The 123087-nt window shown below is 32.3% G+C and overlaps 11 protein-coding genes and 3 long non-coding RNA genes across 16 annotated transcripts; 6 read left to right on the top strand and 8 right to left on the bottom strand.

Annotated features, from left to right (window-relative positions):
- Nucleotides 1-6283: 6283 nt before the first annotated feature.
- On the bottom strand, nucleotides 6284-7981 carry LOC139430896 (probable serine/threonine-protein kinase clkA). The gene has a single exon (XM_071198356.1). The coding sequence runs from the start codon at nucleotides 7979-7981 to the stop codon at nucleotides 6284-6286; it is 1698 nt and encodes a 565-aa protein (XP_071054457.1).
- Nucleotides 7982-8066: 85 nt separating this feature from the next.
- LOC111422134 (chitooligosaccharidolytic beta-N-acetylglucosaminidase-like) lies at nucleotides 8067-25321 on the top strand. Its single transcript, XM_071198355.1, has 10 exons — nucleotides 8067-9501; nucleotides 9562-9823; nucleotides 9879-9987; nucleotides 12452-12671; nucleotides 12732-12977; nucleotides 17857-18114; nucleotides 18175-18436; nucleotides 22137-24902; nucleotides 24954-25054; nucleotides 25104-25321. Exons 1-8 carry the CDS (start codon nucleotides 8376-8378, stop codon nucleotides 22210-22212), a joined length of 2559 nt encoding a protein of 852 aa, XP_071054456.1. The 5' UTR covers nucleotides 8067-8375; the 3' UTR covers nucleotides 22213-24902; nucleotides 24954-25054; nucleotides 25104-25321.
- LOC139430423 (uncharacterized) lies at nucleotides 10453-11990 on the bottom strand. Its single transcript, XR_011640916.1, has 2 exons — nucleotides 10641-11990; nucleotides 10453-10568 (listed from the first exon to the last, which is right to left on the bottom strand). It is a non-coding gene; the product is annotated as an uncharacterized lncRNA (long non-coding RNA).
- On the top strand, nucleotides 24891-26829 carry LOC139430895 (general transcription factor II-I repeat domain-containing protein 2-like). Its single transcript, XM_071198354.1, has 5 exons — nucleotides 24891-24902; nucleotides 24954-25054; nucleotides 25104-25220; nucleotides 25920-26073; nucleotides 26149-26829. The coding sequence occupies exons 1-5, from the start codon at nucleotides 24891-24893 to the stop codon at nucleotides 26827-26829; spliced, it is 1065 nt and encodes a 354-aa protein (XP_071054455.1).
- A 2285-nt stretch (nucleotides 26830-29114) lies between these two features.
- LOC111420166 (uncharacterized) lies at nucleotides 29115-41239 on the bottom strand. Its single transcript, XM_071197393.1, has 6 exons — nucleotides 40893-41239; nucleotides 40131-40844; nucleotides 39885-40078; nucleotides 31335-31594; nucleotides 31142-31265; nucleotides 29115-31071 (listed from the first exon to the last, which is right to left on the bottom strand). The coding sequence occupies exons 1-6, from the start codon at nucleotides 41091-41093 to the stop codon at nucleotides 30774-30776; spliced, it is 1791 nt and encodes a 596-aa protein (XP_071053494.1). The 5' UTR covers nucleotides 41094-41239; the 3' UTR covers nucleotides 29115-30773.
- Nucleotides 41240-41259: 20 nt separating this feature from the next.
- LOC111423132 (aaRS-interacting multifunctional protein 3) lies at nucleotides 41260-41981 on the bottom strand. Its single transcript, XM_023056376.2, has 3 exons — nucleotides 41853-41981; nucleotides 41604-41801; nucleotides 41260-41554 (listed from the first exon to the last, which is right to left on the bottom strand). Exons 1-3 carry the CDS (start codon nucleotides 41937-41939, stop codon nucleotides 41291-41293), a joined length of 549 nt encoding a protein of 182 aa, XP_022912144.1. The 5' UTR covers nucleotides 41940-41981; the 3' UTR covers nucleotides 41260-41290.
- Nucleotides 41982-42107: 126 nt separating this feature from the next.
- LOC111423131 (nascent polypeptide associated complex protein alpha subunit) lies at nucleotides 42108-43590 on the top strand. The gene is made up of 3 exons (XM_023056375.2): nucleotides 42108-42248; nucleotides 42476-42732; nucleotides 42988-43590. The coding sequence occupies exons 2-3, from the start codon at nucleotides 42481-42483 to the stop codon at nucleotides 43369-43371; spliced, it is 636 nt and encodes a 211-aa protein (XP_022912143.1). The 5' UTR covers nucleotides 42108-42248; nucleotides 42476-42480; the 3' UTR covers nucleotides 43372-43590.
- Nucleotides 43591-53817: 10227 nt separating this feature from the next.
- Nucleotides 53818-81972, bottom strand: LOC111420769 (SAXO downstream of blistered). Its single transcript, XM_071198297.1, has 4 exons — nucleotides 79101-81972; nucleotides 78883-79031; nucleotides 61123-62600; nucleotides 53818-61060 (listed from the first exon to the last, which is right to left on the bottom strand). The coding sequence occupies exons 1-4, from the start codon at nucleotides 81858-81860 to the stop codon at nucleotides 54159-54161; spliced, it is 11289 nt and encodes a 3762-aa protein (XP_071054398.1). The 5' UTR covers nucleotides 81861-81972; the 3' UTR covers nucleotides 53818-54158.
- On the top strand, nucleotides 65067-66521 carry LOC139430870 (uncharacterized). The gene is made up of 3 exons (XR_011641244.1): nucleotides 65067-65371; nucleotides 65427-65627; nucleotides 65817-66521. It is a non-coding gene; the product is annotated as an uncharacterized lncRNA (long non-coding RNA).
- LOC111420329 (uncharacterized) lies at nucleotides 68726-69504 on the top strand. 2 transcript variants are annotated; one of them, XR_011641243.1, is made up of 3 exons: nucleotides 68726-68898; nucleotides 68963-69025; nucleotides 69080-69504. It is a non-coding gene; the product is annotated as an uncharacterized lncRNA (long non-coding RNA). The 2 variants fall into 2 exon arrangements; XR_011641242.1 differs by having other exon boundaries at nucleotides 68963-69504.
- Nucleotides 81973-82892: 920 nt separating the features above from the next.
- Nucleotides 82893-109606, bottom strand: LOC111420024 (phospholipid-transporting ATPase ABCA3-like). 2 transcript variants are annotated; one of them, XM_023052926.2, is made up of 28 exons: nucleotides 109437-109606; nucleotides 108443-109347; nucleotides 108133-108389; nucleotides 104992-105232; nucleotides 104680-104850; nucleotides 104438-104622; nucleotides 104137-104380; nucleotides 103929-104083; nucleotides 103715-103873; nucleotides 103288-103498; nucleotides 102956-103229; nucleotides 98135-98193; nucleotides 98019-98072; nucleotides 97777-97794; nucleotides 97458-97597; nucleotides 97177-97405; nucleotides 96758-97063; nucleotides 96486-96704; nucleotides 96088-96429; nucleotides 95836-96027; nucleotides 95752-95784; nucleotides 95655-95699; nucleotides 95433-95465; nucleotides 84414-84464; nucleotides 84330-84359; nucleotides 83656-84277; nucleotides 83245-83455; nucleotides 82893-83191 (listed from the first exon to the last, which is right to left on the bottom strand). In XM_023052926.2, exons 2-28 carry the CDS (start codon nucleotides 108957-108959, stop codon nucleotides 83021-83023), a joined length of 5169 nt encoding a protein of 1722 aa, XP_022908694.2. In that variant the 5' UTR covers nucleotides 108960-109347; nucleotides 109437-109606; the 3' UTR covers nucleotides 82893-83020. The 2 variants fall into 2 exon arrangements, with proteins under 2 accessions (XP_022908694.2, XP_022908697.2); XM_023052929.2 differs by lacking the exon at nucleotides 97777-97794 and having other exon boundaries at nucleotides 109437-109605.
- A 3523-nt stretch (nucleotides 109607-113129) lies between these two features.
- Nucleotides 113130-114597, bottom strand: LOC111420029 (E3 ubiquitin-protein ligase RNF139-like). The gene is made up of 3 exons (XM_023052934.2): nucleotides 114412-114597; nucleotides 114235-114353; nucleotides 113130-114009 (listed from the first exon to the last, which is right to left on the bottom strand). The coding sequence occupies exons 1-3, from the start codon at nucleotides 114479-114481 to the stop codon at nucleotides 113209-113211; spliced, it is 990 nt and encodes a 329-aa protein (XP_022908702.2). The 5' UTR covers nucleotides 114482-114597; the 3' UTR covers nucleotides 113130-113208.
- A 3267-nt stretch (nucleotides 114598-117864) lies between these two features.
- Nucleotides 117865-120343, bottom strand: LOC111420028 (uncharacterized). Its single transcript, XM_023052933.2, has 4 exons — nucleotides 119969-120343; nucleotides 119738-119917; nucleotides 118952-119070; nucleotides 117865-118877 (listed from the first exon to the last, which is right to left on the bottom strand). The coding sequence occupies exons 1-4, from the start codon at nucleotides 120063-120065 to the stop codon at nucleotides 118059-118061; spliced, it is 1215 nt and encodes a 404-aa protein (XP_022908701.2). The 5' UTR covers nucleotides 120066-120343; the 3' UTR covers nucleotides 117865-118058.
- Nucleotides 120344-120392: 49 nt separating this feature from the next.
- LOC111420031 (neuroparsin-A-like) lies at nucleotides 120393-122072 on the top strand. Its single transcript, XM_023052935.2, has 5 exons — nucleotides 120393-121070; nucleotides 121194-121209; nucleotides 121307-121383; nucleotides 121579-121705; nucleotides 121759-122072. The coding sequence occupies exons 1-5, from the start codon at nucleotides 121012-121014 to the stop codon at nucleotides 121885-121887; spliced, it is 408 nt and encodes a 135-aa protein (XP_022908703.1). The 5' UTR covers nucleotides 120393-121011; the 3' UTR covers nucleotides 121888-122072.
- The last annotated feature ends 1015 nt before the right edge of the window (nucleotides 122073-123087 follow it).

Genomic DNA, 123087 nt, shown 5'->3' with positions numbered 1-123087 from the left:
GAAAATTGCAACATCGAAAATTTTATCAAAACTTCAAATATTGTTTTCTCAAAAACTAAAAGTTATTTTACAAAATAGGTTGGTTCATTGGAAAGAGGACACTTTTGTTAACACTTTGGAAAATTTTCATACTTATATTCCAAGAGCTGGATTTTATACGAATTTTTAAAATTGAATCGGCGAAAATTTCAAAATTGGAAAAAATTTTCGATCATTTCAAAAATTTATTTCTCAAGAACTAAAAGCGATTTTTCAAAACGGCTTGTTGCATTAAAAAGAGAATACTTTCATATGTAATTGGTGATATTTCCACAAGGATCCTTCAAGAAATTAATTTTATAGCGAATTTTGCAAGTTATCGATGCAAATTGCAACATCGAAAATTTTATCAAAACTTCAAATATTGTTTTCTCAAAAACTAAAAGTTATTTTACAAAATGGGTTGGTTCATTGGAAAGAGGACACTTTTGTTAACACTTTGGAAAATTTTCATGCTTATATTCCAAGAACTGGATTTTATACGAATTTTTAAAATTGAATCGGCGAAAATTTCAAAATTGGAAAAAATGTTCGATCATTTCAAAAATTTATTTCTCAAGAACTAAAAGCGATTTTTCAAAACGGCTTGTTGCATTAAAAAGAGAATACTTTCATTAGTAATTGGTGATATTTCCACAAGGATCCTTCAAGAAATTAATTTTATAGCGAATTTTGAAAACTATTGATGAAAATTGCAACATCGAAAATTTTATCAAAACTTCAAATATTGTTTTCTCAAAAACTAAAAGTTATTTTACAAAATGGGTTGGTTCATTGGAAAGAGGACACTTTTATTAACACTTTGGAAAATTTTCATACTTATATTCCAAGAACTGGATTTTATACGAATTTTTAAAATTGAACCGGCGAAAATTTCAAAATTGGAAAAAATTTTCGATCATTTCAAAAATTTATTTCTCAAGAACTAAAAGCGATTTTTCAAAACAGCTTGTTGCATTAAAAAGAGAATACTTTCATTAGTAATTGGTGATATTTCCACAAGGATCCTTCAAGAAATTAATTTTATAGCGAATTTTGAAAACTATTGATGAAAATTGCAACATCGAAAATTTTATCAAAACTTCAAATATTGTTTTCTCAAAAACTAAAAGTTATTTTACAAAATGGGTTGGTTCATTGGAAAGGGGACACTTTTGTTAACACTTTGGAAAATTTTCATACTTATATTCCAAGAACTGGATTTTATACGAATTTTTAAAATTGACTCGGCGAAAATTTCAAAATTGGAAAAAATTTTCGATCATTTCAAAAATTTATTTCTCAAGAACTAAAAGCGATTTTTCAAAACGGCTTGTTGCATTAAAAAGAGAATACTTTCATTAGTAATTGGTGATATTTCCACAAGGATCCTTCAAGAAATTAATTTTATAGCGAATTTTGCAAGTTATCGATGCAAATTGCAACATCGAAAATTTTATCAAAACTTCAAATATTGTTTTCTCAAAAACTAAAAGTTATTTTACAAAATGGGTTGGTTCATTGGAAAGGGGACACTTTTGTTAACACTTTGGAAAATTTTCATACTTATATTCCAAGAACTGGATTTTATACGAATTTTTAAAATTGAATCGGCGAAAATTTCAAAATTGGAAAAAATTTTCGATCATTTCAAAAATTTATTTCTCAAGAACTAAAAGCGATTTTTCAAAACGGCTTGTTGCATTAAAAAGAGAATACTTTCATTAGTAATTGGTGATATTTCCACAAGGATCCTTCAAGAAATTAATTTTATAGCGAATTTTTCAAGTTATCAATGCAAATTGAACATCGAAAATTTTATCAAAACTTCAAATATTGTTTTCTCAAAAACTAAAAGTTATTTTACAAAATGGGTTGGTTCATTGGAAAGGGGACACTTTTGTTAACACTTTGGAAAATTTTCATACTTATATTCCAAGAACTGGATTTTATACGAATTTTTAAAATTGAATCGGCGAAAATTTCAAAATTGGAAAAAATTTTCGATCATTTCAAAAATTTATTTCTCAAGAACTAAAAGCGATTTTTCAAAACGGCTTGTTGCATTAAAAAGAGAATACTTTCATTAGTAATTGGTGATATTTCCACAAGGATCCTTCAAGAAATTAATTTTATAGCGAATTTTTCAAGTTATCAATGCAAATTGAACATCGAAAATTTTATCAAAACTTCAAATATTGTTTTCTCAAAAACTAAAAGTTATTTTACAAAATGGGTTGGTTCATTGGAAAGGGGACACTTTTGTTAACACTTTGGAAAATTTTCATACTTATATTCCAAGAACTGGATTTTATACGAATTTTTAAAATTGAATCGGCGAAAATTTCAAAATTGGAAAAAATTTTCGATCATTTCAAAAATTTATTTCTCAAGAACTAAAAGCGATTTTTCAAAACGGCTTGTTGCATTAAAAAGAGAATACTTTCATTAGTAATTGGTGATATTTCCACAAGGATCCTTCAAGAAATTAATTTTATAGCGAATTTTTCAAGTTATCAATGCAAATTGAACATCGAAAATTTTATCAAAACTTCAAATATTGTTTTCTCAAAAACTAAAAGTTATTTTACAAAATGGGTTGGTTCATTGGAAAGAGGACACTTTTGTTAACACTTTGGAAAATTTTCATACTTATATTCCAAGAACTGTATTTTATACGAATTTTTAAAATTGACTCGGCTAAAATTTCAAAATTGGAAAAAATTTTCGATCATTTCCAAAATTTATTTCTCAAGAACTAAAAGCGATTTTTCAAAACGGCTTGTTGCATTAAAAAGAGAATACTTTCATTAGTAATTGGTGATATTTCCACAAGGATCCTTCAAGAAATTAATTTTATAGCGAATTTTGCAAGTTATCGATGCAAATTGCAACATCGAAAATTTTATCAAAACTTCAAATATTGTTTTCTAAAAAACTAAAAGTTATTTTACAAAATGGGTTGGTTCATTGGAAAGAGGACACTTTTGTTAACACTTTGGAAAATTTTTATACTTATATTCCAAGAACTGGATTTTATACGAATTTTTAAAATTGAATCGGCGAAAATTTCAAAATTGGAAAAAATTTTCGATCATTTCAAAAATTTATTTCTCAAGAACTAAAAGCGATTTTTCAAAACGGCTTATTGCATTAAAAAGAGAATACTTTCATTAGTAATTGGTGATATTTCCACAAGGATCCTTCAAGAAATAAATTTTATAGCGAATTTTGAAAATTATCGATGCAAATTGCAACATCGAAAATTTTATCAAAACTTCAAATATTGTTTTCTCAAAAACTAAAAGTTATTTTACAAAATGGGTTGGTTCATTGGAAAGGGGACACTTTTGTTAACACTTTGGAAAATTTTCATACTTATATTCCAAGAACTGGATTTTATACGAATTTTTAAAATTGAATCGGCGAAAATTTCAAAATTGGAAACAATTTTCGATCATTTCAAAAATTTATTTCTCAAGAACTAAAAGCGATTTTTCAAAACGGCTTGTTGCATTAAAAAGAGAATACTTTCATTAGTAATTGGTGATATTTCCACAAGGATCCTTCAAGAAATTAATTTTATAGCGAATTTTGCAAGTTATCGATGCAAATTGCAACATCGAAAATTTTATCAAAACTTCAAATATTGTTTTCTCAAAAACTAAAAGTTATTTTACAAAATGGGTTGGTTCATTGGAAAGAGGACACTTTTGTTAACACTTTGGAAAATTTTTATACTTATATTCCAAGAACTGGATTTTATACGAATTTTTAAAATTGAATCGGCGAAAATTTCAAAATTGGAAAAAATTTTCGATCATTTCAAAAATTTATTTCTCAAGAACTAAAAGCGATTTTTCAAAACGGCTTGTTGCATTAAAAAGAGAATACTTTCATTAGTAATTGGTGATATTTCCACAAGGATCCTTCAAGAAATAAATTTTATAGCGAATTTTGAAAATTATCGATGCAAATTGCAACATCGAAAATTTTATCAAAACTTCAAATATTGTTTTCTCAAAAACTAAAAGTTATTTTACAAAATGGGTTGGTTCATTGCAAAGGGGACACTTTTGTTAACACTTTGGAAAATTTTCATACTTATATTCCAAGAACTGGATTTTATACGAATTTTTAAAATTGAATCGGCGAAAATTTCAAAATTGGAAAAAATTTTCGATCATTTCAAAAATTTATTTCTCAAGAACTAAAAGCGATTTTTCAAAACGGCTTGTTGCATTAAAAAGAGAATACTTTCATTAGTAATTGGTGATATTTCCACAAGGATCCTTCAAGAAATTAATTTTATAGCGAATTTTGCAAGTTATCGATGCAAATTGCAACATCGAAAATTTTATCAAAACTTCAAATATTGTTTTCTCAAAAACTAAAAGTTATTTTACAAAATGGGTTGGTTCATTGGAAAGAGGACACTTTTGTTAACACTTTGGAAAATTTTTATACTTATATTCCAAGAACTGGATTTTATACGAATTTTTAAAATTGAATCGGCGAAAATTTCAAAATTGGAAAAAATTTTCGATCATTTCAAAAATTTATTTCTCAAGAACTAAAAGCGATTTTTCAAAACGGCTTGTTGCATTAAAAAGAGAATACTTTCATTAGTAATTGGTGATATTTCCACAAGGATCCTTCAAGAAATAAATTTTATAGCGAATTTTGAAAATTATCGATGCAAATTGCAACATCGAAAATTTTATCAAAACTTCAAATATTGTTTTCTCAAAAACTAAAAGTTATTTTACAAAATGGGTTGGTTCATTGCAAAGGGGACACTTTTGTTAACACTTTGGAAAATTTTCATACTTATATTCCAAGAACTGGATTTTATACGAATTTTTAAAATTGAATCGGCGAAAATTTCAAAATTGGAAAAAATTTTCGATCATTTCAAAAATTTATTTCTCAAGAACTAAAAGCGATTTTTCAAAACGGCTTGTTGCATTAAAAAGAGAATACTTTCATTAGTAATTGGTGATATTTCCACAAGGATCCTTCAAGAAATTAATTTTATAGCGAATTTTGCAAGTTATCGATGCAAATTGCAACATCGAAAATTTTATCAAAACTTCAAATATTGTTTTCTCAAAAACTAAAAGTTATTTTACAAAATGGGTTGGTTCATTGGAAAGAGGACACTTTTGTTAACACTTTGGAAAATTTTTATACTTATATTCCAAGAACTGGATTTTATACGAATTTTTAAAATTGAATCGGCGAAAATTTCAAAATTGGAAAAAATTTTCGATCATTTCAAAAATTTATTTCTCAAGAACTAAAAGCGATTTTTCAAAACGGCTTGTTGCATTAAAAAGAGAATACTTTCATTAGTAATTGGTGATATTTCCACAAGGATCCTTCAAGAAATAAATTTTATAGCGAATTTTGAAAATTATCGATGCAAATTGCAACATCGAAAATTTTATCAAAACTTCAAATATTGTTTTCTCAAAAACTAAAAGTTATTTTACAAAATGGGTTGGTTCATTGCAAAGGGGACACTTTTGTTAACACTTTGGAAAATTTTCATACTTATATTCCAAGAACTGGATTTTATACGAATTTTTAAAATTGAATCGGCGAAAATTTCAAAATTGGAAAAAATTTTCGATCATTTCAAAAATTTATTTCTCAAGAACTAAAAGCGATTTTTCAAAACGGCTTGTTGCATTAAAAAGAGAATACTTTCATTAGTAATTGGTGATATTTCCACAAGGATCCTTCAAGAAATTAATTTTATAGCGAATTTTGCAAGTTATCGATGCAAATTGCAACATCGAAAATTTTATCAAAACTCCAAATATTTTCTCAAAAACTAAAAGTTATTTTACAAAATGGGTTGGTTCATTGGAAAGAGGACACTTTTGTTAACACTTTGGAAAATTTTCATACTCATATTCCAAGAAATGGATTTTATACAAATTTTTAAAACTTAATCGGCGAAAATTGCAATATTGGAAAAAATTTTCGATCATTTCAAAAATTTATTTCTCATGAACTGAAATTTATTTTTCAAAACGGCTTGTTGGATTAAGAAGAGGATACTTTAATTAATAATCGAAAGTGATAACTATGGGTCGGAGCCTAACACTAATTGGAGATTTGCTGAAGAACGTATGTTGGTTCATCGAGAAAGATTAGTTAGAAAATTCGTTAAAAAATTAAAACGATTTAATGTGATTTAATAATATTAAAATTAAGTATTAATAAATTTTATTGACTCAAATTATTATTCTGTTTCTTAAGTATCTTTAATTGCGTTATTAGTATTACTATTATCAGCTCTTGGTATAACACAACATCTAACAATATCACAAAGCCACAGTGATAAATACTGCGAAATTCCCCGTTTAGACGGAACATCTTGCATATACCACACTTCCGGTTCTTCTTCAAATCCCACTTTTGTTTTTGGTCTAATTAACAATCTCCCCCCTTTCTTCAACTTCCTTGTTTTTACAGTAACAATAGGATAGCTAACATTTGAATTTGCCCTATACACTATATGCTTCGTTTGCGCGATAACATCCTTAGGTTTATACATAATTTGCTTCTTGGACGAATTATCTGTAGTTATTGATTTGTTACCGGACTTGTTGGTAATAATATTTTTAAACGGATACATATTTTTGGGGTTATTATCTTTAGTTAATTGATTATAGTTTTTTCTTGTAGTATCTTCAGTTGTTGAATCAGTATTTTTAGTATCGATGGGATAATTTTTGCTTGTATCCCTAATTGTAGGCTCAGCACCTCCAAGTTTTGAGTCAATATTTTTATTGGTATTTCTAGTTTTGAAAGGATAATTCTTTTTTGAACCCCCATCTTTAATTTTAGATTGATCAATTGTAGATTCGGCACCTCCGGGGTTTGAGTCAGCATTTTTATTGCTATTTTTCATTTTGAAAGGATAATTATTTTTTGAACTACCATCTTTAATTTTAGATTGATCATAGTATTGATCAATTGTAGATTCGGCACCTCCGGATTTTGAGTCAGCATTTTTATTGCTATTTGTCATTTTGAAAGGATAATTATTTTTTGAACCCCCATCTTTAATTTTATATTGATCAATTCTAGATTCAGCACCTCCGGATTTTGAGTCAGCATTTTTATTGCTATTTCTCATTTTGAAATTATAATTATTTTTTGAACCCCCATCTTTAATTTTAGATTGATCATAGTATTGATCAATTGTAGATTCGGAACCTCCGGGTTTTGAGTCAGTGTTTTTATTGCTATTTCTCATTTTGAAAGGATAATTATTGTTTGAACCCCCATCTTTAATTTTAGATTGATCATAGTTCTTAGACATCGCATCTCTGTTTTCCGAATTCACATTTTTATTTATAATATTCCTCATTTTGAAAGGATAATTATGTTTGGTGGAACCATCTCCAAATGTTGAATCACTATTCTTGTTGGTAGCGTTTCTAATTTTGGAGAGAAAGCTATTTTTGCTCTTAACATGTCTAATTCTCGATTGATTATTTGTGTTAGTTATTCCATATCCAGATTCGGAATCATCGCCGTTTTTAGGGGAAGAATCTCTAGATCTATATTTACCCTTATTCTTGAAGAATAAATATTTATTTTTTAATAGTTTACATGAATTTTTGTTCTTTGAGTGCGCCAATTCAGGTACGATATCCGCGTATTCTTCGGATGAGCCCGATCTTGAAGACCGGCGATAACTACTTGAAGAATTAGACGTTGAATTAGCGTTTGTTGAAGACGTGAGGTCGCTAGACGTGGATGGGAGTGCCCAATTAGTACTTAAACTACATACTCTGTGTACACACTCATTTTTTGTACATGCATAGCAAGTTGTTTCAGTGCTATTTGAAGTAGTACTAGAAGCTCCAGTAGAAGAAATAGTATCATCACAATATTTAAGGCGGTTACAATTTGAAGATGGGCACCTAGTTTGCAAAGTCATATTAATAGGAAAAGATGCATTTTTTGATTTTAAACTTTAAATTTCAAATTTTCGCCAAACTATGTCAAATTTGACACATTAAATGGCAGTTGTCATTGTATTTTTCTTTATTTCGATAATAAGAATATTGTGCGCGTTATTCCCGAAGTTTTCTTGGAAATGTTTGGATGGAAATTGCGTCAAAACCTTATCGAAAGATGCCCTTCCATTCGCAGAATGCAAACTAATTTGTTTGCCGTACGCTGGTTTGTGGCCAAAACCAACATATCTCGAGATAAATCGCACTTTAATCCCGTTGAATTCCGTCTACGTTTACATCAGAAAATTTCAAAAAACTCTAATTAAAAGTCTCATTAAAGGAGCAACAAAGAGATTTTTGAAGCGGTTTTACAAGATGAAGAAATTGAGTCGGGCAAAGAATGGAGTCCAACTAAAAGTGGCCTTTAACATTATTAATACTAATTTAACCCGACTCACTTTGAATACGTCGGAAGGATATGAATTATTTATAAACGCGTCATCACACAATGTTTATGTTAACATAGTTTCAAATAATTTTTTCGGTGTTAGGCACGGTCTTGAAACCCTCTTACAATTAATCGTTTGTTCCTTATCGATTAATTCAATCAAAATAATTTCAGGTGCTTACATAAAAGATAAACCTTTGTATCCTTATAGAGGGGTTATGTTAGATACAGCTCGGCATTTTATTTCAATTCGTAGCATCAAAAGAACCATCGAGGGAATGGCAATGTCAAAACTCAACACTTTTCATTGGCATATAACCGATTCTGAGAGCTTCCCCTACGGTTCTACAACAATTCCTGAATTATCAACGCTCGGTGCATACTCACCTTCAAAAATATACACTCCCAGCGATATATCCAATGTGATAACATACGCTTTAATAAGGGGAGTTCGTGTAATTCCAGAATTAGATGCCCCAGCTCATATACGTGAAGGTTTGGAAAATTTAAAAATTACCGTTGATTGTAACGATCAACATAGTCAATTAAATCCAATACTTGAAAAAACATATGAAGTTCTTGAAGGAATTTATAAGGACATAATCGAAGATTTTCACCCTGAATTATTTCATATGGGTACCGATGAAGTTTCTTTATCTTGTTGGATGCAAGATGAATCAATAAAAAATTGGATGAAAAATAGAAATTGGGACTTAATAGAAGCAAACGGGGCGAGATTATTAAATTATTTTCAAAATAAAGCTTTGGGACGTTATCGAAAACATCAAAAAATCGATACCCCAATTATTATTTGGGATGGAATTTTATCCCAGGATGAATATTTACAAAACATCCCACAGAGTCGTTACATTATTCAAGTATGGAATGGAGGAAACGGATATGAAAAAGATTTAATCGAAAAAGGATATAATATCATAATTAGTAGTATAAATCCGTTTTACCTCGATTGCGGATTCGACATTCATTGCCAAAATTATAACACTTGGGAAAACATTTATGATTTTCGAATATTCAACGAATTCAACATAAACGGTGGGATTAAAAAACTTCACAATAAAATATATATTTATTTACACCTGCTTTTATTTGTAGATGAGGATCGTCATAAAATTCTCGGATCCGAAGTAACAGTATGGACAGAAAAAATCGACGATTCATATTTGGACAGTAGGATATGGCCAAGAGCTTCAGCAATGGCAGAAATATTTTGGTCTGAACCCGATGAAACATCTTCTAAAGTTAAACAAAGATTTTTGTATCACAGGGAAAGACTTGTACAAATTGGAATAGGTGCTGAAGCAATTGATACCGAATGGTGTATTCAAAATGGAAGAGAATGTTCGAATTTAATTAGGTAGCAAGGCCTATTAAATAATAGATGTATAAAATTATAATTAAATAAAATGTAGGTTATCAAAAATTAACACGATCTTTCTAATACATTTTTTATCTTCATCATGTCTACTTTTACATCGAAATTCATTTCCAAAAATCTCAGTTGCAACAAGATATACTGGATAATGAAATGAGTATCAAGAAATAGAGGTCGAGGAAGATGCAGAGTTCTGAGCTGGAAACTCTACTTATCAAATCACTCAAGTAATAAGTAAAAATAAGCTCTAAACCAAGAATTGCATCTCTATGACTTGTGAAACTTTGCTAAGCTTTGGAAAAATTCAATATAAACGTGAAACTAATAAATGATATTCTTTGTATTGACACTTTTTATGGAAATTTGGGAGGATGCATTTTTTAACTAATTTAATTATTATTTGGGATGGAATTTTATCCCAGGATGAATATTTACACCCGATGAAACATCTTCTAAAGTTAAACAAAGATTTTTGTATGACAGAGAAAGACTTGTACAAATTGGAATAGGCGCTGAAGCAATTTATACCGAATGGTGTATTCAAAATGGAAGAGAATGTTCGAATTTAATTAGGTAACAAGGCCTATTAAATAATAGATATTGTAATAATATTGGGTTCCACTCATAATTTTATTAATTAATTAATAAACAATAGTTTTGTTATAAGAAATAATTACAATAGAGGAAATAATGACATTCCGTAGAAAAATCCTTGTAAATCGAGAGCCTAGAGAGTTTATTAGTACTTCTTCAAATCGTTCAAATTAATATTATAATTAAAATATAAAGAACAACTCACGTATTGATATCAAAGTTGATATACCGAGGATAGTTAAAGCTGATCGTTGAAAAATTTCATAAAAGTTTATTATAGTTCTCATTGATTTCGTCGTTATTTGTAAAGATGTTTTAATCAATGATAAATCCGTTCGTATTTCCGTCGTAGATTAAGAAATATTCTTGTATTTAGTTAAAAAAAGAGGCCACAAAAAAAAAACGAAACATAACCTCCAAATCTAAAGTATTCAATTTATGGGTGATTACAGCCAAAAAACTTCTTGGTATACCTAAAAACATAAAGCTTATAATGAATTACATCAGATTCAAGTGATTTTAATCAGTTTAAAACCGAAATGTTGAAAATTAAAAATGTGAAGATTTTGAAAGAAACGGAATATAAATTTTGGAATTAAAGAAGAATTAATGTGAGAAATTGTGTCAAAGGGGAATGAAATAATTCAGAGTATTCAGACATTGAAGGATTTCAATAAATATAGTTTATTTAAAAAGTAATTTTTAAAAATTTGGAAGAAAAACCAAATGTCAATAAGAGATGGCGCTCAGAAATACAAATTTTTTACACTTTTTCTTGTGGTATCAAAGAGGGTGATGGACAAAAAAGAGAAGTTTTTGTCGATTTTTGCCGAAAAAAGGGTGAAAAATGAATAACGAGGACGCTAAAATTCGCTTCCTGATCATCATTGAGTAAACATCTATTTGAAAACGCTCGTGAAATCTTACAAAGATAAATTTCTGAAGAAAAAACATAACCAAAGAAATTCACAATTGAGGGAGAAGAAAAGAAGCTAAAATTAATTAAGAAGAATACGATAACCAACCTGGGAAAGAAGACAACGGAATAGTTTTTCCGGAAAGCCACCAAGGGGGTACCAGCACATTCCACCAAGGGAGAAAAAGGAGCAGTTCAAACCAGGGAGGAATCAAGATTTCAATCAATTCCACCAACATCTGTAAAACCAAAGAAGTTAAGATTTTTTTTTTATTTTCGATATACCATTTCTAAAAAAATAACTCACTTACCTCGTGTGTAATCCAGAGCGAATCAAAATCAATTATTTCAGATCACTTTGATTATTTCAATTATCAAAATCAATTTATTTAAGAAGTTTTATTGCTGAAAGTTATAGATTAACTTAAATGTTTTTTTTAAAAACATAAGCAGCTGTGTTTCGTTTACATGAGCCCTAGAAAACAAACCCCGATATCCTTTACTTTCGTTATTTTTTTTTGTGGAGTCTCCTGTTAGATACCTATTTTTTTTTTTTGTTTCAATAATTTTGTTTGTAAAGTATTTTTTCTATTTTCTATTAAAGATTGTTATTTATTTATTGTATTTAATTAAAGTATTTTTATTCATTTTTGAAAGACGAACACACATATTATCACAATATATAAAATTATAATTAAATAAAATGTAGGTTATCAAAAATTAACGCGTTCTTTGCTAATATACTTTTTATCTTCATCATACCAACTTTTACATCGAAATTCATTTCCAAAAATCTCAGTTGCAACAAGATATACTGGATAGTGAAATGAGTATCAAGATATAGAGGTCGAGAAAGATGTAGAGTTTAGAGCTTAAAAATCTACTTATCAAATCACTCAACTAATAAGTAAAAATAAGCTCTAAACCAAGAATTGCATTTATATGACTTGTGAAACTTTGCTAAGCTTTGGAAAAATTCAATATAAACGTGAAACTAATAAATGATATTCTTTGTATTGACACTTTTTATGGAAATTTGGGAGGATGCATTTTTTAATTAATTTAATTTAATTATTATTTGGGATGGAATTTTATCCCAGGATGAATATTTACAAAACATCTCACAGAGTCGTTACATTATTCAAGTATGGAATGGAGGAAACGGATATGAAAAAAATTTAATCGAAAAAGGATATAATATCATAATTAGTAGTATAAATCCGTTTTACCTCGATTGCGGATTCGATGTTCATTGCCAAAATTATAACACCTGGGAAAACATTTATGATTTTCGGATATTCAACGAATTCAATATAAACGGTGGGATTAAAAAACTTCACAATAAAATATTTATTTATTTATACCTGCTTTCATTTGTAGATGAGGTTCGTCATAAAATTCTAGGATCCGAAGTAACAGTATGGACAGAAAAAATCGACGATTCATATTTAGACAGTAGGATATGGCCAAGAGCTTCAGCAATGGCAGAAATATTTTGGTCTGAACCCGATGAAACATCTTCTAAAGTTAAACAAAGATTTTTGTATCACAGAGAAAGACTTGTACAAATTGGAATAGGTGCTGAAGCAATTGATACCGAATGGTGTATTCAAAATGGAAGAGAATGTTCGAATTTAATTAGGTAGCAAGGCCTATTAAATAATAGATATTGTAATAATATTGGGTTCCACTCATAATTTTATTAATTAATTAATAAACAATAGTTTTGTTATAAGAAATAATTACAATAGAGGAAATAATGACATTCCGTAGAAAAATCCTTGTAAATCGAGAGCCTAGAGAGTTTATTAGTACTTCTTCAAATCGTTCAAATTAATATTATAATTAAAATATAAAGAACAACTCACGTATTGATATCAAAGTTGATATACCAAGGATAGTTAAAGCTGATCGTTGAAAAATTTCATAAAAGTTTGTTATAGTTCTCATTGATTTTGTCGTTATTTGTAAAGATGTTTTAATCAATGATAAATCCGTTCGTATTTCCGTCGTAGATTAAGAAATATTCTTGTATTTAGTTAAAAAAAGAGGCCACAAAAAAAACGCAACATAACCTCCAAATCCAAAGTATTCAATTTATGGGTGATTACAGCCAGAAAACTTCTTGAAATACCTAAAAACATAAAGCTTATAATGAATTACATCAGATTCAAGTGATTTTAATCAGTTTAAAACCGAAATGTTGAAAATTAAAAATGTGAGGATTTTGAAAGAAACGGAATATAAATTTTGGAATTAAAGAAGAATTAATGTGAAAAATTATGTCAAAGGGGAATGAAATAATTCAGAGTATTCAGACATTGAAGGATTTCAATAAATATAGTTTATTTAAAAAGTAATTTTTAAAAATTTGGAAGAAAAACCAAATGTCAATAAGAGATGGCGCTCAGAAATACAAATTTTTTACACTTTTTCTTGTGGTATCAAAGGTATCAAAGAGGGTGATGGACAAAAAAGAGAAGTTTTTGTCGATTTTTGCCGAAAAAAGGGTGAAAAATGAATAACGAGGACGCTAAAATTCGCTTCCTGATCATCATTGAGTAAACATCTATTTGAAAACGCTCGTGAAATCCTACGAAGATAAATTTCTGAAGAAAAAACATAACCAAAGAAATTCACAATTGAGGGAGAAGAAAAAAAGCTAAAATTAATTAAGAAGAGTACGATAACCAACCTGGGAAAGAAGACAACGGAATAGTTTTTCCAGAAAGCCACCAAGGGGGTACCAGCACATTCCACCAAGGGAGAAAAAGGAGCAGTTCAAACCAGGGAGGAATCAAGATTTCAATCAATTCCACCAACATCTGTAAAACCAAAGAAGTTAAGATTTTTTTTTTATTTTCGATATACCATTTCTAAAAAAATAACTCACTTACCTCGTGTGTAATCCAGAGCGAATCAAAATCAATTATTTCAGATCACTTTGATTATTTCAATTATCAAAATCAATTTATTTAAGAAGTTTTAGAGCTGAAAGTTATAGATTAACTTAAATGTTTTTTTTAAAAACATGAGCAGCTGTGTTTCGTTTACATGAGCCATAGAAAACAAACCCCGAGATCCTTTACTTTCGTTATTTTTTTTTGTAGAGTCTCGTGTTAGATATTTTTTTTTTTTGTTTCAATAATTTTGTTTGTAAAGTATTTTTTCTATTTTCAATTAAAGATTGTTATTTATTTATTGTATTTAATTAAAGTATTTTTATTCATTTTCGAAAGACGAATACACATATTATCACAATATATAAAATTATAATTAAATAAAATGTAGGTTATCAAAAATTAACGCGTTCTTTGCTAATATACTTTTTATCTTCATCATACCAACTTTTACATCGAAATTCATTTCCAAGAATCTCAGTTGCAACAAGATATACTGGATAGTGAAATGAGTATCAAGATATAGATGTCGAGAAAGATGTAGAGTTTAGAGCTTAAAAATCTACTTATCAAATCACTCAAGTAATAAGTAAAAATAAGCTCTAAACCAAGAATTGCATTTATATGACTTGTGAAACTTTGCTAAGCTTTGGAAAAGTTTAATATGTATAAACGTGAAACTAATAAATGATATTCTTTGTATTGACACTTTTTATGGAAATTTGGGAGGATGCATTTTTTAATTAATTTAATTATTATTTGGGATGGAATTTTACCCCAGGATGAATATTTACAAAACGTCCCACAGAGTCGTTACATTATTCAAGTATGGAATGGAGGAAACGGATATGAAAAAGATTTAATCGAAAAAGGATATAATATCATAATTAGCAGTATAAATCTGTTTTACCTCGATTGCGGATTCGACGTTCATTGCCAAAATTATAACACCTGGGAAAACATTTATGATTTTCGGATATTCAACGAATTCAACATAAACGGTGGGATTAAAAAACTTCACAATAAAATATTTATTTATTTACACCTGCTTTTAATTGTAGATGAGGTTCGTTATAAAATTCTCGGATCCGAAATAACAGTATAGATAGAAAAAATCGACGATTCATATTTGGACAGTAGGATATGGCCAAGAGCTGCAGCAATGGCAGAAATATTTTGGTCTGAACCCGATGAAACATCTTCTAAAGTTAAACAAAGATTTTTGTATCACAGAGAAAGACTTGTACAAATTGGAATAGGTGCTGAAGCAATTGATACCGAATGGTGTATTCAAAATGGAAGAGAATGTTCAAATTTAATTAGGTAGCAAGGCCTATTAAATAATAGATATTGTAATAATATTGGGTTTCACTCATAATTTTATTAATTAATTAATAAACAATAGTTTTGTTATAAGAAATAATTACAATAGAGGAAATAATGACATTCCGTAGAAAAATCCTTGTAAATCGAGAGCCTAGAGAGTTTATTAGTACTTCTTCAAATCGTTCAAATTAATATTATAATTAAAATATAAAGAACAACTCACGTATTGATATCAAAGTTGATATACCGAGGATAGTTAAAGCTGATCATTGAAAAATTTCATAAAAGTTTGTTATAGTTCTCATTGATTTCGTCGTTATTTGTAAAAATGTTTTAATCAATGATAAATCCGTTCGTATTTCCGTCGTAGATTAAGAAATATTCTTGTATTTAGTTAAAAAAAGAGGCCACAAAAAAAAAACGAAACATAACCTCCAAATCTAAAGTATTCAATTTATGGATGATTACAGCCAAAAAACTTCTTGGAATACCTAAAAACATAAAGCTTATAATGAATTACATCAGATTCAAGTGATTTTAATCAGTTTAAAACCGATATGTTGAAAATTAAAAATGTGAAGATTTTGAAAGAAACGGAATATAAATTTTGGAATTAAAGAAGAATTAATGTGAAAAATTGTGTCAAAGGGAATGAAATAATTCAGAGTATTCAGACATTGAAGGATTTCAATAAATATAGTTTATTTAAAAAGTAATTTTTAAAAATTTGGAAGAAAAACCAAATGTCAATAAGAGATGGCGCTCAGAAATACAAATTTTTTACACTTTTTCTTGTGGTATCAAAGAGGGTGATGGACAAAAAAGAGAAGTTTTTGTCGATTTTTGCCGAAAAAAGGGTGAAAAATGAATAACGAGGACGCTAAAATTCGCTTCCTGATCATCATTGAGTAAACATCTATTTGAAAACGCTCGTGAAATCCTACGAAGATAAATTTCTGAATAAAAAACATAACCAAAGAAATTCACAATTGAGGGAGAAGAAAAGAAGCTAAAATTAATTAAGAAGAGTACGATAACCAACCTGGGAAAGAAGACAACGGAATAGTTTTTCCGGAAAGCCACCAAGGGGGTACCAGCACATTCCACCAAGGGAGAAAAAGGAGCAGTTCAAACCAGGGAGGAATCAAGATTTCAATCAATTCCACCAACATCCGTAAAACCAAAGAAGTTAAGATTTTTTTTTTATTTTCGATATACCATTTCTAAAAAAATAACTCACTTACCTCGTGTGTAATCCAGAGCGAATCAAAATCAATTATTTCAGATCACTTTGATTATTTCAATTATCAAAATCAATTTATTTAAGAAGTTTTAGAGCTGAAAGTAATAGATTAACTTAAATGTTTTTTTTTAAAACATGAGCAGCTGTTTTCGTTTACATGAGCCGTAGAAAACAAACCCCGAGATCCTTTACTTTCGTTATTTTTTTTTGTAGAGTCTCCTGTTAGATATTTTTTTTTTTGTTTCAATAATTTTGTTTGTAAAGTATTTTTTCTATTTTCAATTAAAGATTGTTATTTATTTATTGTATTTAATTAAAGTATTTTTATTCATTTTCGAAAGACGAATACACATATTATCACAATATATAAAATTATAATTAAATAAAATGTAGGTTATCAAAAATTAACGCGTTCTTTGCTAATATACTTTTTATCTTCATCATACCAACTTTTACATCGAAATTCATTTCCAAGAATCTCAGTTGCAACAAGATATACTGGATAGTGAAATGAGTATCAAGATATAGAGGTCGAGAAAGATGTAGAGTTTAGAGCTTAAAAATCTACTTATCAAATCACTCAAGTAATAAGTAAAAATAAGCTCTAAACCAAGAATTGCATCTATATGACTTGTAAAACATTGCTAAGCTTTGGAAAAACTCAATATAAACGTGAAACTAATACAGTAATACCCCGTAGTTACGCGATAGGTGGGACTGACAGTAGCCGCGTAAATCGAAAATCGTGTAAGTCGAAATTCGATAAATACATATTATAAAATCAGGATGTAAAAAATGTATGTACAGGATGGTTCAAATTTGATGTCCGAATAGGCTATCTCAAAAACTATACCAGTTAGAAAAAAAGTAGCTAACATGTCTCGATCTCTTTTTTTAGAAGTAAATAAATTTCAATGGCGAAAACCTCAAAGCGCTATCGTTAGAAAAACCGCGTAAGTCGAGGGATTACTGTAAATGATATTCTTTGTATTGACACTTTTTATGGAAATTTGGGAGGATGCATTTTTTAATTAATTTAATTTAATTATTATTTGGGATGGAATTTTATCCCAGGATGAATATTTACAAAACATCCCACAGAGTCGTTACATTATTCAAGTATGGAATGGAGGAAACGGATATGAAAAAAATTTAATCGAAAAAGGATATAATATCATAATTAGTAGTATAAATCCGTTTTACCTCGATTGCGGATTCGACGTTCATTGCCAAAATTATAACACCTGGGAAAACATTTATGATTTTCGAATAGTCAACGAATTAAATATAAACGGTGGGATTAAAAAACTTCACAATAAAATATTTATTTATTTATACCTGCTTTCATTTGCAGATGAGGTTCGTCATAAAATTCTCGGATCCGAAGTAACAGTATGGACAGAAAAAATCGACGATTCATATTTGGACAGTAGGATATGGCCAAGAGCTTCAGCAATGGCAGAAATATTTTGGTCTGAACCCGATGAAACATCTTCTAAAGTTAAACAAAGATTTTTGTATCACAGAGAAAGACTTGTACAAATTGGAATAGGTGCTGAAGCAATTGATACCGAATGGTGTATTCAAAATGGAAGAGAATGTTCGAATTTAATTAGGTAGCAAGGCCTATTAAATAATAGATGTATAAAATTATAATTAAATGAAATGTAGGTTATCAAAAATTAACACGATCTTTCTAATACATTTTTTATCTTCATCATGTCTAGTTTTACATTGAAATTCATTTCCAAAAATTTCAGTTGAAACAAGATATGAGAGTAAGTAGTGAAACGAGTATCAAAAAAGGAAGATGCAGGATTCAGAGCTACTTATTTACAATCACTTAAGAGGCCTACCTAGCTGGCGAAAAATTCGAAACGAGATTCGCTCGTGAACACGCTTAATGTGGCAACACCGCTCCATGTGTACTCGATCGGCCGGCGCGCCAGGCCGATGGCGACTAGGACTGTCCGATTGTCGGGTAATTCCCCGACAATCAGCGACGTTGATTTTATTCTTACAATTAGTTGAATGCATTTGAATACGAGCCGAGGCCGCTTTTTGGAACATAGCTGTTATTGCTAGTATTTCATTAGATAATAATGATAACAATTGATAAAATTGTTAGTTAAAATTATATATTTTCACGAAAAGGGATGTTGGTGGATGCCGATCTTATCAGATTCCTCATTATAAAATTGCACAGTATACCAAATTTTATTTGTATATGACAAATCATTGAAATTATTACAGGTAATCTATACCTTAGTCATTTATTGATTTATACAGGGTGATTTATCAGCTCACCATCAAACTTTGACATAAGATAGCTAATCCAATTACAAAAAAAAAATGTTAATGAACATATGTCCTATTTTAATTAATTACGAAATTATAATCCTTTAAAGTTTTCATTTTTATATCATAATTAACTGCTACATTTTTTTTAAAACTCATAAATATTACAAATATTGTTCAAAATAGACTCCTTCTGAAGGAGGAATACATGCTTCACAATGACGAATTAAAGAGTTCTTCAGCCGAATTAAAATGTCTGGTTGATTTTTTGTTTCAGTAGCAGCCATTTGTATTCTGTTTAATAACTGTTTTCGTGTGTTAATTTCCACTTAATACACAATTTGTTTCATATGACCCCATAAGTAGAAATCGTGTTGTTCAAAAAAATCTGTAATTTACAGCGTTCAAACGTTCATCAAGTACATGCAAACCTAGTAAATTGTTGTTAAATAATCCACCCCAAACGTTGATGCTGAAACGGTGTTGAAATTTCCTTGGTCTAATCGCATGCGGATTTTGTAATGCCCAGATATGTTCATTATGGTAATTATTTATACCATCTCCTGTAAAATATGCTTCATCTGTCCAGCGATCATTTGAAATGAAGTCATTATTTTGGGCATGTTACTACAGTAACCATTCACAAAATGCTAACCGTTGCTGATTATCTCCTGGCTGTAGAGCTTGAACGTTCTGTTTACGATACGGATGAAGGACTTGGCGATTCAATACGCGCCATGCAAAATGTTGACTTACATGTATGTTGTGTGCTATTCTTCGAATGCTGATGGAAGGATTATCAATGACAGCATTAATTACAGCTTCTTCGTCCTCTACATTAACTACATGCGGTCGGACAATAGGATTACCTGTTTCTCGAAGTCTTCTGAAAGAATCGCTAAAAACTAAATAATATGGCAAATGACACTGTGGAAATCTTTCTTGATATTCTGATACTGATTGTAAAAATGTTTACACTAGTTGTCATAATTTTTGCTCTAGTAGTATATGAGGTTGAAATTATGCCACCACTTACAGAAACACCATATATTTTTATATAGGGTGCCCATTATTTATGGAATACAGTATATATCTCGGTAAATGTTGACTTTTAAACATTATATAAAAGTAAACATTTTATACAAAAGTTGTTTAATATTTTATTTGCCATAATAAGACAGCATTCAATTGTTTATATTTCAGAAAACAAATGAGCGACGAATAACACTTGAATTTTTTTAAATGGCAATGTACCCTTTTGTTAAGCTCATTTGATAGAGATTGTTTTTCTCTTTACGATGATGTAAAATTTTAGTACCCTTATATCAGAAAATTTTTGAAAAAATTTAAAAATTGTTTATTAAGAAAATTTTTTGTTTTTTATGATATATTTTTTTATTATTTATATTGTATTATTTATTTTAAAATATACCTTTGGTGCTTCTTTATATTTTTATTTTGTATTTATTTTAATAATTACTCTAATAGTAGATGATCAGATAATTGTGCAAATATTCTCATTATTAAAAATTTATTGCCACACTTAGGGCCGGTTGTACCAACTCCCGATAAATTTATCCGATAGATAAATTGGAGCACTTCGTTACTACCATCTTCTGGTTAAGCTATCTAAAAGGGCCCATACACCTGCGAACAAATTGCACAACAGAGGCTGTTGTGCAAAAATTGTATGGTGTATGGTGTTGTTCAACGTGATGCGCAACAAGTTGTAGAAATTCAAAATTGTTTGAAATTAATTGCGTAACGGATGACGTTGTGCAACTATTGCATCATATATGGGTCCTGGCTCGAGAGGTTGTACAGTTAAGGGCAGGTTTGGACAAGTTCCGCATACGCCACACACTAGTAGTACTAATAATTTTAAAATGGCGAACTTTATAAACAACAAAGACTTTTGGACGAATTTATTAATCTATATCGCCAGTTGCCAGAAGTGTGGAAAGTGAAGAGTGATGTGTACAAAAATAGAAACAAGAAGAACGTCGCGTATGAAAAACTAACCGAAAAATTAAAGGAAATAGAACCTAGCTCCAACAGTATTAAAGTAATTACAAAACTATACTCTTACTTCTTTTGCTGTTGTTGTACTGTTTCTCCCTTGAAGTGGTTGTAGTGTTTGTAACGTAGGATCTGCTCTCCAATCAGCATTTGTAAACTCTCCGGTATTTATATTTTCAACATCTATGCCGCCTTGGAAGTAACACTCTACTTTTTTATGTCGTAAAAAGTTGTGCAAATAGCAACATGCTAATGTTATAGTAACAGCTTTTTCTGGACATAGATTAATTTGACTTAACAGAATTCTAAATCGAGAAGCTAGTATCCCAAATGCATTTTCAATAATCCGACGGCTGCGTGACACCCTGTAGTTATAAATTTTTTCTTCCTTGGTGAGGTTTCTCTTGCTGAATGGTTTCATTAAATTCTCCAGAAGTGGGAAAGCGTCATCCTCTACGAAAACATAAGGCACTTTGGTATTAGTTAAAGACAAATTTTCCGGTTCAGGAAGGCCCAAGTTCTTTTCTACAAGTTTTTTATAGAAGAAGGTATTTGAAAACACCCCTGCATCAGAAACACGTCCATTAGCGCCCACATCAACCATCAAGAATTCATAGTTTGCATTTACAATTCCCATTAAAACAATACTAAATGAATGCTTATAGTTGAAGTAATAGGAGCCTGTTCCGGTGGGTTTAAATATGTGTATATGTTTACCGTCTATTGCCCCTAAGCAAAGAGGAAAATTCCACTTCGTTTCAAAATCTTTACTTACAGCTCTCCACTCATTTTCACTTTGTGGTAGCTGAAAGAAACATATCGTTAGTGTCATTTATAGAATTGCATCTTGAATCATGCACAATTGAAGAGCCCACTGCAAAAAAGACGAAAGATTTCTTGAAATTCCGCCTTTTTGCAGTGGACTCTTCAATTATTATTTATAGAATTGTTTAATAAAGAAAAGTAGGAATATTATAAACCCATTTTGGCCTTTTATAGGATTCTTCTCGGGACGATGGTAACCCAGAAGCAAATGCAGCAGAAGAGGAAAATCCAGATACTTCTCAAGAAATAGAAATGCCGGAAGCTGCCACAGGACGTAGAGCTCCAAAACGAAAAGGGACAACCGAGGAATCTCAGACCCGAAATGAATTATTAAGAATGGCTTGCCAACATCTGCGTGCTTCCAACAATGAGGTAGACATTCTAGCTGGAGCTGGAGCAACTGGAGCTAATGAAAATGTCGCCCGAGCAGCAAATTCACGCGAAAAAGGCCATTAGCGACATCTTATATGAAGGGCGTTTAGGAACCCTTCACAGAAATTCTGTAACAATAAATGGGCCAAACTCACGTCTATTTTCATACGGATATTCACCTCATACAAGTAATAGTAGTCTATCTCAATCATACCCTCCATCTCCAGTACAAATCACCACTCTAGAGAACAGACCACAACATTCATCCCAATACGTGTACCCATCACATTCAAATAATACAAAAACTCATTACTCCCCAGCTCCGGTACAGATAGGCAGACCAGAAGACCCATATCCAGACCCAGATTTTATTTAAATATATTGTAGTAGGAGAAAGTTGCCCAACAGTCAAATAACTTCAGTTTTTCAGGTTTTATATTACTTTGTTTATTTTTAGTTCATATTATTTGTATTGTTATTTTAATGAAAGTTAATAAAGTAATAATTACTTACCTTTATATATTTCTTCAAAACCTTTATGATTGCGTCACAGGTCTCTATAATAATCTTTCCAAGTGTTTGAGCAGCTATTGCTGTTTCGAACTTTAAACCCTCGTAAGTAAGCCCAGAAGTAAGGTATCGTAAAGTTGCAAATAACCTTTGCTTGGGTGATATTGCTTCTCTCATTATAGTATGTTGTTTTTCTATAAGTGATGTTATCATTACCAATAATTCGCCAAAAGTAGTGGGGTCCATTCGTAAATAATTTTTGTAATCTAGTGGTGAACTCAATTGAAGTTTCTTGAGGAGATTTGCGTGGCTAAAAAGGGATCTTTTCTTCAACCACTCTTTCATCCATACTCTACTCTTCCTCCTTCTTTTTTTAATACCAACATCCTCGGAGGTTATAGCAATTATTATAGCTAAACAGGCCGCTTCGTCAGATGGCATGTTTCCGTATGAACGCAACACATACAACTGAGGTTTGCATAAAATAGCGCACAGTGTATGGCTAACCATGTTTGTACAACACTTTGTTGCGCAACATCAGGTTGCCCAATATGTATGCAGGTGTATGGGGCCTATAAGGGATTATTACTATGGTAACGGCTATTTCACGCGCTCTGATTGGCTAGTAGATGGGTTTATCTATAAGATAAATTTATCTAAAAGATGGTACTAATGGACCTTAGCCAATGAGAGCGCTTAAAACCGCTGTATCCATGGTAATTATCCGTTAGATAGTTTATCGGGAGGTGGTACAACCGGCCCATAGACATTATTTTACATTCTACGTAATTTAAATTAATGATATACAAATTTGTTGATCTATCCGAAAATATTAATCGCTCAGGTTTGTTTTTCTTGGGAGACACTACGCCGACGTCTCGGTTACTGAGAATACCGAGCTCCACTATGTCTCGGGTAATGTTTGGGACGGAGCAATATTTGCGATGTTGCCGTATTTATACTCCGCAAGCAATCAAAACCGACTTATTAAACCCATTTTATTTAAATTTGCTGCATTTAATAAAAAAATTGAACTGTTTAAATATGATTTACTTTACATTTACACTACCTGGTGATACATTCCGTTTTTAAAATTTTTTTAAAACGTGATTTTAGAAACGTTGCGCGACATTTTTTGAAAAAACTAAATGCATCACTAAAAACTATATAAACAAATAGAAATTTTGATGTAACAAACATACAAAAATTTTAAACGATGGCTGAATAAAATGGTATTCGTTGTTTTTGCTAATAGGTTATCCTCTTAAGTAATAAGTAAAAAATATGCTCTAAACCAAATGTTGCATCTTCACGATTTATGTAACTTTGCTAAGCTTTGGAAAAAACTCAATATAAACGTGAAAGTAATAAAAGCAGTGAAATCATAAACAGGGAAGGAATCAATGATGAAACTATAACTGCTTTAAAACGTTAGTTCTTCATGCAGAAAAGAATATCCTTTGTATTGACACTTTTTATGGAAATTAGAAATAAAAATGTAGAGGCGATACATTAAGATTGATATATTTCTAATACCATAATAATTAATAATGATTAACGTTCATTACTGACACGGCTTGATCGACATAAATTTTAAATGAAGGTCAATGCAAATTATTACATAACTTTTTGTCTTCATCTTTTTTTCCTGCCCATTAAATAAAGCGTTTAATTTAACTATTAAAATTCTTGTATAATCATGCTATTCATAGATATCATTGATTAGTTAACATAGCCTAAATTTAGTTGGGTTAGTCATCAAAACGTTTACACCTTTTATTATATTGTAACTCCGGGCCATTAATTTGAGTTGACTGGTGAATGGCAACGGTAAAAGATGCAATCCATATGCCAGAGGCGCAAACGCCGCATCGTCTTATAATGCTAATTGTTTTAAATTAATTTACATTCGCATTGTCATTGCGCGGGGGATATGCCGATCACGATCCACTCCTAATAAGATCGTTCGATCGGGTAGTATAAATAAACCATGTACATGATACATGGTTCATTACCAGTTTCATTTTCAATTTTCAAGCATTCGCCATGAAACTCTTGGTAAGTTTTCATTTTTAACATTTATTTATTTTAATTTATATTTGATTTTAGATTTTCACTTTATGTGTTCTCTTTGTAAGTGTTTTTGGTCGTATCATACCACCAAGACCAATATCTCCCATGGAAAAAGATCAAATGAGGGTTGTTAGGGCGTAAGTTTTTAAGATTTGAAATATGCATTTATTAATGTCACTTTTTTAGTATACCACAAAGTCCTGATGAACCAAAAGAGGCATTGGAAGGATCAGAAAGTGCTTATTATCCATATTATTATCCTTATTATTACCCTTATCATTACCCCGTTGTTTATTTAGGAAAGTAAAGACGATTTTAATGTATAATATGAGGACAAATTTATTAATTCAATTAATTTGTTTAAATATTAAATGAATCAATAAAAATTAATTCAAGCATTTTAATTATTAGCTTTTCCTTTTAGATAATCTCTAAAGCAGCCATGTCCAACTGGCGGCCCACGGGCCGCCTGCGGCCCGATTGCGATTTTTGTGCGGCCCGATAACAAAAAAAGGAAATCGCACAAATTAATATTTAAATTTTAATAATCGATAATACAAATAATTTTTATTACTTGGTCGAATGACGTTTTATAAAACTCCTATATCTTAATATATAAAAATGGAATCTTGTATGTATGTGGGTACCTATATACCGATTTTACTCAGTTATTCCTTGGCCGAATTTCACCAAATTTGGTAAACACATAGCTTAATATATTGGGAAGAAAAGAAAACTAGAAGATGAAAACAGACAATTTAAAAATAATTGGGAAGATGACTACTTTTTCTTGCAAGTAAAAAATAATGCTGTGTGCTTAGTTTGTCGTGAAACGATTACTGCTAAAACTTATAACATACGAAGACATTATGAAAAACATACGGAACTTTCTGTACTTTCTGGTGGTGAACGCAAGGCCAAATTACACTTACTTAAAGCTAACTTAAAGTCTCAACAAAATGTGTTTCAAAAACAAAATCAACAATCAAACGACATTATCAGTACAAGTTTAAAAATTTCTCAAATTATTGCTAAAAAAATGAAACCTTTCTCGGATGGAGAATACATCAAAGAATGTTTAATTGCTGCAGCTGAAGATATTAGCCCGGAAAAAGTTCATATTTATAAAGAAATAAGTCTGTCTCATCAAACTGTTGCACGTAGAGTTGATGATATTTCCAATGAAATTTCCCTAAACCTCAATGAACATACCAAACAATTTGTGTACTAGTCATTAGCTTTGGATGAAACAACCGATATCAAGGATACATCACAACTTGCTATATTTATTCGCGGAGTTGATAATAAGCTGAAAGTAACAGAAGAACTCCTTGATCTTGTGAGTCTGAAGGATACAACAACGGGCAAAGATATTAACGATGCTGTTCTAAAATGCGCGGAAGATCGACAATTAGATTTAAAAAAACTTATTGGTATTACAACCGATGGAGCACCATCAATGATAGGAAAAAACATAGGAGCAGTTACTTTCATTTGCAAACATATTGAAAGCTTGGGACAAAATACATCATTTTTGGATTTATTTATTTGTCATTGTTTTTTACATATAGAAAATCTATGTGCTCAGTCATTAAATATGTCTCACGTGATGTCAGTTGTCATTAATATTATTAACAAAATAAAAAATAATTCATTAAAACACCGCCAGTTTCAAGAATACCTTCGCGAACTGGAGTCCGAGTACTGTGACCTAATATATTACGCCAAAATACGATGGTTGAGTCGTGGAAAATGTTTATTAAGATTTTGGAACCTCAGGGAAGAAATTAGAATTTTCATGAATGAGAACGGCGAAGACGTTCCACGATTATACGATGAAAAATGGTTGTTGGATTTGTGTTTCTTAATAGATATCACAACTAAATTAAATGAACTAAATCAGAACTGTTGATATCCATGTTGCAAGTTTCGTTTAAATATTAAAATAATAAACAAATAAATATAACTTCTTATCTTGCAAATTCAATTTATTTTAACGGAACCGGTGTCGACTAGTTTTACTTAGTCATCTTCAGCCGAATCTACAAATTATATTTTAATTACAATTTAATAATTAAAAGTTAAAATTCTTATAGAACTTACGGTCAATAAAAAATAAAATCAACATCACAGAGAGCATATAAATAACATTTTTAAAAATCTACATAAAATTGGAAACTACAAAGAATCATATAAATTTCATTAATTGCTGCATCAAGGAGAATATCATTCCAAATTTTGCTAAGGTGAACTGTAAAAACATAAAAATGTCAACTTTGAACTTCATACATAAAAAGATTTTACGTGAAGAAAAACGAAAACATTTTAAGACACTTAATTTCTGTTATGAAAAACTTGCTAAAATCAACCGTTGTCTAAGAGAACGATTGCACTTCTTGGAAATTGAGGAAGTTTTAAATTTTATAACAACACAGACACTGCACATAAAACGAGAAGATAAAAGACGTAAAAATCTAAAACTGCAAATTTTGAAGAAAAATCAAAACACAATGGCCAAAGTGAAAACTAATCCAACAGACCAACCAAAGAACAATGTCCAGTTCCAGAACTTAACTGACATTAACTTCACAGAGGAAGAAACAAATCTTTTAAATAAAGGTTACAAATTTTCTTTAATCCCAAAAATTAACTTACCTATCTTAACTGTTGAATTAGATAATATAATTAGAAAACAGCCCGAATATAACAAAATAAAGAACGACCTAATACCACATATTAAAAAGGCAGAAAAAAATATTAAAAAATATAATTTATCTCAGATTCAACAATGGAAAACTTTGAAAAACATTAAACATAAATTAAACGAAAATAATGCCACATTCACAAAAGCTGACAAAGGGGCTGGCATTGTAATATTAAATAAAGAAACATATATTAACAAAACTGAACAATTTATGTCAGAAAACCATTATGTTGAACTAGAAAAGAATCCCTTAGACACAGTTATTAGAAAGACCCGCGAAATTATAAACACATGCAGAAGTACCTTAATCGAATATTCCGCACATATTGATCCCAATAGCAAGATAGTCTCCTCTTCTTTCTTCAGTACTCTATTTATACACATGAATTCCAAAATTCCGAAACTGTACGCTCTTCCTAAATTACATAAACAAAATATGCCCATCAGGCCAATAACTTCTTTTAACAATTCACCTACTGCAAAACTAGCCAATTTCATGCTTCAATTTTTCAAAAACTTAAATTTTCAACCAAAATATACAATTTATAATACCAAACAATTTATTAATGAGATACGAGATATAGATCCTATGGGAAGATATTTGGTTTCATTTGATATAGTTAATCTTTATTCAAACATTCCCATACATCTAACTTTAAACTTAATATCTAAAATTTTTGAAAATCAAATAGATAATATAAGAAATATCAATAATCTGAATAAAATTCTTAAACACATTATCACTCAGAACTATTGCTCTTTCAATAACAAAAATTACAAAATAAATGAAGGTTTACCTATGGGTATGCCCTTATCTGGTATATTAGCAGATATATTCCTCGATCATTATGAAAGTGAATATATACTAAACAACTTGAACCCATATAAAAAACATATAGTCAAATGGTTAAGATATGTTGATGATATTTTCTGTGTTTGGGAGGGAGATCTAACCACGTTAAATGAGTTTCATAATCATATTAATCAACTTCACGATAACTTAAAATTTACCATGGAATTAGAAAGAGATAATATCTTGAACTTTTTGGATTTAGCTATAATCAAAATCGATAACACAATACATTTCGATGTGTATAGAAAACCATCTTCAATTTCTACAATAATCCCATTCGATTCAAATCATCCTTTTTCGAATAAAATGGCAAGCTTTAGATTTCTCATTAATAGACTCTTTAGTTATCCTCTTTCCACAGTAAATCAAAATAAGGAATTGAATTTCATTTTTGAATTGGCTAAAAGTAATAACTATCCTGTAAGAACCATTAACAATCTAATTAACAAAATTAAAGCACAACATGATCCTTTGTTTACGAAAGATACACATAATAAAATATACAGATCGCTTCCTTTCAATCACTTCACTTTATCGCTTAAAAAAGTCTTTTCGGAATATAATATAAACTTAACTTTCTCTAATAATAGCACTATTCTGAATCTATTATCTAATTTTCACTTTAATAAATACAACATACTTAAGGAATGTGGAGTTTATTCTATCAATTGTTATAATTGTAACAGCATATATGTGGGACAAACAGGACGAAAGCTAGAGAACAGAATAATAGAACATAAAAGTAAATGCAACTCTAACGTGTATAAACATACAGTACAAACCGGACACAAAATAAATTATGAAAATATAACACTTATTCACAAACGTGATAAAGGTTTTTGCTTAGATCTTTTGGAAGCATTAAAAATTGCAAAACACAGTAAAAATAAAAACTACATCATGTTAAATGATCAATTGGATATGAAGTTTACACCGCTTTTTCAATGTTTAAGAAATATTTGATTTTATTTTCGAAATCGCCGCAGTTTCATTTCGTTTACCTGTTTCTGTCTTGGCATGTGTTTTTTCATACAAGTTTTAAAGGTCATCCATTTTAGTGTTATTTTGTACATCGTTTGTGTAAGAACTTATGTGGTTTTGTCTTTTTACAGTTTATTTATTTATATATTATATTTTAAAGTGTAATTTCACATTTTTTAAAATGTTATTTATATGCTCTCTGTGATGTTGATTTTATTTTTTATTGACCGTAAGTTCTATAAGAATTTTAACTTTTAATTATTAAATTGTAATTAAAATATAATTTGTAGATTCGGCTGAAGATGACTAAGTAAAACTAGTCGAAACCGGTTCCGTTAAAATAAATTGAATTTGCAAGATAAGAAGTTATATTTATTTGTTTATTATTTTAATAACTAAATCAGAATCTTCAAGGAGAAAATAAATTAATTACGAATTGCTATCAAGACATAAAGACATTCATTGCTAAATTAAAATATTTTCAAAATCAACTGAAATCGAATAATGCCACACATTTCCCTCACTTAAATGATTTCGAAATGGAAAATAAACCCATTTCCGAATATTCGCATAATATTAAAGATTTGCTTGAGGAATTTGAAAAAAGATTTGCCTACCTAGAAAAATTTGAACAAATGTTCAATATTTTTAATTGTCCATTTAATATTGATGTGAATTCAGCTCCAGGTTATTTACAACTGGAACTTATCGATCTGCAGTCCAACTCAGAAATGAAATTAAGGTTTGAGGACATCAATATAGTCGACTTTTATGGAAAATATATCCAGGAAGATAAATTTCCTAATTTGAAAAAATTAGCTATGTGTATTGTGGCAGCAAACGGCACAACATATCTCTGTGAGTCATTTTTTTCTAGATTAAAATTAGTCAAAACCAAAGACCGTAACAGGCTCACCGACGCAAATTTGACGAATCAGTTACGTTGCCACAACAAAATTAGAAGTTGATATTAAAAAAATTTCAAATAAAATAAATAAACAAGTTTCACATTAAATATCTGTTGTAATTTACTGAAATATCTATATATTATTGTGTATATCTGTGTACATGCTAGTTTGTGTATACGTATCTCATTTGAGCGCGAGTGTGCGCTAGAATTGAAATTTTCTTGTTCAGGTGGGTGGCGGCCCAGTGCAATTTGGGTTGGACATGGCTGCTCTAAAGTAAGACCACCAGTTTTATGGTATTTTAAAATTAATTTATAATTCATTATATCATTTGTATTATGTTACATTGTTAGTTTTATTTTCCTTACTCTCACTTTGATAAATAATTATTAAACATTTTAAATGATAAGCTAATTTGTAAGCTTTCTTAGATGATCTTTGTAGTCATATGTAAATAATTTAATGCCAAGAAATCCTCCAGATTTGCGATTACCATTCTTCAATTCTCTTTTATAGTAAATTCCCATTCCGTGTAAAGGACTACTTGAAACAACTTCTTGAGCGTCAAAAAATGGGACGGTAGTTTGTGCAAAATCCGTTTCAAAAGAAGAGTGTGTAAATGATACAAACTGATTATCTCCTCTGCTTACAATCTTTGAGGTACCTCCATCTCTTGGTATATCAGAATTATTAATTTCGATTTCGTTGCTATTGTTTGTACAAATAATTAAAATACATAAATAAATATTAAAAGCAATAAAATAAATTATTTGCTTACCTCGGCCAGCTGTTAACATCGTACCAACCGCTTCCATTTGCAATGAGGGCTCCGCTCTTTAAATCAAAACGAGTACAACGAATTTGCAGTAAAAGAAAACCCTGCCATTCGTGAAATCTCACTCCTAAAAAATAAATTAAACTAATATAAAATATAATTGTGTAATTTTTTTAAATTAAAAAATTGTGCGTACCTGTCAATACATAATTTTCAATATTTATATATTTATCATCAACGTGTGATAATTTAGCAGCTCCTAAATGTATTGATCTTTTATTCATAGATATTTGTATAAAATCTTGGTTTTGATGTATCAATCGATCGTTGTATTTAAAATTTTCAATCTTTACCCATCGAGTCTCATTAATTGTTAAATACGGACCTAAAATTCCTTCTTTTATTTGTATATGTATAAGATTGTTATGTTTTTGAAATCGCGCCCCTACAATTATTCTACAAAACCAAAAATAATTTCAATTAATATAATTATTTATGCACACCCATATAATAACACAAGCATTAATGAGGTGGCCAAATGCAGGTTGCAAAAATGGGAAAAGTCCTTGAAGCTCGAGCAGACTACATCACACCTACTTTCTTAAACAGGCCACACTTCGGCATTGAAACGATACTCCAGAGCAACTTAAGCACAGCCAAAACGCTGACCATCTACACTGATGGATCAAAGAAGGCTGGAGACTCTGGAGAGGGAATTTTTTCGCACGATCTCTAGCTACACCTTTCCGCCAATGTCAAAAGTTGGCAGAAACGTTGTAATCTGCATCAATAGCAGACTGGCTATATGACTATATGACAGGTTGGTGAAACGGGCAACTAAGAATCTCCCCTGAACCGTTTGTACCTCTAACTTTTAATACAGCACCAAAGCTGATCAACTCCATCTCCCAGGGAGCTTTTTGCGATAGATGGGATGAGACTGCAGTAAGTGTTTTTGAGATCTACTCAGTTCCTGGGAAAATCAAAAAGTGACTAACCCACTTCCTGACCGGACACTGCAGATTACGTAAGCACATGTTCCACATGAAGCTGACAAATACCTCTGTAGAGCGTGTGAAATAGAAGACGAGACGGTAAGCCATATTGTTTGTGACTGTCCCAACCTCGCATACTTAAGCGAATCCATTTTTAGCATACCATGGCCCCAAATTTCGGATATAAAGCGGCCCTGACACAATCAATAATATTGACAATACAACTATTTCAATACTTCACTACCTTACACGATCAATATTATTGTCAATACTTCTGACAATAAGTTTGCTCAATAAGTTACCTTTTTACCACGAACAGAATAAATCTACGTAGTTTTACTCGGTTATTTGCCGGTATTTCTCTTCCAAATATGGATAATCGTACAAAAAAAGCTTGCATAGCTATTATTTTGGCGCTTGGAACTACTCGTCGAGTGAAACGCAAACATTGGATAAAAGAATGGTTGAAGAAGAGAGATAAATATTCTCATCTAGTACTGTTGCAAGAAATCAGGCTCTGCGATGTTGATGATTTCAGGAAATACTTTCGAATGGATGAAAGTACCTTTAACAAACTGTTAGAGATGGTTGAAGCATTTTTGAAAAGACGGGATAGCAATATGAGAGAAAGTATAAGTGTTAGGGAAAGATTAGCCTTAACCCTGAGGTATTTGGCCAAAGGAAGACATTTTGAAGGCTTGAAGTTTTTTGTCATGATGTCCCCAGCAACTATCAGCAAAGCTATAATAGAAACCTTTTTAATGCGTCCACATTTTTCTATTACATTCTGTGGCGAACATCTGGACGCCAGAGAACTTTTTAAACCGTTCAAAAAAATCTCTCTCCGGTCATCTGGGCAGGACACCCTTTTGGTCCAGGCAAAGGGTTCCCGGAAAACTTTCACCGGAGATATTACTGGACGCTCTCCGTGGCGAACATCTGGACGCCAGAATGCGTTCGAAACAATTCAGAAGAACTCTCTCCGTACATCTGGACAGCAGATCCTTTTGGTCCAGATAAGGACTCGAAGAGAACTTTCACCGGGGATGTTACTGGACTCGGGGATAAAAGGAACGAGGATCGGCCCGGAGAGTTCAGTCAGTTACCACCAGTTACCATCACTTATCAGTTAGCAGTTACCATCGGCAGATCAGTCAGCAGTTACCCTTTTCGCTTCCGCACTTACATTATTGTTATTATTGTTGTAAATAAAATTTTGTTGTTGAAGACATTGGTTTTCCTAAAACTTCCTCTCGCTACTATCAAAGCATTAGCCCCGCACATTCTATAGATTTGAGGAATTCAATACGCAACTTTTTTGTCTCTTGACATTTTCTCCTAAAATTGTTAGTTTGATCACAAAAAAATAAAATAATACACAGTCTCAAGTGAATTAATTCAGAAGTCAAAGAAAAGAAGTTATGTCAAGTTGATCTCAGCATTATTTGACTTTTTATGATCAAACTAACAATTTGTTAGTTGTAAAATGTCAAGACATAAGAAAGTTACAGATTTTTTCCCTTACAATTTAGAAACATCCTGTATATGTCCTACAGGACTACATGGAGTAGTTCGTATTGGTCGATGAAATTACGAAGAGCATCTTGTTCATCATCACGAGAACTGGATGAACCAACAGTATCTCCATCGTGTTGAACATCAACAACGTCAGTTAATGGGTCGGTCATTTTCACCACTTCTTCAACTGAGTGTAATGTAGAAAATAAGAATTAAACCTGTTTTCAAATCAACTGGGTTAAAATAACATATGTTTCTTTAGTGTGTTGATAGACATGTTTTGTTATTGTTACAATTAAATAATAGTATATTAAAAAACAAGTTTCGTAAAACACGTTTGAAATGCACGAATTCAAGTTGAAAAACGAGTGGCGAAGCCACGAGTTTTTTAATGAATGAGTGCTTTAAGTCTTATGAAACGTGTTTTTTATGCTATTTTTTGTAATTCGCGTTTTTATCCTTTTTTTTCTCAAATATAAAATAAATTTTGTCAATGTAGGGAAATATGTAGCAGTTGGTAAGACCGTAACACTTGAAAATAGAAATTGGAATTGACAATTAGAAACTATCAAAACACAAAATGTATTCACCTGACAAAAATGTTTCATGTACAGGGTGTCCAAATTTCGATGGGTTTGCAGGGTATCTCAGTTATTATGAAAGATAGAAAGTTGCGGTTTTCGCGAACCTGAGCTACTTTTTTGTGAAACTTACAATGCCACAAACCAAATTTTCATAGACCTCTTCGTTTTTGATATACAGGGAGTATTTCAAGATGTACGATTTTCAGACACCCCCCGTATCTCGGCTATCCGGAAACTTAGTAAAAAAGTAAAACGGGTTCTAATAGATTTTTTCACGTAGAATCCAATGATGCACGTAGAATTTTTCTAGACATCACGGTTTTTGAGTTATAAACACAACTTAGGTTTTTTTTAAATGGAACCACTTATATTTTGTTTTTTTATTGAACTAGAACTTTTTCAAGCTTTTCAATGATATATAATACCCTATACTTACCTTCATAATTAACCTCGAAATTAAAAAAACCACATTATTTTATAAGTAGGCTATGATAAATTAAGTGATCGCGTTGCTAGGATACCAGAATAAACAAAGAATTTTGAAAATTCTATAATATTAATTATTGACTTATTAAAAAAATGTATCTATTAAATTTTGTTTGCTAAAAACGAAAAATTATTAAAAACTAAGCATTATGCAAATATGGCTTCAAGTTACAAGAATTGTTCAAAGTTGTTACCATTTTGATGCACACATTGTTCACAAAGTTCAGTAATGCGTTTAATTGCATTTAGAATAGTTATGGGATGTTGCTGTAAATGTGAAAAAGCATCAGTTACAGCAATTTTCAATTCCAATTTTGTTCGATTCTGGGTACTATATACCCGATTCTTGATATATCCCCATAAAAAGAAGTCCAAAATAGATAAATCAGGTGATCTTGCTGGCCATCGCGTTGGACCATGTGTGCCTATCCACCTACCAAGAAATTCTGCAATTAGGTAGCGACTCACTAACTGCACATTATGAGCGGGAGCTCCGTCCTGCTGAAAATAAATATTATTTAGCCGAATAAGAGGAATATCATCCAAAATCTCTGGCGAAGCCTCTTGCAAGATGGCCAAATAGCGATTAGCGCAAAGGTTTCCTTCACATATTTTGTAAACAATTCGTGGCCCAATAATAAAACATGCCACGCTAAAACCAAATTTTCCTTGACGCTCCCGCTCAATTACAATATGTTGGTTTTCTTGATGCCAATGCTTGTTATTATGACGATTATAGATTCCTGTGCTGGTAAAATATGCCTCATCAGACCATATAATAGAGGAACTAAATTCAATATTACTTTGTGCATGGTTCAAATACCAGTTACAGAATTCCAAACGTCGTTCGGCATCTCCCGGATGTAAGTGGTGAACTATTTGTTCTTTGTAGGGTTTATATTTATACTTTTTTAGAATCGCATAGGCAGTCGATTTTTTAATTCCAACTTGACATTCAATTTCCCTACATGATGTTTTAGGCGCGGCTTCCACACATCCTAACACGGTAATTTCATTGTTATTCCGATTTTCGTTATTATATTTTTTTGGCCTGGGCATCAAAAAACTTCCATAATTGATCAAATTACGCTTTATTCGCAAAAACTAAATTTGGTTGCGCTCTTTCTGGATATCTGAAGTGAAACAATCTGCTAATAAAATGTTATTGCTGATAAATGTTGCATTCTACCTATTTATGTATAGGTTTGTTCCAACCAGCGGTTTGACTCGACGTGGACTCGTCAAATGCAATCGCACAGTTAAATAATGCAATGAAATCCGCTGAAATGTGACGACATTACTTGACATGTGCGATTGCATTTGACGAGTAACGGACGAGTCCGACCGCTTGTTGGAACAAACCTTATAATTCAGCAGCTTGATTAACATTTTCATATTGCATGAATGTAACATGCTAGCATGTCATAATTTTCATAGCGCTCCATCATTTCAAGAAAAAGATAATTAAGTTAAGTTAATTAAAGGTAATTAAGTAACACACGACTTATTGTTAGCACAAAATTCAAAATTAAGTTTGACAATAATTAACTATATTTACTTTGTTTATTCCGGTATCCTCACTTAATAGACAACCTAAGCCTTGACGTAACAGAGATGGGCGGAGCTTATATCGACTCCAAACATTTTCATAGCTAAGTGTGTTGCTAACGGTAAATCACCATATGCAATTTTTCAAATTAGTGTTAAAATAAAATAAACTAAGTGACTTTTTATGACATTTTTATTACGGTTTATCATTAGCAACTGTGGTTAGCAACGAAATTGTTTGGAGTCGATATAAGCTCCGCCCATCTCTGTGACGTCAGGTTAGGCAGTCTATTTATCATTGCCTACTTATAAAATAATGTATTTTATTCAATTTCGAGGTTAATTATAAAGGTAAGTATAGAGTATTATACAGGGTGATTCATAAGTAATGGGCCAAATTGTAAATGTACGTTCAGGAGGCCAAAATAATAATATTTTCATTAACAATAATGGGTCTTAGTCTGCTCCTTACTGAGATACAGGATGTTAAAGCGAAAAAAATAAAATAGATTTTTGTTAATAGATCAGCTACTTTTCTACATAATGACTCATAGTTGACTTATAGTTTTTGTAAGGGTAAACAATAATGTGTGAGAGGATTTGAGTTAACTCGTAGATGTCGCCACATGCGCCATATGAATTAGATGAAATCAGCTACAAATTTTTTATCGCTCATTATTTTACAACATACTTGTTTAATTTGGATAGCCCCATCATTTCTGTAGAAAAAAGCTATACTTCTTTGATCTTGAAAATATTAACGATTTTCGAGATATTTGAATTTTACTAATTCACTACACTACATTTCACGGTGGTCGACGTAGCATTAATCTGTTAAGACACAAGCATGGCATGGAATGTTGACATTTACCTAACCGTAATTGATAATTGATAACAATATTAAACTGAAACCATAAAAAAATTACGTAATAAAACAATTTATTGTACGCCAGTTAATAAAACGAAATACAACATTAGAACAGACTTGAACTAAGACCACTTACGACAACTGTTATCAAAACCTACATGTTAATGTTGTGCGAAGTTAAATTAAATTTAAGCTTAATTATGAGCTACTGCAAAAGGTTTTCAACATGACCACCACCAGCATTTATACACGCATTTAACCGTTTGGTTAAGGATTGTCTGACTTTAAAAAATGTAGCAGGATTATTTCGTATTGAATTGGCTGCATCTTGAATTCTATTCCATAACTCGTCTCGTGTATTTATAGTAGGTTCAGCATAGACCATTGATTTCATGTAACCCCACACATGGTGGCCACTGAAATTCACTACCACGTCCAATCCAACGGTGAGGGAATGTTTCATTCAGATGTTCGCGCACAGCACGTGAAAAATGTGGAGGAGCACCGTCTTGCATGAACCACATATTTCTTCTTAGTTGTAATGGAAGATCTCCCAAGAGGTCGACTAAGTCATTATTTAAAAAAATTAAATATGACTCTCCATTTAAATTAGGAGGTAATTCAACTGGGCCCAGTAATGTATTGCCTATTACACCGCACCACACATTTATTTTAAACTCGTGCTGGAAATGTCTATCTTTTTTTAAACGAGGGTTTTCGGTTTCCCAGGCATAACTATTTCGCCAATTAAAAACTCCGCGTCTGGTAAAGGTTATTTAGGAATGTTGGATTATTATTCAATTTTCCTTTTAGCCACTGACAAAATTGAACTCTGATTCGATAATCTGTTGGAAGTAAATTTTGCACAGGTATAAAATGATAGGGATATAAATTTTCCTTGTGTAAAATTCTAGTCACGGATGATTGGCTTATTCCAGTTGCTGCAGACAATCGACGAGTTTCAAAATTTCATCTTCTTGCTGCGGAGTGATAATCTTAGGACGTCCTGTATGATATTTTGGACGAAATGAACCTGTTTCACCCAATCGATTATAAATATTTTGAAATATCTTCCGGTTTGGCTGCCTTCTGTAAGGGTACATTTCACGATATTTTCTGGATGCTGCTTGCCCAGAAAAACGTTCTTGTGCGTAAACGCATAACATGTCTCTCATTTCTTCGTTTGAAAAGTGATTATGTCTCGGCATTTTGATTTATGTTAGGACAAGAATGAATCAGTTTACTTAACAATAAAATGTTTTAAACTATTCATTAAACGTAAAAACTCATTGACGTTTCATAATTCATATGGCGCATGTGGCGACATCTACGAGTTAACTCAAATCCTCTCACACATTATTGTTTACCCTTACAAAAACTATAAGTCAACTATGAGTCATTATGTAGAAAAGTAGCTGATCTATTAACAAAAATCTATTTTATTTTTTTCGCTTTAACATCCTGTATCTCAGTAAGGAGCAGACGTACATTTACAATTTGGCCCATTACTTATGAATCACCCTGTATATCATTGAAAAGCTTGAAAAAAATCCAGTTCAATAAAAAAATAAAATATAGGTGGTTCCATTTAAAAAAACCTAAGTTGTGATTATAACTCAAAAACCGTGATGACTAGAAAAATTCTACGTGCACCATTGGATTCTCCGTGAAAAAATCTATTAGAACCAGTTTTTACTTTTTTACTAAGTTTCCGGATAGCCGAGATACGGGGGGTGTCTGAAAATCGTAAATTTTGAAATACTCCCTGTATATCAAAAACGAAGAGGTCTATGAAAATTTGGTTTGCGGCATTGTAAGTTTCACAAAAAAGTAGCTCAGGTTCGCGAAAACCGCAACTTTCTATCTTTCATAATAACTGAGATATCCTGCAAACCCATCGAAATTTGGACACCCTGTACACCTCCCAAAATAAGAGAAATTGCTCAGAGTCAATGTCCTCATTATTGTGAACCTTGTATTCGATGCTAAGAACGTATTTAAACATCCATAGACAAAAATTGTCACATTGACAACTAGAAAAATTAATGACCCAATGTCACCAACTCGAACTGGTACCATAAAATGTTACTAAAATCTCATAACAGCACCGGATGCTGTAAGGAGTCTCATTACAGCACCCGTTTGAGTACTGTTATAGCTTCCATTACCGTAGCGAATTACAAAAAAGTATTTAATTTTGAAAGTTGAGTTTATTACAGGCTTAGGAGTTGAGGCGCTAACCCTACACGGTCAATAGTATTGTCAATATCCCCTCCAATTTTCAATATTGATGTCTGAAAATCTGAAAATCCGGACTTTTATCAATACTCCATCAATATTTACCGTCAATAAAATTTTTCACCTTACATGGTCAATATTATTGTCAATATGCTAAGGTATTGTCAATATTATTGATCGTGTAAGGGCCACTTAAAGAATATACCCTTCTGTTCTATATTAACGTTCATTAAAACCTTGAACTGGTTTTCTGACCCCTGAATCAACTGTGAAATGTGGGGATGTACAAAGAGCACGCTGGGGCCAAAGTACTGTGAAGGAATTCACCCCCACGTGAAGCTACATACATACAATAACACAAGCCAATTCTAAAGTAATATTAGTAAATATTAAGCATAGTTTAAATTTACGTATACATTTGATTTACAAGCAAATTTGCTGAAGTCTTCTCTATGAGTAATGCTTCAATTTTAAACGGCATCATAAGTACATAAATATCTAAACTATACCTGTTTTTATCGATGGTGGAAGTAACAGATCTAAGACTTATATATTTAGCTGAATATCTTTTGTAATACATTGTACATACACAGTAAGAACAGCCCTTGTTTGTTGTAAATGTTTGTTCTTTTTGAGTACAACCACTATTATCACCATAAATTTGATTGCCAAATTTTGAATATTTGTATATTCTTGGAAATGTCTAAAAGAAATACAATTAATAAGTAAAATTAAGTAATTAATATATTATCTACATCTCGACAAGTCGTTAATGTTGGAGACACTTCATGACAATTAAGTAACTGTGTTCTATGGTAGGTATCAACGATGGATTTACAATTGAAAGCCATTTCATTAAATTGTTGACCACAATCATTTTTTATGGACGTTACGTTTTTGTAATCAATACATTCGTTCTTACAATTAAATGGATACATGTGTTTTTCATAAACAATAACAGCTTGTAGAAATTTTTCAATTTCTATGTAGGTTTTCCCTTTTTTATGGTTAGCGGGGTCCTGTCTCCATATATCATCAGGTATGTTACCCAAGGATAATAAAATATTATTATACTTAGCTACAGGCGGAAGTTTTAAAGGTATGCTGGAATTATTTGTAGTAAATTCAAACAAACTCGTCAAAATAAGACCCTTTATATCTGTTAAAGTTAAATATTGATAAAGGATAAAACACAATTCATGTTTAGAATATTGTTCCAAAGTCGTTTTATCGATTTTTTCTAAAAATGAATAAAAATACGTTTGTTTGTTAGTTTTGTTACGGAAATCTTGTAGGATTCTCGTGTAATTAAACCGCTTTATTCCGTCTTTAAAGTTGTTTTCATTATATCTTTTCTTGGAATTAATGTTAATAGTAGTGTTATAAATACTTTCAAAATGGTTTCGAATATTATTATTTAATTTGTTACTGTTTATTATAAAATCATAATTCAAAACATCTTGTTCTACCTAAAATTATGTCTAAATAAAAACATCATTTATATTCATAAAATGTACCTTTTTTAAACGGATTAAAAACGGTTTGTAATCATGTAAAATTAATCTAATATCGTGACGTAACGTATCATTATTTGAAACGCTTTTAACTATTTCTGAGTGTAATTTTAAGAACTCTATTCTTAAATTTTCAACAATTAACAAATGATAACATCCACCACTAACAAACAGTAATGAAATCACTAATAAAACTGACCTCATTTTACCACATCTAACTTCGAACTGATTTGATAAGATAAAACAGATTTATTAAACAGGATACATTAGCTAATATAACCTCTATCAGTAGATGATAAAAACCTTTTTTTAAAGATAGATGTTAAAAAACTATTTTCTAGTCAGTGGTCAGAAAAACATATTTACAAAATTCTATATGTAATCATGTTTTATTAATTAAATTAAAAATTATAAATATATTTTTGGTTTAGCATGTCACCACATGAAGCCAAATTAGTATTAAATAAAATGATGGAATTTTTTTGTCTTAGTTCTCGATTTTCTTGTATATTATCTAACCATCTAAATACATTAAGAAACCTAACTTGTTCCAAATGAGATATCTCTGATAGAGTATCAAAAAGTAAATAATAAAGTATGATATCTGCAATGGTCATTTTAGTACCACAAAGGTAGGTATTTACCGCTAGCCATCCATGGATATGCTAAAAAAAGGATATTAATGCAAATATAACTCATAATTTTTATGGTTACCGGTAATATTTCATTCACAATTTGTTGTAAATTAGAACCAATTATATAAACACTCGCATATTCAATAAATTGATAAACCTGGGCTTGTTCATACTCGGTTTTTCCCAATAGTTCTTCCTTACTAGCTTCTTTAAGATAAATTTTAAGAATGTTAAACAAACTTTTAGAAGAAGTGTTATTGATTGTTCTAACTGGAACCTACAACGTTATTTAATTAATAAATATAAAAATCAAATTTATAATACTAACTCCAAATTGATCTAAAGTAATTTTTCCACATGGTACATTTAGATAAGTTGCAACTTGTGTTAAAAATTTATTAATTTTTGAAGACATTCTAAGCAAATTTAACACGTTTTTGACAACTTAATTGACAGATATTTAACTATCTTCACTCATGTTCTCTTTAAAAATAAAAAAAAAATATATATTAAATTTTCTGTCTTAATGTTTCAATATTAAAACATTTTCTTGATTTAAGCATTTTTTAAATATATAATATCAATAAATTTGTTTAAAATCAACACAAAAATAAAGTTAAAAAGTACATAGATGTCTCTGTAAAATTGGTCTAACTTCACGCCAAATCAAACATAACCTTTCCTGTCAATCGGGTAATTCTCTCTTCTAGTTTGTTGAATTCAAGTAAGTTATTCATAAATATTTAAGTCATCTCTTTTTGTTACATCATGATATTACAAAACCCAACATCAACAAATTCACCTAATTCAATTCAGATCCCTATTTCTTTCCGTACGAATCTAAATCGTTATTAAAAAAACCAACTCTTGAAAACGATCTTCCCAAAGGCAAAATTTAAAACCTAAAAAATAATTCGAACACGTGCGAATATAAAACATTATTTATTGTAGATAGAATGCCAGAAATGACCGAAATTGAGAAACCTGCAGTTGCGGAACCCAAACCCGACCACAGCTCAGAATCAACGCAGAGTGATACCGACGATGAAATTCCCGAATTAGAAGATGCCGGGAATGGAACTGCCGGTACGGCCGCTTTTACCGGGGCTGCCGCTGCCGGCCTTCCCATGGAAATGGTTTCAAAAGCCAAGCAATCTCGAGGGGAAAAGAAAGCGCGGAAAATAATGTCTAAATTAGGATTAAAATTGGTAAGAAAATAAGTTGATTTAGAAACTTATCTTGTGGTGTAAAATTTGTGATAATAAAAGTTTGTGGTAGTAAATAATATGATAAAACGTAATAGTAGTATTTTTATGATGATTTCACCAAGGTTTCGCATATAAATTTTTGTCTGAAAAAAAATCTTGACGAATTTCTTGGCAGACTGAGGCAATGTTAAAATAAATTAATCCACCATAAGAACTAACTATGTGATTTTAATTTACATATATTTTATTTTTAAGATAACTGGAGTAAACAGAGTGACAATTCGTAAATCAAAAAATATTTTGTTTGTTATAAACAAACCGGATGTCTACAAAAATCCAGTTAGCGACACCTATATTATTTTTGGTGAAGCAAAAATTGAAGATCTTTCACAACAGGCGCAAGTGGCCGCTGCTGAGAAATTCAAGGAAGCAGCAGCTGAAGGAGCAGCAAGTAACGCCACAACATCTGTACCACCTATAACAGAAGAATCTGATGAAGAAGTGGATGATACCGGCGTTGAGGATAAGGACATTGAGCTGGTAATGACGCAGGCGAATGTCAGTCGTCCGAAGGCTGTTAAAGCGCTGAAGAATAACCAAAATGATATAGTAAATGCCATCATGGAACTGACAATGTGATGAGATGAGAGCAAAAATTGTTGCATAATTATTCTTTTTTGCTTTTAATTTTTTTTTGTCGTATTTGGTTTTCCTTGGTGTCTTGAAAACCAAAATAATTTCATTGGAGTCAGTTTCTGGCATCTCATTTTAATTTTTTGAAACACTCTAAGTGTATATATTTACATTTGTAATAATAATTAAAAAGGAAAAAAAATAAAGTACCGTTTAGTCATTTTATATGTTACTTTTGTAACCCTTTACCACAAACACCATATTGATCCAAGGTCCACTGACTAAACATACTGCATAAGATTATCCAACTCGTTATGAACGTATCGCCCCCCAAAGGCCTTGCTGTGACGTCATTGGAAGAATAGAAATGACATTTCTGTTATTATTTAAGGACAGTAGAATCTAACAGGACTCCTACATACATTGTTTTGTAGCCCACTACGGGTTGGTTGTCCGCACTTTACGTCACACTATTTGCCACGCCTAGTTAACTGTCATTAAGTTATAAGTACAGGGTGGTTCAAATTCGATGTCCGAATAGGCTAACTCGAAAACTATAAGAGTTAGAAGAAAAGCAATTGACATGTCATGATCTCGGTTTTCGAGAAACTGCTAATGCCGAAAACCTCATAGCGCTAATACCTGCAAATGTAATTATCTTGGCTATTATTATAGGTGGAGTATTATAACTAAGAGATTATACGGACACTTTTTTACAGAGAATTTGATGACGTAGTCAAAAAAATGTTGTCGGTTTTAGATTTTGAGATATCACAATTCTCGTTTTTTTAAATGGAAACAACCACTGATTATTTGCTTAATAAATTCGTTATTTTTTTCTGATTACAAAAATATAGGGTTTGACAGGTTTATTTCTTATTGTTTTAGAATAAAACTAAAAATAAACTTTTTTTTTTAGTGTCGTCAAAGAAATTAAATTTACAGTTTTCTGTAAATTATGGTTCTATAACTAAAAATTAAAAAAATGGAAATCCCATGGCTGCTCCTTCGAACTGCTCGTAAAATTCTCCCTTTCAGCTGAAGTACGTCGATGATTGACCCGAAACATTCTGGTTCTAGGTCTAGTGTTAGTTTTAGTTTTAATTGTTATGCAGCGCTACACCAAAAACTAGAATCATTCGGGTTTAGCCGTCGTTAGAGGCGTACGACTAGACCCAAATGATACGTCTGAAAATGCATTTTTATTGAAGTAGAACTAGAAAGTTTCAGATTTAGCCGTGCGGCTGAAACAGCTAGCTAGTTTTAATTGTTATGCAGTGCTAGACCAAGACCTAGAATAATTCGGGTTTAGCCGTCTTTAGAGACGTACGGCTAAACCCAAATGATTCTAGGTATAGTGTTAGTTCCAAAGAAATTGTATAACTAGAAGCAGCATTGCCTATCCCCGCCCGTATACGAGATTGAAGCCAACGTTCGAGTGTTTGTTTTGGTTTTGGTCGCATTGACAGTGGCGTGTATAGTTTCGGCAAAATCAGACTTACACAGTGGCGTACATGAAGAAATGTATATTATCATTATTTTTTTTTATTGAGCAGGTTTTTCAAAATTTGATGTGCAATTTAATAATAATAATAAATAAATTTATTGCCATAATAAGAAACAAAAAATACAAATTAAAGAAAATGTATACATTTAACTTAATACATAAATACAGGCAAAAGGGTCGATTTATCGCGTAAGCGATATCTTCCAAACAACCCAATCAATCAGCAGTATACTAAGTTATATAGAAAAACAATAAATGAACGGAAAGCTGCTATGCTAAACTTATGGTCACCAAAAACGGTGCATAATGATAGTTGCTGGAATAAAAGAAGAAGAGAAGAGAAGAAAAGGGAGAAGAAAAAGTTTTCAGGAAGATACTTGAAGAGCCAATAAATGACGTTTTAGGTGGTTTTTAAATGTTACAAGGTGAGGAATATTACGGATCTCAGTAGGCAGACTATTCCAAAGGGTTACTGCCTGCACAGCAAACGATTTATGGTAAATCTCGGTACTATGGGTCGGGAACATAAGCACAGAATCTAACTGAGATCTAGTAGGTAAACCATGCGACGACAAGCGTTGAAATATACAATACAATAACCTTGGGGTTTGATTGTGAAGAACAGTATATAACATAGTTAATATACGAAACGATCTACGGTTCTGACAGCTTAATATCTGCAAATAATTACGGTATGGGGTTATGTGTTGAGATCTCTCGAGATCAAAGATATACCGTATGCAGTTGTTTTGAAGTCTTTGCAATTTGTTTCGTAGTGTTACCGAAAGATCAGGATATGCCGTGTCAGCATAATCAATATGGGGGAAAATCAGGGAAAAACAAAGATTACGACGGATCATGGGAGGAAGGAAGCAACGGAGACTTTTCAGTGAGTGGAAACAATGATAGACCTTTCTGCAGACGGATTGAATTTGAGGTTTCCAGGACATTGTAGAATCCATAACCACCCCAAGGTTTCTAACCGTGTCTGACAGCTGAATAATGTTTCCGTCAAGCATTAAGTGAATGGATGAAAAATTATTCAGCTTTGCCAGTAAAGGTCGACTGCCAAACGCAATTGCTTGAGTTTTAGCAGTATTTAATTTAAGGCCATAACGTTTGGACCAATCCAAAATATTGGAAAGGTCATGATTAAGACGTGCAATTGCTTCCGGAAAATCATCAATAGTTGTCGTAGTGTAAATTTGGAGGTCATCAGCATACACATGATAATTACAAGAAATACAGTGAGTGACGGCATTAATAAAAATCGAAAAGAGCAACGGACCCAACACACTACCCTGGGGTACACCACATTTAATATCACAAGCAGACGAGAGCGCAGAATCAGTACGCACACACAAGGAACGACAGGAAAAGTAAGATTGAAACCAAGATAAACATGAAGAGGTAAATCCAAGGGCAGCTAGTGACGCCAACAAAAGATCGTGATCAACCGAATCGAACGCCTTGCTGAAATCAAGTAATACAAGGATGGTAACACAACGTTTGTCGCAAGCATACCTAATATCATCTGTAATCTTAATAAGCGCTGTTGTCGTGCTATGACCCTTACGAAAACCCGATTGAAAGTCGTTGTGCAAGTTAAATTCTTGTAAATACTCTTGAACTTGTAGATAAACAAGGCGCTCGAGAGCTTTAGATAAAACAGATAAAATGGAGATAGGGCGAAAATCATTTAAACTTGAGGGACTCTTGGATTTAGGTATAGGGACAACATGAGCAACCTTCCAGATTGAAGGAAATGAGGATCGTTCAATGGAGAAGTTAAAAATGTGGGTAATAGGAGTAAGAACAATATCCAATATAGGAAGAAGAAGTTTGAGACCAACTCCATCAGCTCCCACACTCGTAGACCTCGAGTGATTCAAGGCATCGCGGACTTCTGACGCTGTGACCAGGACAAAGGAGAAAGAGGAGGATTTAGATGAGGCAAGAATTTCAGAAATAGTTGTCATCCTAGTCCCACCGCTAATGAGCAAAGGTGGGTCAGCAAAAAACCTCGCCAATGAATCCACATCACAAGCAGCCCGAACAGAGGGAGACTCAACCGCCCCTAAGGAACGCATCAACCTCCAAAACGTCCTCGGATTAGCATTGGATAGTCTCTGGTAGAAATACAATTTTTTGGCATTTCTACATTGGTGATTGCAACGGTTACGCAAGATCCTATAGTTTTCACGATTAATAGTATTTGGAATACGTTTAAATAATAGCTTTGCACGATTACGCTCCCTCATCAGTGATCTTATCTCATCACTTAACCAGGGTGCGGGCGGATGTCTCACCCTACGTCGTCTGAGTGGGGCATGCTTGTCATAGAGATTGATAAGTTTAGAGTTGAAGTAGTCAACCTTGCCATCAATATCGGCCATTCGATAAAGCGGAAGCCAATCGATCTTCTGCGCATCAGACAACAGCAAATCGTTATCAATACGACCCAGATCACGAACGGAAATAATGCGTTGCGAGAAAATATGTTGTCGTATCTGCACTGCACAGTAAATTAAATCGTGATTGGAAAATTGAGGAGCAGGGAGCTGACCATGCATAAGTATGCTGCTCGGACGAGTCGTAATAGTAAGATCCAGAAGCGAATGCGAAGTTGGAAGATGATGAGTTGGTTGTGAGGGCAGGATGGTCAAATTTAATGAGGAAGAAATGAAGCGAAGTTTGTCACTCCGTAAGTCATTTTTTAGCAAACAAGTATTGAAATCTCCCATCAGAAGAATAGTGTTATAATTAAAAGAGTGCCTCTCAAGGGTTTCCTCCAATTGATCAAAGTAGTTAACAAGAGGAGGACAGTAAAAAACGCCAAGTAATAACTTGTTGTAGGAACTTTTCAGTTCCACAAGCATAAATTCCGCCCCCTGAACTGACCCATCGGAGGATTCGACAGTCGTAGCACTCAGGGTATCCCTGATAAATAAAGCCACTCCCCCACCCCGCGAAAACAGACGATCGTTTCGCAAAAGACTATAATTAGGAAGTGAAACAATTGCTGAGGGGAGAGAGGGTTTAAGCCATGTTTCACTGGCCATAATAATATCAAAAATATTAGATTCGAATGTGGTCAAGAAATCATCGAAGTGGGCAGAAATACTTTGCACATTAATATGACACACGGAGATAAAGTTTGTTAATCCGTTAAACAAATCAGCTGAAGGTATCCCATCATAAGTACTAAAGTCGTTTACATCAGCCTCACACGTACGATCGAGAACAGAATCAAAAGTGGAGAGAAGAGAAGAATCAAGAGAAGAGTTACAAGAATAGAAAGAATGAGAAGTAGAATCAGATGAGCAACCAGCATCAGCATCCATTTTTACTTGAATTGACCTTCAAACGCAAAAAAAAGAAAATAAAAATAATTAACACCAATGACTAAATTTAATCAACCGAATAACATTACAGTGCCAGCCGGGCAACGAAAAACCGGGCGATTACCTCTTTTTACCTCTCAGTTGTTTCTTGTTGGTCCATATCATTCTCCGCATATTATAAGAGACCAACTTTACAATGATTGGTCTGGGGGACGACTTGGATGGTATATTCGATTTATACGCTATATTGATTGAAATGTTTATTAAGGAATGTAAACTTTGAGTTCTTTTGTAATTAATTATTGTAACCGTATAAATTGTGAACGGTTTATTTCTTACAAGTAAATTAAAGATGATATAATTAGAATTTTACAGTACTTTCATGGTAAATAATGCAGTAAAAATATTGTATTTGCAAATAACATTGATATTTTGTTTCAAAATTTTTATTACATAACAAAAAACTTAAAACTTAACTTATAAATATAAATTTTAAAATAACTCTCATTGATTTGAAAATACTATTTGTTTGTTTAACATATTATGTCAAAGCCTAGATTCTTGATTTATTAACTTGGTTTCATTAAATAATTTTACGTTAATAAATTTTGTTATTATTAACTTTATACATTGTATTTCATGTCCATCAATAACATCATCATACGCATGATCTCCAAAAAGATCATAAATATTTTGAGGTAAATTTAATAAAATGGAATTAGTTAACTTTGAAAATATGTTCTTGTTATTGAATAATACATTTTGTCGTTAATAGTCTCTAATAATTTTTTCACTAATTAAGTAAAGTTTGACTACAAACTCAGAAGCTTTAGTCAAAACCCCATATGTCTTTTATACCTATATAGCATTGAAATATCACTAGTTCCTTCTACCATATTTAAACAAAATTGGCAAGTAATATCAGTTTTTAGAAAATAGTAGTTAGGTAGTTAAATGCATGTTCTCTAAGTTCGCAACGTCTATAATGTCCAGTGTTTCAATTTCAAAATATACCGTATTTTTCGGACTATAAGACGCACCTCAAATTTAGAGACGATTTATTGAAAAAAATATTTTAATGGTACCTTCGGACCATAAAAAGTGAAAAGGAGCGTTTTATAGTCTGAAAAATATGGTACTACTAAAATGTTAACTTCGTCAAAGCCAAAACACAAATACGCACGCAAACCTTGTTTACTTAGGAGAGAATTATTCATTTATTAGGGTTCGACAAACATGGATAAACATTAATCAGTTAAATTTATTTTCAAAGAAACCATAAAAAGATTGGCCTGTTCGGAAATACTCGGTGATCGTCGGCCGGACGGTCCGATCTGAGCGCCTTCCGTTCTGGACTGAGTGAAAACGTAAACAAAACACATCGAACGCTGGCTTCAACTCTTGGTGTTTATATGTGCTTCTAGTAATACAATTTCTTTGGTTAGTTCTACATAGTAACAGTGCTAGTGTAAAACTGGAATTAACACTAGAACTGAAAATACCACGCCTAGTCAGCTGTTATTAGTCTTCTATGCGTTTGCTGTGTATTTTTAAAGGTTATATCGTAAACGTATTCATATTAACTTCAAAACTAAATCATAATGTCTACTATATAACATCTAAACACACAGCAAACGCATAGAGCTCAATGACAGTTCACTGGGCGTGGCAAATAGTGTGACGTAGAGTGCGGGCAACCAATCCGTAGTGGGCTACAAAAATATAATGGATGTAGCAGTCCTGATAAGCGGCCCTTACACGATAAATAGTATTGACAATACAACCATCAATCCTCGTAACCAGTTTCAATACATTACTACCTTACACTGTCAATATTTTTGTCAATAAGTTACCTTGCCGGTTTTTCCCTTTCAAATATGGATATTCGTACAAAAGCTTGCGTAGCTATTATTGTGGTGCTTGGAACTACTTTCGAGTGAAACGCAAAAATTGGATGAAAGAATAGTTGAAGAAGAGTGATGAATATTCTTATGTAGTACTCTTGAAAGAAATCAGAAAGTACCTTTAAAAAACTGTTACAGATGGTTGAACCATTTTGGATAGCAATATGAGAGAAAGTATAGGTGTTAGGGAAAAATTAGCCTTAACCCTGAGGAACTTGGCCACAGGAAGAAATTTTGAAGACTTGAAGTTTTCTGTCATAATGTCCCCAGCAACTATGTATCAGCAAAGCTGTAATAGAGACCTGTGAAACCTTTATATATGTCCTACAAGACTACATGGAGATAGTTCGTATTGCTAACATGAAATTACGAAGAACATCTTGTTCACCATCACGGGAACTGGATGATCCAACAGTATCTCCATCGTGTTGAACGTCAACAACGTCAGGTAATGGGTCGGTCATTTTCACCACTTCTTCAACTGAGTGTAATGTAGAAAATAAGAATTAAACCTGTTTTTAAATCATCTGGGTTAAAATAACATATTATGTTTTTCAGTCTGTTGATAGACATGTTTTATTACTGTTACAATTAAATAAAAGTATTTAATTTTGAATGTTGAGTTTATTACACTGAGTATTGATGGAAATATTTGGCGCCAACCTTCCACGGTCAATAGTATTGTTGAAATCTCCTCCACTTTTCAGTATTGATGTCCGAAAATCAGAAAATCCGGATTTTTATCCATACTCCATCAATATTTGAAGGGGTTGGGAGAAAAAAGTGCCAAGCTCATGTTTGTTGTTTTGAGATATAGCAAGTTGAAAGTTTGACTAAATCCATAAATAACATTTTAGTGCAGACAACAGACCAAAGTTTTTTAATACAAAGGTCATGTAGATAAAAATGGTTGTATAGAAAAATATGCACTGAATAATGTTGCTTGGCATTTTTTCCCCAAAAATCGACAAAAAATACTCTTAACCAAAAAGGTACTTTCCAAATAGGCCTATATTACCACAACATCTTCCTTTTGGTCGTCTACTTCAGCAGAAGACTGTAGGCCATTGTAATATCCATGGTAGATGGGAGGAATGTATTGCGTCAAGGATTTGACATCATCTAATTTTTTCTTATTGATTTTGTTGGGCGCATTTCTTTTTAAATGTAGTGCTGGAATAGAACTCCTTCCACGTTTCTTTAGGTTCAACACTAAAAACTCTTCGTTCATCAAGCGTTTGAGTTTCATTTGAAAAGGTTCTTCGCTGTCAAATTTAAAGCAAATAGCTTTGGAAAATCGTGGAGGAGTAACACCATCTGTACAAAACTTGCTTTTTGTGTTAAAGTAGGTCTCTTGCACCCTAGACAAATCGAGGAAGTCCTCGCTCATCATGCATGTTACGATGAACTTGTGTTTTGTTCCACACTTTGCTACTATCTCTCTCCATTGCCCAGGTGTACAAATGTGTACAGTCATTTTGGCAGTGCTTGGTATGATACTCTTCTATTTTTGAAAAGTCACGGTCTGATGGAAGTTAAGTATGCCCAGTTATCAGGAAGTAATGTTCTATTGTTTCAAAACGTTTACTAGCTACAAGGTGTGACCAAAGCGACATTGTTCCAATTTTTATTTTGTCCTCCGCAGTTGTCGGTAAATATTACCAACTTCTTTGCGTGGACATTTGCTACTAATAAGTACTTTACAATACAGCTTCCTATTTCATCACTACCCCTTTTTCCAACTGATTCATCCCACATGAACATAAAACCTTGTCCAGAAGTGCAGTTATGGATACCTACGTTATAGGTCCACAGTTTCCTGCAGTAAAATGCAGGTCCACATGACAGTTTTGGTGGCACCTCACCGGGTGTCTCTTTACTTTCAGCAGTGTAATTTTGCAATTTTTCTCTGGCACTGTCAGCCTTACGTAAATGGAGTTCTTTTTGTATTTTTGCATTTTGTCTTTGTTCGTCACTAGCATTAGCATCATCAATGATAATTTACAAGCTGTCACATTTACTGGATGTGTCTGATTTTGGAAGTTTGAAGCCGATGTTGTACTTTTCACAAAATATTCTTCTGTACTTATCCTCACTAACTGTGCGGAGTTCGTTTTCTTCACAAAAGTTTAGGTAATAGTCATTGTATAAACTTCTAATGGTCATATCAGAAGCCAGATAGACTTTATTTGGGTTTTGTTTTCTACTATAGTGCGATTGATATTTGGGTATCGCTTTGATGTGCTTATGCACACCATTTTCTGCTTCAGCAGAAATCTTGTTCGGAATTGTATCATGGGTGCCCCTTTTGTCACAAGATGGATACTTCTGAAACTATTTTTCTAATAATGTTGTTGATTCTACCTCTTGAATTTTGTAGACCGTGAATGCTCATAAAGGATTTTTTGCAAACTCTGAGAGATGAACCATTTTTTAGTTTAATCTTAAAAATGAAAGTGTTTTGTTTGTAAGAACCCTCTGGATTTTGGCAGTAACGACGTTTGATGGGTATTCTTTCTATGCATCCAAAAAGATACGCGTTTTGCATAATTATTGAAATTCCCATATCCCAAAATGCATTAAAGATAGTAGATTTTTGATCTTCAGTGACTTTCTCATGATATTTTAGGGGGCATTTGCACATCTCACCTAAAGTTCTGCCTGGTACATTCTTTCCTAATTTTGTCTGGTACGATTTTGGTATTTCAACTTTTTTCATGTGTGACTTACGTTTCCTTTTCCTTGGGCTTTTTACCGGAGTCAGAAGTGGACACAGTGCCAACCATCAAAAATTACTTTTTGATTTATTTCTATTAGAAACACTTTTCCAACATGGTTACACTTTATTTTGATGTAAAATAACTGTTTATTAATTTGTTTATGCTTAAAAGTACCATAATACTTATATGCATGCACTTATAACACATGATGCTAACCTACATTACGCAAAGTTATATGTTAGGATTTAAATAATGCTAAGCAACACTCACCTCAAAACGTGAAACATCATTTTCCTCATCATTTGCTAAATAATTGGGATCGCTGTCACTGTCATCAAATTCTTCATACAAGTCTTCTAGGTTTTCATAATAATCTTTAAGATTTCTAACACATTTCCTCTTTCCCTCCATTTCTCATGAGAAGCTTGACACTGTCTTCCCCAAAACTTTGCAAACAACCAGTTGAGGTAATAAAATGCAATGCAAATACAGAGCAATCTAACGGCAATCATTGAAATCTAAACAGTGCTCTTGTAGTTTGTTCAATTTACTCATAGACAGCACTGCTAAATTCGGTTAGGCCAAAATGATGCTTGGCACTTTTTTCTCCCGACCCCTTCATTTACGGTCAATAAAATTTTTCACTTTATACAGTCAACATAATTGATACTTAATATTGACCAATAACTAATGAGGTGTCGAATTGACTTTGATCAGGATCATATTTATGACTTACCTTTTTAGAGATGATTAAATTAATTTTATCACGGGTACTCAAAACAAATTGCAATTTCATCCTTTTTTTATTAATAAATTTTTTAACAAATAGTAAAAAATATAACAACACAATACATATAATCATTATGTTATATGAGTGTTCTTCAATGTTGGAATAAATCTCTTTAAATCTAAAATCCTATTCTCTTTACGCAGAAAGAGATGGTTTTAGAACAATTAAGTAAAAAAAGAAAAAATAATTGAAACTAATATAATTTTATTTAATACGAGAAAAAAAAAATTACATATAAAATAATATAAAAATTCGCAAAAGCTTAAAAAATAAAATTGTTAATAATACTTATAACAAAGAAAATATAATAATAATATATCAACAACCCAAGCAATAAAATAGATAATATAGAAAGTAAGTTACCAGTTATAAAAAGTTTTAATTTCAAATGGAGATTAATTTCGTTATGTAACTGCCGTAAAAACAAGAAGTAATAAATATCACATGTTAAAAAAATGTTATTCGAGAACGGCTCACAGCGACTTTTTATTTCTTTTGATTTTATTACTCGTTTATTTAATGATTTTTTTAGTTTGTAACGACTGGCAAATAAAATTTATGAGATTTTGTATCTCTTGTGTGTTTAAACGGTCCTTTCGGAGTTTCAACCAAAGCAGCTGGACACGGACCAATATTTCTTGGAGAATATTCTTTTTTATAAGAAGTAACCGTCGTTACGTTACTATCCCCAAGCGTTATATGAGACGTATTTGACCTTCTTGTAACACGTTCGATTTTTTCGATATTTTGTTGTTTACTAAAGTTTCCGTATGATTTAGCTTCTGATTGACCATAAAAGTTACCACCAACCGTTAAATTATCTCTTCTGATTATCTTTTGAGGACGTTCTATAACTTGGTACGAATTTGAAGACCAATTTTGACCTCTTCTACTAACGTTTTCTTGAGCCTCCCGATGCATCGAACTTAAACTCTTTCTATCTGAAGTTGTTGAAAGCTGTTGGTCATGAATGTGACAAATTGATTTTCTCAAATCTAAAGCTGAACTACTTGTAGCGTGTAAAGCTTCTGAAGAAGTGTGAGTACCTTTTCGGTGAAGTATTTGATTATTAACATCCGCTGACGATGTTAAAATACTCTTTCTATGGTGACCTTCAGATTGCACAATGTTCTTGTTGACTTGAGTATGACTGGAAGAGTGTTGAATGTTATTTGTTTCTTGATGCATATTTCTAACGATGTTTTCTTGATGTATTCTTGATTGCGAGGAAGATTTATGGATGTGAGGACCAGCTGTAGTTGTGGTAATTTGTTTGGTAACTTTGACAATGGTACCATCACCGAGGGTTTTTGTATCAGAAGCCACGTCAGTTTTAGACATTTTGTCTGTTTTCATTTCACTTTTTATAGTTTTCATGGATTTAATGTTTTCTGATTTAGTATCAACAACGTCGACGTGTTTCTTTTCAGATCTTCTAGTGTAAGTGTTGTAATTAACTTGGTTTGTTGTTTGCATTGTTGATTGGTCACTGCCTAAAGCAATGCTAGATTCCATGTGTCTACGTTTATTCACTATTGTTTTTCCAGCTGGACTAGTAACTGGCGAGCCCTTTTCAGGACTTTTTTCAAACGTTTGTTTAGTTGTGGTAACACATTCCATGGTTCCTTCACCAATTTTCAAAGAATCTTCGTGTTTCTTAACGATAGCTCTTTCTCCTTTAACAACTGTGTATTCACTTCTCGTACTAGTTTTATCTTGGAACTCTCCTGTAACCTTTAGATTATCAATGGGTTTCCTAACTGGAGCCCTATCACCCATTGTAGGTTTATAATCATCTTTACTTTTAGGTGTACCAATAAACTCCCCTTCGGGTTTTAAGTTATCAGGGTGTTTAACAATTTCAGCTCGTTCTCCAGGACCGTATGGTGCATGTTTTTTAGGTGTTTCAAATTCTCCTTCTGGTTTCAAATTATCTTGTGGCTTCTTTTGTTTAGGTCTTTCCCCTGGTTGATATCTCTGTTTCTCTGGTCTATCAAAATCGCCCTCAGGTCTCAAATTATCTCCGTGTCTAATTGGAGTTCGACGTTCACCGGGACCAATTTTTGATGGGGAAGGTCTCTCAAAATCACCTTCAGGACGCAGATTATCTTCCGGTTTCTTTTGTTTCGGTCTTTCAGTCGGTTGGAACTTGGGTTTCTCTGGTCTTTCAAAATCTCCTTCTGGTTTAAGATTGTCTTCATGTTTAATAGGAGTTCTTCTTTCGCCGGGGCCAATATGCGTTGGAATTGGTCGTTCGAAATCGCCTTCTAACTTTAGATTATCAACATGTTTCACAACTTCAGTTTTTTCAGTACGTCTCGTAATGTATTCATCGCGTTTCCGGTACTCATTAAATTCCCCTTCCATTTTTAAATTATCCTCTCGAACTATAATTTGAGCTCTATCTCCTTTGACGACTTGATACTCATCTCGTGTTCTATTATCGGTGAAGTCCCCTTCAGGTTTCAAATTATCTTTTGGCTTTTTGACTTCATATCGGTCTCCACGAACAACTTTAAAATCATCTCTTGATCTTACATCAGTAAATTCTCCTTCTATTTTCAAATTATCTTCACGTCTAACCACTTCTACTTTATCAACTACAGTTTTCTTGGTGTAATCATCTCTTCTTCTGATATCCCACTCTCCTTCCATTCTTAAGTTGTCTTCTCGTCTAACAACATCTACACGTTCTCCCTTTACAATGTTATAATCGTCTTTGCGACGTATCTCCATCGTTCCTTCAGGTTTCAAGTTATCATCATGTTTTACTGGAGATCTTCTTTCAGCAGGACCTACTTTTGTTGGTGATGGCCTTTCGAAATCACCTTCAGGACGAAGATTGTCTTGGGGTCTCTTTTGTTTTGGCCTTTCCGCTGGAGTAAATCCTGGTCTATCCGGAATTTCAAAATCGCCTTCCGGATGAAGGTTATCCTCAGGTCTCTTTTGTTTTGGTCTTTCTGCTGGTTGATACTTTGTTTTTTCGGGTCTTTCAAAGTCGCCTTCAGGTTTGAGATTATCACCGTGTTTGATGGGTGATCTACGCTCAGCTGGCCCAACTTTTGTTGGCGATGGTCTTTCAAAGTCACCTTCCGGATGTAAATTATCTTCAGGTCTCCTTTGTCTGGGTCTCTCGGCAGGGATGAAACCTGGTTTATCAGGGACTTCAAAGTCTCCTTCTGGACGAAGATTATCTTCAGGCCTTTTTTGCTTTGGCCGTTCAGCTGGTTGATATCTTGGTTTTTCGGGCCGTTCAAAATCGCCCTCTGGCTTAAGATTATCTCCATGTTTAATTGGTGTTCTTCGTTCCGCTGGCCCAACTTTAGATGGTGATGGTCTTTCGAAATCACCTTCTGGGCGAAGATTATCTTCCGGTCTCTTTTGTTTTGGTCTTTCTGCAGGGACAAAACCTGGTTTATCAGGGACTTCAAAGACTCCTTCTGGACGAAGATTATCCTCAGGCCTCTTTTGTTTTGGTCGTTCCGCTGGTTGATATCCTGGTTTCTCCGGTCTTTCAAAGTCACCTTCTGGTTTCAGGTTATCACCATGTTTAATTGGTGTTCTTCGTTCCGCTGGCCCAACTTTAGATGGTGATGGTCTTTCGAAATCACCTTCTGGGCGAAGATTATCTTCCGGTCTCTTTTGTTTTGGTCTTTCTGCAGGGACAAAACCTGGTTTATCAGGGACTTCAAAGACTCCTTCTGGACGAAGATTATCCTCTGGCCTCTTTTGTTTTGGCCGTTCCGCTGGTTGATATCCTGGTTTCTCCGGTCTTTCAAAGTCACCTTCTGGTTTCAGGTTATCACCATGCTTGATTGGTGATCTTCGCTCAGCGGGGCCAACTGTAGTTGGTGAAGGCCTTTCGAAGTCACCTTCTGGGCGTAAATTATCTTCAGGTCGTTTCTGTTTTGGTCTCTCTGCAGGAACAAACCCTGGTTTTTCGGGAACTTCAAAATCTCCTTCGGGACGTAAATTATCTTCAGGTCTTTTTTGTTTTGGCCTTTCAGCTGGTTGATACCTTTGCTTCTCCGGCCTTTCAAAATCACCCTCCGGCTTAAGGTTATCCCCATGTTTAATTGGAGTTCTTCGTTCAGCGGGGCCAACTGTAGTTGGTGAAGGCCTTTCGAAGTCACCTTCTGGGCGTAAATTATCTTCAGGTCGTTTCTGTTTTGGTCTCTCTGCAGGAACAAACCCTGGTTTTTCGGGAACTTCAAAATCTCCTTCTGGACGAAGATTATCTTCAGGTCTTTTTTGTTTTGGCCTCTCAGCTGGTTGATACCTTTGCTTCTCGGGTCTTTCAAAATCACCCTCCGGTTTAAGATTATCCCCATGTTTAATTGGGGTTCTTCGTTCAGCTGACCCAACTTTAGATGGTGATGGTCTTTCGAAATCACCTTCTGGGCGAAGATTATCTTCCGGTCTCTTCTGCTTCGGTCGCTCTGCAGGCACAAAACCTGGCTTATCTGGGACCTCAAAATCTCCTTCTGGACGAAGATTATCTTCAGGTCTTTTTTGTTTTGGCCTTTCAGCTGGTTGATACCTTTGCTTCTCTGGCCTTTCAAAATCACCCTCAGGTTTAAGGTTATCCCCATGTTTAATTGGGGTTCTTCGTTCAGCGGGGCCAACGGTAGTTGGTGAAGGTCTTTCGAAATCACCTTCTGGGCGAAGATTATCTTCCGGTCTCTTCTGCTTCGGTCGCTCTGCAGGGACAAAACCTGGCTTATCTGGGACCTCAAAATCTCCTTCTGGACGAAGATTATCTTCAGGTCTTTTTTGTTTTGGCCTTTCAGCTGGTTGATACCTTTGCTTCTCTGGCCTTTCAAAATCACCCTCAGGTTTAAGGTTATCCCCATGTTTAATTGGGGTTCTTCGTTCAGCGGGGCCAACGGTAGTTGGTGAAGGTCTTTCGAAATCACCTTCTGGGCGAAGATTATCTTCCGGTCTCTTGTGCTTCGGTCGCTCTGCAGGGACAAAACCTGGCTTATCTGGGACCTCAAAATCTCCTTCTGGACGAAGATTATCTTCAGGTCTTTTTTGTTTTGGCCTTTCAGCTGGTTGATACCTTTGCTTCTCGGGCCTTTCAAAATCGCCCTCTGGCTTAAGGTTATCCCCATGTTTAATTGGAGTTCTTCGCTCAGCTGGCCCAACTGTAGTTGGTGAAGGCCTTTCGAAGTCACCTTCTGGGCGTAAATTATCTTCAGGTCGTTTCTGTTTTGGTCTCTCTGCAGGAACAAACGCTGGTTTTTCGGGAACTTCAAAGTCACCTTCTGGGCGAAGATTATCTTCAGGTCTTTTTTGTTTTGGCCTTTCAGCTGGTTGATACCTTTGCTTCTCGGGCCTTTCAAAATCGCCCTCAGGTTTAAGGTTATCCCCATGTTTAATTGGAGTTCTTCGTTCAGCGGGGCCAACTGTAGTTGGTGAAGGCCTTTCGAAGTCACCTTCTGGGCGTAAATTATCTTCAGGTCGTTTCTGTTTTGGTCTCTCTGCAGGAACAAACCCTGGTTTTTCGGGAACTTCGAAATCTCCTTCGGGACGTAAATTATCTTCAGGTCTTTTTTGTTTTGGCCTTTCAGCTGGTTGATACCTTTGCTTCTCGGGCCTTTCAAAATCGCCCTCAGGTTTAAGGTTATCCCCATGTTTAATTGGAGTTCTTCGCTCAGCTGGCCCAACTGTAGTTGGTGAAGGCCTTTCGAAGTCACCTTCTGGGCGTAAATTATCTTCAGGTCGTTTCTGTTTTGGTCTCTCTGCAGGAACAAACCCTGGTTTTTCGGGAACTTCAAAGTCACCTTCTGGGCGAAGATTATCTTCAGGTCTTTTTTGTTTTGGCCTTTCAGCTGGTTGATACCTTTGCTTCTCGGGTCTTTCAAAATCACCCTCAGGTTTAAGATTATCCCCATGTTTGATTGGGGTTCTTCGCTCAGCGGGACCAACTTTAGTGGGTGAAGGTCGTTCGAAATCACCTTCTGGTTTCAAATTATCTTCAGGTCTTTTTTGTTTAAGACGTTCAGCCGGCCTATATCCTGGTTTTTCAGGTACTTCAAAATCGCCTTCGGGGCGAAGATTATCTTCAGGTCTCTTCTGTTTTGGTCTTTCCGCTGGTTGATATTTAGGTTTCTCAGGCCTTTCGAAATCACCTTCCGGTTTAAGGTTGTCTCCATGTTTAATTGGGGTTCTACGCTCACCTGGCCCAACTTTAGTTGGAGTTGGTCTTTCAAAATCGCCTTCCGGTCGTAAATTATCTTCAGGACGTTTTTGTATGGGCCTCTCTGCAGGAACGAATCCCGGTTTTTCAGGAACCTCAAAATCTCCCTCTGGACGAAGATTATCTTCAGGTTTCTTCTGTTTTGGTCTCTCTGCTGGACGATATTTTTGTTTTTCGGGTCTTTCAAAGTCCCCTTCAGGTTTTAGATTATCTCCATGTTTAATTGGAGTCCTACGTTCACAAGGACCAACTTTAGTTGGTGTTGGTCTTTCAAAATCACCTTCTGGACGAAGATTATCTTCAGGTCTTTTTTGTTTTGGTCTTTCAGCTGGTCGATATTTTGGTTTCTCAGGTCTTTCAAAATCCCCTTCTGGTTTGAGGTTATCTCCATGCTTAATTGGAGTCCTACGTTCACAAGGACCAACCTTAGTGGGTGAAGGTCGTTCAAAGTCACCTTCGGGGCGAAGATTGTCTTCTGGTCTCTTCTGTTTAGGACGTTCAGCAGGGCGATATTCGGGCTTTTGAGGTACTTCGAAGTCACCTTCTGGACGGAGATTATCTTCGGGTTTCTTTTGTTTAGGCCTTTCAGCTGGTTGGAATTTCTGTTTTTCAGGTCGTTCAAAATCACCTTCGGGTTTAAGATTATCTCCATGTTTTATAGGAGATCTACGTTCACCTGGTTGTATCTTTTCTGGAGTCCTTTTTTCGAAATCTCCTTCTGGTTTGAGATTATCTCTTGGTTTAGTAGGTTTAGGTCTCTCTGTAAGTTTCGGCACATAATCTTCCTTAGATTTTGGGGTTCCTTCAAAAGGACCTTCTGGTTTTAAATTATCGCGGTGAATTACCACGGTTTGCCGAACGTCTTTGTTATCGAAAGTTTTGTAAACTTCTTGGGTAGTTGTTGAGGTTACGGTGTCATGAGTAGAATAAAACTTTTCAACGTCATCTTTCGTCCAAGTGCGGCGCCTCCGTTTTTCAATGGGTACATTTTTCTCAGTAAACTCTACAGTCGTTGAGGTATCAAAGGTCATGTCACCTTCAACGGTAAGATTATCTCTTCTTCGCTGGACTGTTGTTCTATCCACTACATTAGTGTAATCGACGAATTCAGTTTTATTCGTTGTGACGTCCGTGAAGTCACCTTCGATTTTTGTGTATGTATTGCGTCTGAATGGGCTCGGCCTTGGAACTAACTCACCCGTGAAGTCAACACGTGTTGTAGTTTCACCTAATAAAAAGATTTAACAAATTGTATCAAATCAGGATCTTAATATGTAAAAGCTAACTTACCGATAAATATTCCACCAACTGTAATGTTGTCTTCATGTCTGGTGATGTCAGCTCTTTCACCTCTTGTAACGGAGTAATCTTCAATTATCGTTCTTGTCCCAGTAAAATCACCTTCGGGTTTTAAGTTGTCTTGAGGCCTTTTTTGAATTGGTCGTTCAGCCGGTTGCCATTTTTCAGGTGTACGTCCTTCGAATGGACCTTCTGGCTTCAGATTATCTTGTGGTTTCTTAACTGGAGCTCTATCTCCTGGTTGCCAATCTTCAGGATGGCGTTTATAAAATTCTCCTTCAGGTTTGAGATTATCTTGTGGTTTTTTGGGAACTGGACGTTCAGCTGGTTGCCATTTTTCAGGAGTACGCCCCTCAAAAGGACCCTCAGGTTTCAAATTATCTTGCGGTTTCTTAACTGGAGCTCTATCTCCAGGTTGCCATTCTTCTGGGCGACGTTTATCGAAATCTCCTTCGGGTTTTAAATTATCTTGTGGTTTTTTAGGAACTGGACGTTCAGCTGGTTGCCATTTTTCAGGAGTACGCCCCTCAAAAGGACCCTCAGGTTTCAAATTATCTTGTGGTTTCTTAACTGGAGCTCTATCTCCAGGTTGCCATTCTTCAGGACGGCGTTTATCAAAATCTCCTTCTGGTTTAAGATTATCTTGTGGTTTTTTAGGAACTGGACGTTCAGCTGGTTGCCATTTTTCAGGAGTACGCCCTTCAAAAGGACCCTCAGGTTTCAAATTATCTTGTGGTTTCTTAACTGGAGCTCTATCTCCAGGTTGCCATTCTTCAGGACGGCGTTTATCAAAATCTCCTTCTGGTTTGAGATTATCCTGAGGTCTTTTAGGAACTGGACGTTCAGCTGGTTGCCATTTTTCAGGAGTACGCCCCTCAAAAGGACCCTCGGGTTTCAAATTATCTTGCGGTTTCTTAACTGGCGCTCTATCTCCGGGTTGCCATTCTTCTGGGCGACGTTTATCAAAATCACCTTCGGGTTTGAGATTATCTTGTGGTTTTATAGGAGCAGGGCGTTCAGCTGGTTGCCACTTTTCCGGAGTTCGTCCTTCGAAAGGTCCTTCTGGCTTCAAATTATCTTGAGGTTTTTTGACTGGAGCTCTATCTCCTGGTCGCCATTCCTCGGTGCGACGTTTATCGAAATCCCCTTCAGGTTTAAGATTATCCTGAGGTCTTTTAGGCACGGCGCGTTCAGCTGGTTGCCATTTTTCAGGTGTACGCCCTTCGAAAGGACCTTCAGGCTTTAAGTTATCCTCGGGTTTCTTAACCGGTGCTCTATCACCGGGTTTCCATTCCTCTGGTTGTCTTTTAACAAAATCTCCTTCAGGTTTTAAGTTATCCTTTGGAATTTTAATAGGAGCCCTTTCACCTTTCGTTGCGTTATATTCATCTTTGGGCTGACCGATAAACGGACCCTCGAGGTGGAGATGATCGTTGTACTCATCGGGATTATGAGGACAGGTGTGGCGACTGAAAACAAATCACCAAAATTTATTGTTTTTGAACTTAACCAATAAAATTAAAAACGTTTAATTGAAACGTGAAAGATGAAATGTTCGATATATCGATTGTACATTAAGAGTTCACATAAATAAGAAAGTAACTCGATTATTACAATGTCTATGGTTGTAGTAAAAGGGGAAAGTGAGATGGAGGAACTGAATCAATTGTGCGATGAAAGAAAGTTACCTGAACGAATTTGTAGGTCTCAGAACCAAATTCATAAAAATTTTATTATCTATAACCGTGGAAAAAAAAGATTTCAACTAAAACGTTATCTAGTAATACATTGTTTCTAGGAATGCGACAGAATGCGGTGTTGCCCAATCGACGCTTGGCGTCGCACTGGGCTGCTAGACGATGCCCTAGAAAACCCTAAGCACGATATTCCAAATTTAGTAGATCCTATTAACCGAAATGTGCTTTGTTTTCTTGTTGTACGGTTTCGAAAAAAAGTAAATAAAAACTTGAAACTTTTTACCAGTGTGAAGTTACCCATAAATTCCATCCATAAATATAACTTTTTTGCTAATTGTCCGATTTTAGATCATATCATAGTAATGGCGGCGCGAAATTCTAACAATAACGGTAATTAAAAGAGTACGAACGTTATAAACAATCATACCCATAAATATAACTTTTTTGGTAATTGTCCGATTTTAATGTGTGATACCTTTCTAGAAAGGGCTCGTCCTGTAGATCATATCATAGTAATGGCGGCGTAAAATTCTAACAAGAACGGTATTTAAACAATTAAAAAGGTTATAAACAATCATATCCAGAAATATAATTTTTTTGTTAATTGTCTGTAACTAACTAATAACTAATAAATATTACGCGTTTTGTTAATACGAGATGTGTAATAAACGCAAAGTCAAACAAAGTGCCAGAAGAGAGTTGAGAGCTTACGGAACAACAGAAAAGTTGTTAAGAAAGTGATGAATCCAAAAATTAAACATAATTTAACACAAAATTTGACAATCAGCCAGAAAAGTCATTCCTTTATTACCAACAACAACGTTACAATGCCACTTAAATTGCCGAAAGACTATGTAGTAGCCGTGTTCAATAAAGGAAAGTTATACTACAGCAGTTTTCAAACGCTTTTACAGCATAAAAATATCTCTGATATGTACTTAAATAATTTTGTAATAGAATAATATTTTGCAATATTATGTTCAAAGGCATTGGAAGTCAATGTTGCAGACTTAATCACTCATACAATAACATATATGGATCCATTAACATACAATTCACAGTATGAAAATACGACCTTTAACAACAGCCGGGAACATTTAAAACATATTTCGAAAATTAATTAATTGTGGAGTTCTTGTCTGTCATTTGATTGACTGTATATTATCAAATAAACCAGTTAAATCATTCAATGTAGATTCACATAGAAACGTCATTATTGAAACTTTATTAAAAAAAACTCCAACTCATTAAAGAAAAATGTCTCTATTTCGCTGAAGAGGTTCATAATGAATTCAAATGCAAGTAATGCTCGTAGATGGCGCATGATACCTGCAAAAGTAGTTTAGACGAACTGTGTGAATTTTGTAGACACCGACCTTAAACTGTGATGGGGCCTTTACACATTCTTTTTTTGGCTTATTCGATAGTTTAGCAAGACTTCTATTAATTTTTTATTTTTCAAACTGGGCCTTACTTTTTCAAAAAAAAAAATCTTGATCTTACGTGAAAACCTCGTAAACGACACCAAACCTGTTATAGAGGGGATTTTGAATTTTAATATTAATTATTGCAAAAATTAAACAATTTTAGGATCTGAAAATGTTACCAATCCTTCTACTTTTACATACTTTATCGATTTTTTGAAAAATGGTCTTTCTATTCGATTTAGGATAACGGCCCTATACGGTACAATAAAAATGTGCCATGAATTTTTATATACAATTTAATGTAGCAACTAAATGTAACTACAATTAAATTAATAATAATATAATAATAATAATATACCTTTATTTACGTTAAGAAAACAAAAATACAGAGACATAATAGAAAAATCAAAGATAGGCGTAAATAAAGTGCGAAAGAAAGAAAAAATTAACCCCGGCAATATGCCATAAAAAAAAAACCGTGTACATGGACAGAGACATAGCAACTGGCGCAAGCCGGAGTAGCCACCAAAACTGCAGAGCCAGTTTGTGTGTGGCGTTCAGTAGTTAATCTTCATCGATCCATTTATAAAACTTACTTAAAAAAAAACTTTACACAAAACTCTCTGTACCTAATAGAGTTGGTTTACTAACAGAACAAGAAAAAAGAAAACAAAAAAAAACAAGAAAACTAATCAGAAACAAAAAATATATATATATATTATAACCACTAATCTCAACTATTTAATAGTAGTATTTGTTAAACCATAATATGAAAAATGTCCTCAATTTGTGGTTCAGTGAGCTATCTAGCCCACATTTTCGCTGTCCGTTTCAAATTAATGTTTTGCTGATTCAAATTCTTTGATGTTAGAAATTCAATAAACTCATTGTATACCCTAGCCAAATAAAAAGTAAAGTGTTTTTGTGCTATTGATTTATTTGTTCGAATTGCAATGGCAAGCCCGTGAGATGCAGTTCGCGTACAATAACAATGGGCTGGGGATGTTAAATCCCTTTGAGTGTTAACTGCCTTAATCACGACTGTCGTGACATACAACTGTTTTACTGTCATCAAACCAGATTCTTCAAACAACAGTACAGAAGGATAGATACGAGGTTTATGTAACATTACTTTCATAACAAGTTTTTGGGCTGTAATTACTTTTTGTAGGTGATGACCAGCGGACGAACCCCACGCAAGAATATCATATTGTAAGATAGGTTGAACAATTCCATAGTAAAATGTTTTAAGTGTTTTCAAATCACATACATCTCGCAGTCTTTTGAAGATGTAAACACTACGGCGAATCTTATCAACGATTTTTCCCACGTGAGCATCCCACCGCAAGTGGTTGTCAATTAAAACTCCCAGGTAAGTAGTATTTAGTACAGGTGTTATCTTTTTGCAAACACATATGCCATCAGTACAATCACTTTTATGTATCGGGAGGCTCATACAGTTATTATTAGTATTTTTTCTAATGGTAAATTTAATAAAGTTTGTCTTTCCTTCATTCAATGTAAGTTTACTATCCTCCAGCCAACTATTTATCATTTTTAGATCTGCCACCGTCTTATCCTCAACATCAGTCCAGGAAGAACCTTCTACAAATAGAACCGTGTCGTCTGCATACGAAATCGACTGCCCTTTCAGGGATAAAGAAAGCAAGTCATTTATGAACAATATAAACAGAAGCGGACCCAATACGGTTCCTTGCGGCACACCTACATTCACTGAAACCATTGTACTGTAATCCTGCCCAATCTTAACACATTGCATTCTATCCTGCAAGTAGGATTTCAATAACTTCCAGGGAATACCTCTAACCCCATAGATATCCAGCTTCTGTAACAATAAACAATGGTCGACAGTATCGAAGGCTTTAGCCAGATCCAAAAAAACAGCCAAACAAGGTTTGGACTTATCAAAGCTAGATTTAATTTTTGATGTAAGTTCAGCAATAGCTTCAACAAAACCAAACTGATTCTTTGACAGAATATTATTTTCATTAATAAAACAAGTCAGACGCACTTTTAAAAGTTTTTCTAAGATTTTACTAAAATTGTTTACCAAGGAAATAGGTCTGTAGTTTGACGTAGACTGTGAATCCCCACCCTTAAAAACCGGAACAACAACCGCCGTTTTCAATGCTTTAGGAAAATACCCCTGTTCGAAACATCTATTGAAAGTTGACTACTTATACAATTTTGTTTAATTGATCTCATTTTGTAAATAATTGTTGTAGCGAGTTTTAGATAATTATTATCTTTACAGAAAAATTATATAATCTACAGTTGACTTGTCGTTAATAATAATGAATTATAGTATTTTATTAATATACTGTGTTTTTACTTATTATAAAAGTCGGACAATTACTAACAATGTTTAAAGGACTAAGAATATAATTATTTATAACGTTTTTAATCATTTAATTACCCTTATTATTAGAATTTCGCGCCGCCATTACTATGACATGATCTATAGGAAGAACCCTTTCCAAAAAAGTATTACACATTAAAATCGGACAATTAACAAAAAAGTTATATTTATGGGTAAGATTGTTTATAACGTTTTTACTCGTTTAATTACCGTTATTGTTAGAATTTCGCGCCGCCATTATTATGATATGATCTACAGAACGAGCCCTTTCCAAAAAGGTATCACACATTAAAATCGGACAATTAACAAAATTCAATAAATCTCATAGAAACGATGAAAATTCTTTATTTAGATTTGTTTCAGTGCGACATGTTTCGATTTAACAATCTTCTTCAGGCACGACTGAGAAACACATAAATACATTGCATTATATAATAAATCGTTCCGCGAGAGGTAAGCATATAATAGATAAAGGCGCGGGATTGGTCATTCTGGACAAAATTACATACATCGATAAAACCTTAGACTTTTTTAAAGACAATAACATCAATGAAATAAAATCTAACCCCACTAACAATTTTAATAACAATCTAAAGAAATATATAAAAGACAATCTACAGTTTTTGCTAAAATTTGGAATCACACAGTATAACAGTTTCGAGATGAATCCGCTAATACCGTCTATGAAAAGTTTAATAAAGCTACATAAAAAAGAAAAAAGCATTAGACCCATTATAGGAAATCTTAATACCCCTACTAACAAAATTGCTAAACACCTACAAACATTTTTATTTAAAACTTTCAATAATACTTTTAAATACAATATTAAGAATTCAACAGAGCTGATTAAAAAATTAAAAGATTTTAAACTTCACGATAAAGATAAACTTCTCTCTTTTGATATCAAAAACCTCTACACTAATATACCCATAGAAGAAACGATAAAAATTATTAAGACATATCTCATGAATAACCAAATTTCTTTGGAGCTAGACGAACTGGAGATTGATAGTTTCCTTAATGTTTTGAAACATACATGTAATCAAAACTTTTTCACGTTTAATAATAAATACTATAAAATGAAAGATCGGGTATTATAGCGGATATTATTGTTAATCACTTTGAAACCACACTTTTTTCGGATAAGTTTAAAACGTTCACAAAAGATATTTCTTTCTATGCCAGATATGTCGACGATATTTTTATAATTTACAAAGGTAACCCCGCCAAATTAATAGCCCTTCACAATATCTTCAATAATATTAATAACTTAAAATTCACTATAGAAACTGAAAATTCACAAAGATGTCTTAGTTTCCTAGATGTCCGGATCCAAAGAGATAATAAAAACAATAAAATGATATTTGATATATACTCAAAACCAACTACCACTGATATACTCATTCCAAAAAACTCTTATTGTAGCAAACAACATAAATACGCTAGCTTTAGGTTTCTATTTAATAGGTTATACAATATACCACTTAACGATAATAATTTGAAAAAAGAAATCATAAGAATAGTTTCATTAGCTAAAAACAATTTATACTCTATAAAAGACCTACAAACAATATACAATAAAGTGCACCTGTCACAGATAAAAAAGAAGATTTACCCACATTACACCCAAGTTTAGAAAATAAGTTAACTAGGAATCTGAATAAGTTCAACATATGCCCCGCCTTTATCTCCAATAATTGTAAGCCAGTTCTTCAACTTATGAACAATAAATCAAAACGAACAGAGTGGTGTCTATAAAATAGAATGCACGGGATGTGATGGGATCTATGTGGGACAAGCAGGCCGTAATATTAAGATACGCTATAAGGAACATATGACCAAAAAAACTTCCGCAGTTTACAAGCACGTCAAACAAAGCAAACATGAAATCCCATTTGAAAACATTAAACTACTAAAAAATGTCAAAAAATCTAACGAAATGAACCTATTAGAAGACTTTACATTCACAAATTTAAAGACAAAAATCTACTCAATGACACTTCAGACCTCAACCCATACAGAAATTTCCTTCAATTCATATAATTTGAGTAGTAATCCAATCATCAACAGCTAATTTTCAAATCCAAACAATTGCCATCTCCCTGCCTATGCAATGCACATGCCCCAAATGGACCATAATACATTTCTGCATTCTACATCAAGCCCTCAGTCCAACCTCAATCACGCAATGAACCACCTGTTGTGACTTAAATTTTGGATCTGTTTAATTGATTACGAAGATCACAGATTTTTTCCCAATAACGTAAGTTCACATAATAAATTCTACCCCTTCTTCTTTTAATCGATGAAATATCTTGTTCTTTCAGATGATTCACCTCCTCTATTGTATTAAATAAATTTTAACACGTGATCTAAATTTAACGATGAAAGTAAGACGCCATTTTCCTCTCAATTTTCTGTACTGATTCGATGTCTTATTTCAGAATTTTTAACATTCCCCTTTACATTCCCTAACAATTTATTTCTTTTATGAACCCTATAAACATACAATTAACCTATTGAGACCTAAATAAACCCACATATATATATAAAAAAATCCCTTTAAACCGTAATTACTCCAAATAATTGACTTAAATTGGATAAAGAAAAATATTTTTGGTCTACTTCCCCTACTGGTACAATGTTTTTAAGGAAATCCATCAAAATAGAACATCTGTACATTTCAACTGATTGACGGTAAAATTAAAAAAGAATTTTTATTATAATTATGTTTTATATGCTTACCTCTCGCGGAACGATTTATTATATAATGCAATGTATTTATGTGTTTCTCAGTCGTGCCTGAAGAAGATTGTTAAATCGAAACATGTCGCACTGAAACAAATCTAAATAAAGAATTTTCATCGTTTCTATGAGATTTATTGAATTAATACTTACGATGAACACCGAATCCACTTTAACAAAAATTAACAAAATAGTTATATTTATGGATATGATTGTTTATAACGTTTTTAATTGTTTAAGTAGGGTAGACTGGGTACGGTTGTGCCAGGGTACGGTTGTGACAATCGCAATTGTAGCGAAACTATATGGACAACTGGGGTGGGTGCAAGAGGAAAGAGGTGCGATTTGAATGTCTAAACGTGTTTCACAGTACTGCGTCAGCCATCGCGCTACATTAACGCTAGCAGAGGCCTTCATTACTTTTTAACGGTCATAAGTAAGTATTTTGATTCAATTTCTTTTAATAATTGTTGTTATATGTGTACAGATAGAGTAATGACTGTTTTTCCTCATTATAAGCTAAACATTAGTAGTTATATAGCAGTAATTACTTTGTACGTAGATTATTTTGTATTGTCATGGCGATTGTTTTTTTGCGAAGGAGTGCGTTGGGTACGGTTGTGACATATTTCTTGGGTTGGGTTGTGACACGTAAAATTTTGTTTTTTTTTGCTTTTAGATGCCCAGAAAACGCTTGAGGAAGACCGAAAGAGGGCAGTGTGACATAACAAAATATGAAGACGCTTATAAAGAAGTGAAACGCGGAACTTCTTTACGAAAAGCTGCGGAAATGCACGAAGTTAATCGCATGTCTTTGTTACGATATATTCGCAAACGCGATGGGGCCGATGGGGATCACAATGAAGACAGCATCCGTATGGGGTATGTCGCTCATAATAAAGTATTCTCTGAGAAGCAAGAACAGCAGCTGTCAAGATATATAACACGTTGCGCAGAAATATATTTTGGCCTTTCTCCTAAAGAGGTACGTAAGTTAGCTTTTGAGCTGACTACCAAATACAAACTCAAGCGGCCTGGTACTTGGGATGAGAATGAAATGGCAGGTGAGGAATGGTTTCGTTCATTCATGAATAGAAATCCTTCACTGTCTGTTCGTGTGGCTCAAGCTACTAGCCTTTCTAGAGCAACAAGCTTTAACAAAACAAATGTGGAAGCTTTTTATGACAATTTGCAAACTGTTATGGACAGGCACACCTATGAACCACAGGATATATACAATGTTGACTAAACAGGCGTCACTACCGTCCAAAAACCTGATAAAGTCGTAGCTAGACGTGGCATACGACAAGTGGGATCCCTTACTTCAGCTGAACGAGGCACACTAGTGACGGTTGCGTTTGCAGTAAATGCCTTGGGCAATGCTATGCCTCCTTTATTTGTATTTCCACGAGTCCGTTATCACGATCATTTTGTTCGCAACGGACCAATAGGATCGATTGGTACTGCAAATCCTTCAGGATGGATGCAAGATGCATCGTTCCTAGTATTTCTCGAACATTTTAAGAAGTTCTCTAATGCTTCTCCAACACATAGAGTCTTGCTAGTGCTGGATAACCATTCTTCGCATATCCATATTAATACATTGGATTTTTGCAAAGAAAATGGAATCACTTTGCTTTCATTTCCTCCACACTGCTCGCATAAACTTCAGCCTTTGGATCGATCTGTTTTCGGACCCTTGAAAAAAGCTATAAATACTGCTTGTGATGGATGGATGCGGAGTCATCCTGGAAAAACAATGACAATCTACGATATACCAGGTATTATCAAAACTGCTATGCCTCTGGCTTTCACTCAAGCGAACGTTCAGGCTGGTTTTTGCAAAACTGGTATTTATCCGTATAATCGTAATACATTCCAAGAAATTGACTTTGCACCATCTTATGTAACTGACAGACTAAATCCTGACACTGGTGAAAACAATCCTGACAGTGGAGGAAACAATCATGTAGCTAACAATGAAATACTACCGCATCTAACACAAGAATTTGGCTTTTCACAATCCTTCGAAAGAAACGGACCAAGCCTTCACGCTGGGGAGAACAATCCTAACGGTGAAATACCGCCACTTTCAGCTTCCTTATTGGGCGAATCTTTAATTTCAAATCCAAGTAATGTTCAGCCAATTGTGTCATCCTCAGGCATGCCACCTGTTTTTTCTCCTGAAATTGTTCGACCTTTTCCGAAGGCCCCCCAAAGAAAGACAAGAGGTTCCAGAACCAAAAAGTCGACCATCTATACAGATACGCCTGAAAAGGAGGCTGTCAGGCAAGAATATGAAGAAAAAGAAAAACGGATGAAGGCGAAGCAGGTAAAAAAAAATCTTACTGAACCAAAAGGAAAAAGGAAAGCAAAGAAAAGGAAAATATCACCACCGTCATCGGACGAAGAAGAGTATTTCTGTCTGGTTTGTGCAAGCGCATATTCTGCAAGTAGGGCTGGCGAAAAGTGGATCAAATGCCAAGGAAAATGTGAGCTTTGGTCACACTTAAAGTGCACAGGTGGTAGTCGCCATTACATTTGTCATAACTGTGATGAGTCTGGCTAGATCTCAGTATCTTAGTTTTCAGTTTTTAGAACCAAGGATTAACCTTAGATTTCTTCCGTTTTTTTATGTTTATTTTTTCTCGAAGGAGATATTTTTAGCTCTTTGTTTCACTGATTTAGATATACCATTTATTAATATTGTTTTGCATTTTGACACAGTTACTATGATGTATAATTAGATATGTTTTTTGACTCATCGTACTATGAAGACTGTTATAATAATTATAGATGTATATTACTCGCAATAAAAGATTTTAGACGATTTTGGTGTATTTTTGAACTTGTCACTACCGACCCCAAGCACTGTCACAACCGCCCCTGGGATGTGGTCGGTTGTGACATTTTTTCTTTTTTTTCTAATTTGCTCCTATGAGTTAACCATTGTAGTTAGTGACCAGATTTTAGTATTTACTTGTTGACAAATGTACACTTTACTATAAAAACTACTTTCTGTCAGCTAACTGACATACTAACAGAATTATGCGCGATCAAATGAAAATTGTCACAACCGTACCCAGTCTACCCTACCGTTATTGTTAGAATGTCGCGCCGCCATTACTATGACATGATCTACAGGACGAACCCTTTCCAAAAAGGTATCACATATTTAAATCGGACCATTAACAAAAAAGTTATTCTTATGGATATGATTTTGCTTTTCAAAGAACCGCCTGGCGCCACGTACGTCTGGAAACAGGTTCGTGTTTTGTTGCATTTTTCTAATTACCCATATGATTTAGCGACGACCAAAATTCACTGTTGTGTAGAAAACAGTATATGCATTCTGATTTGGTAATCATACCTGATATTATGTTAATTAGTTTTCAATTTTTGGGACTCTAAAGTTAGAGAATTTTCTTATATATTTTACTGTTTTTCGCGGAATTTAAGGTGTTCCCGCCCAAAATCTGAGCCGCCAAAACTATGTTAGGTCCTACTCTACGAGATCTTTCTAATGAGCTATTAATCATTAAAATCGATACACAAACAAAAAAGTTTTTTTTATGGATAGAATTTATGGGTAACTTCACACGGGTAAACTTTTTTTGAAACCTTTCACGTCAGAATTAAGTAAACGATAACACCCAAAAACAGAAGTGTTTTTATACAAGAAATCCTTGTCCCATTAAATCATTTTCAGAGAAACGTATGTGACGAGCCGTACATGGTAAGTATACTTGAGATGTATTTAGGTCGACGAAGAATAAGAAGAAAAGAGAACGCCGAGAATTGGTGATGGTGAGAAATACGCACGAAGATAAAAATTTAGCCGCCACCACAAAAAAAATTAAGTCATTGTTAAGAATAAATTGTTATTAATGATTCTAAAAAGAATTGCGGAAACCGCGTGACATCATCTTCTTCAGTTGACTGTTCTTATTATTGTTCAAATCTTTACCGAGAAATCATTTTGCGAAAAGTAGAACGTTAGCAAATTAGTAAACTGTCGGTTAATTTCCGGTTCGTGTTGAAATGTTTACATAATACTAGAATGAAGGACGATAAAAGATAATTTCTATACCTCACGTACATAAAAATAATGCCTAAAAATAGTTTATTATACATTAACATTTCATACTGAGTTTTTATTCCATTGTTTGTCTATTACGTAAAGTTACCACATTTACTTAAATTTCAAAGCACGCATTTTATTGCAAAGAAGAAAAAGGTAAGCAATTCTAAAATCCATTAGTATTGAAATATGAATCGATATTTATAACTAATTCAGATTTATCATGAATAATTTAAAAATAGTCTTTCGAATAACTAGAACAAATGAAATAAAACCTACCAACATCCTATTATATCTTTTAACTTCTTAAGAATTGATTACTTTTAATCCCACCATCCACCTATACACAATCATTTCCGCCAACGCAAAAGACCTCGTCTCACCGAATTGAGTTCGAAACGGTACATTTCGAGGGCGTCCAAGCCTTATTCGCGTGAGGACGTGACCTCAGACTTGTGTCTCGGAGAACCACGCGAAGAAAGTGAACATATTTGGCGATGATCCATGGCCTATTTAACCTTTAATCCTTACATAAAACTTTAATCTCCTTATCCTTTACAATACAATTTTCATTCGAGATTAACCTAAAAAAGAGACGATTGTCCGTGATGCATTCGAGCATATTCGCCGAATAATTAAACGTGACGTCACGTGCAGAACCAAATTCGAAATACCACTATTGGAGTCTTTAGGAGAAATGCGTTTCTTGGCAAACAGGTTTTGTAACCGAAGGCTTGGACGTTTAAATACGGCGATGATGTCATTTTCTGTCCTACCTTCTTATGGTTATCGAATTTAAGAGTACGAGGATTATTTTAGTTGTTTTCTCTGTTTTATTAATGAAAATTTTATGGCGATAAACCCAATGACCTATTTATATTTATTAAAAGTATTTTGTTGAAATATGGTAATTAGTTTGAATTAAAGAGTTTACATGATGTATTTATTGATTGCTTGCGAATTACGTGAAGAGAATTGACGAAGAAAGGAACTAAGTGACAAGAATATTGAAGTATTTTTTATGGGTATTTATAAAGTGAAGGAGAGATGTTAATTAAATCAAGAAACTTTTTTTAATCCAAGCAATCAGAAAGCTGTATGTCATAAAAAGCATACAGTTCCTGTAATCCCATGGTTTACTTACTAATGAAAGAAGTAATAAAACCAGTTTAAACACAGAGCAGCTGTTCAAAGAGTCTTGGAAGCCATTAAATATAAGACAGAGTGGGTGAAAGTGCCTCAAAAGCATTTGGATATATTAAGATATATTTTGATAACGGCTGAAAGGCTTCAGATAAGGTCGGTTAACATGGATAATAATCGTCTACACAACAATAAGAGCTAGTAGTAGAGGCACATTTAGGGGGCCCAAAAGCGAATGGTCATTTAGACTTGGAGAAGAGTAGTTGTAGCAGTTTATATATCACCTCGATTTATATACAATGGTGTTATGGCCAAAAACGTAAACAACTATCTTTGACAGATTTAACTCTCTGACTAGTTGTCTGAAGCAACTAGTTTTAATTATTATACAGCGCTAGATCAAGAACTAGAATCATTCGATTCTAGTGACAGTGCAAGTGTAAAACTATAACTAACACTATACCTAGAACTAGAATCATTCGGGTTTAGCCGTCTTTAGAGACGTCCGGCTAAACCCAAATGATTCTAGTTCTAGGTTTTATTCTCTATATTTTGCCATGAGTTTTACCAATATTTTTCCAATCCAACCCAACAATTATTATACATCATTTTAAAGAGAAAGCTTTGAGCTTTAATTTAGAATAAGTCTCATTCCTTAATTTCAATAAAAACGGCTTCCAGAAATTTTTAAATTAGCATCTTTTTTGACACTTTTAATACGAAAATGTAAGTTTTATTTCAACATTTTTTTTTAAAATATTTTTCCCATCCAACCCAACAATTATTATACATCATTTTAAAGAGAAAGCTTTGAGCTTTAATTTAGAATAAGTCTCATTCCTTAATTTCAATAAATACGGCTTCCAGGAATTTGTAATTTATTATCTTTTTTTACACTTTTAAGTTTTACGAAAATGTAAGTTTTATTTCAACATTTTCTTTCTCAATATTTTTCCAATCCAACCCGACAATTATTATATATTATTCTAAAGAGGAAGCTTTAAGCTTTAATTTAGAAAAAGTCTTATTCCTTAATTTCAATAAATACGGCTTCCAGGAATTTTTAAATTAGCATCTTTTTTGACACTTTTAGGTTATACGAAAATGTAAGTTTTATTTCAACATTATTTTTTTTAATATTTTTCCCATCCAACCCAACAATTATTATACATCATTCTAAACAGAAAGCTTTGAGCTTTAATTTAGAAAAAGTCTTATTCCTTAATTTCAATAAATACGACTTCCAGGAATTTTTAATTTATTATCTTTTTTTACACTTTTAAGTTTTACGAAATGTAAGTTTTATTTCAACATTTTTTTTCTCAATATATTTCCAATCCAACCCGACGATTATTATATATTATTCTAAAGAGGAAGCTTTAAGCTTTAATTTAGAAAAAGTCTTATTCCTTAATTTCAATAAATACTTCTTCCAGGAATTTTTAAATTAGCATCTTTTTTGACACTTTTAGGTTATACGAAAATGTAAGTTTTATTTCAAAATTTTTTTTTTTAATATTTTTCCAATCCAACCCAACAATTATTATACATCATTTTAAAGAGAAAGCTTTGAGCTTTAATTTAGAATAAGTCTCATTCCTTAATTTCTATAAATACGGCTTGCAGGAATTTTTAAATTAGCATCTTTTTTAACGTTTTTAAGTTATACGAAAATGTAAGTTTTGTTTCAACATTTTTTTTGTCAATATTTTTCCAATCCAACCCAACGATTATTATACATCATTTTCAAGAGGAAGCTTTGAGCTTTAATTTAGAATAAGTCTCATTCCTTAATTTCAATAAATACGGCTTCCAGGAATTTTTAAATTAGCATCTTTTTTGACACTTTTAGGTTATACGAAAATGTAAGTTTTATTTCAAAATTTTTTTTTTAATATTTTTCCAATCCAACCCAACAATTATTATACATCATTTTAAAGAGAAAGCTTTGAGCTTTAATTTAAAATAAGTTTCATTCCTTAATTTCAATAAACACGGCTTCCAGGAATTTTTAAATTAGCATCTTTTTTGACATTTTTAGGTTATACGAAAATGTAAGTTTTATTTCAACATTTTTTTTCTCTATATTTTTCCAATCCAACCCAACAATTATTATACATCATTTTAAAGAGAAAGCTTTGAGCTTTAATTTAGAATAAGTCTTATTCCTTAATTTCAATAAATACGGCTTCCACGAATTTTTAAATTAGTATCTTTTTTGACATTTTTAGGTTATACGAAAATGTAAGTTTTGTTTCAACATTTTTTTTCTCAATATTTTTCCAATCCAACCCAACAATTATTATAGATCATTTTAAAGAGAAAGCTTTGAGCTTTAATTTAAAATAAGTTTCATTCCTTAATTTCAATAAACACGGCTTCCACGAATTTTTAAATTAGTATCTTTTTTGACATTTTTAGGTTATACGAAAATGTAAGTTTTATTTCAAAATTTTTTTTCTCTATATTTTTCCAATCCAACCCAACAATTATTATACATCATTTTAAAGAGAAAGCTTTCAGCTTTAATTTAGAATAAGTCTCATTCCTTAATTTCAATAAATACGGCTTCCACGAATTTTTAAATTAGTATCTTTTTTGACACTTTTAGGTTATACGAAAATGTAAGTTTTGTTTCAACATTTTTTTTCTCAATATTTTTCCAATCCAACCCAACAATTATTATAGATCATTTTAAAGAGAAAGCTTTGAGCTTTAATTTAAAATAAGTTTCATTCCTTAATTTCAATAAACACGGCTTCCAGGAATTTTTAAATTAGCATCTTTTTTGACATTTTTAGGTTATACGAAAATGTAAGTTTTATTTCAACATTTTTTTTCTCTATATTTTTCCAATCCAACCCAACAATTATTATACATCATTTTAAAGAGAAAGCTTTGAACTTTCATTTAGAATAAGTCTCATTCCTTAATTTCAAGAAATACGGCTTCTAGGAATTTTTAAATTAGTGATAGTGCGGTTAAGACGGTCAAAAACTCAGGGTTGACCTATGTTGCATTTTATGTGGAACAGTGCAAATGCATAGTAGTTTCGCAATTATGGATACAGCATTCATATATTGCGAGTTATATGAAATTCCCGGTATACCTTGGAGTAATGAGTCATAATTGAGGTTGAAGCAAAGTTTACGAGTCAAAATGAGAAATCTTCTCTGTTCAATTCAATACAAATTTTGAATTGGGTGGTTAATACCCTTAGTATAGTTTTGAGGTTGTTTAATAAGAATAATAACAGAGTATTATATAAAATATCTAAGTTATTATAACACAATTATTCCAAAAATAAAAAATGGATTATCTTCAATCAAGCGTTTTTCCATAAATTATAGCCCTTACTGAATTTTTAAATGCATTCCTTAGAACTCAGATTTTTAAAATAAACATTATTTTTAGTAACAGCCAGTATTTGTTTTAGAATGTAAAATATGTTTTAGTTCTTTAACACATTTCTTAGAACCTTGATGATAATATTTTAAAAATAACTTAAAAAAATATGATATCACCGCATTCCATAAAAGGAAAAATGAAATTTTCAGAATGTTAACTCCCACTCATTAAAGTCATTGTGGTATTACCACAAACAAACCACGTCAACAATTATTGCATTAATTTACGACATAGATTGCTTATAATGTAGAAATTTTACTTGTTTTCTGATAAGTTATAATAAAATGGAATAATATTGACTTTATAATTTTTATACACATGAATTAGCAATTTTCCAACATGTAATTTCCACTCCCATCTAATTAAATAATGTACCGGTTACAATTTTTTTTTTATAAAACCAAGCGTTCAACTCGGCAACAATTAAAACTGATTCTGTTAGTACCTCCATTCTCGACGTAACACTTAGAATTGACAATACTTAATCTTTCTGACCTTCCCTTTCATCATGAAAACGACGACCACACGATTCGCCTTCATAAATACATACGTGGTCAAGTCTCTTTGTGTGAGTGTGTAACCGTGTACATGCACGCGTGTGGCATATTTGTGGTGATTAGAAAATTGCCAACGCCGTGATGCAATCGGCTTTAAATAACTTTTGAGGAAAATAACCAAATTAGGAATAAATCGAAACGATTCAATCACTTCTAAAATTATTTTAAGTCTATGATATCAAATAAATTTCTTCAAGCTTTTAAAAAATGGTTCACGGTTGGGTGAGAGGAAACAAACTCGTGATGTCTCGATACGGTTTGATGAACAATGTAAATTTTACGGTATTCAGTTGTGAACGAAAAAAAAACTCACCCGCAAGTGCATAATTCACAAATACATTGTTCTTTTAAAGGTGGACGATAATGTTTGTCGGGTTTCGTTTCCTCCTTGACCGTCTTCACGATGTTGATGACCTTGTTATCGGTAAACCGATCGATTTTCGTAACATTCTCGACGTGTTCCTTTAGAAAATTTGGAAAATAGCGAAAATTAGAACGATATTGTTAAATCGATAAGCGAAAAATACTCACAATGTCCTTTATATCGACAATATTTTCCACCACGTGTACGTCCTTCCTGTCGACCTTACTGACAAAATCTTTAATATCGCTAAAAATTTCTTTATCAGTAACGATCGTTTTAGTTTTAGGTCCCAAATCTTTTCTTGGTTTATCATCAATTTTCTTTGGTCCATCTTTCGTCGAATCATATTTATCGGTAGTCGTGTAATGTTCAACAGTTTTTTTTACATCTTCGAATTTTTGATCGTCTTTAATTAGGGTGGTTTTTGAATCTTTTAAATTTGTTACAGTTTCAAAAGATTCGGTGATTGTTTTTGTATCGTGAAAGCGATCGATTTCATCTAATCCTGGTCCTCTAGGGTGTTGTATATCATCTGGTCTTTTAAGGCGTTTTCCATCAATAACAACATATTCAGTGATATCTTGGTTATCGATGATCGTTTTCGAATCGGTGAAAGATTGTTTCGTTGTTTGATATTTTTCGTCGATTTTCATCGTTGATATTTCATCTGGTCGTAATTTTCGAGTGCGTGGACGTCTTACACCTCCAATGATAACATATTCGGTTATTACTTTATCATCAATGGAATCAACGGTTTTTGAAACATCCGTTTTTGATTTTTCAATGTTTGTTTTTAAATCTTTTGATTTAGTTTTTGTATCATCGATAATAACGTAATCAATTAATTCTTTATCATCAACAATTTTACTCGTTACCTTTTCTTTATCAATAAAAGTCTTTGTATCAGATGAAATTTTTGAAGTTTTTATATCAATATTTTTTGAAATTCCTGATTCTTGATCGATTAATTTTGTTGATACATCTTCCGGTGTTTTCTTGCGTCCTTTTCTGTCCGGCGATTTTCTCTCGGGTGATTTTTCGGGTTTTCTCATTGGAGTTTTTCGATCGGGTGATTTCGATGGGCTTCTTTTTTGTGGCGTTTCATAAATAAATTTACCGTTCCATCCCGTTTTTCCATAATTACGATCATTCGAATAAATTACATCGGTTTCTTGGGTGTCGGTCTTAATAACTTTTCCTCGAGTACCAATCGTATTTTGTACAGCTGTTGTATCGTAAACGTTCTTAACAACAGTTCCAGAAGAATCGTAAGAATGTCCGTAAAAATTTTTCGAATCAGTTGCTGTTTGTTGATTTCTAATTTTTGATGTATCAACATAATTTTCATCAACATATCTTACGTTTGTTGAATCTTGAACTCCTTCAACAGTTTCTAATCTTCTTAAATCAGTTTTATCATCGATGTTTTTTGAATAATCTGTTGGGACTCCACTTACGTATTTTTTAGTTTGTGAGAAATCTTTAGTTTTTAAATCATAATCATCAGATTTAATTCGTTGAGATTCTTCCAATGTTTGTTTTGAAATATTTGATGAAGAAACTACATTTTTTTCATCAACATATCTTTTATCAACATATTTTGTTGTACTCTCAGAAACATCTTGATTATTATCAGATCTGCTTCGAACGGTATAATTTTCAGTATCTCTTAATTTTTGACTATCAAGTATTTTGGTATCAAAATCATTTTCTTCTTTTATAATATTACCTTTTGAATCGTAATAAATGGTTGTTGTTAAAATAGTGGTGGTCCCCGGTGTGGTTCTTATCGGTAATTTTTCAATGGTGTCTGCTTTAGTAACATCAACATCTGTATCAGTCTTTAAAATGTTACCTTTAGAATCATAATAAGTGGTTGTGGTTGTTATGATGGTTTCTGAACATCCATCACCAACCGCTTGAATATCTTCGTTTTGGGTGGAACTTGATGTTGTTGATTTTGAAATTGTTTTTGACGATGTTGCTTTGGATGAAGTTTCTGTTTTTGATAACATCTTCTTCTCTTCTTTTTCGGTTTTAGATAAGGACTTTTTTGACGACACATCTAATCCTTGATCTATTCTCTTTAAATCTACGTCTTCGTTTAAATAATGCGATGTTGATTCGATTTGACCGTGTTTATGAACTTCTCTGCCTGCTTCGGATGATTTTATTTTCGGTTTTTGCAAATCTGGATTAGCGGAATCGTATTCTAAACTTTCCTTTGTTGATTTTTGTTTGTAATGAACTTCCGGGACTATATCGGTTCCCGATTTCATCGATAAATGTTCTTCGTTACTAGAAGCATCGGCGAATTCGGTTTCGTGGTGTTTGCGATCTACAATTCTTTCTTTTCCGTCGACTATTTCAACGACGTAACTACTGGAAGAACTTTTTTGTTTGTAAGATTTCTTTTGGGATGCAGAAGAACTTTGCTCATAAACGAATTTGCCGTTCCAAGCGGAATCATTTTTATTAACCACCTTTAGTTCTTCTCTCGGTTCATGAACTATGTAAGTCTCATCCGTAGCTGCAGAAATTTGCGATAAATTCGATGTTGATTGATTTAGAGTTGAACTAATTTGTTGAATATTACTAGCAAAATTGGAAGACTGATCTTGATTCACGTGATGTCTATATTCAGTACTAGTAGCACCCGATTCTTCGTATTTAGTAATTTTTTCACCGTGAGGGAGAGATTCCGTAACTGTATAAGAAACAACATTTGAACTTACGGGTAAATGGGAAATATCGGAGATTTGAAGGCTGGATGCTGACGAAGATTTGGATAAGGCCTCTTGGTGATGTTTAACTTCTTTACGAGAACTTTGAACTGTAGTCGAAGACGATGTGGTCGCACTACTACTACTTTGCTGTTTTTTCTTCGTTGTGCTACTCGCACTTGTAGTCGATTTGGTTACTGTCATCTTTTTTCTTGGCACCGAATGCCCTGCTTGTTCACTGCGAGAGATCCGCCGTTAACTGAAGAGGACCGATCGGCCGCGGTGGCATTTCAACCTACACACACATTCCCACCTCGACTCAAACCACTAAACAACACAGTACGAGTTGAGACGAAATAAAATTTAATACGAATAACCAAATGAGGTTTCTTATCTATTGAGTGAATTTGTTTGTCGTTTAAGGCCAGGGATTCTTTCACTATTTAAGATAACTTTATTTAATCATTAGGAACTCCTTGTTTCTTCAAATATATTTATATAATAGTAAATTATTGATAAACGATCGTTGTATTTATCACATTTAAGAAGTGTTACGTGTTAATTCCGGTTTTCTTTATCAGTTGGTCGTTGTTAAATAAATATAATTATTTAAAAAAATTATTTCGCTCAAACAACCCACTTTCTGCTATCGTCCCACTCAAAAATCCTTATAAGCAGTACATTCATGCAAAATCAAGAATCGATGAATCACATCTTTATTTCTTGATTCAGGTAGAAAGTGAGTAAGAAATAGTAGGTGGTATTAAAAAAAATATCTTCCAAAAGAAACATAAATAAGAGCCTGAAATAAAGTTCCAATCCATTTTCGAAGAGTAACAATAAATTAATTACTCCATTTTTGTAAAAATCAAATTTTATATAACCAAAAAAATCATTCAAACATATTTCGAGTATTCCAAATACAAATATGATCATTTTCATAAACATTTATAGGTACAAGATGATGAAAATGAGCGGAGAAGAATCATCTGGTGTTAAAGTTATGACGTCGCGACAACCTACATAATAAACCAAGTTGGAAAGTGATTGGTGGATTTGCGATGTAATTCGTAATCAACCCGATTCTGTGTTATAACAACTTAAGTACATATTCAGTGATTACTAATTGTTGCAATATTTGTTAAGTAATTAAAATTATCTAGTTAAATATTTAAAAATTATCTAGGACGGAAGTTTAATATTTCACTCTCACTTAAGGAAAAATCGAATATTGGTTAAAAAAAACATTTTTTTAAACTAATTTTTATTCCGTGTAAAAGCTAATGTATAATACTGATTAGACTTAATCAAATTATAACCAGTGAATATCATTGTAATTAAAATTAAACAATATTTTTTAATCATTACACACTTAAATCAGCTGTATTAGCTATTGTTAAAAAGACATCTTCAAAAGAAACTTCTTTAACAAAATAATCTGATATACCCAAATCATGATTCCGCCCTTTTAATCTTTCCATAAATAAAAAGATATCCTCCCAAGTTGAATGTTTCACTTGAACTTGCAATGTATTCTAAAATATGTATTGATATAAATAAATATATTTCATTTTTTTTTTTTACATACAAAACATCTTTCCTTTTCAACAACATTTCTTTCATCCCCTAAACCGAACTCAATGTGAAGTTCTTTAAATACTTCATCTTGATGCGCCCCCATATCATCTTTATCCATAATTTGAAACTCAATTTTAATTATATAACCAACACAATATTCTTTTTTTAAATCGGATATTTTCCCCATTGCTTTAATTGTTCCACTTTTCATAACCGCAATTCTAATAAAAACGAATCAAATTAATCCTTAGTAATAATTTTAACCCATTTTTATCAAAGTTAAGTGAACGAATAAATAAAATTCTCTTTTGTAGTTTTGATTTAATCTAAAACTGTTAATGTTTTTGAAATAGATGGACATAGAGTGGACGAGAGTAGAGTGGTGATGAAAGAGAATTTTGTTTATTATGTAATTTCGTACTTATCACAAAGAGCCTCGCACTCTTCCATACTATGAGATGTTAAAATTACACTCGAATTTTTTTTAAACATTTCAATAATTCGCCAAAGTTCTCTCCGTGCAACCAAATCAACGCCAGTTGTAGGTTCATCCAAGAGTAATAATTCAGGATTGGCCACAAAAGCAACAGCCATATTCAATTTGCGTTTATTACCACCGCTTAGCGTTCCGCATGGAACATTTATGTAGTTCGATAAACCACATCCTGCTAGTAATCCTTCTAAATCGTTTTTAGTAACTGGAGCGTTACTTAAATTTGCAAAAGTCTCAAGCAATTCATACACAGTAAATCGTTCGATAAGAGCGCTCTTTTGCGGACAATATCCCATGATTAATCTAGATTGTTTACCAGTGTACTGAATTCTTCCGCAACTTGGTTTGATTGTGTTCGTTAAAATACGGAATGTTGTCGTTTTACCCGCGCCGTTTACGCCTAATAACCCGAAACATTCGTTTTTGGCGACGTTAAATTCTAAATTGGTCACTGGACGAATCCAATGCCATTTCCAAAATTTCCAACCGGAACATAAGTATTTCTTTGAAATTCCTTTTACTTTTAATAGATGCTTGTCAGTTTGATTACCTAAAATATTTTAAGTATATTTCGTATCGTTAAAACAATAAAAATCGTTTACCTGGATAATCAGTATTATCGCCAGATTTACCTACATCAAAAATTAATTAGTACAACATTATTTATAAATAAGCACAAAACTTACTTGGTTTAATTTTGACATTAAGTGAATCAGACACTGACACAGATTGAAGATCTATAAAAAGATTTTAAATGAGAACAAAATATTGATATTTGAACTAAAACTAGACTTAAAAACTTTCAGGTTAAGCTGTGGGTCAAAAATGTATGATTTTTCGAATGCCATCTTGCAACATTCTTCAAAAACAAGTTCGAATATAACACTTGATTCTTTTTATTGAATTAAAACTAGAATTAACACTTGCACTATCATTAGAACTAACACTAGACCTAGTGTTAGTTCAATTAACAACGAGCATTTATGCTTATAAAATCTTGATATTATAAGTACGAAGGCTTTCACGGCCGGTGTGAATTAAACTAAAACTAGAACTAACACTAGAAACTTTCAAACCACCAAAATCGAACTTGACGGTTGGTGAAAAGAAAGCACTCCGATCTATAAAAGAAAAGTCAGAAATCGTCGTGTTACCAGCAGACAAGGGGAATGCCACCGTTGTTATGGACAGGAAAGAATACGACGACAAAATGATGAACCTACTGGACCCAGCCACCTACAGGAAGATCAAGAAGGACCCCACAGACAAAATCGTAAGAAAAATGAAGGAACTGATAAAAACCACAGGAATTCCAGCAGAAAGGTTTGTTTGTGCAGGCGCCGCACTATGGGCAATTTGAGTCGTTGGCTGATCATAAATGGGTTTTTCGAAAGTCGGAATTTATTTCTTTTTTCAATTGAATCCTATAGTAGAAATGTCAGATTTTATTAATCAACATAAGTTTTATTTTTATATGACGTATTTAAGTAAAAAAAAATTATCAAAGTTTACATGTCTCTGATTTCACGTATTTCGGTTATTTTTGTAGTGATTTTTAACGACTGCTAATATAAAGTTTTAGTGTATTAGCAGTTAGCGATGTTTAGCGATGGTCTAAAATATACAGGGTGTCCCACCTAAGTTGCCTCGGTTCATAGCCGAATTATGATTGAGTTTTTCAAAAAATTTTTCAAATAAAAGTTGAATCGAATCATATTGTACATATTTTAAAATTAGTTTCAATAATGGCGGACTTCCGCTTCTACCGGAAATGGATATCAACTTTGTTATTTTAAATGGAACATCCTGTATATTATTGCATTTTTGGATTCCTCGTGAAATTTCAATGGTACTTTGTTAAGGATACCTTTGGTCTAACTGGTATCGTTTTTGAATTATATGACGATTGTCGAAAAAAATGACCTTTGCAGCATCTTATAAATTTGGCAATATTGCCGAAACTGTGAAAGCTAGAAAGATTTGGTTTTCTGTTTTGGATTAACAATAAAAGAGCACACGTTTGCTAATAGAAAATTATGCATTTATATTACGGAGTTCTTAAGTAGGGATCTGTAATTTTCGAACTTTTTAATCATGGATAACTTAATTTTTTTAAATGGAACAATATACCAGTTTTTGCATAACTGGATGTAAAATTTAATTTCCTTTCAGTTTTATACAGTTATCATGGTGTCTATCTTCAACGGTTTTGGAGATATTCCCGATTTTTCAGTTTTTAACGATAGATACTTATTTCGCAGCGCCGGCCACCTTCCCCTCGCATTTTACCAGGTTTGGGACTGGCAGAAATATTACTGGCATGCTTAAAAAGTGGCCAACAAAACTCAACAAGACCACTGGAAACAAAACACAAATAAAAAAACACTATTGCATCAAATGTTCAAAATGTTGTCCGTTTTGTTCACTACATAATAGAAATCGTTTTTGTAAGGAGTTTTGCACATTTCTGAGAATTTCTGGTGTGATTTCTTGAAAAGCTCTTACAATGCGTTGACGCATATCGTCAGGAGTAGTTGGTGATGTCTCATAAACCTTGCTTTTAATGAAATCCCATAAAAAGAAATCGCAAGTGGTATGATCTGGCGATCTCGGAGGCCATCTAACAGCGCCAGCGGTCCGGAAAGGACACATCCAAATACCGACGTACTTGGGCGGTATTATGCGGTGGAGCACCATCGTGTTGGAACCACATCCACTGACGAATAGCTAGTGGAATATTTTCCAACAGAACGCCCAAACTATTTTCTAAAAATTCTAAATAAATCCTACCCGTCAAACGTTGATTATGAAAGAAAGGGCCTATGATATGCGTTCCAATGACACCTGCCCAACGTTCACTGACCATCTGTACTGGCTATGCGTTGCAAGGAATCGATGGGGGTTTGTTGTATTATAATAATGACAATTGTGACGATTCACAAACCCATTTTTGTGAAAGGTAGCTTCATCTGAAAACATCACCTGTCCGAAAAAATTCGCATCAAGATTAGTTCTTTCAATTGCCCACTGACAGAATAACAGCCTGCTTTCGAAATCGCCTTCAGTAATTTCCTGGTGCAACTGGATTCGATACGGATGATAATTATGTTTTCTTAAAATCCTGTGTACCGAAGATTTACTGATGTTTGTCCTCCTACTTATTTCACGCACACTAGATTCTGCATTTTCTTGCACAGCTAACAATACGTGCAACTGGTTTTCATCCGTAAGTACGGAGTTATTACGGTTGCGCTTAGTACGTTTTACGGGTCCAGTATTTGTAAATCTTTCCAGTTTCTTTCCAGATATTGTTGTGCGTAAAGTCTTGACGCTAACAAAGCGTTCTTGTTACATTCGCCGAGAACGAAAACCATATCGACTAATTCTTTCCGCGTATGTGACATTTTTAATTATTATGTTAACAAATAATACTTTGAAAACCAGTTCTAATGCGTAGAACACTAATGACAGTTCTAATGCGTGGAACAGCAATGACAGTTTACCTAGTTTGTTTTCCAAGCCTACTTCAATTTTTAATAGTATTGCAAAGCGTCCATTTCATTTTACCAGTCCTAAGCCTACTTCGCAATACATATCTATCGTAAAAAACTGAAAAATCGTGAATATCTTCAAAACCGTTGAAGATAGACACCATGATACCTGTATAAAACTGAAAGGAAATTAAATTTTACATCCATTTATGCAAAAATTGGTATATTGTTCCATTTAAAAAAAATAAGTTATCCATGATTAAAAAGTTCGAAAATTACAGATCCCTACTTAAGAATTCCGTAATATAAATGCATAATTTTCTATTAGCAAACGTGTGTTCTTTTATTGTTAATCCAAAACAGAAAACCAAATCTTTCTAGCTTTCTCACTTTCGGCAATATTGCCAAATTTATAAGACGCTGCAAATGTCATTTTTTTCGAAAATCGTCATATAATTCAAAAACGATACCAGTTAGACCTAAGGTATCCTTAACAAAGTACCATTGAAATTTCACAAAGAATCCAAAAATGCAATAATATACAGGCTGTTCTATTTAAAATAACAAAGTTGATATCCATTTCCGGTAGAAGCGGAAGTCCGCCATTACTGAAACTAATTTTAAAATATGTACAATATGATTCGATTCAACTTTTATCTGGAACATTTTTTGAAAAACTCAATGATAATTCGGCTATGGACCGAGGCAACTTAGGTGGGACACCCTGTATATAATTTTAAAGACTATTTATTGCTTTAAAACATGTAAAAAAAATTAGCTGCCAACACTTGCCTATTTAGAAGTTATGACCAGAAAACTAAGAGGTCCACGTCACGCACGGAAGTGTTACTTTTGTTTAGTGACGACGTACATAGCTTAAATGCAATATGGCTTTTCTTAGGTTAAGTAGCTTAAACTTGGCATACAGAATAATAATATAACGAGAATATAGTCAATTTTCGGAAAATCGGAAGAAGCAATGCTATACAGTATGTCCACAAAAGTTATATCCTTAGTACATTTTTATTTAAATATAAAGCCCCAATCATTTTTAATTATTAAAAAAATAGTCTTATTTTAAAATTATTTTTATAAAAATTTGTTTCTAAGTATGCTTTTCCAGTTATTCAGCACAATATGTAATCAGTTTTCGGTTACATATTGTTGCCCGTTAATTTAGTTGGCGTGGATAAATCTTCAACGGCCAATGGCGCACTTATTTTTTTTTTTGTTTAAAATCTAGTATGTGTGTAATCATAATTTTTAGTTGTCATTGTCATAATATACCCTAAAGTAACGTCCGATTTTTGTCTTAAGTTTTCCTCCGCCTTATCGTTTGTCATTATTAAGTACGGTTCTTTTCAGAACATTATTTAAAATTATTAATTCATAAGGTAAGTGCTCTAATATCCGTAAATATTTCTATTTATAGTAATATAGTACTTTTTATGTTTCCTATGGGCAAAAATTAGTTTTTTTCAATACAATATATGCGAAGAAACTATTATACAAAATGGTTATATTAAGATGCTTAAAACGTGAAGTAGCTCTCGCTTACATTGCGGATCGAAAAAATCTTTCGGGCTTAATTAAATTTTTACGTGAAAAATGTTTTTGTTTTTCAAAAAAATACCACATTGCAAAATGAATATGGATTTGATCGCATATACAGTGCGTATATTCAGGGATTACGGTCCATGGGAGAAAGTGATGAAGCAAATTTAGTGGAGACTATAAGAGATTTGCAGCGTGATGAAAAGAAAGCAATTTTAAAACAGATCCACCATAATAAATCACAACCATTGAGTGCAGATGAAGCATTAAGCGTTTACATTGATTTAGATTTGACTAAAGCACAATATTTATACCTTAGAAATCTAACCAATGAGAAAAGCTGCTTTTTATTGCCACCTTATCACAACATCCAGGAAAGTAAAAAAAGCTGTTATCCACCTGTTTCTAGCATAGAAATCAGCAATACATATGCAAAGGTAACATCTTTACAAGATTTATTAAATCACACGATTAATAGAATTTTATTAATAGAGTCAGTATATAAGTCTAGATTACAAAAGTTAGTTTTATATAGTAAGTGGGGGTGTGATGGCTCATCTGGACAAAGCGAATACAAGCAAGTACTACCTGAAGAGTCTAATATGGTATGTGATGCTAATTTGTTCATAGCTTCATTTGTACCTATTAGATTAATTGACGAAGAAACTGGTAAGGTAGTGTGGCAAAATCCTGTTCCCTCTTCTGTGCGGTTCTGTCGACCAATTTCAATTGAGTTTTCTAAAGAGACTCAATAATGCAGTTTTTGTATATTTTTTTCTTAAGTTGCATAATAATAATAAAACTACAGTGCTCTACACTCGACTTTCTCACATTTTTATACGACTCAAAAATAAATGTTTGTAAAAATACTTTTAAAAAAGGCACTAAATTCAAAATAATTGTAGAATTTACTTTATTTTAACTCCTGTATGTAAAATTGCATGTGAAAGTGATTTGTTAAGTAAAATACTACTTTCGGTTTCATGATTTCAATGTAATTTTTTATTTATACCTTTTTCATATAAAGGCTTATACAAAATTTTAATATTTTTTTTACTTAGTACCAGTTTATATGAAACAAATGGGTACAGGTTCAGGTAAAGTACTACTTCCGGTTATGTGAGGTGGTAGGAATGTTGTATCTGAAAGTTACTCATTCTTATTCAGATTTATACAATATTTTATCTGATAATCTCTATTTAAAGTGCAAGTTATATGAAAATTTATATGAAGCAGTTTCTAAATCTATTAAAGTAAACTGCTACTTCGTAATTTGTCGCCAAAGTTGGTAGAGATCAACTGTCTTAATTTAATAGTCGTATGCCAAATTTCATCGAAGTAGATGATTGGGTCTTTGAGTTATCATGTTTACAAACGCACGTGTATAGTACATACTGTATACTAACACATATACAGATGTAATGCTAAAATGGTCAAAATTGATTCTAGGACCATCAAATGTAAAGATTTATCAAAACCTCGAAGCGGATTTTTCGTGATTACAATAGTTTGTCTTATAGTTCGTACATACGAGGAAATAATAATAAATAATAATAAAAAATAATAAAATAATAATAAAAAGAAAATTGGTACTCTTACTTCCTGTAATGTAGAATATTCGTACAAAGTTTGAAAGGTTTATCTTTAAAAACAAAAAAGTTATTGATTTTTGATCAGCAAACGGACTAAATTTTCCATAGTGCGCCGGTACCACCAAGAATCTACGGATTACCGAAGATTCACAAACCAGACGTCCACCTCCGCCCTATCGTCAGCGCCATCAACTCCCCAACATACCAGCTGGCCAAACATCTTGCAAAGATTCTGTCTCCCTTTACAGGTAACACGGAATCGTATGTCAGGGATTCTACACATTTTGTGGAATCAGTTAAAGGAGTAAAGCTGGAGGCTGGGGATATGTTGGTAAGTTTCGATGTGGAATCCCTTTTTACTAGGGTACCAGTTAAGGATGCTGTAGAGGGTCTTCGCCGAAAACTCATTCCGGAGGGTTTACCAGAATACGTGCCAGATCTGGTGGAGTATTGCTTATCGTCGACGTATTTCAGCTGGAAAGGAGAATTTTACGAGCAGTTCGAAGGGGCAGCCATGGGATCTCCACTATAGCCAGTTATAGCTAATTTCTACATGGAATTATTCGAAGAGGACGCTTTGAAGAAGAGCCAGTGGAAACCAAAACTATGGCTACGATATAGGGATGACACGTTTGTGATATGGCAACATGGTCAAAAACGGCTCCAAGAGTTCTTGGATCACTTGAACTCTCAACATCCTATGATTAAGTTCACCATGGAAACAGAAACTGCCAAAAAAAACTACCTTTCCTAGATGTATTGGTCACCAGAACGACAAATGGAGATATAGAACTTGGTGTATACCGAAAGAAGACCCATACCAAGAGGTATTTACAGGCATGTTCACATCATCATCCCCAACAGAAGAGGTCCGTGATACTATGTGAAGGAGAGAACTTGAAGAAGGAGCAACACTTTCTACGAGGCGTGCTGCAGAAGAATGGATACACTTCGAGGGACATCAACCAGGCCATCAAGCAGCGAAAGCAGAAAGAGGACACGGTAAGTACAAAACCACTTGGATTTATCTGTCTTCCCTATGTTTCAGGTGTAACGGAACGAATTGCTAGGCACCTCAAGAAGAACGACATCGTAGTGCGGTACGGCACGGTCAGCAAAATTCGGAACACACTCCCGATAGCCAAGGACAAACTAACTCCATTAAAAGGAGCGGGAGTCTATCGACTATCGTGTAGTTGTGGGAAGGTTTATGTTGGCCAAACTGGGCGCAACGTCGAGTGCCGCATCAAGGAGCATGAGAGGGATGTAAGGCTGAAGAAGATCCAGCAGTCGGCGGTTGCGGAACATTGCCATGCAGAGGGGCACCGAATAGACTTCGAACAAACAGAGGTGCTGGCTAGGGACGACAGATACCACCAAAGACTGACAAGAGAAGCCATAGAGATCCACCGACATAAAAATAACGTTAACAGAGAGGATGGCTGGGAGCTTAGCAGAACATGGAAGATGGTGGTGAACACGAAGACCTCTTCCCGCCTCACACCGGACGCGACGCAATTAGTTATTAATTAGCTTGTAATTAGCGTTAACTGATTATTAATTAGTTTTTCCGACTTATAGTTACCAGTGATGTTAAATTACCGTAATTTTTACGACTTTTAATTACAAATTTTAATTACTGCGGTAATAAATCTGTATCGTAAAAACGTGTTATAATTTTATTTTTAAATATTACATTAATAAAAAATTAATATTATACAGGGTGATTCAAAAAACCGCTGACAGACGTCTAGAGTAGATAATACATGAAAAATTAAGATGAATAGTCTTAATATACATGGGGTCGGAAATGCCTCGTTGGCGAGATATAGCGGATCAAAGTTTCTTTCAAATTAAACATTATCTGCAATAAAAAGCACTTTTTTTAAGCAATAGTTTTTAAGAAAAACACGTTTGTAGAAAATTTGTTAATTCAATCAAAAACTCTTGCTTTAATCAAAGTTTTCTATGAGACCAATTGATAGATAATTGATCACTTTACACGAAAATACTGCCCGTTTGACAAAATTAGCAGTGGAGTTGAAAATATTTTTAAAAAAGGGCTTTTTATTGCAGATACTGTTTAATTTTAAAGAAACTTTGACCCGCTATATCTCATTAAGGAGGCATTTGCGACCCCCTGTATATTAAGACTTTTCATCTTAATTTTTGATGTATTATCCGCCCTAGAAGTCTGTCAGCGGTTTCTTGAATCACCCTGTATACAGTGTGACCCGTTTGAAAGCGGAACACCCTCGTAAAATTTGTATTTATTATCCGATTTCGATAATTTTTTTTTTTAATTGTAGAGCGTAAAAAACTGTACCTTAGGACAAAGAGTGATATTTTTCTTAAAAAACCAAGGCCTACTATTTCACTTTTTAGGTGCTAGAAATGAAGATATCATATTAGGAAATTTTTTGCAAAAAATCTGAGTACACCACTGCATTAAGCACCTTTTGAAATGGGCATATACCAAATTTCATCAAAAATGGTTACAAATTAACACCGTTACAGATAATTGAAAAATACAATATTTTATGAATTTATTTGATCAGATGGAGTAAACCATGACAAAAAAGGAAATAAAATACAGCCAATAATACAAAAACTATTTACATTTGTAACCATGGAAATAAAAAAATAGTTATCTAGTAAACCATGGAAATAAAAAAAAAGAATTGAATTCTATGAAAGTGATTTAAAGCATTACTTCTGTCAGTTTTGTGCTTATAAAAATTTTATAAAAAGCGTGCAATTTAGTGGTGTAATTATGGAACGACTAAGTGTTAGACACAAAGTTGAAATTGTACGCCTTGTTGGCGATAATATTCTTTCGAAAAGAAAAGCGGCTATAGAATTTAATAACAGGCATCCAGATATGCCTCCGGTTAGTGCTAGCACCGTTCACCGGGTAAATAAGGTATTCAACGATACAGGCAGTGTATCAAAACAAATTCTAAAAGTTCAAAATCCACGCCGGGAAATTAGAAATAATAATCAAATAGTGGAATATTTTCATAATAACCCTCATTCGAGTTTGAGAACGGCTGCCATAGATTTAAATATTCCAAGAGAATGTATTAGAAGGTGCCTTACAAAAAATAAAATTACACCCTATAAACCAAAATTTCTACACACTCTTGAACCAAGAGACGAAGAGAGAAGACTAGAATTCTGTTTATGGGCTCAAGGTGAATACTTGGAAAACAGAAACTTTTTAAGGGAAATTTTGTTTAGCGATGAGGCCACGTTTACAACAAATGGCGTGGTGTCATCGCAAAATTCAAGGTATTGGTGCACAGAAAATCCAGAGTGGATCATCAACGCAAGGCGACAGTATTCGCATAAAATAAATGTGTGGTGCGGAATACTTGACAACAGAATTATTGGTCCATTTTTCTTTGAGGGCAATTTAAATTCAACAAAATTTTTGTATTTCTTAAGAAATGAGTTTTCGAATGCGCTAAACAATTTACCATCTCTGGTATGTGCGAATATAAAATTTCAATTAGATGGGTCTCCCGTGCATAACGCAGTAGTGGTAAACCGTTGGTTAAATGAAAATTTTGAAAATCGATGGATAGGAAGAAATAGTCATCTTATTGAATGGCCGCCAAGATCTCCTGATTTGACACCACTCGACTTTTTTCTTTGGGGAATCCTTAAACAGAAAGTTTACAGGTCAAGGACACAGTCGCTAGATGAACTGCGTGCTAGAATAGTTCAGCCATGTGCAGACATTACTCCATAGCAACTGAGGAATGTAACAATGAATGCACGAAGAAGGTACAATAAATGTATCGAACTTAACGGTGGATTGGTGGAAGCAACAGACATTTAACTAGTTTTTATTTTCTATTAATACCTTGAATGTTGTTTTTTTCTTCAATTTTTTGAATTTCTGTTAAATATTGTTAAATAGTTTTGTATTATTCTCTGTATTTTATTACATTTTTGTCATGGTCTACTAGATCAGATGAGATTAATTTATAAAAAATTATATTTTTCAATTATCTGTAACGGTGTTGATTTGTAACCATTTTTGATGAGATTTGGTATATGCCCATTTCAAAAGGCGCTTAATGCAGTGGTGTACTCACATTTTTTGTAAAAAAATTCCTAATATGATTTCTTCATTTTTAGCACCTAAAAAGTGAAATAGTAGGCCTTGTTTTTTTTTAAGAAAAATATCACTCTTTGTCCCAAGATACAGTTTCTTACGCTCTGCAATTAAAAAAAAAAAATTATCGAAATCGGATAATAAATACAAATTTTACGAGGGTGTTCCGCTTTCAAACGGGTCACACTGTATATTATATTTTTATTTTAATAATAAATATTAATAAATTAATAAATAATAATAATTTAATAACAAATGGAGCAAATGAAGATGACGTTCTTTCGCCTATATTCAAATCTTGGTGGATAGCTTTCTTTATCGCTGGAGGGCAGCGTATACATTTTTGTACTAAGTGTTGAGACATCCTTGTCACATTCAAGACGTAAGATTGTTCACAAAATTTACACTTGTATGTTTTTCCATTAGTTTTTATAAAAGCATCGACTATAATGCTTTTAATTTTATCTTTTCTGGCCATGATCACTTTTTAACAAAGTCACGATACGAGACACTAGACACGACTAACTACGTGCGTTGTGTGTCGGCGATACACGTGTTATAACTTGTTCGCTTTCCCACCATTCCACTTGGTTGATATGCCAAGTGTTGTAAAATACGATATTTACCGTAAAAACTGTAGTTTACTCAAAATAATATCGTTATTTACCTAGTAAATTACGGTAATTTATTGTAATTTATCGTGTAAATTACGGCAATTAATTTTTGGTATTAACTATGGTTATTTTTTGGTAATTTACAAGCTCACATCACTGATAGTTACCGATTTTTGATCTCGTCACTTCGAACCAGTTTCTGAAGAAGGTTGCAACATGGCATCCGAAACGTCAAACCTTTTATTAAAAGACGCACGGCAAAACCCGAAAGTTTCTAGTGTTAGTTCTAATTTTAGTTTAAAATCTTGATATGTTACAAAATTACACTTACCCTTATTATCAGTGTTATCATCTGAAGATTTATCTGGAAAAATATCAAAACAATTAATTTCGAGGGAAAGAAGGAAGTGTAAAAACTATGTTTTTGTTAAGCTGCTTATTTGGTAGGTATTAAGACGGGTTTTTAAATAAGATTTAATTACTGATTAATTTCTTATGTTAGCAAAACAAACGACCTATCGATTTTAATTTAACCTAATAGATTATAACTTACAAGATTTAATTGTAACAGGATTTGTTACAGAAACAGATTGTAGTCCTGAAATACACAAATAAATAAAAATCTTTAAAAAATGAAATCATAAACTCACCAATAGTATCATCATTAGAATTTTGAGGTCTTTCTGCAATTAATTTATTTATTGTATTATATCTAATTGTATTGAAGTATTTACCTTGAAAGCTAGATACACAACTTGGTGTCAACTTAGTATCAAGCATATCAAAAATATAATCAGATCCAAATCCAGAATACATTATAAGGAGGATAAGAAAGTACATAAATGATATTGCAAGTTGAGCAATTATCATATCAACTCCAAAAGTCATAGCGCTTTTCCAAGCAACACACTCTGCCGAATTTGGATCTAATCAAAAAAACAATTTGTAAGTCTTTATAAACACAAAGTGTTGCTATTATGTCTCACCACAACATGGCATATGATTCAATTTACAAAGATAATCAACTTCATCTTCAGATTTAATATCCCAATTATGTACCTCAACGACTTTTACAGCAAAACTGCCCAAAAGATACGTTAAACTTGCTTGTGGGACTAACACGACGCAGCATTCAAAAATAAACGTCCAAAGAGACGTTGCTTCAATAGTTTCTGCAATAAGTAAAGCAGCCCCAAATCCAATCCCCAAAAGTAGCGAAAACGTTACATAACGAAAGATTGCCGTTTCAACCGATTTCATGCGCGTAAACAAATATCCAAATGGCAAATTTGTTGTGCAATAGAGAACCAAAATACTGAACAATTCAACTGTAATGTGTAATAAAAAATTACATTAATAAACAAATTTTAATTATAATATTTACATGTTTGATGAGTTGTGGCAAATTTAGTGTTTATATTAACCAGTAATAATATAGCAATCAAAACTAAACTGCTGAATGACACAAGCACAAAATCAACTATATAATTTATAATCCAATATAACCAAGTGGGAACACCACAAAGTTTTTGTAAAACATTTATTTCATTTAAATGCATGTATGTTGGATAAAGTAATGTTGTACTCATTAAAAACAGTGGACCTAAAAAACAATGTCATCAAAATGGGTTATAAATTAAAATATAAATTTCTAACCTAACGGTAATAAAAAGAACCATAATAACATATTTGCACTTGATGATTGTTGTACTTCAATGTACGATTGTTTGGCAGAGTGTAAAGGTGTATTTAAAGCGGAAATCCAATATTCATCATCTCCAGTTATATATTTTAGAATTGTATTTGTTGCCAGATTTAAAGAAATAGGTGCTCCATGATGAGCATTATTTGAATATAAAACTTTAACATTTTTTATTTCGTCGTTATGTAATTTAAATTCAGTTGCTGCAATCATCCAACGTTTATAAAAGACGATATTTTCAATTCCCATTTTAACAATTTCTAAAACAAGAAGAATTCTAGTTTTAGTTCAATTAAGACTGGCCGTAAAAGCTTTCATATTTATAAAATTTTGTTAAATAAGACATTTTAAAGATATTCGAAATTTATATTACCATCAATAGCGCTGCTAACACGTAATGGAATACTACCAACGGATGCAACAACATCATGATAAACATTACTCAATCTTCCGTCTTTTGCACCATCAATAGAAAAGTAAACGTGAGTATTGTCATATTGCGCTAGAGATAATTCAAATGTTGTTCCATCATTGGAAACGTTTCGTTGACCCATTTTGCTTGCAATCATTGTTATTGCTCCGAACATAAAGCAAATTAAAAGCTAAAAAAATGCGATGTATAATTTTTTTTTAAAAATTTCGTCTTAAACTTACCATAAAAAAACAATAAATATACGATTTCTTTAAGAAATTATAATGATTTTTAGCTAAGAACCAAAGCTTTTTGATAAATGTGACTACTTCTTTAGTCTGTTTATTTTGTGTTGCCCTCTCTGCTTGGGCAGTAAATTTTTCTTGAAAAAATAAAATAACTAAAATTAGATTTGTTGAGATAAAATGTAAACAAAAAAAAATCAAGTTAAAAAAAATAACAAATAATGTGAATACACTGGTGCAATAATTGTAACATAAATAAATTAATTGCGATACTTTGGTGTAATTAGTATAATCATGACAATTTTGAACAAATTACCTCTGTATTTGGCGAAGTCTAGTATAGCAAGAAGTAACCAGAAATATAGAAAATTAATATAAACATCATTATAATATAAACTGTAACCATAAATTTTTACTCAACCTTCAATGATTACATTGGGTGATTTAAAAAGTTAATGTCTAAGTCAAATTGAATTTAACAATTTTTTTTTATTGTTTCAGACATTGGCACCAACTTTTTGAATTACCATTATAGAAAGTTTATGATAAAAATCCTACCTGGTTTATCTATAGTCGCCAAATCAACCGCTTTGTTTTTCGATTTTCCATGATCTGAAACAAAAATTGAAATAAAAATAAAACAAAACGTAAAGACTTGAAAATATAACACTCACCAGGATTATCAACACTCTTAGGTGAATTACTTTGATCTTGTTGAGTCCCAAACATTACCCTAAAAAGTAAAAAAGGTAATCTTTAGATATTGGAAGGTGATTCTTTTACATGATATTTTCTACATCTTACAATTTGTCTCAAATTATGGTATACAAAACTTTATTGTGTTTGTAAAATTAGTAATTCAATTTGTAACTTAATTTAAACATACATCAATGAAAATTTTACACATTTAAACACAATTCAGCTGGTTCAATGTAAACGGCCTTTATGGCGAAGCTTTTCTTTATTCATGAATTTTCATATTTTTCTCAATATCTATGCGTCTGAGAGAAATTTTGTTAAGAATACAATTTGCTAGAACTTTCGTTCGAAAAGTTTTTATGTAGCATGCTCAGATTCAAATTTATTCAATTTTATAGTTGTTGCCTGCTGAGGCCATCATGGTTGCCTCCTTACATTTTTGTAGTGTCGAGAATACGTTATCTAACTTTTCTTTAGTTAATGCGTCGAAGGCACTTCTAACACAATCTATTATATTCATTCATAGTTTTTGGCGATTTTGATATTTTGACAATTCCTGGCTTGAACCTGAGAAATGGTGATATCTATGGTGGCATTGACTGTGGATTACGTTATCTTGATCCATTATCATTGATTTTTATGCGAAACGTTTTTCTCTATCAGCTTTTATTTTCTACTTATAACAGAATTTAATGCAGATGATTGTCAATTTTGATATTTTGAGAATTCCTGGCTTGAACCTAAGAAATGGTGATATCTATGGTAGCATTGGTTATGAATTATGTTATCTTGATTCATTATCACTAATTTTTGTGGAAAACGTTTATCTCTATCACCTTTAATTTTCTACTTATGACAGAATTTAACGCAGATGATTGTCAATTTTGAGAATTCTTGGCTTGAGCATAAGAAATGGTGATATCTATGGTGGCATTGACTATGGATTAAGTTATCTTGATTCATTATCATTGATTTTTATGGGAAACGTTTTTCTCTATCACCTTTTATTTTCTACTTATAACAGAATTTAACGCAGATGATTGTCAATTTGGACATTTTGAGAATTCCTGGCTTGAACCTAAGAAATGGTGATATCTATGGTAGCATTGGTTATGAATTATGTTATCTTGATTCATTATCACTAATTTTTGTGGAAAACGTTTTTCTCTATCACCTTTAATTTTCTACTTATGACAGAATTTAACGCAGATGATTGTCAATTTTGAGAATTCCTGGCTTGAGCATAAGAAATGGTGATATCTATGGTGGCATTGACTATGGATTAAGTTATCTTGATTCATTATCATTGATTTTTATGGGAAACGTTTTTCTCTATCACCTTTTATTTTCTACTTATAACAGAATTTAACGCAGATGATTGTCAATTTGGACATTTTGAGAATTCCTGGCTTGAACCTAAGAAATGGTGATATCTATGGTAGCATTGGTTATGAATTATGTTATCTTGATTCATTATCATTAATTTTTATGGGAAACGTTTTTCTCTATCACCTTTTATTTTCTACTTATAACAGAATTTAACGCAGATGATTGTCAATTTGGACATTTTGAGAATTCCTGGCTTGAACCTAAGAAATGGTGATATCTATGGTGCCATTGGTTATGAATTATGTTATCTTGATTCATTATCATTAATTTTTATGGGAAACGTTTTTCTCTATCACCTATAATTTTCTACTTATAACTGAATTTCACGCAGATGATTGTCAATTTTGAGAATTCCTGCCTTGAACCTAAGAAATTGTGATATCTATGGTGGCATTGACTATGGATTATGTTATCTTGATTCATTATCATTATTTTTTATGGGAAACGTTTTTCTCTATCACCTTTTATTTTCTACTTATAACAGAATTTAACGCAGATGATTGTCAATTTTGATATTTTGAGAATTCCTGGCTTGAACCTAAGAAATGGTGATATCTATGGTAGCATTGGTTATGAATTATGTTATCTTGATTCATTATCATTAATTTTTATGGGAAACGGTTTTTTCTATCACCTTTTATTTTCTAGTTATAACAGAATTTAACGCAGATGATTGTCAATTTGGACATTTTGAGAATTCCTGGCTTGAACCTAAGAAATGGTGATATCTATGGTGCCATTGGTTATGAATTATGTTATCTTGATTCATTATCATTAATTTTTATGGGAAACGTTTTTCTCTATCACCTTTAATTTTCTACTTATAACAGAATTTCACGCAGATGATTGTCAATTTTGAGAATTCCTGCCTTGAACCTAAGAAATTGTGATATCTATGGTGGCATTGACTATGGATTATGTTATCTTGATTCATTATCATTATTTTTTATGGGAAACGTTTTTCTCTATCACCTTTTATTTTCTACTTATAACAGAATTTAACGCAGATGATTGTCAATTTTGATATTTTGAGAATTCCTGGCTTGAACCTAAGAAATGGTGATATCTATGGTAGCATTGGTTATGAATTATGTTATCTTGATTCATTATCATTAATTTTTGTGGAAAACGTTGTTCTCTATCACCTTTAATTTTCTACTTATGACAGAATTTAACGCAGATGATTGTCAATTTTGAGAATTCCTGGCTTGAGCATAAGAAATGGTGATATCTATGGTGGCATTAACTATGGATTAAGTTATCTTGATTCATTATCATTGATTTTTATGGGAAACGTTTTTCTCTATCACCTTTTATTTTCTACTTATAACAGAATTTAGCGCAGAAGATTGTCAATTTTGATATTTTGAGAATTCCTGGCTTGAACCTAAGAAATGGTGATATCTATGATAGCATTGGTTATGAATTATGTTATCTTGATTCATTATCATTAATTTTTGTGGAAAACGTTTTTCTCTATCACCTTTAATTTTCTACTTATGACAGAATTTAACGCAGATGATTGTCAATTTTGAGAATTCCTGGCTTGAGCATAAGAAATGGTGATATCTATGGTGGCATTGACTATGGATTAAGTTATCTTGATTTATTATCATTGATTTTTATGGGAAACGTTTTTCTCTATCACCTTTTATTTTCTACTTATAACAGAATTTAACGCAGATGATTGTCAATTTGGACATTTTGAGAATTCCTGGCTTGAACCTAAGAAATGGTGATATCTATAGTGGCATTGACTATGGATTAAGTTATCTTGATTCATTATCATTGATTTTTATGGGAAACGTTTTTCTCTATCACCTTTTATTTTCTACTTATAACAGAATTTAACGCAGATGATTGTCAATTTGGACATTTTGAGAATTCCTGGCTTGAACCTAAGAAATGGTGATATCTATGGTAGCATTGGTTATGAATTATATTATCTTGATTCATTATCATTAATTTTTATGGGAAACGTTTTTCTCTATCACCTTTTATTTTCTACTTATAACAGAATTTAACGCAGATGATTGTCAATTTTGATATTTTGACAATTCCTGGCTTGAACCTAAGAAATGGTGATATCTATGGTAGCATTGGTTATGAATTATGTTATCTTGATTCATTATCATTAATTTTTATGGGAAACGTTTTTCTCTATCACCTTTTATTTTCTACTTATAACAGAATTTAACGCAGATGATTGTCAATTTTGATATTTTGAGAATTCCTGGCTTGAACCTAAGAAAAGGTGATATCTATGGTAGCATAGGTTATGAATTATGTTATCTTGATTCATTATCATTACTTTTTATGGGAAACGTTTTTCTCTATCACCTTTTATTTTCTACTTATAACAGAATTTAACGCAGGTGATTGTCAATTTTGATATTTTGAGAATTCCTGGCTTGAACCTAAGAAATGGTGATATCTATGGTGGCATTGACTATGGATTATGTTATCTTGATTCATTATCATTAATTTTTATGGGAAACGTTTTTCTCTATCACCTTTTATTTTCTACTTATAACAGAATTTAACACAGATGATTGTCAATTTGGACATTTTGAGAATTCCTGGCTTGAACCTAAGAAATGGTGATATTTATGGTAGCACTGGTTATGAATTGTGTTATCTTGATTCATTATCATTAATTTTTATGGGAAACGTTTTTCTCTATCACCTTTTATTTTCTACTTATAACAGAATTTAACACAGATGATTGTCAATTTGGACATTTTGAGAATTCCTGGCTTGAACCTAAGAAATGGTGATATCTATGGTAGCATTGGTTATAGATTATGTTATCTTGATTCATTATCATTAATTTTTATGGGAAACGTTTTTCTCTATCACCTTTAGTTTTCTACTTATAACAGAATTTAACGCAGATGATTGTCAATTTTGATATTTTGAGAAATCCTGGCTTGAACCTAAGAAATGATGATATCTATGGTGGCATTGACTATGGATAAGTTATCTTGATTCATTATCATTATTTTTTATGGGAAACGTTTTTCTCTATCACCTTTAGTTTTCTACTTATAACAGAATTTAACGCAGATGATTGTCAATTTTGATATTTTGAGAATTCTTTTACAGCGCCTTTCTTGTTCTGCTTCGCCCAGCGTCATGTAGTATGACCTTTAAACTTGCGTTGTGTCGTACATATCCTCAAAACATCGATTTGATTTAACCTTCGACAAACAGACCTCTAGTTTCTTTCATTAATTAAATTAAGATTACATTATATTATATTAAATAGATTCGTTAATTCTCCAAACTTTCCTTAATCCATAAATTTTAGAGAAATGTATACCATAATTTGGGACAGAAGGATACATAATAATAAACTTTAAAAGAATGCGAAACATTCTGTAACTAGCTTTCTGATTCAAACTTACTTCAAAACAACATCCTCAAGAGTAGTATTACTAAACTTGATACTTTTAATACCCAATTCTAATTTTTGACCGTGTATTTGAGCCAAAAGATGATGAAATTTATGTTTCATATTACTTGGTAAAGCAAACTCAACAACATCCTTCGAAGTAGCTTTGCACATGACATCTTCTTGCGTTAATCTGGTTGCTTCTGGTATAAATGCTTTAATGGCACTTACAACACCTTCGATTTTTGTTTCATCCACAACCACGCAAGTGCAAATGTATCCTACATCTACAACAATAATTTAAGTTAAATCTAAAATGTTAAATTGTTTTAAATTTCTCCATACTGTATTTGTTTCTTAAAAACATAGAAGTGCCATAAGATACAAGTGTTCCCCTGTCCATTATAGCGATTCTATCGGAAAGTTCGTCAGCTTCTTCTAAGAAATGGGTACTTAAGAGGATTGTGTGTGAATTTTTGTAGCTGAGGATTAAATCCCAAATTTCTCGACGTGCTTCTACATCGATTCCAGCTGTAGGTTCATCCAATATGAGCAACTAATTGAATAAGGAAAATATTAAAATAGAATTAATAACAATAAATGTTGAATTAAAAAATGACTTCGTTTAATTAGGTGAGGAATAAAGGGGACTTTGATAAATAAATGATGATTCATTTAGTGATAAAATATAAAGCAATAAAGTTAAATACAGGATGAAAAAACCTTTGAGCTTAATAAAAAATCCTATACAAAGAAAATAAATTAAATTTACCTTTGGATTTCCCATTAAAGAAATACCCAAAGCAACTTTCCTCATCATTCCACCAGATAGTTTACTGACCAACTCATTTTGTTTTTCCCATAAATACAGTTTGTTTTTCAATAGATCCATAGCTTGTAATTCACAATCTCTTTTAGATGATCCTCTCAACTAATTCAATATTATAATATTAATCAATGTTATATGATGTCTTTGAGTTACTTACCAATCCAAATAAAATCAAATGTTGCCAAACAGTTAATTCTTTAAATAATAAATCGTGTTGGGGACAAATAGACATTAATTTTCTTGCTTTTTCTGAATGTTTAAGAATGCTCACGCCGTCAACAAAGACATCTCCAGATGTTGGATGGATCATCCCTGATTAATTGAACAATAATTAATTGAACAATATTAAATGATAAATAACACACCAGTCATCATGGACATTGTTGTGGTCTTTCCAGCGCCATTACGACCCAACAAACTTGTAACTGTCCCTTTATAAACATCTATATTTAACTTTTTAACAGCGGTAACATTATCGTATTCTTTCGTTAAATTATAAACGCGAATCATTACGTTGCTATTATCGACATTCAACATTTCAATTGCATCACTATTTTCAGATGTAGACGCTACATTTCCAACACTATTAGATTTTTTTAAGATTTCTTCCTACAAATATTAAAGATATTCTATAACAAAATCAAAAAGATATTAAAGTATATGTACCGAAATTAAAAAATGCCATGGTTTCGATATCCCATATGGTCCTGGTAAAATTTGATCTAAATATAACGCCAAAATAAAATAAATAAAAGTTTCAACTAACAGATAAAGCAATAGTGCTCCCATTGATACATCTTGAGAGCTTTCAGAGGGTGAATCAAAAATGTTGGCCAAGTTCAAGCTTACCTCTAAAAAATTTTAAAGATATAATTAAACAGATTCGATTTCAAAAATTTTAAACATACCACGGGTTTCAAACGCAGCTATTATTTCGTATGCATAATATAAAGCGACGTTAGGCAATAATACAAATAATCTTTTGAAACCTAATTTTAATAAAGCCCCATGACCAATTGATGTGAATATTATAAATCCAGCCAACCACGCTACAATACTTAATATACTTGCTAAAGTCGCTATAAACAAACAAAAAAAATATTATTTTACGTAGTGATTAAAACTTGATAAATTTATCAAGTTCCCGTTTCCTGCTTTTATCGCAAAAAGGATGTCTTGAGATTATAGATTGCATCAAAAAATTGCTAAAATAATCTTACCTCTATTAAATAATGTACTAAACATCAAGAAAAAGCTAATTGTCGCTGAACAATACAAAATTAATAGCAATCCAATAATCAACCAATGACAATGTTCAAGAGGAGCAGTTTTTACCTCCCACAATTTGCATTTTAACAAAATGATAATTGCAATAATTGATATGAGGTTCAATAAAAATCCGTTCAAAAACCATCCCAAAAATAACGACCAATTTTTTAAACCATTAATTTTCATTAATTCCTAAAATATTTCAAAATCAATAGAAAAGAACTTAATGTTTCGTGAAGTTTTAAAAATAAAGATAACCAAAATCATGGATGTGAATTATAAAAACGAAAATTGAAAGAGTTATCCATGTTGCAAGAATAATGATTAAATAAAAACCATATAAAAACTTCCAACTAGTACGACTTTAAATTAATAAACGCAAGTTGGAAGTTTTTATATGGTTTTTATTTAATTATAAAAACGTTTCGATAATATTTCTATAATGAATTGCATTACTAATCAAAGTCTGAAAACTCAGATAATATACACATTAGTCATTTCTGTGAAATAGATTAAAATTAACATTGATGATGAAATGTCTGAAATTAGTCGATTTTACCATCATCAATGAGGATATAACAATTACTAATTATAAGTCACAAGTATAAGAATTGCCTAACATTCTATACCCATGTAGAATATCATTACTGTGCATGTAATGCATGTTTTATTATTTTTTTGTTCAATATTTTATTTTATAATAATATAAGAAGAAATAACTAAGAAAAAAATTATTAAATATATATTAATTCGCTATTTATTGTTAGTAACAAATAAAATGATAGTTTCTAAAGTTTTCTCAAAATATTAAGAATTTCTAAAACTGCAAATTTGTGAAATAATTTTTTCCACTAGCATTTTAGTTATGGTCTGTCATTTCTGTCATCACTGAAGAGGTAGCGATGATTAAATATTGTCTACCAGTATTTCTCAGATTCATCAAAATCGACTCCTGTTGTTATACAACTAACCTTTATCGCATATCATACAATTTGGCATTATATGTACAACCTGGTTCGTATTCCTTATGGCACATCTTTAATTAATTGTTTAAGGCCCACTTTTACCACCTCCTGATAAATTTATCCGATAGATAAATCCAGTTTTTAGGTCCATTACTACCATCTTTTAGTTAAATTTATCTTATAGATAAACCCATCTACTAGCCAATCAGAGCGCGTAACCATAATAATAATAATCCCATATAATAATAATTAGATAGCTTAACCAGAAGATGGTAGTAACGAGTCTTAGCCAATGAGAGCGCTTAAAACCGCCGTAACCATGGCAACTATCCTCTGGATAGTTTATCAGGAGGATTGTAAAAGTGGGCCTTAGATGGCAGAAGTCTACCAGACAATAACTCGCTATTTGCAAAAGACTAAATAGTGCTTACAGAAGACTGCGCCTGTTTGTAGGAGAGTTGGTACTGTTAACAAAAGACTAGATATTCTTTTCAGAAGACTACTATCGGTGCAAAAAGTCAAGGCCCCACACTTTAGAGATCGATATCTTCACAGCCGCTCGATAAAAAAAATTGCGACAAAGTTTGTTGTAATCATTGAACATTTCTACGTAACATAGGTTAATTTGAAAATATTCGGATCAGCGGTTTTCTTTTTATCGCGAATTAAATGAAAAAAGTTTTTTTACAGTACCGCCAACTTTGTCATCTTTGCGATTTTTTTTCTCAAAAACTATCGTATGAAAAAATTTGAATTTTGAACAGATTAGGTAGCCTGATGTGTTCTTAATGAGTGGCATATTTTATTTTTTCGATATTCCATACAGCTTCGCCGAAAATAGCGGTTTAATAAGACACCGTTATATCGAAAACGGCTGGGTGGATTTCCTCGCGGATTTGACCTAAATATGTCAAATAATGTCGGTTATCCGATTCCGTTATCAGTTTTTCAAAATTAGAGCTTCCTAATTTTTTAAGAGCGATTTAATGGAATTACAAATTAAAGAGAAACAGAAATAAGCTCTGCGGTGTGACGGGGGTCCAATCGGAACAGATGGTGAGTCCTAGACAGGACGTCGCGCCTTATTTCTTTATGTATGTAAGATAAAGGCGCGACGTACTGTCGGACATACCATCTGTTCCTTTTCCCGCATAGCTTATTTCTGTTTCTCTTTAATTTGTAATTCCATTACCGCTTTTAAAAAATTAAGGAGCCCCAATTTTGAAAAACTGATAACGGAATCCGACAACCGACATTATTTGACATATTTTGGTAAAAACCACGTTAAAATGCGCCAGGTCGTTTTCGAAATAACCGCATCCTACTAAACCGCGAAATTATATGAAATATCGAAAAAATAAAATATGCCCCACATTAAAAACACATCGGTTTATCACCAGTTCAAATTTGTAATTTTAGTAGATGCTATTTGTAGAAAACTGCTGGTAAAAGACATCTTATTCTTCGTTTGATTAGGCGTAATCCCTTGTCTCTTTTCATTTTGTAGATGAGGATAACTAACTGTGGGTCCATGTCTTAGGTGGTCTTCTTCCCATTGGTCCAATCTCTCCACATGACCTTGAACCACTTGACCATGTCTTGTATTTTACATTTTCCCTGATTAATTTCTCTATCTTCATAATTTATATGGGCGGTTTTTGGCAAATAGTTGTTAAAATAGAATTCTCAACAGTGTTTTGGAAGAAATTAATTAAAGAAAATGTTTTCCATATTTATATGGTTTTATACCACATATTTATCTACACTAACCACTGTCAGATATTGATAGTGAAAGAAAGTAATTTTTCAACATTTTCCAAGAATATTGTGGACTGTGGTTTAGAGGACAAAAAATTGGATGACTGGAGGAAAACAGCAAAGTATTCCAGTATATTTCTACATAGATGTTCAGCTTTAACCAATACAATTTCCTCCCTATTATTTTATAAAATTCAAGTATTCAATAAAATGTGGTATTAATTCTGATATTTACCTCTACATATTAAGAAATGTTATGATAGTTTTACACATAGATATTAGATACATCACATTAACTATAATATGATTCATTTTTAATATTTTTATGATTATCTTTATTTTTAAAACTAATTTATAATAAGACCTTACTTTCATTCCTTGGGATTTTTCTTGGACAATATTGTTCAGTACAGAAGAACAAATAAAAAGAAACGATAAAATGGTCACCAATGGAAGTGCCTTAATGAAAACTTCATTCATTCCAGAATCAATTGAATGTGGTGGATATGGGAATTCTTCAAATTTAAATTGGGTATCCAATGGTTTTCCAGTAACAATTTCTATGAAGGACAATTCAATTGCATATTGTATTGGGAGAAAGCCATTTTCAATATAATTTATAGAACCTAAATAAAAACAACTATTAATTTATGGTAAAGATTTAAAATATTTTTTATACCAGTTCCTGGTGAGTAAGAATTTGATTCGATAAAAAGATCATCGGTATTCCATTCGATAAAATCCTTGTAAATTTTGAGATTATATTGAAATTCCTTTGGCACAGAAGGCCCGTTTACATCATCAAACACAATAACCACATTTGTACCAGTGCTCGGATTCTTATTATAATAATTAAAGAGTATATTTTGATTTGGAAATCCACTAATATGATGGTTATATAAATCTAATTTCAATTGCATTTTTCTTATTAAATTAAAAGTAAAATTATTCATTGGTGTGTAATATATGCTCAATTCATCGATTCCGAGACGACTTTTCAAGGAAATTTCATCAATCGGATCAACCCATGTTGTAGTATTCACATATATTTTATGAAAACCTGGGATTTGTGATCTTGCGAAAACGATAAATGCAATAGTAAGAATTGGTACAATCACTTCGAAACATGTTAACACAATTTGCCTTTTTCGAATCGCACAATGCTTATATAAAGAAGCATATAAAGCGGACGGCATTGTATTGTATCTTTAAATTTTTATTTTTAGTCACTAACATTTAAAGCTCACATTATTTTAAAGTATGTCTGTTTACATGTAAACATATTTCTCTTTGTTAACGGTTTTGTTGGATTTTTACAGTTATATCGCGCGGTTAACGTTTTTACACTTTATATCCGTGATAGCATTATCGTGTTTGTATTTGCCTTGTGTTGTTTATCATCACAAACTTTTAATATACTGATACGCAGAATACGGGTCGAAAACAGAATTGAACGACAACGCTGGATCCCTTTCTCTTCTACTGTGTCATAAAAAATAACTTGCTGGCTTGCCACATTGCAGTTGATGTTCCAATTTAATTGAAATTGCTAATTACTGTAATATTAAACAATGACATTCCATACTGAAACATATATTTTAGGTTAGATTCAAGGACTTAAAAACAAGGTTATGATGACTCCCATTTTAATAAATTAAATTAAAAATACTTACGATTTAAAAATCAATATAAATAATAACAATATATTGAAAATTAACGCAGATAATGTAATTTTTGATTATTAGCAATTGACAACTAAAATCAGCGTTTTAAATTTTAAACAAATTGTTTTCAGAATGACCAACTTCTTTATTGATAATTTAAAGGAATCGTTACTCATTCACAATTAGTTCCAGTTATAATAAAGTAAACCGATTACTGAGAACAATGACAAAGCTATATTGAGTTAAATAACCCACACAGCAAAATTAAAAACAATTATTAATAAATAAATTCATCGCGTAAATTGGGTTGTCTACCTTTCAGATTTAAACTTAAAGCATTATTTTAAAACAACTAAAGTTAATTACAATTACAAATTAAGGCTTTTAGTTACAATAAGAAGCTTTTATTAAATTTATTTTGTTTATACTCGTAGTTGATTTTATTTTGTTAATAAATTACAATCAAATAATCTAACCGGAAATGTTACTTTATTTAATCACATGTAATTTTTTTCATAAAACCTGTCCTTCATTTATGATATTTATATATCATAAAATTGCGTAATCGAAAACATTACTTTTATTCTATTGCCGTATTTTGAATTTACTGCGATTTTTTACAATTTTATTCTTCATTATTGCGATTTTTCAATGACAACGGAAATCCACATTTCGAGTACGTACCGTATACAGTGTCCAACAAAAGTATTCGTGTATGTATTGGGATCCAAAGTCCGTTGAATAAACATACAGTGTGTTAATTAATTATCGTACCCGACGTCATCATTGCAACTATGCAAGCAAATACGCAAATCACGTATTGAAATACCAATACTGTGAAATTGGTTGCATACTTGTAATGATGACGTCGGGTACGATAATTAATTAACGCACTGTACTGTATAAGGTTATCCAACTCCCTATGAACGCTGTTGTTATGAACGTACCCCCCCGCAAAGGCCTTGCTGTGACGTCATTGGAAGAATTGACATTTCTACGTTTTTATTTATACAGTGTATTTCACTGTGACTTCCATAAAAACCAGACCGCATCTACATACTTTGTCCATGTCAATATAATTTGACATTACAGTCAATTAGAGTAAAACGTCAAGCTCAATCTTTATAATCCGCCATTTTATTTTTATTAATATCGAATATGATTAATCCAACATCGTATTCGTGACCTACATTAAATTCTCTTTAAAGCGAGCCCAAACTCGATGGGGTTATCTTAAAAGATAACAAACATCCGATTGTCACTTTTTTGAGGTTATGTCAAAATTAAATGTGGGATATCGCGGGTGTTTCTTGAGATAATCGAGTCGAGTTTGGACTCAATTTGAAGCATTTTTAATTCCCCACACATCGTGAATAAATAAAAAACCTAACCTCACTTTATAAACGTCAAATTAATATTATTTGATATTTCCCGCCATTTTGATTAATAATTTTAATTAAATAATAGCGAAATTCTATATTTTTACTTAAAAGTCCCCCGCGAAGTTAATTTCGTACAAATCGTATCATTTGTCATTGAATTATCCGCCATTTTATCTTTATTTTGACAGAATTTAATTAATTCAACATCGTATTCGTAATCTACATTAAATTCTCTTTAAAACGAGCCCAAATTCGGTCGAGTTATCTTAAAAGACAACAAACTTCCGATTATCACTTTTTTGAGGTTATGTCAAAATTAAATGTTTGATATCTCGGGTATTTTTTGAGATAATCGGGTCGAGTTTGGACTCGATTTAAAGGATTTTTAATTCCCCACCCGATTAAGAATAAAAAAGAACCTAACATCACTTTGTAAACGTCAAATTATTATTGTTTGATATTTTTCGCCATCTTGATTAATAATTTTAATTAAATAATAATAAAATTCTTTATTTTTAGATCTAAAAGTACCCGGCAAATTAAATTTCGTTGAAATCGAATCATTTTTCTTAAATCATCCTCCATTTTGTTTTTATTACTATCGAATTTGATTAATCTAACATCGTATTCGTAATCTACATTAAATTCCCTTTAAAATGAGCCCAAACTCGGTCGAGTTATCTTAAAAAACAACAAACGCCACCGACTTCCGGTTGTCACTTGTTTGAGGTTATGTTAAATATTAAATATGGGATATCTCGGTTATTTCTTAAGATAATTGAGTCGTGTTTGGACTCAAATTAAAGGATTTTTAATTCCCCACCCGATTAAGAATAAAAAAAGAACCTAACGTCACTTTGTAAACGTCAAATTATTATTGTTTGATATTTTTCGCCATCTTGATTAATAATTTTAATTAAATAATAATAAAATTCTTTATTTTTAGATCTAAAAGTACCCGGCAAATTTAATTTCGTTGAAATCGAATCATTTTTCTTAAATCATCCTCCATTTTGTTTTTATTACTATCGAATTTGATTAATCTAACATTGTATTCGTAATCTACATTAAATTCCCTTTAAAATGAGCCCAAACTCGGTCGAGTTATCTTAAAAAACAACAAACACCACCGACTTCCGGTTGTCACTTGTTTGAGGTTATGTCAAAATTAAATATGGGATATCTCGGTTATTTTTTAAGATAATTGAGTCGTGTTTGGACTCAAATTAAAGGATTTTTAATTCCCCACCCGATTAAGAATAAAAAAAGAACCTAACGTCACTTTGCAAACGTCAAATTATTATTGTTTGATATTTTTTGCCATCTTGATTAATAATTTTAATTAAATAATAATAAAATTCTTTATTTCTAGATCTAAAAGTACCCGGCAAATTTAATTTCGTTGAAATCGAATCATTTTTCTTAAATCATCCTCCATTTTGTTTTTATTACTATCGAATTTGATTAATCTAACATCGTATTCGTAATCTACATTAAATTCCCTTTAAAATGAGCCCAAACTCGGTCGAGTTATCTCAAAAAACAACAAACACCACCGACTTCCGGTTGTCACTTGTTTGAGGTTATGTCAAAATTAAATATGGGATATCTCGGTTATTTCTTAAGATAATTGAGTCGAGTTTGGACTCAAATTAAAGGATTTTTAATTCCCCACCCGATTAAGAATAAAAAAAGAACCTAACGTCACTTTGTAAACGTCAAATTATTATTGTTTGATATTTTTCGCCATCTTGATTAATAATTTTAATTAAATAATAATAAAATTCTTTATTTTTAGATCTAAAAGTACCCGGCAAATTTAATTTCGTTGAAATCGAATCATTTTTCTTAAATCATCCTCCATTTTGTTTTTATTACTATCGAATTTGATTAATCTAACATCGTATTCGTAATCTACATTAAATTCTCTTTAAAATGAGCCCAAACTCGGTCGAGTTATCTTAAAAAACAACAAACGCCACCGACTTCCGGTTGTCACTTGTTTGAGGTTATGTCAAAATTAAATATGGGATATCTCGGTTATTTTTTAAGATAATTGAGTCGTGTTTGGACTCAAATTAAAGGATTTTTAATTTCCCACGTGATTATGCACGAAGATAAAACCTAACTTCACTTTGTAAACGGACCTTGATTGGGACCATAGCTTATTTAGTCAAAACTCTACAACACTATCTGAAAAAGCCGAGGCTCCACAATATAATAACCACGTTTAGGTTGACGTTTAGGTTGGCCGCAAATGACCTCGTCATAATATGTCAAAACATCTAGAATCAATCTAACATTATAGATTTAAAATTAACACATTTAACAATGTTTATTAAAAAAATTATAAACTTGTAAACAACGATGGAAATAGTACTAAATAAACAGACACAAACTCAGATCGTTTGGAGAAAATTTTGCTTACAAAGAGGGCATTGCAGTGAGTTCTTCAAGCATCGCTTCAAACACAGGGGATGGAATAAATGGTTACACGGCGTAATCCTAGCTTTGCTCATTTTATTCAAACAAACAGCACATATATCATCCCATGTCTCCAAATCGTTATTTGAAGCCATTCTAAATGAGGCGTAAGTTCGTTTTTCAATAATCAAAGGATATATGTAATTTCGGCAAAGATCTTTCAAATTTAGGTATAGCAAAAAATACGAAGATAGCAAAGCGTATTTTCCATAAGGCGTATTTAAAAGAGATCCAATTAATACAAACGATAATAGAGCTGTTGTTGATTTCAAAATAATAGGAACGAAGAGATACTCCATAGAATCAAAGGTTGTAAACCCACAGAGTGTTACTAATGCTTCAATCGATTCGGATGTTATCTTTTCCGTGCAAATATAATAAATAAATGTTACAACATTATAGAACGCATTCGGTTGATAATTAAGACCTTGTTCTCTTAAACATATAACTATCACGATCGTTTTCGCCCACTCTATAACAATTTTACATATCCAATAAGCGTATTGTCTGTAAGAGGAGTGATGAGAATGTCTTGGAGTTGGTCCTCTGCGTTGTATTTCGTTTACGTAAATTTCTCGAACGCGGGATACAAAATAACCAAAGACTGAATAAAAAAGCAACGTTGTTAGACCCGATATCATTCTTTCTTCTTTACGTTCCGTTTCCGAATGTTTTGATCTTATAACAGCTACCTCGCAAAGTGCCAGGAAGAAAAACTGCAACAAACAGAAAAAATTGATGGGTAGATAGAGGGATATTTTTTTAAGGAACTTACTTATAAATATTTGTGAGAGTTGAAAACGTCCCATTCGTAAGAAATTGGTGTTGCGAAAAAGACAATTATTAAAGTTCTCTATAAAACAAATTTATATCTGATAGATGATAGCTATTTTTGGTTTTTTTATTTAATTAATTAAGTGTGTTTCAGTAAATTTACTAACCTGACATATAAATGAGTAAATATGATACATTTTTATAAAGAGATACTCCATAGCTGACATCTCCGCAACAAAACCTATTAGAAATCTTTTAAGACACCCGCCGATCGACACGAAAATATCTGTAAAGAAACTTTGTCCTGCAGATTCTTTCTGATAATAACCACCTCTTTTTTTTACCTTTAAGTTTATGTCCTGTCCGAGTTGTTAGACCTAAATCCATCGTAGATGTTGATACAGTTTCCGACATTTTTACAAACTAATAATTTATATAAAAAACTAAACAAAATTATATTTATTTTTCAAAGTATTCTTTTTGGAAGTGACATTTTGAAATGTCACGTTTCAACATCATCTTTATACACCGGGAATTTCATATAACTCGCAATTTATGAATGCTGTAACTATAGTTACGAAACTACTATGAACTTGCACTGTCCCACATAAAAAGCAACATAGCTTAATATTACAGGCATTGGATAGTTTTGTAAAGGAAAAGTTTTGTTTGGAAAAGGTGACGTCCTTATGATAACTCTGAGTTTTCTGGATCTAGGTCTAGTGTTAGTTCTACTTTTTGTTCAAGAAAAATATATCACAATCTAACGCTGAATAACAATTAAAACTAGAACTAACACAAGATATAGAACTAAAAAGTTTAGACGTCTTAGCGTTTTGTGTCCCAAGAAGTCAAAAATTTTGAAACTTTGTAACAGAATCAGACAGAATTAAAACGCTATCAAAATACACTCAGTGAATGCCTTTGGAGATAATTTTAGCAAAATATGCAATACCATTTTCGCATAATCTAAGTGTCAAAAAAGAAACTAATTCAAAAATTTCTGGAAGCCGTGTTTATTGAAATTAAGAAATGAAACTTATTCTAAGTTAAAGCTCAAAGCTTTCTCTTTAAAATGATGTATAATAATTGTTGGGTTGGATTAGAAAAATATTGAGAAAAAAAATGTTGAAATAAAACTTACATTTTCGTATAACCTAAAAGTGTCAAAAAAGATTCTAATTTAAAAAGTCCTGGAAGCCGTATTTATTGAAATTAAGGAATGAGACTTATTTTAAATTAAAGCTCAAAGCTTTCTCTTTAAAATGATGTATAATAATTGTTGGGTTAGATTGGAAAAATATTGAGAAAAAAAATGTTGAAACAAAACTTACATTTTCGTATAACCTAAAAATGTCAAAAAAGATGCTAATTTAAAAATTCCTGGAAGCCGTATTCATTGAAATTAAGGAATGAAACTTATTTCAAATTAAAGCTCAAAGTTTTCTCTTTAAAATGATGTACAATAATTGATAGGTTGGATTGGAAAAATATTAAGAAAAAGAATGTTGAAATAAAACTTACATTTTCGTATAACCTAAAAGTGTCAAAAAAGATGCTAATTTAAAAATTCCTGGAAGCCGTATTTATTGAAATTAAGGAATGAAACTTATTTCAAATTAAAGCTCAAAGGTTTCTCTTTAAAATGATGTATAATAATTGATAGGTTGGATTGGAAAAATATTAAGAAAAAAATGTTGAAATAAAACTTAAATTTTCGTATAACTTAAAAATGTCAAAAATTATGATAATTTAAAAATTCCTGGAAGCCGTTTTTATTGAAATTAAGGAATGAGACTTATTTTAAATTAAAGCTCAAAGCTTTCTCTTTAGAATGATATATAATAATCGTCGGGTTGGATTGGAAAAATATTGAGAAAAAAAAAGTTGAAATAAAACTTACATTTTCGTATAACCTAAAAGTGTCAAAAAAGATGCTAATTTAAAAATTCCTGGAAGCCATATTTATTGAAATTAAGGAATGAGACTTATTCTAAATTAAAGCTCAAAGCTTTCTCTTTACAATGATGTATAATACTTAATAGGTTGGATTGGAAAAATATAAAGAAAAAAAATGTTGAAATAAAACATACATTTTCGTATAACCTAAGAGTGTCAAAAAAGGTGCTAATTTAAAAGTTCCTGGAAGCCGTATTTATTGAAATTAAGGAATGAGACTTATTCTAAATTAAAGCTCAAAGCTTTCTCTTTACAATAATGTATAATAATTGATAGGTTGGATTGGAAAAATATTAAGAAAAAAAATGTTGAAATAAAACTTACATTTTCGTATAATCTAAGAGTGTCAAAAGAGAACCTAATTTAAAAATTCCTGGAAGCCGTATTTATTGAAATTAAGGAAGGAAACTTATTTTAAAGTAAAGCTCAAAGCTTTCTCTTTAAAATGATGTATAATAATTGTTGAGTTGGATTGCAAATATATTAAGAAAAAAAATGTTGAAATAAAACTTACATTTTTGTATAACCTAAGAGTATCAAAAAAGATGCTAATTTAAAAATTTCTGGAAGCCGTATTTATTGAAATAAAGGAATGAGACTTATTCTAAATTAAAGCTCAAAGCTTTCTCTTTACAATGATGTATAATAATTGATAGGTTGGATTGGAAAAATATTAAGAAAAAAATGCTATTTCAAAAATTTTTGGAAGCCGTGTTTATTGAAATTAAGAAATGAAACTTATTTTAAATTAAAGCTCAAAGCTTTCTCTTTAAAATGATGTATAATAATTGTTGGGTTGGATTGGAAAAATATTTTTAAAAAAAAATGTTGAAATAAAACTTACATTTTTGTATAGCCTAAAAGTGTCAAAAAAGATGCTAATTTAAAAATTCCTGGAAGCCGTATTTATTGAAATTAAGGAATGAGACTTATTCTAAATTAAAGCTCAAAGCTTTCTCTTTAAAATGTTGTATAATAGTTGATAGGTTGGATTGGAAAAATATTAAGAAAAAAAATGTTGAAACAAAACTTACATTTTCGTATAACCTAAAAGTGTCAAAAAAGATACTAATTTAAAAATTCCTGGAAGCCGTATTTATTGAAATTAAGGAATAAGACTTATTCTAAATTAAACCTCAAAGCTTTCTCTTTACAATGATATATAATAATTGATAGGTTGGATTGGAAAAATATTAAGAAAAAAAATGTTGAAATAAAACTTACATTTTCGTATAACTTAAAAATGTCAAAAAAGATGCTAATTTAAAAATTCCTGGAAGCCGTATTTATTGAAATTAAAGAATGAGACTTATTCTAAATTAAAGCTCAAAGCTTTCTCTTTACAATGATGTATAATAACTGATAGGTTGGATTGGAAAAATATTAAGAAAAAAGATGTTGAAATAAAACTTACATTTTCGTATAACTTAAAAATTTCAAAAAAGATGCTAATTTAAAAATTCCTGGAAGCCGTATTTATTGAAATTAAGGAATGAGACTTATTCTAAATTAAAGCTCAAAGCTTTCTCTTTAAAATGATGTATAATAATTGTTGGGTTGGATTGGGAAAATATTGAGAAAAACATACCTACATACATTCTACATACCCCATTCAAACCGGCGATTTATTAAAATGTACTACAACTTCTTCTCAAATAATATATTTTAACGTCAAAAATAGTTTTATAGAACGATTTTCTTTAACCATTTTTTTAAAAATGCGTCTGATTGTTGCTGTAATCCCAAAAAGATTTATTTCTTAATACAAAACCATTTTGGAGAAAGAAATTTCAACTTTATTAGAAAAAGCGTCAAAATAACGTTAAATTTACTACAAATTTTAAAATATTTAACCTGCTTTATTTGAGAAATGTAAAAAATACAATTTAAGCTAATCTAAAAAAGATACGATTATTTTAAATATTATCTTATTTAATAGTCTCACATTTAAAATGAGTTAAACGTTTAAAGCACATCGAAATAGCACCATTTTTTTTTTGTTAAAAGCTATTCTTATAAAATACGTTTTATTTTAACAAAATGTATATTCCCTCTTACATATAGGACAATAATGCGAATTATTAAGACACTGTCTAAGACATTCAGCGTGAAAGAAATGTTGACAAGGCGTTACTCGAGCCCTTGTCATTTGCGTTAAACAAACAGCACATACATCGTCGCAATTTTCGATTTCATCGTAAGAAGCACGCCGAAATCGCGCCAAAATTGCTTGTTCGTTTTTTAATTTCTTTAAACAGTTACATGCCATGTCTTTAGCTCGAACGTAAACCGTTAAATAAGCTGCCAATAAAGCGAATTTAAGTTGTCCGTAACACACCAATACGATTAATAGTAAAGCTGAAACGCTTATTGTATAATATCGTAATAAAACTGGAGCGTATAAAAGTTCTAAAGCTTCCAAAGCGTTTATTTTCAAAAATATTAATAAATGGGGAAATAAATCGACGAAAAGTTTTTCAGTACACATGTAATAAGACCATGTAATAAATGTATAAGAAGCTGTTGGTCTATAATGTTCCAAGCCTTGTTCCAAACCAAAAACCAAAAGCATGAATGTAACAGTTATGATGAAGGTAATCGCTTTCGTCCATTCTAAAACGATTTTTGTTGCGGACATTGCAACATGTTTCAAATTGCCGTGTTGAGTCATGTTAACATACGGCGACCAGTCTTCTTTTTCGATTAATTCCTTGATGTACGAAATGCAGTAAGTGACGACGTTGTAGAACATTAAGGAGTAGAGACCGGTTACTTTTTTCTCTGGACAGCTTCGATTTCCGTTGGTCAGTGTACAAAGGAGTACTCGATCGCAAACCATGAAAAAAACCAACTGGATCAAACCAGTGTAAAAACGAATGAATGTTAAAAACAATGGAAAAAAGTTAATTACTAATTTTAATTTACCTGATTAAGCATGTTGGATAAATGGGACATTTGCATGAAGAATTTTTCGCAACGATCTAATGGAGCGTAGATTTTTCTGAAAATGGTCCATATTGGTACAGCAATTTTACGAGCCAAACCTTAACATAAAATAAAAATTAATTAATTAAATAATAATAAAAATTTTAATTTTTATGATTAAAAAACCGTTTGGTTTGGAATTTATGTTGACCTCGTTTTCATCGACTGAGTGAGATGGTGTTTTCACGATTTTGCAATTTGCCAAAATACTCGTGCTACTTGTACGGGCTAAATTTAAAACGAAAAAGCGTTTGATCCCGTTTCTATTGACATCTTAACTTATTGGAAAACGCACGCACAAAAGCAACTGTATAGGAAACTCTGTTATTACACGGAGTGTCTTGACGGTCGTTAGCATAAAATAATGAAAAAACCGTCGTCGTTGTCTTTCACACTTCGAATTTCTTAATTAACGATCGCGTAATAAATTGACGGGTCTGAAAATTAAGTTGGATCGAAAGAGGGGTTTTTGTAGAAGGTATATAAAAGAATTTTTTAGGGATGTTTAGGCACAGTTTGAGTTGATCACAACTTCGAGAAGCACTTAGGTAAGAAAAACCATTTGTATTAATTTATTTTGTAAACAACTCCAAATTGGAGCGGTGTTATTTACGAAGTCCTCCCAAAATAGCAAAACGGTTAAAGCACTTTCTTTCTGGCTTTGGTCAAAAACAGCATTAACGTTTCGTTTCCGTTCAATACAAAAATACATTAAATGTTACTTACGAGGAATATTTTCCGCAAGTTTCTTCAACCACTTTGCTGGATAAATATAGTTTGCCGATACCACTACGGGAAGAACTAAACAAGAATACGTAGCCAAACACCATCCTCCTAAACTTAACAATAAAGGGGCATGACCTCTTGAACAATAAGGCAAAAGAAAAAGCACCGAAAGAAGGCACACTAAAACGAAAAAAAATTGACACATACGTTTTATTAATTACTCTAACTTACCAGTTTCTGCAATTCTTTCTTCTCTAACTTTTGGATCGAATCTATACAATTTATGAAGACTTCGCAATCTTCCCCTAACCCTTGTAGTCATCCCCATTTTATTAATTTAATTTTTTTTTGCAAAACCCCACCGTCTCGGAGCACGATTATTGCGAGATTAACCTTGTTGTTGGAGATGTGAGCGGCGTCACGACGCTTCTATTTTCGGGTGGACGATGCCGTCGAATCGTATCCACTAAGTCAGTATCTTTTTCTTTGTATTTATCTTTTTTTCACCACCCCCGATCAAAAGATTACAACAACTTGAACTAAAACGTCGAGCACAAAGAGTTCTTTGAACGTTTGAAATCGATGCATTATTACGAAAATGAACTCTCGGTTCCACGGACTTTGTCAAACTATAACTGGGACCAAAATACACGTACCAAGAGTATTTATAGTTGTAAACATGTTGTGGAGTTTTGAGGTAGTCGACGATTATTTTTTTTGGGTTGGGTTTGGTTTTGATGCGTGATTTGTGTGGGTGTGGTCATTCTTAAATAGAAAATGAACTGGATTGTTCAAATTTAATTAAGATTAAGAAGGAAAATTTTGATTCATTCCAAAAATATGAATCATTTCAAAATCAGAATCAATGTAATTAAAAGGAAACGATTTGTTTTGAACCGTTTATGAGAATCATCAATAAATAATCACGTTCCAAATATAATTTTCTGGAATACGAATTTGGCAGAAAATAAGAACGTGTTTATAACGTTTAAAACATTTTGAAATCATAAGTCAAAAATAATCATTATTAATTTTTGAAGTTGAAAATTAATTTGAATGAATTAATTTGATTTGTCAACCAAAGACGAACAGAAAAGCAACTCCCCGAAGACATAAAACGGTCTTGAGCTTTACGACTCGAGCTCTTGCACGCATTTTATTGCAAAACAAAAATACGAGTTAAGAGTAAAAGCAATGCCGTACGTTCAATACTATGGAGAGGAAGTTCGAAGGAAACGCTTTCAATTTATATTAAAAAAATATAAAAAACCCAAATGGAATTTCACGCAATCATTTTCATTCTTGGATGTGTTCACACCCGATTCTTTTGGTGGTAAGTTTTTAAACGACAACATCAACTAATCTAAAAAGAATCAAATCTAAAAAGTACTAATTAAAAAAAATGACACTTTTCTTTATTATCTTATTTCTAATTTCAAATTTTTTTCGCAAGCAGCCCGATTCTTTTGGAGGTAAGTTTTTAAAAGACAACAACAATTAATATTTGTTCTTAAAAATAACACTTTTCTTTCCTATCTTACAATCTCTTTTTCTAATTTTTTGCGCAAGCAAAACTTAACAATGGCATCCAACATGATAACATCTCTTTTAATCGTCTGCATTGTTACCGGAAGTCTTCTTCGATTGTAAGTATTTTATATTCCGTCGGGTTGAATGCACCGATAAACATAACGACGACGTCGTGACGATTTAATCCCTTAACTTGGAACGTTTTAAACGGGAAACATAAAATACATAAAAACGACGAATTCGTTGTGCTACTTTAGGATACAAAAATTTTAAAGAAAAAACAATTTATTTATTATTTTTTTCCTTTTTAGCGGCGATGCCAGAAACACCTACGTTTGTAAACCCTGTAAATCACTTACAGATTGTGAACAAGAACCTAATGATTTTTGTCTTTGGGATGAAGTAAGAGATAACTGCGGAAGAAGGACGTGCGCCAGGGTACGTTATAATCTACTATGAACGGTTTATTTGAAATTCCTTGTTATTTATAGGGTCCAGGTGAACGATGCGGAGGTCCCCTTGATATTTATGGAAAATGCGGTGAAGGACTTATGTGTAAACAAGACGAAAAGTGCCACGGTTGTATGTTGAGCCCCACCGATTACAACTGCTTCCCTTAAATCAATTCGAATTTTGACCAGCAACTAAATTATTATCAGTATTATTATCTTGTGATCAGCTCTCAATTTTTTCTGTATTTTTTTTGTATTTATTTAAAAAAAATGGACCATAACAAAACGATCTCTCAAAAAAAAAATTAAATGTTAAGAACTCTTCATAAAATAAATATAACTTGTCTACTATATTTTAAATTGTTTCATTTTATAAAACCAAAAGATATTTCTTTGCTGTAATTACAACCTCGATACGAAAAACATTCGTGGTTGTTTCAACGGCAAAATTATTTTGCATATTCTTTTACAACCTACAATTTAATATTGTTGTAATTTTCAATTGTGTAACACTTTCACAACCTGGGGATATCACGAATATTAATAAGTATATATCATTATACGAAGTTTGTGAGAGGTTCGTTGGATTAGTTTAGGTCATCGCAAAGAATGAATCTTATTGTCTCAATTACACTCGTAATGACCAATCCTACGCTTATAAAAACGTACGTCATTTAAGAGTTGTCTAAATAATAATAAATTGGCTAAAATTTGTCATACAGGGTGTTTCTGTAAGTCGTGGCATAATTTTAATCACAAATATTAGAGTGAAAATGATGACGATTTGTGTAAAAATGTTTGATCTAAACTTATAAATGATCTATACTACTGTTCAAAGTGAAGAAATTTTGAAACATTTTCTTAAACATCGGGATCAATGCTATACAGGGTGTTCACAAAGGTTATTTCTTTAAAACTTTTTTATTATGTCATAAACCCTTAAATTTTCCAACTGATTCTAAAAACCTATTTTATTTTAAGATTATTTTCACTCTTAGAAATTTTTGATTAGACGCATTGTTTATTTGCAAAAAGATACAACCTCGATTTTGATTTGTTTTCATTAATCGTAGGGACCTATGGAAACAAATTGTAAGTAAAGACAACCTGATAGATAAACATTTCTAAATATCGAAAGACATTTACGTGAAACAGGAAATTTAAAACAGAAGTATGTAAATAACAGGAATCTAGGGTCAGTTCGTACACCCCAACTGGAAAAAAACATTTTGGATTTTGTGGCAGATCGTAGTACTGCTAGTACTGTTGATAGCAACAGTTTAGACATTTCAGAATATCCAGCAATTGTATCCATCTATTAAACTACAATTAGAACTAAAACTAGAACTAACACTAGACACTTTCTGG

This window comes from Onthophagus taurus, chromosome 7, assembly GCF_036711975.1.
Source record: "Onthophagus taurus isolate NC chromosome 7, IU_Otau_3.0, whole genome shotgun sequence".
Classification (NCBI taxonomy): domain Eukaryota; kingdom Metazoa; phylum Arthropoda; class Insecta; order Coleoptera; family Scarabaeidae; genus Onthophagus; species Onthophagus taurus.
This window is presented reverse-complemented; position numbering and strand designations above follow the sequence as displayed.

Coding starts and splice junctions, on each gene's coding strand:
- LOC111420031 (XM_023052935.2), top strand. CDS start 121,012: ATGGAATTTCACGCAATCATTTTCATTCTTGGATGTGTTCACACCCGA. Junction 121,384..121,578: donor ACCGGAAGTCTTCTTCGATT/GTAAGTATTTTA, acceptor TTTCCTTTTTAG/CGGCGATGCCAGAAACACCT. Junction 121,706..121,758: donor GAAGAAGGACGTGCGCCAGG/GTACGTTATAAT, acceptor TGTTATTTATAG/GGTCCAGGTGAACGATGCGG.
- LOC111422134 (XM_071198355.1), top strand. CDS start 8,376: ATGAAGAAATTGAGTCGGGCAAAGAATGGAGTCCAACTAAAAGTGGCC. Junction 9,824..9,878: donor GAATGTTCGAATTTAATTAG/GTAGCAAGGCCT, acceptor AATAAAATGTAG/GTTATCAAAAATTAACACGA. Junction 18,115..18,174: donor CAACGAATTAAATATAAACG/GTGGGATTAAAA, acceptor TTTCATTTGCAG/ATGAGGTTCGTCATAAAATT.
- LOC111420028 (XM_023052933.2), bottom strand. CDS start 120,065: ATGGGGATGACTACAAGGGTTAGGGGAAGATTGCGAAGTCTTCATAAA. Junction 119,918..119,968: donor AGAAAGAATTGCAGAAACTG/GTAAGTTAGAGT, acceptor TTTTCGTTTTAG/TGTGCCTTCTTTCGGTGCTT. Junction 119,071..119,737: donor ACTTGCGGAAAATATTCCTC/GTAAGTAACATT, acceptor TTTTATGTTAAG/GTTTGGCTCGTAAAATTGCT.
- LOC139430895 (XM_071198354.1), top strand. Junction 25,055..25,103: donor CAAATGAGGGTTGTTAGGGC/GTAAGTTTTTAA, acceptor TCACTTTTTTAG/TATACCACAAAGTCCTGATG. Junction 25,221..25,919: donor CCCGTTGTTTATTTAGGAAA/GTAAAGACGATT, acceptor CGACATTATCAG/TACAAGTTTAAAAATTTCTC.
- LOC111423131 (XM_023056375.2), top strand. CDS start 42,481: ATGCCAGAAATGACCGAAATTGAGAAACCTGCAGTTGCGGAACCCAAA. Junction 42,733..42,987: donor CTAAATTAGGATTAAAATTG/GTAAGAAAATAA, acceptor TTTATTTTTAAG/ATAACTGGAGTAAACAGAGT.
- LOC111420769 (XM_071198297.1), bottom strand. CDS start 81,860: ATGACAGTAACCAAATCGACTACAAGTGCGAGTAGCACAACGAAGAAA. Junction 62,601..78,882: donor TGTGAATTATGCACTTGCGG/GTGAGTTTTTTT, acceptor ATTTGTTTTCAG/TCGCCACACCTGTCCTCATA. Junction 61,061..61,122: donor AGTTGGTGGAATATTTATCG/GTAAGTTAGCTT, acceptor TCTTTTTATTAG/GTGAAACTACAACACGTGTT.
- LOC111423132 (XM_023056376.2), bottom strand. CDS start 41,939: ATGTCTTCAAAAATTAATAAATTTTTAACACAAGTTGCAACTTATCTA. Junction 41,802..41,852: donor TTACTTTAGATCAATTTGGA/GTTAGTATTATA, acceptor ATAACGTTGTAG/GTTCCAGTTAGAACAATCAA. Junction 41,555..41,603: donor TTGTGAATGAAATATTACCG/GTAACCATAAAA, acceptor TCCTTTTTTTAG/CATATCCATGGATGGCTAGC.
- LOC139430896 (XM_071198356.1), bottom strand. CDS start 7,981: ATGACTTTGCAAACTAGGTGCCCATCTTCAAATTGTAACCGCCTTAAA.
- LOC111420024 (XM_023052926.2), bottom strand. CDS start 108,959: ATGCCGTCCGCTTTATATGCTTCTTTATATAAGCATTGTGCGATTCGA. Junction 104,381..104,437: donor CATGGCATTTTTTAATTTCG/GTACATATACTT, acceptor TAATATTTGTAG/GAAGAAATCTTAAAAAAATC. Junction 84,278..84,329: donor CGATAATACTGATTATCCAG/GTAAACGATTTT, acceptor AAAATATTTTAG/GTAATCAAACTGACAAGCAT.
- LOC111420166 (XM_071197393.1), bottom strand. CDS start 41,093: ATGAGGTCAGTTTTATTAGTGATTTCATTACTGTTTGTTAGTGGTGGA. Junction 31,595..39,884: donor TCCACCATCGATAAAAACAG/GTATAGTTTAGA, acceptor TTGGTTTTGTAG/AATAATTGTAGGGGCGCGAT. Junction 31,072..31,141: donor GATGTTAACAGCTGGCCGAG/GTAAGCAAATAA, acceptor TACAAACAATAG/CAACGAAATCGAAATTAATA.
- LOC111420029 (XM_023052934.2), bottom strand. CDS start 114,481: ATGTCGGAAACTGTATCAACATCTACGATGGATTTAGGTCTAACAACT. Junction 114,354..114,411: donor GACAGGACATAAACTTAAAG/GTAAAAAAAAGA, acceptor GTTTCTTTACAG/ATATTTTCGTGTCGATCGGC. Junction 114,010..114,234: donor TTTACTCATTTATATGTCAG/GTTAGTAAATTT, acceptor TGTTTGTTGCAG/TTTTTCTTCCTGGCACTTTG.